We start from the raw sequence: 144179 nt of genomic DNA on the forward strand, positions 1-144179 counted from the left end.
GTAAACACCAGCCATGGGCATGCCACAGCTCCTCTAGTGGTTCCAGGACTCCAGCCGGGAGAAGAAGGAAGTCGTGACAACGGCCTGGGGCACACTAACATCATCAGCCTAGGAATCCCCAGAGCCACCATCGGCAGCAACCTCCCTAGGGTTGCCATGTACCCCCTGGCGACTGGTGGGAGATGAAGAGGTAGGGTTGCCAGGGGGGTTGCCAGCTCTGGGTTGGGAAATACCTGGAGATTTTTGGGGGGTGCATCCTGGGGAGGGCAGGGTTAGGGGAGAGAAGGGACCTCAACAGGGTATATTGTCATGGGTCCACCCTCAAATGCAGCCATTTTTTCCTGGGGAACTGATCTTGGTCTTCTGGAGATCAACAGTAGTAGCGAGAGGTCTCAAAGTGCCACCTGGAAATTGGAAACCCTAGTTGACAGGTCCAGGTTGGGAATCTCTTGGAGATTTGGGGATGGAGCCTAGGGAGGTGGGGACCTCAGTGGGGTATGATGTCCTGGACTCTACCCTCCAACATTTCAATTTTCTCCAGAGGAACCCTAGAGAGGGCCAAAAAGCAGCCAGGACAGCAGGGTGATTGAGAAGTTTGCATGAGGGACAGGGTGTACTCTGTCCATTTAAGCCAACCTCCGCCATAGTCTGGGGAAGAAAGAGGTGGATCCTGCTTTCGAGGCTGGGAGAAAGAGCAACCAGGTAGCATAACCGTAGGGTTGCCAACCTCCAGGTAGTGGCTGCAGATCTCCTGCTATCACAATTGATCTCCAGCCTGGAGAAAATGGCCGCTTTGGCAATTGGACGCTATGGCACTGAAGTCCCTCCCCTCCCCAAACCCTGCCCTCCTCAGGCTCCGCCCCCAAAATCTCCAGGTATTTCCTAACCTGGAGCTAGCAACCCTACAAACCTCTTCCTCTTCCTAGTGTGAGGCCTGAAAAGCTGTCGAGGAGCCCAGCAAGATGACAGAGCGCCAGCTGGCTGGACTGCAAAGGGGCCGCGTCACAGCAGAAATATATGTACAATTTTTGTGCATACAATGTCCTACATGCCACATTGTGGTTGCTACATGTCTGTTGTTTAGAAGGTTTTTAAACTTTCTTTTATGGTTGTTGGTGATGATGGACTGGTTAAAATGGTCCTGTATTTAGGGCTACTAGAATGCTCAATGTGTTGGGCAATCTGACCCTGGCTCCTGGCCTAGGGCTGCCAACCTCCAGGTGGTGGCAGGAGCTCTCCCGCTATTACCACTGATCCCCAGGTGACAGAGATCCGTTCCCTTGGAGAAAATGGTCACTTTGGAAGGTGGATAGGGTTGCCAGGTGCCCGGTGGTGGCGGGCAAGCCCCCAGCCATTTACCCCTCTGCCCGCCGACCAGCTGAGGGTCAGCGGGCAAACGTGCGTGTACGTATGTGCGTGTGCGTGCACACTGCAGCATGGAACTTGGGCGGGGCAAGGAAGTGCAGGAGGACAGCGCAGGTGCGGCAGAGCCCTGCCCCAGCCCCCGCACATGTTGGGCGCCATTATGCGGCACCGCGGGGAAGGACAGGTTCCGCAGCGGCTTCCTTGCTGCCCACCGGCCCCAGGATGCTCTCGCCGCCGCGCCCAGCTACCCCGACGCTCAGCTGGCTGGCCCAGTCCCGCTCCTCACCCAGGCCACCAAATTGGCTCCCCAGGTGAGTGAAGAAGGTCTGCACTTCTGGTTGTAAACCGGAAGTGGCGCACACACGCACGGCGGCCTGTGCACACGTGTGCGATCCCTGAGCTCTGCCCCCAAAGCCTCCGCTGGAGGAGAGGGGGGACCTGGCAACCCTAAAGGTGGACTATCTAGGGTTGCCAGTTCCGGGTTGGGAAATATCTGGAGATTTTGGGGGTGGACCATGAGGAGGACGGGGTTTGGAGAGGGGAGGGACTTCAATGCCATAGAGTTAGGCTTGCCAGGCCCTGTAGCTACACCAGAGGGTGCTTTGCAAGACCGCAGCCGAGGTGCACGATGTGCGTGTGCGCCTGCCATAGCACGCACACATACCTTGCACAACGTGCTTACGTCACTTCCTGGTTTACTCGGAAGCAACGCAGACACTCTAGCGATTTCGGCCGAAACTCTGTGGTTTCCATAGAGTTTTAGCTGAGGTTGCCAGAGCATCTGCATCGCTTCCGGGTAAACCCAGTGTGTGCACTTGCATGCATGCAATGCCCGCCGGCCCTCCACTCGTCAGCGGGCAGCCCAGTGGATTGGTGGGATTTCACCCACCACCACAGGGCACTTGACAACCCTACATAGAGTCCAGTTGCAAAAGTGGCTATTTTCTCCAGGTTTGCAGACCGTAATCCTGGGTTTGCCAACCTCCAGGTGGTGGCTGGTGATCTTCCAGTATTACAACTGATCTCCAGGCAACAGAATTGAGTTCACCTGGGAAAAATGGCCGATTTGGGAGGCGGACTCTGTGGCATTTAAGTTCCCAAACCTCGCCCTCCTCAGGTTCCACCCCCGCCCCCCCCCCCAATATCCAGGTATTTCCTAACGCAGAGCTGGCAACCCTATGTAGACCACATCCAGTTTAAGAATGTAAGAACATAAGAAAAGCCCTGCTGGATCAGACCAAGGCCCATCAAGTCCAGCAGTCTGTTCACACAGGGGCCCAACCAATTTCTTACTCACCACCTAAGACGGCCATCCCAATGCTGATCAGCAGCAGCATCCTTGCTCCCATGGCTGCAAAAGAAGACAAGAACGCTGGTTAAGGTGGAGAACTGACTGACTTGTTACTGATTCTGTTTTGATGCTGACTTGTGCAAGGTTTGGGCAATTCCCTCTGGGCATGTACAAAGAGCCGCTGCCTGACTCAACTTTGCTGAGTGCTGCAGTTGGACCCTGCAAGGCACTCAGTTCCAAGTCAAGTTTAAACTTAGTGTTTGATCTTGTGTGTGTGTGTGTGTGTGTGTGTGTGTGTGCGTGTGTAAAGAGCCCTCAAGTCACAGCCAATCTTAGATGTACAAGTCAGAAATAGGGCATGCAAATCCAGATAAAACCCTGACCTGGATGGCCCAGGCTTGTCAGATCTTGGAAGCGAAGCAGGATTGGCCCTGATTAGTGCTTGGATGGGAATCCAGGGTTGCTACGCAGGGGATTCTTTTAGTCTCTTGCCTTCAAAACCCTATGGGGTAGCCATAGGCTGCAAATTGATGGCACTTTCCTCCACCACCCCCAAAAAGGAGACTCCCTTTTTGACACTGAGATAAAGCTCTGTATTACAAAAAGTATCATATAAAATGACCCTCGGGGACAGACTATAGCAGTTTAGCACCATTATCGTTAACGAATTACATCCCCAATTCCATATTCAAGCATGTTCTAAGCAAAAAATAATAATATGTTTGAAGTACCAAATATTCCAATTAACCTTTCAGCAAATAACCTACCTGAACTTGATGGGGAAATAATCTGATCAGCAAACACTCCCTTTCACAAAAGTGCACCGTTCAAATGGTCTGGGTCATAATTCCATATTTTGGAGGTCCCCCCCCCACAAAAAAAAAGAGCAATATCTAAACTTTGGTGAATTGGTAATTCTTCCAGACTGTTGATTCAATCATGTAATTTATTTCTAATGTTCTACTCCAGTTTCCCACTAATATACTCAAGACAGTTATCAGATTAAGGGATCCTAAATCCAGGCCATCATCTTAGTATGCAAATGATATGTAAAATGGGGGGGGGGAGAACAGTGGCATATGTATCTTTTAGTCTGAAATGCCTTTTCCAAGAGGGCACTTGCTGTAACGCATGCATCTTCAGAAAAAAATAATGTGATCTTTCTTCTTCTGAACAGTTGGGTTGGATCCAGACGAAATTTAAGACAGAAATGGATCTTCTGGCCTCAAGTGCTTTTGCCCAGTTTCAGCTGGTGCATCAGCTGCATCCATTCCTGATTTAGTCAGCTCTAGCCACTCCTTAGTTACACCTAGACTGGACTGCAATGCACTCTACTTGGGGCCACCCTTGAAGTGCATTCGGAAACTGAAGCTCGTGCAGAATGCTGCGTCTAGACTGCTGGTCAGAGCATGCGACCCTGAAACAACAACAATTACACTGGCTCCCAAGCCCCTCCCAAGCCCAATTCAAGGGGTTGGTTATAACTTTTAAAGCCCTACATGGCTTGGGCATGGGTATCTGAAGGACTGTCTCTTCCCATATTTCCCTGCCCTGGAGTTAAGATCTCAGGGAGGAGCTTTCCTGACTCATCAATAAGGATTGCCCCATCAATCAAAGAAGCTTGTTTGGTGGGTACACAAGAGAGGGCCTTTTCAGTGGCAGCCCCACTATTATGGAACAACCTCCCCAGGAAGGTGCACCTGGCCCCCTCACTTTCTGTCTTTAGGAGGCAGTTGAAGGCAGTTTCATTTAGGAACACATTTGATTAATTTACTAAAGGTAAAGGTCCCTTGTGCAAGCACTGGGTCATTTCTGACCCATGGGGTGACGTCACATCCCGACGTTTACTAGGCAGACTTGGTTTAGGGGTGCCTTCCCCAGTCATCTTCCCTTTACCCCCAGCAAGCTGGGTACTCATTTTACCGACCTCGGAAGGATGGAAGGCTGAGTCAACCTTGAGCCGGCAACCTGAAACCGACTTCCGTCGGGACCGAACTCAGGTCGTGAGCACAGCTTGGACTGCAGGACTGCAGCTTACCACTTAGCGCCACACATTTGATTAATTTACTAGCAGTCCTAAAATGTGATTTTAAATTTTGGGTGTTATGGATTTTATCTATATTGTAATCTGCCTTGAGCTCTGTATGGAAGAAAGGTGGCTAATAAAAGTTTTTAACAACCACAGCAACAATTCCTGCCTCCCCCTTCCCACTGCAGCCCACAAATTGCTGCTCCTGGGCAAAAGGGGGTCTACAGCAGGAAGGCGGAATTGTAGCCTGGATCCAACCCCCTGTTTTTACTCATCCTCAATACTGATGTAGATGTCATCGGTCAAAATTCATATGATTTGTCATTCTTTCATTGGGTGGCTCGATGATAAATCAAACACTTATCCGTTCCATCACACCTTAAGGACAGAGGCAGCAATCAAAAAGATCACACTTACCTGCCAGGAGCACCAGTCTATCTCAACACCCAGCCAGCAGAGTTTATATAGCTGGGAGTCCCCAACCTGTTAAGGTGGCACTTGCAGGTATATTGAAAGACTGAATCATAGCTTCCTGAAGGAGGGACACCAAGTGTGGATTTGGGTCAATGCAAATTCAACTCTCCTCTCCAGGGAAGTGTTTTGCGCCGCTTAATAACGGATTAGCAAATGACACATTGGTTTACACGTCAGGTTCCAGTGCAGACAGATGGAGAAAGATTCCCCCACCCTGAGTTAATATGGAAACTTTTCCCAATAGAAGTTACGCTCTCTTCTTGAGGCCTTCTTCTCTGTAGAAGTAAATCCCGCCGGGGTTCCAGGGGGCTTACCCCGAGGCAGGCATGCCTAGGACCGAGGCGCTCGCCATTGCAAAATAAATCCAGAGGTCCCTATGAAAGTAACGAAAGCATTGAGAGCAGACAAATCTTGGGAGCAAAAATGTGGCGATACGGGAAGTGAACTGGGAGAAACTGAGCTGTGGAGGAACAGTTTCTTTGCATGGGCAAACTGTTCCAGGAAGGAACTGGATATTCTGAATTCTTAGAACCGTTCAAGGCAAACACGAGAGGGCCAGCCCCTTATTTCAAAACCAATATGTTTGTATGGGGTATTAGGAGAAAATCAGCGGTAGGACAAACTTATCACATCTCCCACCTTCCAATATGCCTCTACAAATGTCCCCCAAGCTGTCTCTTTTATAGAGTTGCCAACCTCCTGGTTGGCAACTAGCTGCACTATGTGATGTACTTTACTGACGTCTGATTGCTCATACTTACCCTGTGTGGGAAGGAATGATGAATATGTAACAGCACTTTTGTATTAAGGACTGAAGAAAGATTTCCACTGCTGTGGATCTGAAACTGCCGTATCCATCGATGATTGTGGCTCTATATGAACTTTACACAAGGATTACAATATTAGCATTCATTTGGTACTCAGTTGAGACCTTTGGAACTTCTTCTATATATTTATGGTACTCAGTTGAGACCTTTGGAAATTTCTCTACATTTTTTGTGTGAACTGTACATATTGTATATAATTGTGTTGTATATATGTCACGTATATGGTCTATGTTTCACCTCAGTAGCTTATAAATATTTGCACTTTGTGTATATACAGTTTCCTGTACTGTTTTTCTAAACCTCCTGGTGGTGGCTGGAGATCTCCTGCTATTACAACTGATCTCCAGCTGATAGCAATCAGTTCCCCTGGAGAAAATGGCCGCTTTGGCCATTGGACTCTATGACATTGAAGTTCCTCCCCTCCCCAAACCCTGCCCTCCTCAGGCTCTGCCCCAAAAATCTCCAGGTATTACCTAACCCAGAGCTGGCAACCCTACTGTTTTAGCCACTTTCCTCCCAACCAGGCTCCAAGAGTGTAACTAAGTCCAGCTGGGGGGAAATTGAGAGGTGCAGGAAGGTTTAGCAACTTGCCAGTTCTCCATTATACAATCTTCTTTAGAACTTCCCAAGTTTACTTTATGTCCTCTGTCCTCGTTTCTTATTTCTTTTCTCCCTTCTCCAATCTCCATGTGTAAGCAGTTGGACCCCTCCTTCCGCTAAGGGGTGCCACGGGGGCCAAAGACTGACATAAGAGCAAGACACTGCTCCCCACAGAATGGATACCTCTCCAAGGGTTTTGGGATCATCCAGTTTGGGCAAGAAGGCAGCTGGCTCCGGCACTTTTCCCCTGGCCCTAAGGTATACCTGGCTGAACAACGGAGCTAGTTAATCCCCATTGTGTCACCCTAAGGTGATACAATCAGCGCTTCGAGCAGACCATTACTTACCCTATCTGAACCCATCCCAGCAACCAATTATTCAAAAGAATAGCCTAGGCATTCTCCTGGGTCCTCACAACTCATCTAGCCACTCCTGTCTTTCTGTTATAACCCCAGAAAAGCAATCAATTCTTTGCCTCTGGCTTTCCTGCCAGCTTACCTCATACTGCCTCAGGACCCATATTGGGGTATAAATATTGATCCTTTGGCCATTCATAGTGTGTCTGTGTTCTGGATCTGTGTGCGCAACCCTACTTGCGTGTGGGCCCTTTCCTTTGCTCCTGGAAACGCTGGTCATTTTCTTCTCCAGTGCTGCTTTCCTTGGACGTCCATTCAAGACTGGTAAGTATCACCCACCCCTGAAACCCTATCCATCTTCCTCCCTTTTCTTTTAGTCAGCTCTTGTATGCTTTGTGTGTGTATGTTCATTGCTTAAAATATATTTCCTGTTTTACTATTTTTATTCTTTAATGAAGCCATATCTAAATTATACAACTGGCTGCTCATTTGAGAGTTTTCACCCAGGACTATCCTGGTATACATAGGTTATCGATCCCAGTTACCCCCTCACGCTCTGTCTCCCCAGCTAATTCCCCCAACTTAAATGGAGACTGCGTACTTAGGGTAACACATGTCTTTCCCCTGCCGTCCAACAATACCACACCTCTTGGTCTAACATTTATCAGAACCTGGTTTAAGAGTTTGCTGAGCTCTTGTGCCAATATTTGTGTCCTTGTTTCACAAGGGATGGGATGGGAAAGGATCCTATTAGTCATGGTTCCTTGATCCACTATTGACTGAAACGTTGTACAATTAGAGGATTAAGAAGTCTGACACCACCTCCTCGGAACTCCCTACATACAGCTAGAGTTGCCAACCTCCAGGTGGGGCCTGGACATCTCCCGGAATTACAACTGATCTCTAGACTTCAAAGATCAGTTCCTTTGGAGGAAATGGCTGCTTTGGAAGGTAGAATCTTTGGTGTGGTCCCTCCCTAAACCCTAAGCCCCACCTCCAAATCTCCAGGAATTTCCCAACCTGCATACAACACCAGACCTTGACTGGCATGGAGACGAATGGCAACTGGTGCATGAGTAGCCAGCTTTTAACTTAGTATGTTAAGAAGACGACGAGACACCATAGAGTAAATGGAAAATTGCAGCCCGCATTGGCCAGTTTCTGGAGGCCCACCTACCAACTCCTGGTTGCTGAGATTCTGGCAAAGGATGCTGGGGTTTCTCACAGGGTTGCTGTGAGGATAAAATGGAGGAGAAGAGAATGGTGTAAGCTGCTTTGAGTCTCCACTGGGGGGAAAAGCAGGGTGTCCATGAAAATAAATAAATACACACCTTTGATTTTGATCCAGCCAGGATTATCTTCTTCGACCGATTGCATCACTTAGGATCACAGCCGATTAGAGAGTCTAGCTCTGCATTACAAAATTTGTCTAGGCACTCTAGCTGGGTAAAGTTAAAATACTGTGGTGGCCCATGAGGATTCTTGTTTAGCAGACAGAATCGACTATTGCAAGACTGAAATCAACTCACCCATAGAACGCAGGATAAGTCTTCCGTGGAACAAGGAAGTTTTCCGGGTGTAGCCTTTCCTTTTCTGAACATTGAAGTGTTCATCCAAAACCAGATTTCAGTCTTTGGATCACTGTGTTACCCTAAATTGGCAGGCTCCACATCAGTTGGGGGAATTAGCTGGGGAGACAGAGAGAGGGGGAGTTACGGGATTCAATAACCTATGTATACCAGGATAGTCCTGGGTGAAAACTCTCAAATGAGCAGGCAGTTGTTTGATTAAAATTGGTTTTATTCAAAAATAAATATTTTTCACTTGCTTTCAATTGGAAACAAGAATATATCCCAGAACTGAACAACGGGCTAGATAAACTAGCAGAATATGCAGTGGTGGCCAAGCTGGAAAACGCTGTGAATAAAAGACCCAGGGAAGACTTCTTAAAGAACTGGAAATTGTATTTTGAATATACCCTAAAGTGAAATAGAAATTAATACTTAATATGAATAGTTACAGTAGAGACGGCTTTAGTGTGGTAGTCAGGGAATAAATACAAATAGTCATGATATAAAGGTAATCTGTGATATTTTGTTAATTTATTATAACATGTATATTACTATCATATATTGTTAGCATTGACTACAAGATCCAATGCAGGCTTTTTTGATTTAAAATTAGATATATAGTAGGATATTTTATTGTTTATAACTTTTTAGAACTGAGTTCATATTTTTTAAAATTATACTTAAAATACAGTGGTTCTTGTAGGTTATCCGGGATGTGTAACCGTGATCTTGGTATTTTCTTTCCTGACGTTTCGCAAGTAGCTGAGACAAGAACCAATGAACTCTGACCGTGAAAGCCTTCGACAATATTTTAAAGTACAGTATTTGTTTAAAAAGAATAATAGAAATTAGGCTGATTGTAGACCTCAGACTCATATAGATATACATAAATCTTGCCTAGAATATGTATAATTATGTTACTAAATAAGTATGTTGTGTTTTTTGTATGTATGTTTTGTTTAATGTTGTTGAAAACTTAATAAAAATTTCTTTTAAAAAGAATAAATATAGTAAAACAAGAAATATATTTCAACCAATGAACACATATACACAAAGCATACAAGAGCTGACTAAGAGAAAAGGGAGGAAGTTGGATAAGGTTTCAGGGATGGGTGATAGATACCAGACTTGAAGGGACGTCCAGGGAAAGCAGCGCTGAAGAGGAAAACGACCAGCGTTTCCAGGACCAAAGGAAAGAACCTACATGCAAGTGGGAGTGAATGCATGGATGCAGAACACACATACACTATGAATGGCCAAAGGACCAATATTTATATCCCAAAATGAGACAGTATGAGGTAAGATGGCAGGAAAGCCAGAGACAAAGAATTGATTGCTTTTCTGGGGTTCAAACAAAAAGATGGGAGAGGCTTGATGTGTTATCAAGACCCGAGACAATGCCTGAGATATTCTCTTAAATGCTGGGATTGCTGGGATGGGTGCAGACAGGATAAGTAATGCTCTGCTTGGAGTGCTGATTGAATCACCTTAGGGTGACATAATAGGAATTAGCCAGCCCCATTGTCCGGCCAGGCTCACCTTAGTGCCAGGGGAAAAGTTCAGCCATCAACCACCTTCCTTCTCAAGCTTGACACACAAGATGGATCCCAACACCCTCTGAGAGTCATCCATTTTGTGGGGAGCAGTGTCTTGCTCTGACGCCAGCAGTGTCTTGGCCCCTCTGCCTTCATGGTATCCCTTAGCGGGAGGAGGGGTCCAACTGCTTACAGCTGGTGCTGGCTAGGGAATTTGAATCTGGATCTCCCTTGTCTGACATTCTAACCACTATATCAGAAGATCTTTTTGGCAATGCTGAGCTAGGGAACATCAAATATCCTTCAGGTTTTCCAGGATCGAGCAAAGCGAGTACATTATCGTGGAGCCAGGCTTGCTTTCAAGGTCATTGTCAACCTGGAACTGCAGCAGTAACGTGCATATACTTGGGAGCGACTCAACTCACAAGGGAATTGCTGTTATGCCTGGAGTTTCCTCCTCACACTACAATAGACAGCAAAATCTGCCCTCAGGCACGCACATTTATGAGCTTCAGCTATTATCACTGGAGAGTAGGATGAACAGTTATTTCTCTGTTTACTTTCTTCTCGCTTGCTAATAACCCTTATCTTAAACACAGGCACTTAAAACAATGGCAACTCCGCAATCAACATTAACAACCTCCTATTTCTTCCTGATTCATAACCTATATGCAGCTCCGTTTCAAAGGGTTCCAAACGATAATATCTACGCCACGTCACATAAGCCTTTATTGAGCCAACTGTGTGGTGGCAGTCAACATATTTCCAGGCCCAATTGGAGAGGCTGGTTGTCACCTATAAAGCTTTAAATGTAGGGCTGCTGAATCCGGGTTGGGAAATTCCTGGAGAGTTTTGGAGGTGGCGCTGAGAGAAGGCAGGGTCTGGTAAGAGAGGCAACTTAGCAAGGGATAATGCCATAAACTCCACCCTCGAAAGCAGCCATTTTCTCCAGGGGAACTGATTTCTGTAGTCTGGAGACCAGTTGAACTTCCAGGCCCTACCTGGAGGTATAGATAGGATTGCCAGCCTCCAGGTAAGGCCTGGAGATCTCCTGCTATTGCAACTGATCTCCAGGTGATAGAGATCAGTTCCCCTGGAAAAAAGGAGGGTAGACTCTATGTCCTTGCAGCCTGCTGAAGTCCCTCCCTTCCCCAAGCCCCACCCTTTCCATGCTCCACCGATAGGGTTGCCAACTGCCAGGTAGTTGAACTTGAACTCAGCACTTACTTGGTACTCTGCTGAGACCTTTGAAAGACTTTTTGCCCTTTGATTGTATATTTTGTACATACTGTGTGTTGGTTATAGTGTGGTTACTTGTGTTTGTACATTGTATGTATATAGGTATCTCAGTAGCTTATATTAATTGCACCTTGTTTGTAAATGTTCTTCGCTCCTATACTATTTTCCTAACCTTTGGTATTAGTATAGAGGTGCCTGTTTCTCCCCCCCACCAACTGCCAGGTAGTAGCAAGAGATCTCCTGCTAATTCAACTGATCGCCAGCCGATAGAGATCAGATCACCTGGAGAAAAATGGCCGCTTTGGCAATTGGACTCTATGGCATTGAAGTACCTCCCCTCCCCAAACCCCGCCCTCCTCAGGTTCTGCCCCCAAAATCTCCCACCGGTTGAGAAGAGGGACCTGGCAACCCTATCCACTGACACACACACCCCAAATCTCCAGGTATTTCCACACCCAGAGCTGGCAACTCTAGGTATAGGCCTAGCATATCTAAGGTTTACAACTCTTGGGAGGCACCAGTCTGGAAACGGATAGGATCCACCCACTTTTTCCCATGAATATACTTGGAATCTGTGTACCACATATGCAAAGACCCTATCATGAACATAAGGCAGAGATGAGACAGCATACAAATGTTTGCATAAACCAGCAAGCAGGATAAAATGCTTTCTTTGTCAAACCATCCGTTTCTATAGGAAAAAAACATCCCAGTGGAAATTCACTTAGAGCTGGCATAGTGTAGTGGTCAGAGGATCAGATTAGGATCTGGGAGACCCATGTTTGAATCCCTTCTCTCCCATGGAAACTCATTGGGTGATAGTGGGCCAGTCACTCGTTCTCTTAGGTTGTTTATGCATGGGTACTTTCACTCACGTTCACCCCCCATGGTCTCAGTTGTTCCTTGAAGTTATGCATGAGTTTTCCCTCCATTAGAGATGACCTCACTGCCAGCCCTCATAAATCCCGTACCTGCTAACCTGATTCTTCCCTCTCCCCTGACCTCAGTCTGGGTGAAATATATGGATAAGGCAAACTGCAGGACATGCAAGCTTAGTTTCTCTCACAACCAATTACAAAGCAGCATGTCCAGAGGCGGGGATTCAAATACTTCCTGCTTCCTCAGAGCTCCTTCTGAGCAGAAGAAAGGCTTTTAAAAACTGATGCTTGGATTTCCCCCCCCCCTTTGAGATTGCTCCGTTTCTTATTTTATATTCTTAAAATGCTTCTTTATGCAGCAATTGGGTTTAGGGCAGGGGTGGGGAACCTCAGGCCCGAGGGCCGTATGTGGCCCCCGAGGACATTTTTTGTGGCCCTCGGGAGCTCCAGGGCCCTGCTGCAGAGGTGGGGGGCAGGGTGGCCCTCCCAGAGGGTGTTCCTGGCGCCACGGCTTACAGCGGCGCTGCAGCGCCCTTTGGACCTCCTCTCGCCGACTGTCGGCTGTTGAGCAGCGAGAGGGAGGGGGAAAGAGGCTGGCGGCTCCCGGTGGCAGAGCATATGCAGGAGCCGATCGGGCTTCAGGAGGGCCCTTTTGTGGACTGGGGAGGAGAGGGCATGGAGACTGGGGCCCGGTCGCGCGGGGCTCTGTGAGCCACCGGGTGTGGGGGGGGGCAGGGGAGGCTGGGGCCCGGTCGCGTGGGTGTGTGTGTGTGTTGGGGAAGGCTTTTCTCTCTTTTCTTCCTCTTTTTCTGTCACTCTTTCTCCTTTCTCTCCCTCTTTCTCCCTCTTTTTCTGTCTCTTTCTTTGTCTCCCTCTGTCCTTTTCTTTCTCCCTCTCTCTCCATTTCTTTCTCCCTTTCTCTCCCTCCCTCCCTTTTCCTCTTTCTCTGTTTTCCTTCCTCCCTTGCCGATCGACTGTGGGCTGCGCCCCCCTGGCACCTCGTTTGCTAGGGCCCACTGCTGGCTGCCCTTCCGCCTGGGAGGGGGGAGTGGGGGCACCCTGCAGGCCTTCTCTGTGTGGCCTCCCCTGGGGTTGCCAACCTCCAGGTGGTGGCTGGAGACCTGGCAACCCTAGCCTCTCCCCCCCCACACACACCGGGAGATCTACACCTGGTGTGGCCCCTGTATGATGTCATAAATGTGCAAATGGCCCTTGGCAGGAAAAAGGTTCCCCACCCCTGGTTTAGGGGGAGGGAACTTTTCTCTCTTTTTTAGGGGAGGGGCTGTGGTTCAGCATCTGCTTGGCATGCAGAAGGTCCCAGGTTCAATCCCCAGCATCTCCAGTTAAAGGGACTAGGCAAGTAGGTGATGTGCAAGACCTCTACCTGAGACCCTGGAGAGCCGCTGCCAGTCTGAGTAGACCCTTTGATGGACCAAGGGTCTGATTCAGTATAAGGCAGCTTCATGTGTTCATGTGTTCTCACTACAGCCAATTACAAAGCAGCATTTCAAGGGGTGGGGATTCAAAAACTTCCTGATTTGAGCTTGGAGACTGCTGGTGCATAGACTCCCAACAGGAAAGTGTGGGTCCAGCAAGCAACGAACCTCAGGTAAAACTCCCACGCATAAACGACCTTAGCCTATGCATTTATTATTTATTTATGTGCCTGATTTATATCCCCTCCTTTCTCCCCAATGGTGCTACAGAGTGGTTTATATTGCTCCCCACTCCTTGGTGTTATCCTCACGACAACCCTGTGAGGTAAGTTAGGCTGAGAGTGTGTAAATGGCCCAGGATCACCATACAAGCTTCTGTTAGGGTTGCCCGTCTCCGGGTGGTGGCTGGAGATCTCCCGGAATTACAACTGGTTTCCAGATTACAGAGCTCAGGTCCCTCTTTGCCAATGGCGGGAAGTTTTGGGGGCGAAGCCTGAGGAGGGTGTGGTTTGGGGAGGGGAGGGGAGGGACTTCAGTGCCATTGAGTCCAATTGCCAAAGCAGGCATTTTCTCCAGGGGAGCTGATCTCTGTCGGCCGGAGACCAGTTGTAATAGCAGGAGATCTCCAGCTAGTACCTGGAGGTTTAACCTAAAAGAATTCTCACCTGTGCTGTACTATATCTGTTAGTCTCTAGTATCTGGAGGTTGGCAACCCTATTCATGCCTTCCGGGACTCCTCCCTTCTAATTGGGGCTTCTCATTCAAAAGGGAGTTGTTTACTCAGAAGAGAATGAACAAAGTCAGGGATCAGTCCCAGGACATCAATCTTAACTCAACCTTAATTGTTTACTAGCAAGTCTAAGAGTGCCTATTATTCTCTGTATGTGGCCCATGGCCAAAGCTATCACTGGAGAATTTACATAGCTAGTAATCGCTGTGTAAGTTTACTTAACCGGAGGACAGAATCAAACAGAAAACTCCTTTCTGTTGGCTGGAAGTGTTAGACAAATAAAACACCTGTCGGCTTGCTTGCAGAGATGATTTCCCACTGGAGCCTCAAGCTAAATCTCAGGGGGTAACTATATCATGGGAGGGAAGTCAGCCCTGGTTAGTATTTGGATGGGAGACCACCAAGGAATACTAGTTGCTATGCAAAGGAAGGCATTGGCAAACCACCTCTGTTAGTCTCTTGTCTTGAAAACCCCATAAGGGGTTGCCATAAGGAGAGCCGGCATGGTGTAGTGGTTAAGAGCGGTGGTTTGGAGCGGTGGACTCTGATTTGGAGAACAGGGTTTGATTCCCCTCCTCCACATGAGCGGCAGACACTAATCTGGTGAACTGGATTTGTTTCCTCACTCCTACACATGAAGCCAGCTAGGTGACCTTGGGCTAGTCACAGTTCTCTCAGCCCCACCTACCTCACAGAGTGTCTGTTGTAGGGAGGGAAAGGGAAGGTGATTGTAAGCCGGTTTGATTCTTCCTTAAGTGGTAGAGAAAGTCGGCATATAAAAACCAACTCTTCTTCTTCATAAGTCGGCTGCAACTTGACGGCACTTCACACACACATAACTATACCATATGTTGTTTGTGGGTGCTCCCATTTCCTCCCTAGATTACATCAGTGACCCCTGGTCTGCAAGATCATCATCAAAATGCAATTCCTGGATGTGCAGGGGTCTTATTCAGATTGGGACCATAGAGCACTGGGCAGAGGACCCTTTAGCATGTACAAGACAGTGTGTATAAGATCTGAGCACATGGACACAAGGCCATAGGCAAACGTTCAAACCAACATCTGAAAGGCAGAGGCGGGACCAGTAGACTCCGTTCCAATCCCCCGTCCCTATGTCCGTTTATACCCAGTTTGACCATCTATCTTGTCAGGGGTACTCTCATAGTTTTAGAGTGGCAAAAAGGAAAATTTACAAGGACAAACACATGCACATGCAGCCTTAACTCAGCATCTTTAAAAGGCCGAATTCACCTTTAAAATGGCATTGGAGCCCACAGGTCGAAACTCTGGTTTAGCCCTTAGTTGCCAATTCTGGTTTGGGAAATTCCTGGAGATTTGGAGTTAGAGGTGCCTGGAGATGGTGAGGTTTGGAGAGGGGAGGGACCTCAACGAGATATAATGCCATGCAAAGCAGCCATTTATATGTATGTGTGCAAAGTGTCATCAAGTTACAGCCGACTTATGGCGACCCCGTAGGGGCCTGACTCTGTATAGCAACCCAGGATTTAGTTTGTAGTCTCCCATCCAAGTACTAACCCTCCTTAGCTTCTGAGATCTAATGAGATCGGACTAAGCTGTACCATCCAGATCAAGGCCATTTGTATACTGATCTAATGTCTGTAGGGTTGCCAACTTCCAGGTACTAGCTGGAGATCTCCTGCTATTACAACTGGTCACCAGCCGATAGAGATCAGTTCCCCTGGAGAAAATGGCCACTTTGGCAATTGGACTCTATGGCATTGAAGTCCCTCCCCTCCCCAAACCCCGCCCTGCTCAGGCTCCACCACAAATGTTTCCTGCCAGTGGCAAAGCGGGATCTGGCAACCATAAATGTCTGCCTTATGTGTATAGTAGGGTCTTGGTGTATGTGATACATAGATTCCAAGTATATTCTCAGCAAAAAAGGGAATAGATCTCACCCCTTACCAGAACTGTGCCTTTCAAGAGTTGTAAACCCTAAATATGAGAGCCTCATAGTGATTCAGTAGGGTTGCCAACCTCCAGGAAGAGCCTGGAGCTTTCCCAGAATTACAACTGATTTCTAAACTACACAGATCAGTTTCCCTGGAGAAACTGGCTGTTTTGGAGGGCGGACTGTATGGCATTATACCTTCCTGAAGTCCCTCCCCTCCCCAAACCCTGCTCTTCCCAGGCTCCGCCCCCAGATCTGCAGGAATTTCCCAACCCAGAGTTGGTAACCAAATCCTAGGAGCGAGAGAACCTGAGCAACCCCAGCAGGGCTACAAGCCAGCACTGGTTTACCCCAAAACCTGAGCTCTGAAGAAGACACTGCTATAGCAGCTAGGCGAAGGACCTTGAAGGGAGCCTTCAAGGAAATAAAAGCAGAACAAATGTTGACTCACTGTGAGGTGACGAGGAAGTTATGAAACCCCTCTGCCCAAGGGTTTGGCCTGTGACTCCATGATTAGGGTTGCCAGGTCCCTCTTCGCCACTGGCGGGAGGTTTTTGGGGCAAAGCCTGAGGAGGGTGAGGTTTGGGGAGGGGAAAGACCTCAATTCCATCTTGTAAGGTCTACCACTGAGACATGGTGTGTGAGGAGGCAACTGGTGAACCAACACCCATCATCATTACCTCTGAAAGGTCCAAGCTAAGCATCCCCTATAGCACAGGCAGAGTTTCTGGGGCTTTGTTGTTCTTAGTCCTGGCTGCCAGAAGCCTTATAGGGCAGCTGACCACCCAGAACTTTTCCAGAAAGTTTAATGGCCAGTCCACCCCTGATTTCAGCACATCTTCAGTGATATATAGCCTGCCCTGGACAATAATGCTACAGGTTTTTCCTAATCTACTAAGCAGCACGAACGGGCCATCGAATAGAGATGTGATCCCTATGAAACCCTGCAATTAATCCAGATGCCAACTCTGAAAGGAGAAAATAACATCAGCCATACCATCAGGAGAGCTCATTCGCCTGCTCATTCTCCATTGTAATACATGTCATTATTAGCTGCCAGCAATGGCATTCTGCTGAGTGCCTGTTGCAAATACGCGTGTCTCTACACAAAAGAAGCAGGACACAAATCTGGTGTCCAGATGGCAATGCTCAGGAACCAGCAGGAGGATATTTCAGCTCTCCTGGACCGTCTGTTTCTTTACCTGCGAAGTCAGCATAAATCAGCAGAAGACCTTGACAAGGAGACTCCAGAATGAAATGGCTGAGTTAGAATGTATCAGAAAGCCTGGTTCTGATTCATTTAGGACTCAGTCAGGACCCAGGTCTGTTCATTCACGGCAGGTGTTAGGTTTGCAGAGTGGAGCTGCCTGGGGGTGGGGGCAGTGGCTCAGTGGAAGAGCCTCAGCTTTGCATGAAGAAGGTCCCAGGTTTGATCCCTGGCATCACCAGTAAAAAGGATCAGGTGAAACGTAGTGGGAAAGAACTCTGCCAGAGACTCTGGAGAGCCGCTGCCAGTCTGAGTAGACAATACTGACTGTGATGGACTGATGGTCAGGTTCAGTATAAGGCAGCTTCATGTGTGTTCATGTGTGACACAGGAGACTGTGACGATGTTATCTACTGCTTCGCGGGATGGTTCATGTCCTTACCATGTTTGGAGCGGGGGAGTCTGATCTGGAAAACTGGGTTTGATTCCCCACTCTTACGCACGAAGCCGGGTCACCTTGGGCTAGTCACACTCTCTCAGCCTCACCTACCTCACTGGGTGTCTGTTGTGGGGAGGGGAAGGGATGGTGATTGTTAGCAGGTTTGATTTTTCCTTAAGTGGTAGAGAAAGTCGGCATATAAAAACCAACTCTTCCTCCTCCTCCTCCTCCTCCTCCTCCTCCTCCTCCTCCTCCTCCTCCTCCTCCTCTTCTTCTTCTTCTTCTTCTTCTTCTTCTTCTTCTTCTTCTTTACAATGCTTTCTCTCTATACCTGTGTGCATGTGTGCTTTGAGATAACGCTTCTGATGAAGTGGGCTCTACCACAATCCATTCGTTCATCTTGAAGGTGACCCGCAAGACTCCTTTCTGTTGGCAAAATTGTTAAGTCACGGTCATCGTTTCAGTTCTTTACATAATTGTGCCAATTTTATGATGGACCAACGTTGCCCTCTGCTGGCATTTTGTTCCTGATGCTTTTCGTCAGTGACATCACCGCCATTAATTAGCCATTGAAAAGATCAGGGGGACGAGTCTAGTTCTGCTTTACCTGCTGCATTTTTTTCTCAGCATACCCTTTGATACCTAAAAGTAACTAAAACTATCCAGTGTGAATGCAGCAGACACATTTGCTAACAGATGCGTCATAGAGACATTCTCATTGGGAGGCCAGAATTGGCTGTTTTTGTCTCAGTTGTGAATTTGCTCGCTGAGTCTTAGTTCCCACTTACAATTTGCAGACAAGAAAGTTTACATGGCTGTTGTATGATAAAGTATGCTCAGTGCTAGTCTGAACCCTCTAAAGAATTTACAAATCCTAGCAGGGTTATAAATTATCTGCAAAGCCGTGCATGAATTTGGAGTCCCCCCACCCACACACCAATACACACTGGTTTTTTCCCAACCTGAAACGGAGCCAGGAAACACAAAAACATAGAGCCTGCAGGTACCTCAAGGGTCATCTAGTCCAGCCCCCTGCAGAACACAGAAAATTCACAACTGCCCCCCACTCTCCCAGTGACCCCTGCTCTATGCCCAGAGGAAGGCAAAAAAAAACAACAACAACCCTTTAGGATCCTTGGTCATTCTGGCCTGCAGGAAAATTCCTTCCAGAGCCCAAAGTGGTATTTTGAGTAGTACTTCGAGCATGTAATAGGAGAGCCAAGCACTGACTCATCCCTTCCTAGAAATTCGCAGTATTAGCATTGCTGTCAGATGGCCATCTGGCCTCTACTTAAAAACCTCAAAAGAAGAGGAGCCCACCACCTCCCGAGGAAGCCTATTCCACTGAGGAACCGCTCGAACCGTCAGGAGGTTCTTCCTAATGTTTAGCTGAAAACTCTTTTTGAGGACACTATTTGGCCACCTGGGAAAACTCATGTTTACCATGGGTAATGGGTTTTTTTTTTCCTCTGATGGGCCAAATATTCTCCCATGCTGTCAAGTCAGGGAAAGGGTGTAGGAGGGAAGGATGATGCAGATTTCCCACAGGCAGCAGGATTCTGATCCAAACTAGGAACTGTGCATGCTGGAACTGAGGAGAACCCGCAACTCTGTGTCTGACTGTTACACAGGGTAGGGACCCCCGGCTCAACATATGTATTCCGTAATGTGTGAGTCAGCCCTTTAAAAGGTAGGGCATTCAAGAAGACCAGGCAGGGTTGCCAAAATCTGGATAAGCTATCGATCCTGTTCCTTTAACAGCAGCTCAATCTGCAGAGATGAATGCCCTTATTTGGATTTTGGCTGATGAAGCGGCCACCAAAGGCACAACTGTGGGTCAGGTAGGGTTGCCAGGTCCCTCTTCGCCACCAGCGAGAGATTTTTGGGGTGGAGCCTGATGAGGGTGGGGTTTGGGGAGGGGAGGGACTTCAATGCCATAGAGTTCAATTGCCAAAACGGCCATTTTTCTCCTGGTGATCTGATCTCTATCTGTTAGGATCTGAAACTCACTTAATTAATCTGCTACCATTCAGGGCGATGAATCTTGGTTTTGGCTTATTGATAATAAAGGTTAATCACACACAAAAATACCACAGAGTCGTTTTCTTAATCAAATCAATTCTTTACTAACTAATCTCAAGGGTAGGGTACATGGATTAAACAATAAACATCCTACATCTCTAAGTTTCCTAGACTTGCTAAACTCCTTTAGCAGTTACTACGCTTACTCACGAGTAGCCATTCTCACAAGGAGAATGTGCTCCTCCATGCTTGCAGGTTGGTAACTTACAAGTAACTGGGCTACAGTTTCCCTTTCAAACAAAGGATATACCAAAGCAGTAAAATGCAGATTACTTTGCCTACGTGACCATATGACATGGAAGCAATGGCGATCTGCTCTTCCTGACCATTTGGCTAATTAACCCTTTGACTGTCTGACATGTAACGAATCTCGCTATCTAAGATCCAACAAATCCCCTTTTCGAGGTTCAGTTACATTCAGACATGCAAACATAATTCATCACATTTATTAACACATCATATCATATCAATAAGTCCCTTTTGTTTCTTGTCTTTCACTGAGTTAATCTTGAGTTGAAGATTTCTTCCTTGTCTTGTTTGATTTGCATTCTTGCACTTTTCTTTGCTTGAGAAATTCCAGTATTTTGTCTCTTTCTGTTTCCATATCAAAACAGTGTCTTTCTTCAAAGAGTTTGGATCCTGCTGATTTCTCCAGTTGTTCAGCAATTTTCTTTGCATTTGACTCAGTATCACAGCAAATTAAAACATTGTCCATTATTATTAAAATGTATTGCAATAGGCCATTTTCCTTTCTGCTGAGTAGACATTTCTCTTTATTTCCCCTTTTGAAGCCTTGCTTCTGTAGTTGTGAAGTAAGCTTTTGGCTATCTGTAACAGTAAACATCATCACTGTCATTTTCTTTGAAGTGGCAATGTTTAAAAGAATGTTTATCGCTGTAAGTTGTTGCAGTGATTTCTTCTCCCCACTGAGAAACTTTTGCTCTTTGTTCTCCCAGCTTGAGAAGTTACTTTTCACTTCAGAATGGTTTAAGGTGGTTGAAACCTTTACATCTCCATCAGCTTCAGGACTGCCCCCTTCTGATGCTGTATCCTGTAGACACTTTGCTGCACCAGGCGGCCTAAGCTCCCATGCTGAGGATGTAACCGGCTCGGTTTCCCTTCTTCCAACCTTTCCATCACTCATTCTTTCAGTTGCATTCATCTCGTTTACAATGGAAATTTCCTTTCCCCTTTTGTCTCCTGAGATGCTAACATTTCCTTCATCAGTAGATGGCGTTAGAAGTTCTGTTGAATCACTCTGCACATGCTCTGATGCTTCAATACAAATTTCACATTGCTTATAACTCTTCACACAGTCCTTTACTGGCAAGCCAAACTCATGTAGTTGCTGCCTCACAGACTCCATATTTCTGTGTTTCAATTTTAAATGCCAGAAATACACGCAATCCTCATGTTTGCAATTCTCAGTATTTAAACCTTTAATCTCCTTATTGCAGTCAACAAAGCATTCCTTTTCATCAATAACATCATTTTCCTTTGCACAAAGTCCATTGTCTTTCTCACACTGATACAGTTCATCAGAATTAACACTGTCCTCAGTATAATCCACAATCTGGTCTGCAACGTTCTCCAAGTAGTAATGAGAACCTTCTGACAAAACTTCATATTCCCTTGCTTGAGAATCAAACAAATAGCAACCGTTCTCATTTATTGTCACTTGGAACTTAGCATTTGCTAGCCTTTTCACAGACAGTAAACAATGTTCAGATTTTTGCATATAAAGTACATTCTGTAGTCTTAATCCCGTTACATTTCCACAGAGAGACTGGATAGAAACAGAAATTTGTCCTTTCTGGGTGCATATTTGTCTCTCACCATTGGCCATTATGAACGTTTCAGCACATGGTTCCAAATAATCAAAGGCTTCCATGATCCCACATGTATGGTTACTTGACCCTGAATCTAAAAGCAATTTTTGTACACGCTTTGGGTCATCTTTTATTGGTAAAATGTGAGTTGATTGATCTTTTAGCAAAAGCGTAGCGATCTGATCTGGTCTCTTGGGTTTGCTATAGCTTTGGCTCCCTCTTGTGGCTGAATCTGGTCTCTGCTGCTCCCTTTCTGCTCTTTGTCTAAAATTCGCGGGCTTTTCCCCTGGAGAGGGGGTGGTTTCCCCTTTTGATTCCCTCTGCTTGCATTGATACGATTTATGGCCAAATTTTCGACAGGTGAAACATTGGAACTTTTTCTCATGCACATGCAATACCTGTATTCCATTAGACAGTTCATTTTCGCGTGCTCTGTCTGTTTCAAATTCTTTCAAGGCTGTGATCAGCTTATTAAGGGTTAAATCCTCTCTGGCTAGGAGGTTTCGCTTCTCTGCATTAAAGCGTGGGTGGAGACTGGCAATGAATATTGTTAAAAAATCTTCTGAGCTCACTTCCCCTCCTGCAAATTTCACCTCTGATTCCAAATCTTGCATATGCTTTAAATGTTGTAAGAGAGTTACATTTTCAGGCATCTTATATGAGAGTAGATTCGCCTTGAGGCTCATCCTCTGACCTCTGGACAAAACACCATACTTTTCATTGAGTGCTTTCATCATATCTTTCGTTGAATTACTATTTAAAATGATGGATGATTCTGTTGGTGATATTGCTCCCACCAGAAGGCACATCCCCTGGGCATCAGCTTTATCAAAGGCATTAAACTTATCTCTGTCAGTCTCATCTGGGGGATCTTCATTTAGTACGTGTTTAATCCCCAGTGCCTTAAATGCTAATTCGACAGATCTTTTCCATATTGGGAAGGATGACTGACTTATGTGGGGAATTATTACTGATTGGATCCCTTTCCCATTTACACTCACGGCTCCTGCGTTTGTGCTCGATGTTACTGGCGTGGCTGCCCGGTTCGCGTCCTCTCCCATTCTTGCAGCTTGTCGCTCTCCTCCTCCAGTTCACAGGCGTGAGGGTTGAGTTTTCCTGTCGTCCCCACAGACTCGGCTGCTCGGCTTCTTTACAGGAATTCCCTCAGGCGTCTGTAAGGTCCTTTGTATTCCTCAGTTCCCCGATGGGACACGATTCAAAAATCAAAAATTGTTCTGTGTGACTTTATATCAATAGCCAAGAATAAACCATCCACTCTGATACCACTTGTTAGGATCTGAAACTCACTTAATTAATCTGCTACCATTCAGGGCGATGAATCTTGGTTTTGGCTTATTGATAATAAAGGTTAATCACACACAAAAATACCACAGAGTCGTTTTCTTAATCAAATCAATTCTTTACTAACTAATCTCAAGGGTAGGGTACATGGATTAAACAATAAACATCCTACATCTCTAAGTTTCCTAGACTTGCTAAACTCCTTTAGCAGTTACTACGCTTACTCACGAGTAGCCATTCTCACAAGGAGAATGTGCTCCTCCATGCTTGCAGGTTGGTAACTTACAAGTAACTGGGCTACAGTTTCCCTTTCAAACAAAGGATATACCAAAGCAGTAAAATGCAGATTACTTTGCCTACGTGACCATATGACATGGAAGCAATGGCGATCTGCTCTTCCTGACCATTTGGCTAATTAACCCTTTGACTGTCTGACATGTAACGAATCTCGCTATCTAAGATCCAACACTATCGGCTGGAGATCAGTTGAATTAGCAGGAGATCTCCTGCTACTACCTGGCAGTTGGCAACCCTAGACCGGGTCAGGCAGTGTTCCGTTGGATTGCCAGCCTTGGAGCAGGAGGCTTGGAGGGAGCAGAAACAACCATCAATGGTGAAGCACAACCATTGCAATGTCATTTCTGTCCAAAAATCTGGAAGAGGCATCATGCCACACTCTAGAGGTCCTCTTATTCTCCATGGTAAAAACCACCAACAGTGGGCTGGACAAACAGCTACCCTAGTTTTCCTTCAGGTTGTAACTGAAGACAGGGAGACCAGATAGCAAAAGAAGACAGGAAGAGTCATGACCAAGAGGGAAAGTGCTGCTGCCTCGTTTTTCTGCAGATAGCTTGAAAGAACGTGGTTAGGAAATATCAGGGAGATGACAATGGATGACAATTTCCCAAGTGGCCGTCGCATGTAAACTTCTTGCTTCCTCTGCCTTCTAACAGTGCATTTCTGCACCGGGCTTAGGAGGCAACCCAGCGGCGTTGCCTCCTAAGGAGGTTCTACCCGGCGCCAAAAACTCACACAACCCTCATAGGGTAGCAGGGGAGATACGCCAGCAAAAAGCTGGCGTATCTTCACAAAAACAAAAGGGGGCGTTCCTGAGCCGAAACAGCTGGGAAGGCCGACTAATGTCAGCCACGACCCCCGGCCGGCGCTGGGACGCCCCGGGATCGCCTCCTGGGGCACTAGAACGCCTCCCGACTCGCCGCCGCAGCCTGTGCCGGAGGCCGGAGGCTGATGGGAAGCTGCAGCGGCGTCCGGGCCCAGCGCTGCCACGGGGACCAGGGGCCGGGCCTGCACTCCGGCACTGGGGCAGCTCACGCTGGCGCCGGCGTTGTGGGACCCTGCGCTGGCGGAGGCCTTAGTCGGCCTCCAAAAGCCTTTGGGTCGAGCTGCCGGCGCAGCCCAGGAATGGGCTGATAGAAATAATATCTGTTCCCACAACGTATATTAATTTCCCACCACACCGTTGCCAGCACATCCATGAAATAAGCCTTGCTTGCAACCGGTAGGCGTTCCTCTGCAAGTAGTCTCTTGCAGAGAGTCAGTTCCCCATTGTTTATTCTCACAGTTTGCTGAGGGTCACTTTGGCCCTCAAAGCTGCAATTACCCATAGCTCCCATTGTTATCTGGTCCCAAATGCTTGAATCCTCCATCCTGTGCTGAGGTCCTTGCGCTCTTTTGCTCATGATAATTGAAGGAGCGGCCTCCCAGATCACAAGCCTGATACCTTTTGTTCTGGGTGCAATAGGTAACTCATAACTACCTGGGGATTCAAAAATCCCACCGTCTTTGTCATCATGCACAGCTGCTGTTCCCATTGATCATCCTGATCACAACTGAAAGGGCCCCACGAAGCATCTTATGGACTCAGGTTGCCAACCTCCAGGTGGGGCCTGGATATCTCCAGAATTACAACTGATTTCCCGACTGCAGGCGTCAGTCCCCCTGGAGAAAATGGCTGCTTTGGAAGGTGGACTCTCCCCCACACCCTGCTGCCAAATGTCACCCTCCCCAAGCTCCACTTCCCACATCTCCAGGAATTTCCCAACTCAGAGCTGGCAACCCTAGAGGTAGCTCAACATATGAGTTGAGAAGGGCTATTTCACAGTTTATTGTATTTTTAAAATTTGAGTTTGTAAGCCACCTTGAGCCCTGGAAAAAGGCAGGATATAATTTTTTTAAATAAACATAGCACAAAACATAACATAAAGAGCACCCTGTTGGGTCAGACCTAGGGTTGCCAGGTCCCTCTTTGAGAGGTTTTTGGAGTGGAGCCTGAACAGAGTGGGGTTTGGGGAGGGGAGGGACTTCAATGCCAGAGAGTCCAATTGCCAAAGCGGCCATTTTCTCCAGGGGAACTGATCTCTATCGGCTGGAGATCAGTTGTAATAGCAGGAGATCTCCAGCCACCACCCGGAGGTTGGCAACCCTGGTCAGACCTCTTGTTCTCTATCTTGTTTTGCACAGTAGCCATCCAGGATGAGAAAGGGATATCCTTCAGCAAGAAGCTTCATCTATACCGCTAGATGAATCTTCTTCGACACCAGCCAGCATGGTGTAGTGGTTAAGAGCAGTGGACTCTCATCTGGAGAACCGGGTTTGATTCCTCATTCCTCCACATGAGCAGCGGATTCTAAACTAGTGGACTGGGTTGGTTTTCCCACTCCACTTGAAGCCAGCTGGGCGACCTTGGGCTAGTCACAGTTCTCTCTGAACTCTCTCAGCCCCACCTACCTCACAAGGTGTCTGCTGTGGGGAGACGAAGGGAAGCATATTGTAAGCCGGTTTGATTCTCCTTAAAAGGTAGAGAAAATTGGCATATAAAAAACAACTCTTCTTCTTCTACTACTTCTTCTACATTCAACAGATGCAGAATGGAGACTGTGAAGGGCACAGAACATTTGCTGGGACCCTTCTCGTGTTGAAACCTTTTAAAATTTATCATATATCTGTTCTCTAATCTTTCCTCCAAGGCAATTTGGGTGGGATTCATGAGGCTATCACATTTTCTTGTCACAGCAACTTTTGTAGTACACTAGGCTGAGAGAGGAAGACAGAGAGACTGATCCAGATTAACCCTCTGAGTTTCATTGTTTGAGGAACTGAATCCAGGTCTTGCCTGCCTAACAACCCATTCCTGACCTGAAAGGACGAAAGTCCTTTGGAGGCCAAGAAAGGGCTGCGCCGGCATAAGTGGCATGGCCGCTGGAAATCGTGCCACTTACGCCGTCCAGGTTGGCACAGATGCCGACGGGGGGACCTGGATGCCGGTCTCCTGGTGCTGCCGTGGCAGCAGCTCGCAGGGACACCGGCTGGACCTTCCACCAGCATCCCACTGGTGCAAAGCCCCACGCCAGTGTCCTGGGGGGTGTTCCTGGGGTGTGCTGTGGGGCGGAGCTGCCAGTAAGTCTGACCTTACCTCGCATTGGATTATCACGGTGTTGAGGCGACTGCGCCCGCATCCACCCTTTGACTAACGGACCTTGCTTACCTTGGGGTGACGCAACCCTGGACTTGTTCATACGTCTGTTTTTGTTTGACCTTACCTCATATTGGATTATTACGGCGTGGAGGTGATTGCGCCTGTATTAATTTGGACTCAAACCCGCGGTGGTTGCTGTATTCTATCATTTCATGGTGATGTAACCTTTATTCGTTTGTTTTTTTTGTCATTGTACCATAGCAAAATTTGTTTGTATAGCAAATTTTGTACCATAGCAAAATTTGTTTGTATAGCAAAAATTTGTTTTGTATAGCAAAAAATATACAGTTGTTTAGTGCATGATTTGAATGCTCTCAAGTTCAATTAATTATCTTTCAACGTGAGCCTGTTGCTGTTTGTCATTTGTTTAACCTCCAGGTACTAGCTGGAGATCTCCTGCTATTACAACTGATCTCCAGCCAGAAGAGATCAGTTCCCCTGGAGAAAATGGCCGCTTTGGCAATTGGACTTTATGGCATGGAAGTCCCTACCCTCCCTGAACCCTGCCCTCCTCAGGCTCCACTCCAAAAACCTCCCGCCGGTGGCGAAGAGGGTCCTGGCAACCCTATCAATGAATATTTTACACACCCTTTTCTGGAGAACAGTCTTTCACTGGAAGGTGGGAGGGGGGAAAGCATCCGCACGATTGTTCCTTCATCCCCTCCCACTTGACCAGTTTAAGGACCATTTTACCACTTATCAGGGTTATTGTGCATTCTCCAAACAGACCCACTTCCTGGCTGGAAGTGAGATCGGTCAAACGTCCCCACCTATTAATCTTGATGCATTGACTGCAAAGTGACCGTGTCTTTTGACTTTTCATTTGCTCAGCAATTAAGGGAAGAAAAGACCTAGCCTGGCAGTGACATGATCTTGCTTTGACCCACAGCAGAAGGAGCGGAGCACGGTCCAGGAATCCAATCAGAGCCGGAGAAACAAAAGCCTACCCATCACTCATTCAAGAACAGTTGAACAAGAGTCACGAAAACGTACACTGACCATAATGGGACAAAACTATTCTAGAGTCCTTCACTGTTGTTCTGCCGTGACTTATAGTCCCAGGTGACCACAAAGAGCCTGTTCCTTTGTGAAATTGGAAAAAAAAAGGCGTTTCATTTGCAAATGGCCTCAGGAAAGTAGAGAGCAGCCAACCCTTGCCAGGTAGAATCAGCAACTAGAGGGCAAATCAGCATTCCCAACCACATGACAGTGCCCACACCCCGTAGGGTTGCCAACCTCCAGGTAGTAGCTGGAGATCTCCCGCTATTTCAACTGATCTCCAGCCGATAGCGATCAGTTCACCTGGAGAAAATGGCTGCATTGGCAATTGGACTCTATGGCATTGAAGTCCCTCCCCTCCCCAAACCCCACCCTCCTCAGGCTCCGCCCCAAAAATCTCCCGCCGGTAGCGAAGCGGTACCTGGCAACCCTAACACCCCGTCCCAAGGGTGGTTTTAAAATCATGAGAATGTTGCATTTATAAACATTGCTGTGTTTGTGTTTTGGGTATCGGGGGAGCCCCTAACAAACTGTTTTCCCCATTAATTCACAGGAATAGCATCTTAGCCCTACAACTGTTGCATAGAATGGACATTAGTGTAAACACAAGTACACAAACACATTCTTCAAAGAAACTTATCTCCCGCAATGTTTAATTGACCAGACAATTTGGGTCAATTAAAAGGGTGCCATCCAATTGATAGATTTTTTTCCCGACAGTATTAACTCCCATGGATTATGGGTGATTGGGACAGTCTCTTACACAGAAGAGCATGCCTCTTCTGCAACAGTGTTTCCGATAACATGTGCATCTATCACTAGGGTTGCCAACTACCAGGTAATAGCTGGAGATCTCCTGCTATTACAGCTGATCTCCAGTTATAGAGATCAGATCACCTGGAGGAAATGGCCGCTTCGGCCATTGCACTCTAAGGCACTGATATCCCTCCCCTCTCCAGACCCCGCCCTCCTCAGGCTCCACCCCAAAAATCTCCCACCGGTTGCGAAAAGGGACCTGGCAATCCTATGCATCGCCCTGTATGTAAGCCATAGTTAAGTAGTCTTATTTGCACCTTAAATATACAAATATGGAAGGGGAAGATTCCCAGTATATGCACCATAATTTTCCAATGGTTATCCATGCTAACCTTCCATGTATGGTCTGCAAAAATTAAGACTTGTAGGCTTTTTGGACATTATGATGGCATGTGTGTTGGACATCCTTCTCTCTCTCTCTCTCTCTCTCTCTCTCTCTCTCTCTCTCTCTCTCTCTCTCTCTCTCTCTCTCTCTCTCTCTCTCTCTCTCTCTCTCTCTCTCCTGCCCTACTCATATATTTCAGTTCAAATTAGGGGGAAATAAAGTCCAACGCATACCTAAGATTATTGGGTCTTGAAAGATGAAGAAACCCAGAATGTACATCAGTGCTGCTACCATGGGGCAGCTCTTGGCCTGCCCTGGTTCCCAAAGACAAGTGTGGAAGAAAACCCTTGCCTCCTGTGCTACTGAGAATCCCATAGGCAAGAGATTCTGGCTTCTGTTCAGAAAGTCACAGACAGAATCATGCAAAGAGAAGAAGGAGTGTCCCTTACCCCCATTGGCTGACGCCCTCATCATGGACAGTAGAAAACCAGGATCTGAGATTGGAATCTCAGCCAGATGCCAGAGATGAATTAGATCGAGACAGAGAAGACCGAACCAGTCCAGGTAGGGTGGAATAGATGTATTCCTGTGTATATGAGGCAGACTGCGTCCATAGACACATGAATATGAATATTATAAGAACTCTACTCCCATAGCTGCCTGTGGTTTAGTCTATCATGGAAGGACTCAGATAATTTCTAGATAACCATGGGTTGGTAAATAACTGGGGGAGATGGGATATAAATATTTTTAATACATTTAGAGGTAAGATCAATGTGTGCTCATCTGCTTCTATTTTGGCACTATGCTGTATTTTTGTAGGTCAGCATGGTGTAGTGGTTAGACTAGGATCTGGGATACCCATGTTTGAATCCCCACTCACTGTGGAAGCTCACTGGTTGACTCAAAGAAGAAGAGCTGGTTTTTATATGCTGACTTTCTCTACCACTTAAAGGAGAATCAAACTGGCTTAAAATCACCTTCCCTTCCCCTCCCCACAACAGACACCCTGGGAGATAAGTGGGGCTGATAGAGTGTGACTAGCCCAAGGTCACCCAGCTGGCTTCATGTGGAGGAGTGGGGGAAACAACCAGGTTCACCAGATTAGTGTCCGCCGCTCATGTGGATGAGTGGGGAATCAAACCTGGTTCTCCAGATTAAAGTCCACCTCTCCTAACCCCAGCTCTTAACCACTACACCACGCTGGCTCTCTAGGGGTCAGTCATGCTCTTCTCTCACCCTAGCCTACCTCACAGGATTGTTGTGAGGATAAATCAGAGGAGGGGAGAACAATGGTGTAAGCCGCTTTGGATCCTCATTGGGGAGAAAAGCAGGGTACAAAAATGAAATTAGGAGGATCGGGTGGCCTTGGTAAAACACCGATGGGTGTTCGATGAAAGAGATCAAACTTCCCAAATGTCGCTTGCTTGGGTTTTGTTTTGCATGTTGCCAGACTGAGATCCCGTTCTCCCAATCATTTAAGCATGCAGCATCCACAGGAAAAGACATGGTGTTACTTTGATGCTCAATGCCTGAGACAACCTTCATTCTAGATTTAAAATAATCCAGGATGAAAGCACCATAAAGTACTATGGCTTAGGTTATGGAATGTTATGGTGTAGCCCTGTCTTGTTAGATTGCAGCAGCTAAGCAGGGTTGGTACTTGGAAGGGAGACCACCAAGGAAGACTCTACAGAGGAAGGCAATGGCAAACCACCTCTGCTTCTCACTTGCCTTGAAAGCCCTTTGCTGGGGTCAGCCATAAGTCGTTTGCAGCATGATGGCGCTTACATCAAGCTGCCTCTTTGCACTATCAAGCAATCTGTGTTTACATGAATTTTATGCCTTTGATTTCTCATGAGAAAGATCCCACCCATGCTATCTTTTATCTTCATCAGGTGGGCTAGGTGTTTTATGAAGTCTAATTCATCAACTTCCGTTTTAGTTGATTGATTAGTGGGGGAGGGGACTCATTGTAATCAGTGAGAGAGAGAAATTAATTAGCTATTCTGGTTGGGATTTGTTACTATATAAAGGAAAGGGGGAAAAAAGAAAACAGGAGCAATGACCTTTCCTTCCAAAAACGGTGCCTCGTTGTGCATTCAATCGTAAGTTATTTTATACTTCCTGGATCTTGAAAGAGCACCTATGCTGGAAAAAAGGAGGTCATATGCAAATGCGTTGCAATTATTTGATTAACTGGCTGATTAATGAGTTCAAAGGCAAAGGAGTAATCAACTGAAATTATTTAATCAGGAAACAGACCAAACTGGGAGATAGTGTTGTCAAGCGATCATTCCCTGTGATTCATTCATCCGTTCATTTTTTTTTTTTTTTTAATGGTCTCCAGCCAGGTGGATTTTGCAGGTTTCAAACAAGATTTGGGAGAAGCAAAAAAAAAAAAAAAACCAACCCAGCTTTGAGTGGTGCTATCATCACTGTTGTAATGGGTATCCATAGTGGCCACAGGTACCTATAGTATAGTACCCATGGCACAAATAGACACATGCTCCCACCCCCACCCCCCAATGCCAGGAAGAATTTTTAAAGATTTCTTGAAGATAATTTGTTTTTAGTATGAACACATGACGCTGCCTTATACTGAATCAGACCCTTGGTCCATCAAAGTCAGTATTATCTACTCAGGCAGCGGCTCTCCAGGGTCTCAGGCAGGGGTCTCTCACATCACCTACTTGCCTAGTCCCTTTAACTGGAGATGCCAGGGATTGAACCTGGGACCTTCTGCATGCCAAGCAGATGCTCTACAAACTGAGCCACAGATACATGCACAATCACTTGTGGGAGAACTGAAACAGCCCTTTGCAAAGACTTGTATAGTGCAGGGCTGACAACAACCCCAAAATCATATTATTGTTAAATTATTATCAATCATATTATTGTACAGGCAACATCACTAAACATTATTTTTTTCTTTGAACAGTGGGCCCTTCCTCTGCACTATCAAGCGTTCTTGCTTTCTTCCTTGGTGGTGGTAATAGTGAAACAGCTAGCCAAGTTGGTGCAGTGGAGAGCCAGCATGGTGTAGTGGTTAGGAGCGGTGGACTCTAATCTGTTGAACTGGGTTGGTTTCCCCACTCCTCCACATGAAGCCAGCTGGGTGATCTTGGGCCAGTCACAGTTCTTCCTGAACTCTCTCAGCCTCACCTACCTCACAAGATGTCTGTTGTGGGGAGGGGCAGGGAAGGTGATTGTAAGCCAGTTTGATTCTTCCTTAAGTGGTAGAGAAAAGTCGGCAGATAAAAACCAACTCTTCTTCTTCTTCTTGCAGTCTGGTCCTGTCAATTTCTCTACTCCGCATATTTCTGTAGGCCCAGGAGAAATAACTGATGTTAGAAATTAGGGGAAAGCCCTGTTCACAAGTTGCAGCGATCACACGTACAATCTGTGTACAGTGTACACAACCCTAGTGAAAACACCTTAGATAAATGTGGGGTTTAAATACAGCATGAGAATTACTCAATGAATTTGAAGGAAAAAATCAAGTGGATACTGTACATGCATTCCTTGTAACTTGTGACCAGGCCTTTACAAACACACATGTACAAGAAGGCTGTATATGTGTTCACTGTAACATGTGATCAAGGCTAGAGCAACCAGCCTTTCTTCCTAAACCACCATTCTTGGATCATTCTTACATACTTTGTAAGTATGAATTTTTATAGAAATGGCGATTTGGGATTTATATTGTTATATTAGTAGCTACAATGAATATTATACTTAATATAGGAATGGGGCTGAAGAAAAGAATTTGAAACGGCCGTCCCCCATCATTTCCCCAAGAAAAAAGGCACCCTTTGGGGAGCTTTGTACCATTTATGGACTTGTTGAAGATTATTTAACAGATAGATACCCAGAAGATTTAAACACCTAATTTTATTTGCATAGAGACTGCATCAAACCTCATACGTGTATATATTGTATATATTTTCTAGGATTTTTTTTTATGTATCCCACTGTGTTCTGTAGATGTTATATGTTTAAACACCAATAAGTAACTTGATACCTTTGTACTTGGAGACTCCTGTGCAGTTTTTTCTAACCTTACGGTAATAGCACGGAGGTGCCTTTCTTTGGATTGCAACCTCCAGGTAATAGCAGAAGATCTCCTGCTATTACAACTGATCTCCAGCCAATAGAGATCAGTACCCCTGGAGAAAAAGGCCACTTTGGCAATTGGACTCCATGGCATTGAAGCCCCTCCCCTCCCAAACCCCACTCTCCTCAGGCTCCGCCCCCAAAATCTCCCGCCGATAGCGAAGAGGGACCTGGCAACCTTACCATGCTACTGCCAAGGGGGAAGTCACACCTCACGTTCTACAGAAGTGGTCATCTGTTCACTGCAACTCCATACATTATTCTGTGGGGGGTTTTAATTCCTATATTTCCTTGTGTTTTTCATGGGGCATGTTCTGTGATGCTCTAAAACTAAACTGTGGTCAAGGATTCTTCCTCACACAAAGGAACCGACCACCAGGAACACCCACACAGTAGTACGTGCAGTAGAAAAGAGCACGAGTCTAGTAGCACCTTAAAGTTGAACAAAATTTCTGGTAGGGGTGTGAGCTTTCATGAGCCACCGCTCACTTCTTCATATACAGCTAGAATGTGTGTCCATCTTTCCTTCAGTAGAGAAGAGTGAATTAGACACACAATGGCAATGGAAATGTCACAAGCAAGTAAATAGCTTTAGTGGGTGTGATTGGATTAGGTGTGATATGCAGAGGGGTAGTTGGCATGGAGAAATTAGCATTTGGAAACGAGACAGGAATCTCAGATCTCTATTCAATCCAGGAGAATGCACCGTCTGGTATGTGCAATTCACTCTGATATTCTGATATATTTTGTCGTTCTTTCTTTGCTTTCCAGACAGGACTGTCAACATGTTACTTCTGTGGGCCTGGTTCACTCTTCCATGTGGTAAGTACAGTCACCTTTAGCACTGATTTAATCAGGAGTGGTTCTGTAATGAGGTGGTCTGAGGTAATCGTTTCAGGCAGCAGATCTGGGAGGTAATGTCCTCCCATTGACAGCCTTCCACTGCTGTCCCAGGGACCCAGAGGAGACAATCCTCTCCACCTCTACTCTCCTGCAGACCTCTTTAAAAATAGCATGGTATGCTATACCAGTTCCTGAACTCTCGCGAGATCCCTTCTTCTCCCAAGAGTTCAGCTGCCCTTTCTGGATGCCTGTTGCAAGAGCAACCAATATGGCAGCCAGATGCTCTCAGGCGTAAGTCGTCTGGAAAGAGTCTGTGTGCACTTGCTGTTCTATCTTTAAAGAGGGCTGGGACAGTTGAAGAGGCAACGATAGGATTGCCATCCTCCGGGGGTGGGGGGCTGGAGTTCTCCCAAAATACAACTGATCTCCATACCAAAGGTATCCGCTCCCCTGGAGGAAATGGTAACTTCAGAGGAGGGACTCTATGGCATCGAATCCTTGCTGAGTTCCAGAAGAAGAAAAAGAGTTGGTTTTTATATGCAAGGAAAAGAGGGGTATATTTTTTAAAAAATACACTGAGAAAGAGAAGTGAGCGGGAGAATAAAACCAACATCTGCTATCAAAATAACATTATTTAAATCTGCACAGCCTATCAGATCTCTAGTGACCAATCAGACGACCTATTGGGCAAGAAAACGGTTGGTGGGCTCCAGGAAAGGTATTGAGGGGCAACATGGTTCTCATGAGGACCACGTTGGGGAAGCATGGCTAAAATTCAATTATGTGTTGATTAGAGTCCATAGCTGCCGATTAGAGCTGGGCATATCGGTAAACCCAGACTGAAAATATAACTGGAAAAGGGTTTTGCACCTATTTTCAGGTTTAATTTAAGTCGAATATTAAAACTGGGAATCAAGCCTAAGCCGGATAGCCGATTATCGAAAAAGCCGAACAGGTATTCAGCTTTTTTCGGCTTTCCCCAGACTTTTCCCTATGGGATTTTTTAATGAGCTTCGTGGGGCACTTTTTGAGATAGAGACACCAAATTTGCAGTGTAACTGCAAGGGACTCTCCTTGCATGAGCCCCAAAGTTTGGGACAGGGGGTCTAATTTTATGGGCCTCGAAGGGGTTGATCCCCTCCTCCATACAAAAGCATGGTAAAGTTTACCATGTTTTTTTATGGAGGAGGGGGCAAGCCCTTCTGGACCCCATAAAATTGAACCCCCTGTCCCAAACTTTACCGAACTTTGGGGCTCATGCAAGGATTCGATGCTTAGCTTCTGAGATCTGACGAGATCAGGCTAGCCTGGGCTGTCCAGGTCAGGGCATATATACTATATTGGACCCAAATGTTTTTGGGAAACCCAGAAATAAAGCCAAAATACCCATTTACCGGATTCCCCCCCACAAAAAAAAAATTGGGTTCAATAAACCCGAACCCAAAATTTACCAGAAAAGCTTTTTTTTTTTTTTTTTTTTTTTGCACAGCCCTACTGCCAATTACACAGGTACGGGTCCCTATGGAACACAGAAATTTCTCACAGCCTTCCACCTTCATGACTTCCTGTGGTATTTTTGTACCGGACTCTCCTGTTTATCCAAACTGTGCTTCTGTTTTCTAGCTGCTCTGCCCCCACTGAGCCCTCAATCCAGCCTCTGCAGTGGAATGCGTTGTGAAAAGGGAACCATCTGCATCGTTAGGCAAGAACAGCCACAGTGTGTCGCGGAATCTCAGACTTGTCACTCCAACCAATGCCCAGCGGGGACTGCGTGTGAGGTAGCCCAGGGCGTCCCCAGGTGTATCCCTTCTGCACAGTCTTGTCATCACATCAGATGCCCAGCTGGGACGAGATGTGAACTGCTGGATGGCTTTCCGAGATGCGTAGCAGCACCGCCGTCATGCGCCAACACTCGCTGCAAAGAAAGCACCATCTGCACAATGACCAACAACGTCCCTCAATGTATCCCAGTGCCGTCCTGCCAAAACATCAGATGCCACCCAGGGACTGTGTGCAGCTCTGTGAACGGGTGGCCTGTGTGCGCGCCCATCCGGCCTTCCTGTGATAAAGTCTCATGCCACGACGGAACTGTGTGTGAGATGGTTCGAGGCCAGCCAAAATGTGTCCCATCACCAGCATCCTGCAATGTCCTTCTGTGTGCAAAAGGAACCACGTGTAAGATAGTCGGTGGACATCCAAAGTGTGTCTCAGGACCTTCATCTTGTCGTGATATAAAATGTGCTGTTGGGGAGACATGCAAGATGGAAAATGACTTGCCCAGATGTCTAACCATCCCAACATCCTGTGAAAAAATTCACTGCAGACTGGGAACGATGTGCGAGTTAGTTGATAGCGTACCCACTTGCGTATCTATCCTACCTTCTTGCAACAGGGTTGAATGCCAGTCAGGAAGCATTTGCAAGATGATTGACGGCTGGCCAAACTGTGTGCCGGCTACCCCTGTACCATCCTGTGGTGAAAGACAGTGCAAGTCAGGGACCCTGTGTGAAGCTGTAGATGGACAGGCCAGATGTGTTCCTACCCCACTGTCTTGTGACCAAGTCAGCTGCAAAGTGGGGACTGTATGTCATACTGTGGATGGGTTCCCCAAATGCATCCCCATGCTACCTTCCTGTGATAAAGTCCAGTGCCAACCAGAAACCGTTTGTACGATCACCGATGGCTGGCCCAAATGTGTTCCCGTCCCACCGTCTTGTGACAAATACCGCTGCAGAGGAGGAACTGTTTGCAGAGTTGTTGACAATTGGCCCAAATGTGTTCCCATCCCAACTTCTTGCGACAACGTGAGATGTCAAGAAGGGACTGTTTGCCAAATGATCGATAGTTGGCCCAAATGTGTTCCCACCAGCACATCATGTGACAAATACCAATGCAAAGCTGGCACTGTGTGTGAAATGGTTGATAGCTGGGCCAAATGTGTTCCCATCACACCGTCTTGTGACAAATACCAATGCAAGGTGGGAACCACATGTCAAGTCGTTGATGGGTTCCCCAAATGTGTTCGTACCCCACAATCCTGTGACGATCATCACTGCCATATAGGGACCATATGTCAAGTTGTTGATGGGTCCCCCAAATGTGTTCGCACCCCACAATCCTGTGCCAATCATCACTGTGAAGTGGGGACTGAATGTCATGTTGTTGATGGGTTCCCCAAATGTGTTCGCACCCCACAATCTTGTGCCAATCATCGCTGTGATGTGGGAACTGAATGTCATATTGTTGATGGGTTCCCCAAATGTGTTCACACCCCACGATCCTGTGACACGCATCACTGCCATGTGGGAACCATATGTCAAGTTGTTGATGGGTTCCCCAAATGTGTTCACACCCCACAATCCTGTGCCAATCATCACTGCCATGTGGGGACTGAATGTCATGTTGTTGATGGGTTCCCCAAATGTGTTCACACCCCACAATCCTGTGCCAGTCATCACTGCCATGTAGGGACTGAATGTCATGTTGTTGATGGGTTCCCCAAATGTGTTCGCACCCCACAATCCTGTTCCAATCATCACTGCCAGGTGGGGACTATATGTCAAGTTGTTGATGGGTTCCCAAAATGTGTCCGCACCCCACAATCCTGTGACAATCATCACTGCCATGTGGGGACCATATGTCAAGTTGTTGATGGGTTCCCCAAATGTGTTCCCATCCCACAATCCTGTGCCAATCATCACTGCCAGGTGGGGACTGAATGTCATGTTGTTGATGGGTTCCCCAAATGTGTTCACACCCCACAATCCTGTGCCACTCATCACTGCCATGTGGGAACCATATGTCAAGTTGTTGATGGGTTCCCCAAATGTGTTCACACCCCACAATCCTGTGCCACTCATCACTGCCATGTGGGAACCATATGTCAAGTTGTTGATGGGTTCCCCAAATGTGTTCACTCCCCACAATCCTGTGCCAATCATCACTGCCATGTGGGGACTGAATGTCAGATTGTTGATGGGTTCCCCAAATGTGTTCACACCCCACAATCCTGTGCCACTCATCACTGCCATGTGGGAACCATATGTCAAGTTGTTGATGGGTTCCCCAAATGTGTGCACACCCCACAATCCTGTGCCACTCATCACTGCCATGTGGGAACCATATGTCAAGTTGTTGATGGGTTCCCCAAATGTGTTCACACCCCACAATCCTGTGCCAATCATCACTGCCATGTGGGTACTGAATGTCATATTGTTGATGGGTTCCCCAAATGTGTTCGCACACCACAAGCCTGTGCCAATCATCACTGTGATATGGGAACTGAATGTCATGTTGTTGATGGTTTCCCCAAATGTGTTCACACCCCACAATCCTGTGCCAATCATCACTGCCATGTGGGAACCGTATGTCAAGTTGTTGATGGGTTCCCCAAATGTATTCACACCCCGCAATCTTGTGCCAATCATCACTGCCATGTGGGGACTGAATGTCATGTTGTTGATGAGTTCCCCAAATGTGTTCACATCCCACAATCCTGTGCCAATCTTCACTGCAATGAGGGAACTGTATGTCATGTTGTTGATGGGTTGGCCAAATGCGTTCCCATTCCACAATCCTGTGACAATCATCACTGTGATATGGGGACCATATGTCATTTTGTTGATGGGGTGGCCCAGTGTATTCCCATCCCACAATCCTGTGGCAATCATCACTGTGATGTGGGGACTGTATGTCATGTTGTTGATGGGTTCCCCACATGTGTTCACATCCCAAAATCCTGTGCCAATCATCCTTGTGATTGGGGGGCCTCATGTCATGTTGTCAATGGGAAACCCAAATGTGTTCCCATTCCACAATCATGTGCCAATCAACCCTGCGATTTAGGGGCCATATGTCATGTTGTTGATGGGTTACCAAAATGCCTTCCCATCCCACAACCCTGTGCTAATTATCACTGCACTGTGGGGACCGTCTGTCAGGTAGTTGATGGGTTGCCCAAATGTGTTCCTTTCCCACAGTCCTGTGCCAATCATCCTTGCAATGCAGGGACTATATGTTACGTTATTGATGGGATCCCTAGATGCCTCCCCATTCCACAGTCCTGTGCCAAACTCCACTGTAAAGAGGGGACCGTCTGTAACACTGTGGATGGCAGGCCCCAGTGTGTTCACGTATCAGGATCCTGCAGCAGTACACATTGTAAACAGGGAACTGTATGTCAGGTCATCGATGGTTGGCCCAAATGTGTGGAAGCTGCCCAAACATGCCACACAATTCACTGCAGCACAGGAATGACCTGTGTAGTCAAGGATGGTTTACCCAAGTGTGTTCCTGTTTCCCCTACCCAGTCTGCTTGCTGGGCCTCTGGCCAGACACACTACCACACTTTTGATGGACGCAACTACGATTTCCACGGTACCTGTGCCTACACCATGGTCAAGACATGCCAGCCGAAGTCCAAGCTCCCGTTCTTCCATGTTTTCACAGAGAGCGAGAAGAGCAGCAGCACCCCGTTCTCTTTCTTCAGCCAGGTCACCGTCACTGTCTACAGCTTCAACGTCACCATGGTCAAGTATGAATATGGACTCGTCAGAGTAAGATCCCATCTTTGTTCTGTTTTATTCAGTATCGCTGGTAGGATCTTTGCAACTTCCTGGTTATCACCTTCTGCCTGGAGACAAAGAGGCGTGCAAGGCTTACTCTTACTCAATTTTCGTCAGGAATTGGCACACAAAACCTACCTTCCACATCATTTTAGGATTAGTAGAGCGTCTTTCTTGCTGTGCCCATTTTTGGGGGCGAGTATGACTGTATGCTGAACAACACCAACAAAAGAGAACCAGCGTGGTGTAGTGGTTAACAGTAGTGGTTTGGAGCGGTGGAGTCTGATCTGGAGAACCGGGTTTGATTCCCTACTTTTCCACAGGAGCGGCGGAGGCTAATCTGGTGAACTGGATTTGTTTCCCCACTCCTACACATGAAGCTAGCTGGTGACCTGTTGTGGGGAGGGGAAGGGAAGGCAATTGTAAGCCGGTTTGATTCTTCCCTAAGTGGTAAAGAAAGTCGGCATATAAAAACCAACTCCTCCTCCTTCTTTTTCTTCTCGTCTTTTTCCCAACTTTATTCTTTTTGTAATCTTTGTTCAACTCCCCCCCCCCCCGTTTTTATTCTGCCTTTGGGCCTCCTCGACTGTCTCCATTTCTCAAAATCTGTTATTTTTCTGAAACCAACTTTCTTAGTTCTGTTGATTCTCGTTATTTCTCAGGTACAAACTCCTGATTTGTAGTTAATCATCTTTTTGTAGTTTAATTTGTAGTTTAATCGTCTTCCTGCAAAAACACTTCACTGTCCCAAGTCAATACTACTCCAAGAACTATCAAGAAGGGGTTAAAGCAACCAAGAACATACAAGATGCAGCTTTCTATGTGAACCAGGGTTTTTAAGCCAGTGAAGTTTGGTTGGGTCCATCTTTTAAGGACAGGCGTTGTTTTCCTGTCAGCTAGAGGCCAACCACAAAAATCACATGGACACATGAACACATTAATCTGCCCTATGCTGAATCAGACCACTGGTCCATCAAGGTCAGTATTGTCTATTCAGACTGGCAATAGTCCTCCAGGGTCTTAGGCAGAGGTCTTTCCCATTGCCTATTGCCTGGCCCTTTTAATTAGAGTTGCTGGGGATTGAACATGGGACCTTCTGCACGCAAAGCTGATGCTCTCCCACTGAGCCACAGCCTCTCCCCAAATCACAAGTAATTCTGCTTTTATTGGTCAGAATTGGCGCTAAAATATTTGGGTTGGATCCAATAGGTTTTTCCATTGCTGGAAAGGGGCTTTCCTCTAACCACGAAAAAGGAAATGCTGGGGATCATGGGACCAGGTCAGGAGTGAGAGGGGCTGTGGTCTATAGGGGGCGATTGAGTGAGGTTGAGCATAAAAAGTTCACTGGACCCAATCTTTTGTCTTGAATATTTTAGAAATTTAAAACCACTTGATGATTTTGAATACTGGGTATAAACACTGGCAGAGTCTGTAACCGTAACCAAAAACAATCAGTATAATTCTGCTCTCTGCCACTTCCAGGTCAACCAGGTGCGCTCACGTCTGCCCATCACTTTGCATGACGGGAAGATTTCTCTTCACCACCGGGGTGGCCAACTGGTCATGGAGACAGACTTTGGCCTGACCCTTTACTACGACTGGAATTATTATCTTGTGGTTAAGGCTACTGCGTCCTTCCGGGGCCACGTCTGCGGCCTCTGCGGCAACTACAACGGAGACCCCAACGACGACTCTGTGACGTCTTCTGGCGGCTTGGCCACTGATGCCATTAACTTCGGCAAGAGCTGGAAGGTGGAGGACGGGAAAGGGACCTGCAGCCATGGATGCCACGGCAAATGCTGGCACTGCTCCCCGGCGCTGATCGCCAGGTACAGCGTGGAGGGCTCTTGCGGACTGATGGCGAAACACAAGGAGGGTCCTTTCCACCCCTGCCATTCCGTGCTCGGTTACAAACCTTACGTGGATAACTGTGTGAGTGACTTGTGTGCTTTCGATGGCTACAAGCAGATCTTATGCGGAGCGTTAAAGACTTACGCCGATGCCTGCCGAAGAGAAGGAGCAGCAATATTGGACTGGAGGAAAGAGGCTGGCTGCCGTAAGTAGAGGAGATGTATGGCAAGAGGGATGGTGCTAGTAATCCTCTGTTTCAGGGGGCAAGAGGAGATTGAGTTCTGGAGACCAAGTCCTATGAGGAAAGGCTGAGGGACTTGGGAATGTTTAGTCTGGAGAAGAGGAGGCTGAGAGGGGACATGTTTTTCTCCCTCTCCTATAATACTAGAAGGCTGGGGTCATCTGCTGAAGCTGGAGGGTGAGAGATTCAAAACAGATAAAAGGAAGTATTTTTTCACACAACGCATAGTTAAATTGTGGGACTCCCTGCCCCAGGATGTGGTGATGGCTGCCAGCTTGGAGGGCTTTAAGAGGGGAGTGGACATATTCATGGAGGAAAGGGGTATTCATGGCTATTAGTTAGAATGGATATTAGTCATGCTGCATACCTATTCTCTCTAGTATCAGAGGAGCATGGCTATTATATTAGGTGCTGTGGAACACAGGCAGGATGCTGCTGCTGCAGTCGTCTTGTCTGTGGGCTTCCTAGAGACACCTGGTTGGCCACTGTGTAAACAGACTGCTGGACTTGATGGGCCTTGGTTTGATCCAGCAGGGCCTTTCTTATGTTCTTATGTTCTTATTGCTCTCTTGAAATATTTGAAAGGCTGTCACTTAGAGGAAGGCAGGGAGCTGTTCCTGTTGGCAGCAGAGGATAGGACTCGCAATAATGGGTTCAAATTGTGGGCGGAAAGGGGGGGATATTGGGGGGTTACAGTAAAAGTTGTTTGACAATGGAATCAGCTTCCTGGGAGATGGTGAGCTCCCCCTCACTGGCAATCTTTAAGCAGAGGCTGGACAAACACCTGTCAGGGGTGCTCTAGGCTGATCCTGCATTAAGCAGGGGGTTGGTCTAGATGACCTCTTTGACCCTTTCCAACTCTATGATTCTAAGTGAGCAGATGATGGGCCTGAATGTTGTTTAGAAATAGAGAAATGAGAGCATGAAAGCAGATGACTGGAGATACGGTAAAGAAATAGGTGACAAAAATGTTTCAGTTCTCAGAAGAGGAAAAATAGTAGTTTGGTTTCCTGGGGAGGGGAGGGGTTCGGGATATAAGAAAACAGATACAGCTAAAAATTGATAGTGAGACATGGACAGATGTACAGAAAACATTAAGAGAAGGGGAGGTGCACTGATCCCATCCTTTGAGTAGATGCATGCAATATTTGACCCAGGAAGGATTCATATCTGGAAGAGGCACTAAGTGCTAACATCTGGGTATGCGTGTGGCTTTGTTGCCATTGAACTAACAGGCAAAGGTATGTTACAGCATTTCATGTTGTGTGTTGTCCCATCAAGTCTCTTCCAACTCACAGAAACCCTATGAATTAATGTCCCCCAAAATGTTCCATCATTAACAGCCTTGCTCAGGTCTTGCGGACTGAGGGGAAAGGCAAGCATAATCAAAAGGAAGCCCTGAAGCAGTCAGAGGGGGTGACCAAGGGGAAACATCCCTTCATAAAAAGCTTTTGTCTCAAGGATCTATCGGAAATGCAAATTCCTGTGGACCTCAATCAAAGTACCCTCTTCATATGTTAATTCCCACTATGCTTTGAGGGAAGCCACAACAGCGAAACCAGATTGGACATGGTTTAAATTTGTAGCATAGGTGCACCATCGAATGATACAGGTATCATAAGAACATAAGAAAGGCCATGCAGGATCAGACCAAGTCCCATCAAGTCCAGCAGTCTATTCACACAGTGGCTAACCAGGTGCTTCTAGGAAGCCCACAGAAAAGACGCAGCAGCACCATCCTGCCTGTGTTTCACAACACCTAATATATTCGGCATGCTCCTCTGCTCCTGGAGAGAATAGTATCCATTTTGACTAGTAGCCATGAATCGCCCACTCCTCCATGAACATGTCCACTCTCCTGACTTCCAAGTTGGCAGCCATCACCACATCCTGGGGCAGGGAGTTCCACAATTTAACTATGACTCCCTTTAACCGCCTTCTTTCCAAGCTAAACAGCCCTAAGTGTTTTAACCACTCCTCATAGGGCCGTTGCTTTAGTATCGGAAGAAATGCTGTGTGTTTATAGGTAAAAAGACAGTTCTTTGTTGGTGGATTCTGAGTTGCTGTCTTCAGCATAACACGCCTTGTACCCTGTTCAGCCGTGGGCTGATCTTTAGGACAGGTTTCTGGCACTGGAGTTTCTGTTTTTTGCCTTAGATCTTCTGAGCAAAGAAAGCTTTGGGCTAAAGCAAAGGTGAACTCTTGTGCATCTGTTGACCCTCTTCTTCCTTCCCTTTTACAGCCCTCTCTTGTCCTGAGAACAGCCGGTACATGGCCTGCGGTTCAGCGTGCCCTGCCACCTGCAACAACCTTGATGCTCCGAAGAAGTGCCTCCTACCTTGCATGGAGGCTTGCGAGTGCAACCCAGGCTATGTGCTGGATAGTGGCCGGTGCATTCCTAGAGACCGGTGCGGCTGCATCCATAGGGGTCAGCTCTACGCCCCCAATGAGCAGTTCTGGGATGACCAGTATTGTCGTAGACTTTGCTTGTGTAGGCCGCAGGACAGGGGAGTGATCTGCCAGGGGTCCCAGTGTGGGGAGAGGTCCATGTGCGGTGTGGACAACGGCATCAGGGGCTGCTACCCCATGAATTACAGCACCTGCTCTACCCTGGGCCAGTTGCATTATTTAACCTTTGATGGGTTGCACTATGACTTCTACGGGACGTGCGTTTATCGCCTGGCCGAACTCTGCCACAGGAGGACAAACCTCACTCACTTCCAAGTCCTTGTGAAACCTGGGCTGGAGGGCCCCGGAGATCCCTCTGCCACCAAGGTCATCGAAGTCAACGTCTATGGGGTGATTATCATAGTCGACCACAACAAAGTCTTGGTGAGTGCACCATAGCATCTTCTGCCCTTTTTTTAAAAAAAAGTTTTTATTGTTTTTTAAGGAATACAGAAAGGAAAAAAAGGGAAGGGGCGAAGGTTTGCATCCGTTTGCAACAAACGATGTTATCTCAATCAATAATATACATACGTAATACAAAGATTATACTTGCTACAATTGATTCAAAATATTGGTTTCTATCCTATTTTTACTCGATAAAGAAGCAATTGGAAATATTCTTACACATAATAGACAGCCACTAACATGAGAGATGAAGAAAAAAGGAGAGAGTCAAGAATGAAACAGCATTAAAGATAAACCATGGTCAATTTCTCTAAAGGTAGTCATTGTTATGATAAACCAAATATATTTATACATGAAAAGAACATCTACTCACACAAAAAGGAGAAAGATTAAGCTAGATTTAAATATTTGAAGACGTATACATATACCATGGTGACCATTTCTCATTAAATTGCTCAACATTTTGCAAATCATCTAAATTCATCAAGTAAGTCATTTTAGCCATATTTGCATATTCCAACATCTTTTCTTTCCATTCAACTACTTCTGGTAGAGTCTTTTGCTTCCATCTCCTTGCAAGAACAACTCTCGCTGCTGTTGTGGCATATTTAAGCAAGTCTTTATATTTTACTAGTAAATCTGATAGTACTATGCTCAATTTAAAAAAAAAATTGGATCCATGCTGCATCTTCTGTCCTTGCCTGGGGTTGCCAGCTTCCAGGTGAGGGCCACAACTAGTTCTCCCAGAATTGTAGCTGGTATTTAGACGACAGAGATAAGTTCTCCTGGAGAAAATGGCAGCTTTGGAGGGCAGACTCTAGGGCAGAGGCAGATCTACTGTGAAACTAATGAAGCTTAAGCTTCAGGGCCCCTAATCCCGGAGGGGCCCCCTGAAGCAACTTTTTTTTTAAATAAGTGAATTTCTAAACAAAATCGATGGAGTTTTTTTAGTGATAGAATCATAAGCCAACAGGTTGAAGTACTTAATATTGACCTTAGAATATGCTCTAATGCCCATTTCATGTGGCTTCAAAATGTCCCTGTAATTGGTCAAATGTCAACATTTTCTAGGGGGCTTGCAGCGCCCAAACCCCTAGCTGTATGGGCTCTCTGAGCTCACCAGAATCTATTCATAGCCTACATTTTGGCAGCTGGATCCTCAAATCCTTCACTGATGCACAGCTTAATAGTTCTGTAGTTTTATTTCGTCACTGTATGGCCGATTTTCAAGGACTCCACCCCACCCTCCTGTTCTCCGCCATTTGGGCCTTGAGGTCCTTGCAAGGGCAGCAAGGCCCTTTGGACCTTGGTGGATGTTGCTCTACTGTTGCTGGTTGCGAAGGGGCCCCCATAACAGTTCAAGCTTCAGGGCCCCAAAAATGTAGGTCCGCCACTGCTCTAGGGTATGACACAGAACCCAGGAGAAACACAAGTCCCTCCCCAGATACTGCCCCCAAATCTCCAGGGATTTCCCTACCCAGATCTGGCATCCCTAGTTGACTTGAGCTTGCAGAGATAAGTTGGGCGTGCCCACCCGGGGTGCCCTGCAGGGGCCCAGGCTGTGTGAGAGCACTTGAAACGGCCCAATTGGAAAAGGACACAGTATTGACACCAGGATGCCCTCAGGAGTGTGGGGTCCACTCCAGCCCACTGCATCGTCAAAAAACAGCCATGGGCCCAAGAACAGGGGTCAGCAGGCAGCTGCTAGAACACCACATGGATAAAGGGAAGGTGGCACTGAGCTAGGAAAGGACTGCACTGATTGTGGGGTTGCCAGATCTCTCTTTGCCACCAGCGGGAGGTTTTGGGGGCTGGGCCTGAGGAGGTCCCAGGGTTTGGGGAGGGGATGGACTTCAGTGCCATACAGTCCAATGGCCAGAGTGGCCATTTTCTCCAGGGGGACTGATCTCTATCAGCCGCTTTGCAATTGGCTTGCTTCGCAGTGCTGACTGTGAGAGAAAATCCCACACCCCCCCCCAAAAAAAACCAATTGCCGCATAAAAAAGCATTTTAAGAACAAAAAACAAATGGAGAAATCTGAAAGGAAGGGGGGGGAGAAATCCAAGCATTGGTTTTAAAAAGCCCTTCTTCTGCTCAGAAAGAGCTCTGAGGAAGCAGGAAGTATTTGAATCCCCGCCTCTTTACACTCTGCTTTGTGATTGGCTATGAGAGAAACCAAGCTTGCATTTCACATGCTTTGCCTCATGCATGGGGATTTCACCCATGCTGAGCTCAGGGGAGAGGGAAGAATCAGGTTAACAAAGGGACAGGAAGTCCCGGGATTTGTGAGGGCTGGCAGCAAGGTCATTTCTAATGGACGGAAAACTCAGGCATAACTTCAAGGAACAACCGAGTCAGACAGGGGGCGAATGTGAGTCCAAGTGCCCAAGCATAAACGACCAAAGTTTCTAAGTTCTTCTTTCTCTCTCCTGCGCTTCTCCAGCTGAATAGCTTGTTGATCAATCTGCCGTACAACATCGAACACAGCAAAGTCTCCCTTTACCGCCAAGGCTGGGATATTGTCATCCACACCGATTTTGGCGTTACCGTGATGTTTGATTGGAGGAACAACGTCCGTCTCACAGTGCCAGGAACTTACGCGGGTCATTTGTGCGGCTTGTGTGGCAACTTCAACGGGAATCCGAACGACGACATGCAGAACCGGAGAGGAGTGTCGCTACCTATTCCAAGAGACTTTGGCAGAACCTGGAAGGTTCGGGACATCCCAGGCTGCATGGAGGTGGAAAAGAAGGAATGCATAGAAATGGGGCAAGTGGAGCTCACCCAGAGGAAGGGCAAGGAATGTGGGGTCCTATTAGATAAGAATGGTCCCTTCAGGGATTGCCATGGCAAGGTGCCACCTACGCTATACTTCCAAGACTGCGTCTTTGACTATTGCTCCAACAGGGACAACAAAAACGTTATATGTCGCATTATCTCCTCCTACGCGGCAGCCTGCCAAGCAGCTGGTGCCAAGATCAATGAGTGGAGAGCCACCACCTTCTGCAGTAAGTCTGTCCACACACAAAAGCGTACAAATTTAAACTAGAATTACTGCAAAGAAACAATAGCAAAAAGAAAGGGGGGGAAGGGTTTCTCCTTATTCTGATTTTGCAAAGAGACATAATTATTTGACTCTCTGATCAGGACCAGAAGGAGTTGAATGATCCTATGGGTGGACCAGCATATCCTTGAGGCAGATTTGATGTTGGATGGGTTTAGAGGGAAAGGGGTGGTTACCTGGAAATTTCCTTAGCCGTGTCTTTGATCTTCTCTGGTCTGAGAGTCAGCATGGTGTAGCAGTTAGGAATGGTGGACTCGAACCGGTAGAACCAGGTTCGATTCCCCGCTCCTCCACATGAATGGAGGACTCTAGTTTAGTGAACTGGATTGGTTTCCCCACTCCTCCACATGAAGCGTGCTGGGTGACCTTGGGCCAGTCATGGTTCTCTCTGAACTCCCTCAGCCCCACCTACCTCATAAGGTGTCTGTTGTGGAGAGAAGGGAAGGAGATTGTAAGCCAGTTTGATTCTCCTTAAAAGGTAGAGAAAATGGGCATATCAAAACCAACTTCTTCTTCTTGCTTTCAGGGCCAGACTGCCCGGCAAACAGCCATTACGAAGTCTGTGCCAGCAACTGCCCCGTGACATGCCGCAGCCTCTTTGACCAGACCGTCTGTAACGCTATGTGCCACGAAGGGTGTGAGTGTGATACAGGTTTCGTTTTGAGCAGCGACAGGTGTGTCCCCATCTCCCAGTGTGGTTGCATCCACCAAGGCTTCTACTACAGTGTGGGAGAATCCATCTATCCCAACGGGTTCTGCAAGGAACAATGCCTTTGCCACACAGGTGGCATTATGCAGTGCCAGCCTTCCTCCTGTGGTCCTCACGGGGAGTGTCGCGTCGTGGAGGGTGTGCAGACATGCCACTCCCTCATGGCCAAGACTGGCACATGCCATGTGTTTGGTGACCCCCACTTTCTCACCTTTGATGGCCTCACGTATGATGTCCAGAGCAACTGCACTTATGTCTTGACGCGGAGTTGCACGCACAAGCACTCCACGCCATCCTTTGCTGTCAACGTGGAGAACGAGAGGCGGTCCAGGGGGAAAGTCTCCGTCACCAAGTCGGTGTCTGTCACAGTCTATCAACACACCTTCACCATAACGCGGGAAAAGAGAGGCTTCATCATGGTAAGACATGTGACTGACATGGGGGGTTGTGGTTGTGTGCTGGTAGGACAAGAATGTTTGCTCATCTCAGTTTTTTGGAATACCACCACCTTGTGGTTTGCCTGCCTATACTTATTTCTTGACAATTGCTCATCTCCCTAAAGCAGTGGTTCTCAACCTGGGGCCATATTAGGGTTGCCAGGTCCCCCCTCTCCTCCGGTGGGAGGCTTTGGGGGCAGAGCTCGGGGATCGCGTGCACCACTTCCGGTTTACAACCAGAAGTGCAGACCTTCTTCACTCACCTGGGGAGCCAATTTGGTGGCCCGGGTGGGGAGCGGTGCTGGGCCAGTCAGCTGAGCGGCGGGGTGGCTGGGCGTGGCGGCGAGAGCATCCTGGGGCTGGCGGGCGGCGGGGAAGCCGCTGCGGCACCCGTCCTTCCCTGCGGCGCTGCATAATGGTGCCCAACACTTGCGGGGGCTGTGGCAGGGCTCTGCTGCACCTGCGCTGTCCTCCTGCACTTCCTTGGTCCCACCCAAGTTCTGTGCTGCGGCATGCACACATGCGTGCACGCGCACATGCACATTTGCCCGCCGACCCTCAGCTGGTCGGCGGGCAGAGGGGTAAATGGCCGGGGGGTTGCCCGCCACCACCGGGCACCTGGCAACCCTAGGCCATATGGCCCCCAGGGGGGCAGGATATTCCAAGGGGGCCACAGGTAAAAATTGCATAAATGGGGGGCCACAGCACAAGACTAGGGGGCCACAGCGGGAAGTGAGAAGTGAAGAAAACAGAGAGGTGACCGAGAAAAGAAAACAGAAAAGAAAAAAGAAAGCAAAGAAGTGAAGAAAATAGAAAACAGTGGTAGATGCTTTGTTCTCCCTTGTGTGTGAACATTGTTGTTTATTAGTGTGCACTTCACACACCCATTCCCTTTTTGTGGGGTATTTTTTGTAAATTTCAGTTTCCCAATAAGAACTGCACATGTGCATTTTGTGTGGCTGTTTATGCTTCTTCGTTCCTTGGCTATTTACAAACAAAACATTCAAATAGCTACCTTTCTACAGGTAGGACACGGGGGGTGCCAAAGGAAGGAAACAAGGTCGGAAGGGGGCCACGGTCGGAAAAAGGCTGAGAACCACTGCTCTAGAGCCTTCTTTCTAGCGAGATCAAAAACTAACCCTTCTATGGTTATGCAAGGCAGAATTTTGAATTTACCATGCTCGGAAAGGGCTTGTCCGTGCTCTTCTGGCTCTATCGACTCATTAGTTTGTGCGCTCTTGGAATGTCGTTTCTATGAGGATCTTAGATCACAATATCGCTCTCCTTTTTTTAATACATAAAGCCGATGCCTCTGCGACTTTTTTATTAAGTGACAGGGGTCCCTAAGCTACATTGGCAGTGGCAAAATTTATTTCAGTCCTTATATTCGTCAAACATTAGACTTAAAATTATGCTGCTCCAGATCAATGGATCAAGGAGCTTGTAAGGGATAAAGGGAAGGAAATGGTTGGTTAATTTGTGAGAATTGGTGTGACCAATAGGTGGGTCACGGTGGAATTTTTATGCAGATGATATGTAGAGAACCAACCCGGGTATTGTACAGATTAGTAGTGGACTCGGACTAGGGGAGGGCTCAGGTTTTGAACCCCCTCTGGGGTCATTAAGTGTTTTCAGTTTAAACTACTTTGACAGCCAGCATGGTGTAGTGGTTAGTGAGGTGGAATAGGGTCTGGGAGACCCAGATTCAAATCCTGCTCTGCCACAGAGGCTTGCTGAGTGGTCTTGGATAGGGTCGCCAACCTCCAGGTATTAGATTTGGAGTAACTACATTTATACACAGAGGTGTCTATTTTGGCTTACCAATCTCCAGGTACTAGCTGGAGATCTCCTGCTATTATGATTGATCCCCAGCTGACAGAGGTCAGTTCACCTGGAGAAAATGGCCACTTTGGCAATTAGACTCTATGGCACTGAAGTCCCTCCCCTCCCCAAACCCTGCCCTCCTTAGGCTGCATCCCAAAAATATCCAGGTATTTCCCAACCCGGAGCTGGCAACCCTAATCTTGGGCCAACCACACATTCTCGGCCTAACTTACCTCACCATGTTTTTGTGAGGGTAAGATGGTGGAAATGAAAATAATGTGAGCTGCTCCGGGGCCCTCATTGTGGGGAAGTGTATAAATGAAGAAAACAAAGTAAATATATTCAAATGGGATAATTCCATCGATGTATGTCAGTCTGAGCTTCTTGGAAAAGAACCACGATATAAATGAATGAATGGCGAGTGACAAAGGATATATGACAGTCGTATAGATGGAACAAGAACAGATAGAAGACAGGCCAACAGACAAAGACAAGAAGTGGAACTTCATAAGAGGCTGGCTGGCTTGAGAGTCAGCGTGGTGAGAGTCAGTGGTGGACTCTAATCTGGAGAACTGGGTTCGATTCCCCACTTCTCCACATGAGCGGTGGACTCTAATCTGGTGAATGGGGTTGGTTTCCCCACTCCTACACATGAAGCCAGTTGGGTGACCTTGGGCCAGTCTCCGAACTCTCTCAGCCCCACATACCTCACAAAATGTCTGTTGTGGGGAGAGGAAGGGAAGGATATTGTAAGCTGGTCTGATTCCCCTTGAAAGGTCGACAAAATCGGCATATAAAAGCCAACTCTTCTTCTTCTTGGGTAACTCTGAGAGATTGTTGCCATGTTGAACTGTCTGCCTACTTAATTCTTACTCACTACCTACCACTGCAGGTAGATGATGCTGTCCACTCTGTGCCTTTCCGTCTGGTTAGTGGTGGGGTGCGTGTGTACTACCATGGTGACAACATCATACTTCAGACCGACGTCGGCTTGCACGTCTCTTTTGACCATTTCTACCATCTCGCCGTCACCGTGCCTCACTCCTTTAAGAGGCAGGTCTGTGGTCTGTGCGGCAACTACAACGACCAACGTCTGGATGACTTCTCAATGCCCACTGGGGACAGAGCAACGAGTGTCCTCGCCCTTGTGAGCAGCTGGAGAGCGGACAGGCCGGCGACAGTCTGCACTCAGGACTGTGGCGCTATGGTGTGCGGCTCTTGCCACGAGAGCCGGAAGGCCAGCTACGTGCACAACAGCCAGTGCGGCATCCTGCAGGCGCCGTATGGCCCATTCAGCATGTGCTATTCTACCATCAACCCCACCATCTTCTTCAATAACTGTGTGCATGACCTCTGCAAGGCGCAAGGGAACCGTGTCATCCTTTGCCGTGCCATCCACAGCTATGTCACCGCTTGTCAAGCTGCTGGCATCACGATCAACCCCTGGAGGACACCGCAATTCTGCCGTAAGTGCTTCTACCTCGAAGCAGTCTTCCAAGGAAAGGTTGTCCATTAGGGGGGCTAGGTCTCCCACTACAGGGACAGAGCAATGAGTGTCCTAGCCCTTGTAAGCAGCTGGGGAGCGGACAGGCCAACAACAGTCTGCGCTCAGGACTGTTGACTACAGTGGGAGACTGCCCGCCCCCTGGCCCTGGGCAATGAGATAGTGAAGAAACCAGAAACCTGGAAGTGGCATCAGTGTGTCAATGTGATGGTCTAGGATTCTGCCAGGACTTTATGATAAAACCATAGAGCTTCAGTGGAATGCTTGAGCATCACACCAACACAATGATTTTTTTTATTAATGTTATTAGGTTATACATTATATTCAAATCCATATTATGTTATACTTTTTTTTTTACCCACCCAACATTTTCACACCAAAATCTTTGACCAGGAGCACAAGTTTCTAAATTTCTTAGTTATATTAGGGTTGACTTCCTCGCATTTTACCCAATTCAAGTACAGAGACCACTTGTCCTTTATTTCCCTTATTTTACTATCCCACGGTGAATCTTTAGCCAATTGTGCAACAATATCTGATTGTATATATTCAGATAAATAATCATTCCAACATTCAAAAGTCCATTTGTTTGCTTCTTTCCAGCCTTTTGCTATTGTAGCTTGTGCTGCTAGGATCATAGCTTTACAAAGTTCCTGGGCATTTCCAGTTATTTGCTGTCCCACTGCACCCATAAATAGCACGTCTCTATGCAAATTAATCTTGATTTTAAAAAGCTGTTCCATTCCCTTCAAAATCATTTCCCAAAAAAGTTTAACCCTCGGACATTCTAACCACATATGTAAATACCAACCTTTATTCCCTCCACAATGCCAACTATTAGGGCTTCACCAACACACTGATGTTACTTCTGGGTTCGTAGCACGATCGCAATGTCAATTTGAATAACGCCATCCCTTTATATTTCCACTGTGGTCAAATCTGTGGTTCTGGTTGACTATTGGAGATTTAATTGCCACCCCATCGCCAGGATCTACACTGTGTTACTGAAGTTAGGCTGTGGCAATCGTTTCGTGGCTGGCTCCACCTTCTATGGCAGCCATTGTGTTTCTGCCTACTCTGCCGGGTCAAAATTCCAAATGTGCCCCCAGGCTAAAAAAAGTCGGGGAGCCCTGGGTTAGCATGTCAGGTTAGAACTGGGAAAAACCCAGGTTCAAATCCCCACTCAACCATGAAGGGGGCTTAGTCTAGTCGCACACTTTTAGGCTAACCTACCTCTCCGACTTGTGAGAATAACCCGGGGACGGGAGAATGATGCTTGCCACTCTGAGTTCCTTGGAGAAACAGCAAAGTTAATAAAAGTGTTAAAGATAGATAAAAAGTGTTATAGATAGATAATTCCCCTCCCCCCCATTATTCCTTTGTTGCTTACAAATAATAGGAAATAGCTGACAGGTACTCCTGTTCCTCTTTCTTTTCCTCTTCCTCGTTGTATAATAACCTCCCTGCATCTTCTTTGCAGCCATGAAATGCCCAGCCAACAGCCATTACGAACTGTGTGCCAAAGCTTGCCCCCGAGGCTGCCAAGAAGCAACCAGTATCACCCAATGCCCTCGAACCTGTGCCGAAGGCTGCCAGTGCGACGAGGGCTACTTTATGGCTGAGTACCGCTGCGTTCCCATGAGCCTGTGCCGGTGCTTCTACAATGGCACATGGTTTAAGGCAAGTAATAAGCAAATGTCAAAGGTACTGGGACACATGAACACACGAAGCTGCCTTATACTGAAGCAGACCCCTGGTCCATCGAGATCAGTATTGTCAACTCAGACTGGCACTGGCTTTCCAGTTAGGGTTGCCAACCTCCAGGAGGCAACTGGAGATCTCCTGGGATTATAGATGATCTCCAGGCAACAGAGATCACAGAATCATAAGAGTTGGAAGGGACCGCCTTGGTCATCTAGTCCAACCCCCTGCACAATGCAGGAAACTCACAACTACCTCCCCCACACACACCCAGTGACCCCTACTCCATGTCCAGAAGATGGCCAAGATGCCCTCCCTCCCATGAACTGCCCAAGGTCATATAGAATCAGCATTGCTGACAGATGGCCATCTGTGTGTGTGTGTAAAGTGCCATCAAGTCGCAGCCGACTTATGGCGACCCCTTTTTGGGGTTTTCATGGCAAGAGACTAACAGAGGTGGTTTGCCAGTGCCTTCCTCTGCACAGCAGCCCTGGTATTCCTTGGTTGTCTCCCATCCAAATACTAATCAGAGCTGACCCTGCTTAGCTTCTGAGATCTGACGAGATCAGGCTAGCCTGGGCCATCCAGGTCAGGGCGATAGCCATCTAGCCTCTGCTTAAAAACCTCAGGAGATCAGCTCATAGAGTTAACTGCCCTGTTGTGGTGGGCAATTGCCCACCAATCAACCAGGCTGCCTGCTGACAAGCTGATGGTCAGCAGGCAGAAGCAGCCCCTCCTTAGTTAGGTTAGAGACATGAATTTTAGGTTAGTGTTTGGTTAGAGGCCGATGAATGGGAAAGACAAGGACAACACAGATCAGAGTTACCAGGTCTCTTCTTCTTTGCAAGGACGAGATATAGTTGAGTGGGGATAAAAATATTTTGAAGCAAATAGAAGATGACATGGCAATTCCCTCACCAACCTATCCCCATTCTGCTTTCTCACTTTAAAAATAGAAATACCATGTCCCTCTAAGGCACTCACGTTGACCTGGTCAACGTGTTAAAGCCCACATCTTTTCCTTGCATGTTATGCAATGCCCAAACTAATTTTTTAAAGTACAAGAACTGTAACATTGATGCCTGTTGAATAGCTGCTACCACAAGAAACCCAAGGTGAGATGTGTGTGTGTGTGTGTGAGTGTGTGTGTGTGTGTGTGTGTGTAAAGGGCTGTCAAGTCACAGCCGACTTATGGTGACCCCTTTTTGGGGTTTTCATGGCAAGAGACTAACAGAGGTGGTTTGCCAGTGCCTTCCTCTGCACAGCAACCCTGGTATTCCTTGGTGGTCTCCCATCCAAGTACTAACCAGGGCTGACCCTGCTTAGCTTCTGAGATCTGACGAGATCAGGCTAGCCTGGGCCATCCAGGTGGAATACAGGCCCATAATATGACCCTTCAATAAACACACATGTACACAGGAAGCTGCCAGTGTGGTGTAGTGGTTAAGAGTGGTAGTTTGGAGTCGTGCCCTCTGATCTGGAGAACCGGGATTGATTCCCCACTTCTCCACATGAGGAGCGGAGGCTAATCTGATGAACTGGATTTGTTTCCCCACTCTTACACATGTAGCCAGCTGGATGACCTTGGGCTAGTCACAGCTCTCTCAGAACTCTCTCAGCCCCACCTGCCTCACAAGATGTATGTTGTGGGGAGAGGAAGGGAAGGTGATTGTAAGCTGGTTTGATTCTTCCTTAAGTGGTAGAGAAAGTCGGCAGATAAAAACCAACTCTTCTTCTTCTTATACTGAGATAGACGGTTGGTTGGTCAAGGTCTATTCCTTATTCTGACTGCCGGTGGCTGTCCAGGGTCTCAAGCTGACATGTTTTACTTCACAGAATACCTGATCCTTTGAACTAGAGATGCTGGGGATTGATTACTCCTCTGCATGCAAATCAGATGCTCTACCATTAAGCCATGGCCTCTCCTTTTAATAAGAAGCTGCCTTATAGCAAGTCAGATCATTGGTTAACTGAGATTCACATTAGCCCTGCAAGGGTTTTTGTTTTTGCTTTGTTTTTTGGCATCAAGGTCTTTTATGCATGGGAGTTTTAACGGAGTTCAAGGCTCTCTTGACCCACACTTTTCTGTTCCGAATCCTAAAAATGCTATGCATGTTGTTGTTGTTTACCCTGGAGAAAGTCCTGGGATTTCCAGAATAGGGCAGAATCACCAGCAAAAATCTGGAAGCGTATGAGTCCCCGCCCCTTGAAAACATTGCTTTGTAATTGGCTGTAGTGCTTCCTATGAAAAAAAAAGTCACACACACACCCCGCCACTCCTGAGCTTTGGCTTATGCATGGAAATGGGGATGATTTGACCCAGGCTGGTCTCAGGGGAGATCAAAGAATCACGTTACAACAGTATGGGAAGACCCGGACTTTGCATAGGTTGCGCGCAAGGTAATCTCTAAGGGACGGAAAACTCATGCATAACCCCAACGAAAAACCGAGTCAGACCGGCAGAGAAAGCAAGTCAAAGTGCCCATGTATAAAAAAACCAAGTTGCAACGGACTTATGGTGACCCTGTAGGGATTTCAAGGCAAGAGACATTCAAAGGTGGTTTGCCATTGCTGGTCTCTGTGCCAACTCTTCTATTCCTTGGTGGTCCCCCATCCAAATACTAACCAGGGCCAACCCTACTTAGCTTCAGAGATCTGACAAGATTGGGCTAGCCTGGGCTATCCAGGTCAGGGCCCTGAAAGGTTATGATGGCCCAAAATTTGGATGAATTTTGGAGCCACATTCATCCAGAATGTCCAGATTCCCTGGGGCAAGGCCAACCCCACCTGGCTGATGTGCTGAAGGTCAGCGATAAAGATTTCACAAATTCAAGCCATTGAATCATAATGATAGTTATTGTATAAGAAGTGTAACATGTATGGTTATACATGTTACATGTGTGCTCTGAAACGCAGGGACCAAATCCAAGTATCCACCTAGCCACACTAATGGCGCTAATAACCTTGTGTGTTTCCCAGGTGGGAGTGATGGTGTTGACAGCCGAATGCCAGCAGCAATGTATCTGCCACCGTAAAGGGCGGGTGGTGTGCAACCCCTATCTGTGTTCCACTGGAAGGTCCTGTGTCTTGAGCAACGGCAAATGGGACTGCATTCGGCAGGAGGGTCACTGCACCATCGCCCATGGAGATGTCTTCACCACTTACGATGGAGTCTCTGGAAAAGTTCCTTCCATTGGATCCTATGAGATCTCCTCGCTCATCAACACCACATCTGCATCTTGGTTCCAGGTGGTGGCAGTATTGCAGAAGTGCCCCACGTGCCCCACTCCTGTGGTGGAGTCCGTCATCGTCTTCTTCCAGAACCTTATTGTGAGGGTGAACCAGGAGGGTTTAGCTTGGGTAAGATGAAGAAGAAAGCATCAGCTTATAAAACTGGAAAGAGTGGACAAGGAGAAGCTTTTCTCCCTCTCTCATAATACCAGAATGTGGGGTCATCTGCTGAAGCTGGAGGATGACAGGTTCCAAACAGACAAAAGGAAGTATTTCTTCACACAATGCATAGTTAAATTGTGGAACTCCCTGCCCAGGAGGGGGTGATGGCTGCTAACTTGTAGGGCTTTAAAAGGCGAGTGGACATGTTCATGGAGGAGAGGGGTATCCATGGCTACTAGTAAAAATTAATACTAGTCATGATGCATACCTATTCTCTCTAGAGTCAGAGGAGCATGCCTATTAGATTAGATGTGACCTTTTTTCTAAATCAAGCTTGGGTTTCCCTCACCCAACTTTCATTCATGTCAGTCAGAAAGCAGCTGCCAGGAATTAATTTCCCATGGGACACAAGGACCCAGTTTGGATACGGACTGTAACATGGGTGGAGAAGAAGTTTCATCCTTCCCCCCACCCATCCCGCACATCATTTCCTGACCCAAAATGGCCCTTGGGGTACTATTTGTTCCATTGGGAAAGCTGCAGTAATGGATGAACTTTGAAAAGATTAGTATGAATGAATCTAATTTAGCATTGTAACCATAGGTCATAACATAACATAACATAACGAAGAAGAAGAAGAAGAGTTGGTTTTTATACGCCGACTTTCTCTACCGCTTAAGGGAGACTCAAACCGGCTCACAATCACCTTCCCTTCCCCTCCCCACAACAGACACCCTGTGAAGTAGGTGGGTCTGAGACAGCTCTAACAGAGCTGTAACTTGCCCAAGGTCACCCAGCTGGCTTCATGCGTAGGAGTGGGGAAACAAATCCAGGTCACCAGATTAGCCTCCGCCGCTCACGTGTAGGAGTAGGGAATCAAACCCGGTTCTCCAGATCAGAGTCCACTGCTCCAAACCACTGCTCTTAACCACTACACCACGCTGGTGTAAAGAAACTATTAGTAAAATTTCTCAGGGTGTGTTGTGTGTGAGGGGGGGTGTATGCATACATACACAACTCGGTAAATGAGTGTGTGTGTAAAGTGCTGTCAAGTCATAGCCAACTTTGGGTGACCCCCATAGGGTTTTCATGGCAAGAGACTGAGGTAGTTTGCCATTGCCTGCCTCAGCATAGCAACCCTAGGTTTTCTTGGTTGTCTGCCTTCCAAGTATTTACCATGGCTGATGCTGCTTAGCTTCAGAGACCTGATGAGATTGGGCTACTTTATGGGGTTTCCAAATACTGTACAACAAGTATGTTGGCCTTGTGATTAGAGAAAAGGGAAGCACAGAGATGCTGAACCGTAGAAATATAGGACAGAAATTTCAAACTGATGACAGGGAGTGAACGTAGAGGCTTAGGAGTAGGAAGTGAATGGTATCTTAGAAAAAGGAAGGGCATTTAGCAGATGTGCTATCTCTACCCACAGGAGGGGCTGTGGCTTAGTGGTAGAGCCTCTGCTTGGCATGCAGAAGGTCCCAGGTTCAATCCCTTGCATCTCCAGTAAAAAAGGACTAGGCAAATAGGTGATGTGAAAGACCTCAGCGTGAGACCCTGGAGATCCACTGCCAATCTGAGTAGACAATACTGACTTTGATGGATTAAGAGTCTGATTCAGTATAAGGCAGCTTCATGTGTTCACGTTTCCATCTCCTTCAACCATCCACAGTAGCACGGATTACTTTGAGATTCAGGATTTGATTCCCCGCTCCTCCACATGAGCAGTGGATGCTAATCTCGTGAACCAGGTCGGTTTCCTCACTTCTACACAAAAAGCCAGCTGGATGACCTTGGGTTAGTCACAGTTCTCTTAGGGCTCTCTCAGCCCCACCTACCTCACAGGGTGTCTGTGGTGGGGAGGGGAAGGGAAGGGGGTTGTAAGCCAGTTTGATTTTTCCTTAAGTGGTAGAGAAAGTCGGCATATAGAAACCAACTCTTTCTCCTCCTCCTCCTTCTTTCTGTGTCTGTCCCCTTTGCGTATGCTTATCTGGACTTGTTCTTGGTGTCTCTGTGACCTGATGGTGTTGCATGTTACAGGTGAATGAGAATCCTGCTCATCTCCCAGCCCAGCTTTCCAAGGACGTGTCAGTGAGCCTGATCCAGGGAGTGATGACGGTGAAGTTCAGAACAGATGTCCGTGTTCTCCTCAGCAGCAACGGAGAGGCAACAGTCATTCTCAGTGGAACACTTTCCTACCAAGTACAAAGAGCATGTGGGAACTTCAATGGTATTGGTGCAGATGACCTTCGGCTGCCCAACGGTACAATCGTGAATAACATTGGAGTGGTCCTCAGCTACTGGAGAGTCAGAAGGATGACGCAACCAGGTATGTGGGAATGACAAACATAAAGCAGTTTTCCTAACACCCACCTGTTATGACTCCAGAGGCTGCAGGTGGCTATTTAAGATCCATCAGCCAAGAGCCAAAAAGGAAATGGTCAGCCTGGCTATTGTCCCTGAGACCACTGCCCAGAGAGACAGGGGTCGGCTTGCCAGGTCCCCCCTCTCCTCATGCGGGAGGCTTTTGGGGTGGAGGTGAGGTGAGATTGCGCACACATGCACGCCGACACGATGGTGTCACTTCCTGTGTACACCCGGAAGTGCCGCATCGCAAGGGGCCTTTACCACTCAAACTGGGAGTTTGAGTGGTAAACGGCCCCTTGTGGTGAGGCGCTTCCAGGTGTAAACTGGAAGTGACGTGGCGCCATGGACAGGCGCGGGCACACGTTGCCCGCCAACCCTCAGCTGGTCGACAGGCAGCCAGGTGGATGGGCAGGGGTTTGCCCGCCACCACCTGGCACTTGGCAACCCTAGACAGGGGAGTTAAAGGAGCAGGCCAACAGGAGGGGAGGAAGAGGATGAATTGATCCGCAGCACCTCAAAACCTGAGGCCTGTCCTGTGAGAGAGAGGGAACACCCTACCATACCCCAGCATTCCAGCATCCACCCTACACCACTGGGAATTTGATCTATAGCCAGGCAGTGAATTCCTTCATATTCGTGCCACTAAACTCTCTTGGTTTTTCCTCTCTTTTTTAGGTCTTGGGAAAATCCATCCCTAATGAAGTCTAAAATTGAAATCCACCTTCAGATGTCCACCACTTTCTCTGGCCTGTATTTGGACACAGAACCTTCTCCTTGTCCAAGTCTCAAGGAAAGAGCAAGCGACTGGTCTTTGTACAATACCCCTTTTTTTCCTCTTTTTTTTTTTTTTTTGCTGTTAGGGAAAAAATGCTCAGGGCCAGCTGACATCAACAGTGTCCCATCAGTAAAGCTACACTGGATCACAAATTCTGAAGTCCCAGCCCCCGTCGACTGTACATAGTTTATACTGATCTCTGCCTGTGATTGCTTGCATTTGCATTGCTGGATTTTTTTATTTGCTTCACTATTTTACAAGATACCTTTGCTTTATATGTTGCATACTGTACCCAAAGGGATCGCTGCCTGACAATAAAACACAGCTTTGTACAAAGTTGGATAGCTGTTCCCAGGTAAAGTTTACTAGGGTTTGGTTTCTCGGTTCAAAGCTAGAGATGTCTCTGGGACAGTGCGGCAAGTGTTTAGCAGCACAGTAGCCGGTACCCAACTAAAACTGGCAAAATAATAATAAAAAAATAGTAAAAGCTTAGAGTTGCATTAGATCGTCTGAAAGAGGAATCTCAAGCAAAAAGAAGAATTGTCCTTCAGTCAATCTCACAGAGATGGTAGCCGTAGTTCCCTCTCTTGCTTACCCTATGCGTGTATGTATATATCTATATATCATCAATCTATCTAATTTTCAACATGGCCTCATCTTAGGGTTGCCATGTCACTCTTCGCCACCGGCATGGGGTTTGGGGGGCATAGCCCGAGGAGGGCGGGGTTTAGGGAGGGACTTCAATGCCATAGAGTCCAATGGCCAAAGCGGCCATTTTCTCCAGGTGAACTGATCTCTATTGGCTGGAGATCAGTTGTAATAGCAGGAGATCTCCAGCTACTACCTGGAGGTTGGCAACCCTACCTCATCTGCAGATTGTTAAATCCATAGATTGGGGTTATGGGGAGAGAGAGAGAGAGAGAGAGATCTTTATACAAATTTGGGGGGAAACCATATCCCAAAAAAATGTTACAACTCCCCCAATCAGATTAGCGTGGTCTGCAGTTGAGCTGGCGATGAAGCTCCATCAGCCCGCTCTCTTCAACTCTTAGCACATGCCATTACCACTGGAACAGGCACCTGGAGGAAGGCAAGGAAGGAGGAGCTACAACCTCTGTCTCTGTATGACCTGCAGAGGGTTGCCAATGGAGGCAGGCCAGGAAGGAAGGAGATGCTACTGCATCAGCTACAGATGTGGCAGTGATGCAGGCTGGCTGGTGGGGTGGGGGGGAGGAACCAGTGAGTAGGCATCTCAGCAAGCCAGCAAGGGAGAAGATGGGATCCCCCTCCCTGTGAGTCTTACAAGTCTATACTTACTATTTCTAATCTGAACCAGGCTTTAGAGTATGTATCAAAAAAATCCACAGAAAGGGACCCAAAACAGACATGGATGATTTTTCTACACACCTGAAAGAAGCCCTAGGTTTTTAGTCAATTCTGTAATCTACAAAAAAAAAAAAAAACACCCAAAATAACAGAAGCAACATCTGTGGCTTTAAGATATCAATGCCCACATATGTCGCAAGACTGAGATCTTAGTGACCATTTGGGGGGTTGCTAGGCAACCACCACTGTATCAACAAGCCCTCCATGCCTTGATCCCCTGCTTGTATATATATAATCTCAAACCCTGCAGCAAATTATTAGCTATATTATTGCTGAAACTGCCTACTGTCTATATGATATATCTGTACCCTACTCTGGTCTTGCTCACGGCTTAGCAAAATCCAGCTTTTAGTCAGTTCAGCCCCTTTACATTCATTCCCTTTGAGTCTTCATTAAACCTTATAGGCCACAGAAAAAGAAAGTACTCCAAGGCTGAACTTTTCTTTCAGAGCAACCATCAGCTATTCGTGCTACCTCCATCATTTCTATGGTTTTCCCCATGTGATAAATTGCTCTTGCTAGGAAGGATCCTATAAGAAACGTGAGGGAATCTGGAGTTCTTCCACCTTACAGAACTTGAAGCTATTTTTACTTTTCCCTCAGATAGTCACCTCAGGCATTCAGGGACCCTTTCCTTGTAAAAACCTGCCATTTTAAAGGGGGCTTTGTGTAACACAAAAGCTGAGTAAGCTGCACAGAGAATCTGAAATAAGAAGGGTGTAAAAAAAAAAAAACCCGAAGTCATCTGTAAGATTCTGTATGGTGGAGTCACTTTTTTTAACAAAAGAAACCTCAGACATGCCCCATTTAAGCTGACATGTATGATACATCAAGCGAGGTGTTCAGGGATTCTTCCTGCGTTCTGAATTTCTTGCCTTATTTCTCAGAGTTTAACTGTGTAGCTAGTCATCCTGAGGTCATGGTTCGAGGGGGACATATTTGAAAAAGCAAATGGCAGGCTTGATAGGTAAGAATAACTGGGGCAAAGAACAGGTGGAGCAGGTAAGGGTACAAGCACAGTCATTACTGACCCATGGGGTGATGTCACATCACCATGATTAGGCTGACGTTTATGGGGTGGTTTGCCATTGCCTTCCCCAGTCACCTACACTTTACCCCCAGCAAGCTGGGTACTCGTTTTACAGACCTCGGGAGGATGGAAGGCTGAGTCAACCTTGAGCCGGCTGCCTGTAACTGACTTCTGTCGGGATCGGATTCAGGTCGTGAGCAGAACTTTTGACTGCAGTACTGCAGCTTACCCCTCTGCACCACGGGGCTCTTGAGATGATTTAAAAGCAAGGAAAAGAATAGAAATGGGGCGGGTACAAGCAAAAGTTGAGGGCAGCAGGAAAAGAGGAAGACCCAACAAGAGATGGACTGACTCAATAAAGGAAGCCACAGCCCTCAATTTGCAAAATCTGAGCAAGGCTGTCAAAGACAGGACATTTTGGAGGACTCTCATTCATAGGGTCGCCATGAGTCGGAAGCGACTTGATGGCACTTAACACACACACACATACACACACAAGCAAAGGCCTGTTTCTAAACACCCCTGAGGACTCTGCCTCTCTTAAAACACTTGGCTGACTTCTTTTTCCCCTTCTCTGTCTCAGATAATTGGATTATGAGGTAGTTCAATCAATAGCTGACTCCTTTCTCTGTATCAGTTTTCAACTGTTAGCTGCTGTTTTCCAGTTTGATGAGGTGCTACTAGGGTTGCCAGGTCCCTCTTCGCCATCGGCGGGAGATTTTAAGGGCAGGGTTTTAGGATGGGAGGGACTTCAATGCCATAGAGTCCAATTGCCAAAGTGGCCCTTTTCTCCAGGGGAACTGATCTCTATTGGCTGGAGATCAGTTGTAATAGCAGGAGATCTGCTATTACCTGGAGATTGGCAACCCTAGGTGCTACCCCCCTTTTTCCCTCACTATCAGCTTGTAACCATTTTTAGGTGCTACTAATAGTATAAAAGGAGAACTTTGTTCCCGTTCAGCCTTTGCTGAGTAGATTTTTGAAATCCCCTTTCCTAAAAAATAAGGTTTGACTGAAGGTGAAGAGTTGGTTTTTATAACCCGACTTTCTCTACCCCTTAAGGAAGAATCAAACCGGCTCACAATCACCTTCCCTTCTCCTCCCCACAACAGACACCTTGTGAGGTAGGTGGGGCTGAGGGAGTGTGACTAGCCCAAGGTCACCCAGCTGGCTCCATGTGTAGGAGGGGGAAAACAAATCCAGTTCACCAGATTACATCCGCCGCTCATGTGGAGGAGTGGGGAATCAAACCCGGTTCTCCAGATCAGAGTCCACTGCTCCAAACCATTGAAGTCCCTCCCCTCCCCAAGACCTGCCCTCCTCAGGCTCCACCCAAAAAAACTCCCACCAGTGGCAAAGAGGTCTACACATGACCTAGTTTCTCTCTGCTACACTTTTGTTTGGGACCACCAAGATACAGGGAATTCTCCTGGTAATAAGGAGAAGGTCCTGACTGGAACGCTTAGGACCTCATCCAAAGAAGTTGCCTGCACCTTGGATTTTAAATAATCACAAACCAGCTACGGAGGGCCAAAAAAAGAGGTCAACAGCCCACAAAAAGAGGAGAGGGTGAAACATTGCACATCCTCATTTACATTCAGAGAATTTATGCATCGTTACTATCATTTACCAAGAAAGACAACACACCAAAGTGCCTGGGGCCTCAGGCAGAGCTCAGCTCCTTGACTGACAGGCTGTCACTCAAATGTTTGCAAAAAGCTTCTTTAGCCAAAACAGAAAAGAACTGGCCAGTTCTGCTGGGTAGTATTAGAACCCAGACATTTCAGAAGGCAGCAGAATTGCCAACCTCCTGAAATTGACCAACATTCAAAACATTCTTTAGTTTTGCAATACATACATACATTTTGACTGAGAAATGATCAATAGCATCTTTGATGTTCTTCATGTTGCTATTTCTGTTATGCTTTTTACCTTTGACTGAGACTGAATCAGCTACGTATATACTTATTCCTTAGATGCCCTTTTTCAAACTGTAATTGACGCTGCAGGATACATAGTGTTATAATATTGCACTTGTGTGCTTTTTTGCATTTATTTGTTCTTCAATGTTGATTTATTTTCCATTAAATGCCAGCTACGTTTTCCCATATTGAATGTTGGTCAATTTCAGAAGAGTGCTGCCTATTCCCTCAGTCTCTACTACTTACAGCACAGGTTACACATTTATCTCAAATCTCCAGGTACTAGCTGGAGATCTCCTGCTATTAAAACTGATCTCCAGCCAATAGAGATCAGTTCACCTGGAGAAAATGGCAGTTTGGGCAATTGGACTCTATGGCGTTGAAGTCCCTCCCCTCCCCAAACCCTGCCCTCCTCAGGCTCCGCCCCAAAAACCTCCCGCTGGTGGCAAAGAGGGACCTGGCAGCCCTAGAAAATAAGCCTCGCAAGTCTCAAAGGGGAAAAAAGGAAGGGACTGAAATAAAGGACATCTGGCCACCCTCTCAGACGCCAGTTCCTTCAGTGTCCCCAGGGTTGCCAACCTCCAGGTACTAAATGAAGATCTCCCACTATTACAACTGATAGAGATCAATTCCCCTGGAGAAAATGGACACTTTGGCAATTGGACTCTATGACATTGAAGTCCCTCCCCTACCCAAACCCTGCCCTTCTCAGGCTCCGCCCCAAAAATCTCCAGGTATTTTCCAACCTGCAGCTGGCTACCCTGTCCCCCATATGCCCTTCTTATTGAGCAGTCATTTCTTGCTTTGCTTCACACCAGCCAAAGTAGGGGAGATGGAGAAAATAGACAGTTATGGAAATTGTATAGGAGTTCATTTCGATGCCTTAAAACATTTAATAGTATAGGCACTGTATAGGTAATCAAAGGTTTACTGCATCTGAATGGGGAGGCTCCCTTTAGTCACCATGGATAGTACCACTGAAAGACCTAGGCCTTTTATGCACAGGTTGTTTCTGTTGGATGTGCTGCTTTCTCAATGCACAGTATTTGCAGTCGAATTCTCAAATCACTCTCCAGAGGGGCTTTTCCGCCAAAATAAATTCCCAGAGTACTTGGCATTAAAAAGGTAAAGGTCCCCTGTGCAAGCACTGGGTCATTCCTGACCCATATGGTGACATCACATCCCGACGTTTTCTAGGTAGACTTTGTTTGCAGGGTGGTTTGCCTTCATTACTCAGAGTAAATTTCTGCATGTGTCAGTGAAAATGTGGAGCATCTGAAGCTGGAGATCTCCCGCTATTACAACTGATCCCCTGCCTACAGAGATCAATTCCCCTGGAGAAAATGGCTGCTTTGGCAATTGGACTCTATGGCATTGAAAGCCCTTCCCCCCTAAACCCTGCCCTTCTCAGGTTCAGCCCCAAAAATCTCCGGGTATTTCCCAACCAAGAGCTGGCAACCCTATCTGTGGTTTGGAAATCAGCGGTAATTCTGGGAGCTCTCCAGGCCCCACATGGGGGTTGCACTTGCCAGCCCTAAGAGACAGTGAACAAAGTGCACTTCAACTTGCCGTGAAGTTTTTGAGAGTTTAATCAGTAGATTAATCAGTTAAAGATTCACTTGATTATGGAGTAGAGCCTAATTTGAAATCGGCAAGGCCAAATTTGAATCAGCAGGGTGCTGAGTTAAGCGGACTGTTGTACAGTGAGGCTATTTTTGTTCTGGGGGGAATGAGAAAAAAAATAGGAAAGATGTGCCTTTTCTTCTAACAATGATTTATAGCTTTAATGTATCCCATTTATCTTATCTTGCAGTACCTCACAAATACACCTATCGCAAGGACTGGGTATTACGCATTATATTTTTCAAAATGTAATTGATTAATTAATAGTCAAAACAGTTACAAGATAATCATCTAACCATCCTTTAATTAGCTGACAATCCTAGATAAAACTGAAGTCCTAAACTCCAAATCCATTCCTGCAGCTAACCTTTGTGAATTGGGTTGCCAACCTCCAGGTACTAGCTGGAGATCTCCTGCTATTACAACTGGCCTCCAGCCAATAGAGATCAGTTCACCTGAAGAAAATGGCCGCTTTGGCAATTGAACTCTATGACTAGGGTTGCCAGGTCCCCACTCACCTTCGGCGGGAGGTTTCTGTGTAGATTGTGTGTGCGCGCCGCCTCGCAAGGAGCCTTAAACAAACTCAGTTTGAGTGGTCTAAGGCTCCTTGCGAGGCGGCACTTCCAGTTGTAAACCAGAAGTGCTGCATTGGTGCGTGCATGCACGATTGTCTGCTGGCCCTCAGCTGGTCGACCGGCAGAGAGGCACATTACCTAGGGTTTGCCCGCCACCAGCGGGCACCTGGCAACCCTATCTATGGTATTGAAGTCCCTCCCCTCCCCAAACCACACCCCCTCAAGCTCCACCCCAAAAACCTTCGCCAGTAGCGAAGAGGGACCTGGCTACCCTATTTGTTAACTATCCAAGGATTTTTGCACTCTGCTTCACAATTTAGACACTAAATCCAAGGGTTCTTCCCAACACTAAGAATGAAACCTAGAAATCTAGCTACAAGACAGATTTATAGCAGTTGTATATAAGGTTAACAACATCGAGTGAGGCCTGGAGTTTTTCCAAAATTACAAGTGATCTCCAGACAACTGAGAAATGCCAGCTTCCAAAGGCAGACTCTATGGAATTGCATACATCTCCGCTGAGCATCCTCTCCTCCCCAATCGCCACCCTTCCCCAGGCACTGGCCACAAATCTCCTGGAATTTCCCAAGCCAGAGTTAGCAACTGTAGTTGTATACCAGGTTAATTATCATGGCTTCCTTCAAAGAATCCTGGGACTTGTAGTTTGGTAAAGAATGCTGTTAAATGTCCTTAAGCCTACCTGCCCATTTAGTGAACTATATAGATCCTTGGGTTGAGGGAATGCCTGTAGTGGTGAGCCAGAGTGGTGTAGGATCCAGCAAAATTCGACCCGTTTTTATTCAAGAAATGCCAAAGTCCGACACACACACACACACACACACACACACACCCCGATTCAGATCCGTGGAATTCGGCAATTTGGAGTTTGCAAATAAATTCGGCCATTTAAAGCCATTAAAAACACATTTGCGCCTTTCCGCAGCTCCGGGAAGGGCAAGTTTGGCTTACCCCCTCACACACACACACACACACACACACACACACAGAATCTCCCCCCCCCCATACACATACACAGGGAAAAGGTTATAGAGAAAAGCCCCAAAATGGGTCATACTGTGAATGTCTTCTTCTCTTCCATCAGGAGCAGGGACTGGGAGTCAGGACTCAGGAGTAATCCAATACAATTCTAGCAGACTCACACACAGAGACTCTCTCTGGCCATTTATGCACGGGAGGTTTTGCCTTGGATTTGCCGCTCTCTAGATGCACATTAAGGATGGCTTGCTCCCATTCATTTCAATGGGCAGATGGAGGGGACCGCATATCTCAGGACCCCCTGACCCAATCTTCACAAAACTTGGGGGTTCTTGCAAGAAGGGTCCCCTCAAGCTACACTGAAAGTTTGGGACCTCTACCTCCATAAATGCCTCCCGGAGTCATGGAAAGCCGTGACTGTGCACACACACACACACACACACACACACGGGGATCTCTCTCCACACAAACAGACACTCCCAGTCTCTCTTTCTCTCCCCGGGCCGTGCAGCAGCCGGGGTCACGCACTCATCCACGACTGATTGGCCAGAAGAAGACCCAGCTTGGCCACCGATTGGCCGCGGGAGAATGCTGCTTTGGGGCGCCGAACTTGTACGAATTTATCTGGCATCTGCCCGAACTCGCTGGGTTCGGTTCGTTGTTTTCCCGCCTTTTTTTACTTCGGTTCTATCCAAAGTAGAAACCGCCGAATCAGGGGAAATTCGGCTGTTTTTCTTGTCGGATGGAACCGAATCGAGAGCCCTACCTGGGACCTCCTGCATGCAAAGCAGATGTTCTACCACTGAGCTACAGCCCTTCCCCATCCGTTGAGAGGGCAGCAGACTTCACCATCTTGACATCTGCGATCCACATAGGAAACTTCTATCAAGTGCAAAGGGCTTTGCAGTTTGAAAGAGGATGGTGTGCCCTTTGCTCAGGAGAAGAAAGATCTAGTTAAGTGAAAAAAATTCTGTACTAAGAACAAGAGGGTCCAGGCTAGCCCAATCTTGTCTGATCTCGGAAGCTAAGCAGGGTCAGCCCTGGTTGATATTTGGATGGGAGATGACCAAGGAAGTACAGGGTCATTATGGTCATTTATGCATGGGTACTTTCACTCACGTTTCCCCCCGGTCTGTCTCGGTTGTTCCTTGGAGTTATGCATGAGTTTTCCATCTATTAGAGATGACCTTGCTGCCAGCCCTCTCAAATCCCAGGACGTCTCGTTCCTCTATTAACCCGATTCTTCCATCTCCCCAGAGATCAGCCCAGATGAAATCCCCATGCATAAGGCAAAGTGCGGGACATGCAAGCTTGGTTTCTCTCACAGCCAATTACAAAGCAGCGTGTAAAGAGGCGGGGATTCAAATGCTTCCTGCTTCCTCGGAGCTCTTTCTGAGCAAAAGAAAAGCTTTTTAAAACCAAGGCTTTCTCTCCCCCCCCCCTTTTTTTTCAGATTGCTCCATTTTTTGTTTTTTCTTCTTAAAATGCTTTTTTATGTGGCAATTGGATTTTGGGGGCAGGATTTTCTCTCACACTAAGCACTACAAAATAAGCCAATTACAAAGCAACATTTAAAGGGGCAGGGACTTGATATGAGCTTGGAGACTGCTGGTGCATAGACTCCCAACAGGAAAGTGTGGGTCCAGTAGGCAAAGAAGACTCAGGTAAGACTCCCATGCATAAATGACCACAGAGAACCGGGTTTGATACCCCACTCCTCCACATGAGTGGTGAATGCTAATCTGGTGAATTGGATTTGTTTCCCTGGTCCAACACACGAAGCCAGCTGGGTGATCTTGGGCAAGTTACAGCTCTGTTAGAGCTCTCTCAGCCCCACCTACTTCACAGGGTGTCTGTTGTGGGGAGGGGAAGGGAAGGTGACTGTAAGCCAGTTTGAGTCTGCCTTAAGCGGTAGAGAAAGTCGGCATATAAAAACCAACTCTTCTTCAAAGGCAAGCAATGGCAAACCACCTCTGTTTGTCTTTCACCTTGAAAGCCCTATGGAGTCATCATAAATTGACTATGACTTGTTGGCACTTTACACACACGTAAATGGAGATACGGGGCAATCGAACCTCTCTTCTATCTCCTTACAGATTAGCACCCTCTTTCGTCTTCTTACACTATCCCTCATTCAGCAACTAGAAAACTCACATTCTGTGACGGGTGAACAATAAACAATGATTTGCCTGCAAAAGTCATTATTTTGCACACTGTTTGGAATTGCGTGGTCATCAACATTAAGACTTAGTAACAAATGAAAAATGGAAGGAGAAGAATTGGTGAATCATTGAGATAGATGCCCCCTGTGTGGAAGAAGCTAATTTTTGTAGTAAGCTGATGGCTGCACTAAAGCCTACCACTGTTCATCAGAATCCCAACCCAGATATATTTTAAGCAGCAACTGGGTTTTATGTATATGCATGCAATTTGCATAATATTGTTTTTTACTCTCAGGGATTGGTACAAGGTGCTGGTTCTGCTGTAGATGCTATGTACTGCATCTAGAGCAGGGGTGTTGAACTGATTTGTTACGAGGGCTGGATATGACATAAATGTCACGTGGTCGGGCAGGGCTATGTGTTCCATAAAATTTAATGCCAGGTACCAGAGATGCAGGAGCCCCATGATGCAGAGTGGTAAGCTGCAGTACTGCAGTCCAAGCTCTTCTCAGGGCCTGAGTTCGATCTTGACGGAAGTCGGTTTCAGGTAGCCGGCTCAAGGTTGACTCAGCCTTCCATCCTTCCAAGGTCGGTAAAATGAGGACCCAGCTTGCAGGGGGTAAAGGGAAGATGACTTGGGAAGGCACTGGCAAACCACCCCGTAAACAAAATCTGCCTAGTAAATGTCGGGATGTGACATCACTCCATGGGTCAGGAATGACCCGGTGCTTGCACAGGGGACTTTTACCTTTAACTTACCAGAGATACAAACTTTATAGAAGACACAGGCAGAGTCAATTAATGATATTATTTTTTACTTTATTTTTTTACCTAGAATACAACCATGCTTAAAACAATAACACTCTTACAGGATTTTCTTTCATTTAACAGTCTTTGATAATTGACACCTCGGGACTGAGAGATTCTGTTTTGAATCTCTCCCCCTCCAGCTTCAGCAGATGACCCCACATTCTAGTATTATGAGAGAGGGATAAAAGCTTCTCCCTGTCCTCTCCTTCCATGCTATGCATAATTTTATAGACCTCTATCATGTCTCGCATTAACCGCCTTCTGTGCAAGCCTCTGAAAGCTTAGAAAATTGTGGAGGGGTGAGATTTCCAAACTGTCCCTCTGTAAGTGATTTCTCTCAGGCTTGCCAGCCAATGGTGAGTGTACCACTCCAGAACACAGATGAAGCTGTGTCAAAACCACCTGCTGATTCTGCAAGCTTGCCTTGGTTCTTGGATCCAACAGGGGGAAACTGCAGTGGTACCCATTAAAATGCTAGACAGAGAACCTGATGCTGAGATGCTCATTGGCCATTGTCCGCATGAGATGTTCTTTCGCTGGATTTGCCCCTTTCTATGCTAACTGAAGAGTCAGGACAGAAGAATCACCATGATACCTCGTGGGGAGGGGCCATGGCTCAGTGGTAGAGCATCTGCTTGGCATGCAGAAGGTCCCAGATTCAATCCCCGGCATCTCCAGTTAAAGGGACTAGGCAAGAAGGTGATGTGAAAGACTTCTGCCTGAGACCCTGGAGAGCAGCTGCTGGTCTGAGTAGACAATACTGACTTTGATGGACCAAGAGTCTGATTCAGTACAAGGCAGCTTCATGTGTTCATGTGAGTTGGGGTCAGCACTGACCTAACATAAGAACATAAGAAAGGCCGTGCTGGATCAGACCAAGGCCCATCAAGTCCGGCAGTCTGTTCACACAGTGGCCAACCAGGTGCCTCTAGGAAGCCACAAACAAGAAGACCACAAACAAGACGACCTCTATGAATACATCAAGACAACACCTAGGCTTGGCAGGTCCCTCCTGGCCACCAGCGGGAGGTGGGGGGGTAGCACTGCCAGCTCCAGGTTGGGAAACTCCTGGAGACTTGGGGGGGTGGAACCTGGGGAGAACAGGGATCTCAGTGGGGGACAATGCCGTAGACTCCACCCTCCAAAGCAGCCATTTTCTCCAGGGGAATTGATGTTTGTTGTCTGGAGATGAGCTGTAATTCCAGGTTTAAAGCCACAGTACTCCCCACACTGTGACCTTGTTCTGACTTCCATGTCCATTAAAAAAAAACTCTGGGAATATCTAGTCATGTTTTGACCTTAATAACGTGATATTGCTCTCCTCAGCAATGCTTCTATTCTCCACTAGAGGGCAGATTCGGCTAAATGGCCCAGTACTACTCAAATTTGATAAATACATCCAATACTTTATTGAAATGCATTAAAATGACATTGGGGGGATTATTTAGCAAATTAATGGCATAATCCTACAGCAGTTAAACCACTGTCTAGGCATAGCTCAGACCATCATGCCTGCATATGTGCAGGCATACCATCATGCCAATGCTATGCCAGTACAGAGACCAGAAATAGGCAGTGCCAAGGGTGTGCTGGGGAGAAGCAAGATTTAGTTGGCATCCTAAACCCACTCAGCTCAAGTCCCTCCCCCAGTGCCACATATAAACACTCCCATTGAAACAAAATGCATGCACAAGAAAATTCCTGCCTCCTTCCATGCCTACATAGGCTGTAAAAGCCAATGACAGCTCTCCTAAGCATAGGGTTGCCAGGGGTGGGAGGTTTTTGGGGAGGAGCCTGAGGAGGATGAGGTTTGGGGAGGGGAAGGACTTCAATGCCCTAGAGTCCAATTGTCAAAGAGGCCATTTTCTCCAGGTGAACTGATCTCTATCGGCTGGAGATCAGTTGTAATAGCAGGAGATCGCCAGCTAGTACCTGGAGGTTGGCAACCCTGCCTAAGCAATATATAAACCCCACCCAGAACACCCATAGTTCACAGCATGGGACTATCCACCTCTGGCTTCAAGTTGTGCACTTTTCAACACCAACAACAAAGGGGGGGGACTTAACCCCACAAAACAACAGAATTAAGTACTCAACGGTCAAGAAAAAATAAACATCCAAGGCCAAAAGTTATACAATCTAAAAGTTATGTCCATACAAAATATGTATGTATTTTAGGGTTTCCAGGTCCCTCTTTGCCATCGGTGGGAGGTTTTTGGGCCGGAGCCTAAGGAGGACAGGGTTTGAGGAGGGGAGGGACTTCAATGCCACAGAGTCCAATGGCCAAAGGGGCCATTTTCTCAAGGTGTGGAGGTTAGCAACCCTAATGTATTTTTTACAGGCTAAAATCTAATGACACGTATAAGGCCCTGCAAAAGACTTCCAAATAAGCATGCTCTTGTAACACAATTAGACATAAAACCACACAATTAGACTCTGACCATACGTGTTTCAGCTGTACAGCCTTCCTCAGTGGTCTAAACAATCGCTATTCCAGACTACAAAATATATACATAAATTTCTCAAATTCTTTATGACTATATGTGCATTGCGCTTGAACATAAGGACCTTAATACTTGATAACTACTCCAGACTTTAAGGCAATTTTATGACTATGAGATGTTGACAACTTTATTTATGGCTGAAATATAACATCCCCTCATTGAAGAGAGAAACGCACATGGGAATTAGTTTCCCATCTGTATGGAAGCCTAAAACAGAGGAAGACGTTTTGCAGTAATATATTATTTGTTATCCTGCACATTTCAACTACATGATTGGCTTGATTGGCTTTTAAAGCCGTTTATGGCCTGAGCTTCCCGTACTAGGGAAGGACTGTGGCTCAGTCGAAGATTCTTGGCTTTGCATGCAGAAGGTCCCAGGTTCAATCCCTGGCATCTCCCGTTAAAAGGACCAGGCAGTGGGTAATGTGAAAGACCTCTGCCTGAGACCCTGGAGAGCTGCTGCCACTCCGAGTAGACAATACTGACCTTGATGGACCAAGAGTGTGTGGTTCAGTATAAGGCAGCCGCATGTGTAGGATTGCCAGGTCCATTTCACCACCGGCAGGAGGCTTTTGGGGCAGAGCCTGAGGAGTGTGGGGTTTGGGGAGGGGAGGGACGTCAATGCCATTGAGTCCAACTACCAAAGCGGCCATTTTCTCTAGCTGAATTGGTCTCTATCGGCTAGAGATCAGTTGTAATAGCAGGAGCTCTCCAGCTAGTACCTGGAGGTTGGCAACCCTACTGGCAGGGGTGACCAGGACCCCCCTGGCCACCTGAGGGGGTGGAGGCTAGGATTATCAGGTCCTGAACTCCTGAAGATTTGGGGGTAGAGCCTTGTGAGGACAGGGGCCTCAGAGGGGTACAATGCCTTAGAGTCCAATGTCCAAAGCAGCCATTTTCTCCAAGAGAACAGATCTCTGTAGTCTGGAAAGGCACTCTAATTCCAGAGGATCGCCAGGTCCCACCTGGAGGCTGGCATCCCTAACTGGTATCCATGAGAGTGTTCTGACTCCCCGTCAGGAGGTTGGCATGTGTAACCATTCAAAAGTGATGACCTTGGTGTGCATTTTCAAAGATGTATCTCAACAATGGTACATAGGTAAGGGCCATCAAGTTGCAACTGATTTATGGCAAGGGGTTTTCAAGACAAGTGAGAAGCGGAGGGGGTTTGCCATTGCCTTCCTCTGCAGAGCCTTCCTTGGTGGTCTCCCATCCAAGTACCGATCCTGCTTAGCTTCTAAGACATGACAACATTGGACTAAACCATGCCACCTTACCTCCCCTTAGGGTTGCCAACTTCCAGGTACTAGCTGCAGATCTCCTGCTATTACAACTCATCTCCAGCCATTAGAGATCAGTTCAGCTGGAGAAAATGGCTGCTTTGGCAATTGGACTTTATGGCATTGAAGTCCCTCCCCTCCCCAAACCCCGCACTCCTCAGGCTCTGCTTAGGGTTCCTTCTTCACTACCGGTGGGAGGTTTTTGGAGCCTGAGGAGGGCAGAGTTTGGGGAGGGGAGGGACTTCAATGCCATAGAGTCCAATGGCCAAAGCGGCCATTTTCTCCTGGTGAACTGACCTCTTTTGGCTGGAGATCAGTTGCAATAGTGGGAAATCTCTAACCACCCCCTGGAGGTTTGGTAGGGTTGCCAACTACCAGGTACTAGCTGGAGATCTGCGGCTATTATAACTGATCTCCAGCCAATAGAGGTCAGTTCACCTGGAGAAAATGGCCTCTTTGGCCATTGCACTCTATGGCATTGAAGTCCCTTCCCTCCTCAAACCCCGCCCTCCTCGGGCTCCACCCCAAAAACCTCCCGCCGGTTGAGAAAAGGGACCTGGCAACCCTAAGGTTTGGCCACCCTAGCTCCACCCCAAAAACCTCCTGCCAGTAGCAAAGAGGGACCTGGCAACCCTACCGGGGTGGCAACCAAAAGTAACATTGGATGTGGTCTCTTTTTAGGGAGGGTGTGCGATCGTTAAACTATTATTAGGATCTTCTTGCTGCCAAATTATGGTAATCCTGATGTGTTTGCTTCTTTGTTTTATTTTAGTAGGTTCATAGGGTTAGGATGTAGCTTGGACCCCAATTGAAATGGGAGGGGGAAATTCTCTGGCAAGTTTTCTGCATTTAAATATGCTTGGGTGGAGAACGCAACATGCTGCCCAGCACGGTTCTGTGGCCCCTACTGAGAAGAGATGTGCATCAAGCCACGCTGCAGATGATTGCCTGATTTTTTCCAGCCTCGGGACACCCCTGATTTACTGCTTTCTCTCTAAACAATCACTTGTCAGGTCAGGGTGATGGATTGTCCCACCTGGCTGGCTGTGGTGTTGCAAACCAGGTGCCTTGTGCAAGAAAATGAGGTTTCTTTCTGCTCTCAGGCATAGCGATTCAGCGTGCGGGCTGCCTCGGTGGAGCTGTGCGGAATTATCTGCCCAGTATAAAACTCAGCTGCATTACTGAAATTCGTGTCACCAAGCATTACGGTGGACTTTTCAATTGCTCTATTTCTGTGGCTTCCTGGGGATATTCTTAGAAACACTGGGTCAGTCCAGACCTTGCATGAAAGTACAATTGGTTTTACTTTGTGGTTAGTATGAGGACTCAGCTGCAGCTTGCATTCAAATCCTGGTTTGCCTTCACTGATGCTGGTTTTATCACATTCACTCGGCTATGGGGATCCAGAGAGTATTCTGCCCTACACCATGGTAGATAGGGTTGCCAACCTTCAGGTACTGCAAAATCCTACAGTAGTACCTCTTATTAAAAAGTGTCATTAAATGCACATTAAATGTGGATTTCTGGCCTCAATCTCTTTACATTAAAAAAAATACAGGTTGTCAATTCACCAGGTCAAGTTCCAAAATGAACATATGCTTAAAGAAAATTCAACAAATTCAGATTACGGCTAAGTCAAACAAATTCAAGTTACAAGTAAATATTCAACGAATTCAGGTTGTAAATTCAACAGGTAGTGTTCAAATAAACACATTCAGGTTATTCTTTCTACAAACCTCCAGGTACAAGCCGGAGATCTCCTGCTATTACGACTGATCTCCAGCCAATAGAGATCAGTTCACCTGGAGAAAATGACCACTTTGGCAACTGGACTCTATGGCATTGAAGCCCCTTCTCTCCCCAAACCCTGCCCTCCTCAGGCTCCACCCCCAAAATCCCCAAGTATTTCCCAACCCAGAGCTGGCAACCCTATACTATTACAATTGATCTCCACATGACTAAGATCAGTTCCCCTAATGAAAATGGCCACTTTGGAAGGTGGACTCTATAGCATTATACCCTGCTGAGGTCCCTCCCTTTCCCAAACCCAACCCTCCTCAGGCTCCACCCCCAAAATCTCCAGGTATTTCCCACCCCAGAGTTGGCAACCCTACTGAGCAGATACCTAAACCTGCTCAGAATGCATCCAAGAATGTTTGACTTGCATGGCTAGAAACTACATATTGATTAGTGTTGCCAGGTCCCTCTTTACCACCGGAGGGAAGTTTTTGAGGCAGAGCCTGAGGAGGGCAGGATTTGGGGAGGGGAGGAATGTCAATGCCATAGAGTCCAATTGCCAAAGCTGCCATTTTCTCTAGGGGAACTGATCTCTATTGGCTTGAGATCAGTTGTAATAGCAGGAGATCTCCAGCTGGTACCTGGAGGTTGGCAACCCTAATGTTGATGGTTCTCTTCCCCCATGTATTGAGGTCTACCATCCATCATATAGGACTTCCAACTCCAGGTTGGGAAATCCCTGGAGATTTGGGGGGTGGAGCCTAGAGAGGGTGTCTTTGGGGCGGGGAGGGACCTCAGCAGGATATGATGCCATAGAATTCAGACATATTTTTCCAAGGGAACTGATCTCTGTCATCTGGAGATCAGTGGTAATTCTGGGAGATCTCCAGCCCTTGTCTTGAGGTTGGCAAGCCTATACCCATCAACACGCAGCCAGGATATTTGATGCAATGTGTAAAAAAAATAGAGGCGGGGGCGGTATATGGGCGGCTTCTCCCAACAGAGACCAGTCTCGTCTCTGTCCCTGCGGTGTGGCCTCCCTTCCATTGGGGAAGTAGGGGACTGCCCACAGTCTGACTCCCGCCCCGTGACAGCTCCCTTCCCCTTTTCTGAGGTTTCCTGCCTAAGCTGTTTCTATTACACCTCTCTGGTTCTTTGACCAGATACTGCCGCTGTCCCTTCCGTCTTGGGCTTCCTGCCCTTCGGGAGCCCAGAATCAGCTCATCCTAGCAAGAACCTCTTGGTGTGAGCTCAACCCCCAAGTCGGGAGCCTGTGTCATGGACCGCCTGGGATTCCCGGTCCTCCACGTTTTGCTAGGCTTGGCTTCAGCACAGCTGGGTGAGTTGGATCCAGTTCCTTCAATCACTTCCTCTATCTTGATCTTTCAACCCCTCCTCTCTGTTGCACAGGGTTGGCCCTTGAGGGACCACCCCTTGCCTAAGGAAAAATGTGTCTCTTCTGCTTCGTGGTGGCATCTCTTATCAGAACAAACTGCCCTCATTAATTCAGAGTAAATACAGGCCTCTATAATCTTTGCCGGAGCTGTTGTGTGCCTGTGGGTTAAAGTCCCGTCAAGTCGCAGCTGACTTATGACGACCCCATAGGGTTTTCAAGGCAAGAAACTAACGGGGGTTTGCCATTGCCTGCCTCTGTGTAGCAACCCTAGACTTCCTTGGGGGTTTCCCATCCAAGTACTAACCTGGCCTACCCTGCTTAGCTTCTGAGATCAGACAAGATCAGGCTAGTCTGGGCCATCCAGGTCAGGATGGGGCTGTTGTAGCCCTTCCCAAATTAGACCACAAACTGGATTTGGACATCTCATCTCTTTAAATCTGATTTTCTTCCAGCCCCTCTGGAGAGCGGCTGTGGCTCAGTGGCATTAGGCCCCAGAATCAATCCCCTGGCATCTCCAGTTAAAAGGATCAGTTAGTTGGTGATGTGAAAGACCTCTGCCTGAGACCCTGGAGAGCCAGTCAGAATAGATAATACTGACCTTGGTGGACCAATGGTCTGACTCAGTAGAAGACAGGTTAGGGTTGCCAACCTCCAGGTGGTGGCTGGAGATCTCCTGCTATTACAACTGATCCCAGCCAACAGAGTTCAGCTTACCTGGAGAAAATGGCCGCTTTGGCAACTGGACTCTACGGCATTGAAGCCCCTCCCCTCCCCAAACCCTGCCCTCATCAGACTCCACCCAAAAAACCTCCCACCAGTGGCAAAGAGGGACCTGGCAACCTTAAGGCAGGTACATGTGCTCTTGTAAAGGAAGGGGCAGTGGCTCAGTGGTAGAGCATCTGTTTTGCGTGAAGGTCCCAGGTTCAATCCCCAGCATCTCTAGTTAAAAGGAATAGGAAAAGTGCTGTGAAAGCCTAGAGAGGTCCTCCTTGACACTCTTAGGTTGTCTTTCTGTCCTGAGAATTTTGAAGGCAAATTCTGCATTATACTTGGGCATGAGATTAGGACAAGAGTGCAACAGGAGTCACAACCAGTGTGACTCTAGAGTGTTGTAGTGGTTCAGAGCAGTGGTTTGGAGCGGTGGACTCTGATCTGGAAAGCCGGGTTTGATTCCCCACTCCATGTGAGCGGCGGACACTAATCTGGTGAACTGGGTTGGTTTCCCTGCTCCTACACATGAAGCCAGCTGCGTGACCTTGGGCTAGTCACACTCTCTCAGCCCCACCTACCTCACAGTGGTGAAAACGCATGGTCGCTTTAGCTTCCTTTATTCCCTGTTTCAGCCAGGATTCAGCCAGGATCGAACGCATGCGTTTCGCCGAACGTGCGCGTTCGATCCTGGCTGAAACAGGGAATAAAGGAGGCTAAAGCGACCATGCGTTTTCGCCCAGTGTGTCTGTTGTGGGGAAGGGAAGGTGATTGTAAGCCGGTTTGATTCTTTCTTAAGACATGGTAGGGAAAGTTGACATATAAAAACCAACTCTTCTTCTTTGTTGTCTTATCTTCTCTGTCTCTGCCATCCATCATTTGTCAACGAGCTCTGTACTTCCGTTCTGTACATTTCCTAACACAGTTTCATTATGTGGCCTGCTCTGTTGCTGAAATCTAAGGAAGGCATTCTATATGGAATAGGAAGTGCTGATCTGGCATGCGATTGTTTCAGTGCGGCAAGCTTGAAAGTTGATACGGTGATGGTTCGTGGTGGCCAGCCCTCTTCGGTTTGTTTTCTGCAAGGAAAGGAAGGAAGGAAGGAAGGAAGGAAGGAAGGAAGGAAGGAAGGAAGGAAGGAAGGAAGGAAGGAAGGAAGGAAGGAAGGAATGAATTGTAATGCCCAGATATAAGGGCTGGTATAAAATACTATGTATTCATATGCACACACATGGAAGCTTTGGGGAAGTTGGCATCCAGAAGCCTTTGAGCCAAGAAATCATACACTGTGCTTGGTACTGCCTCTCACCAGTAGAGAGAAAGCTGTCTTTGAATTACCTCTAGCCTTAGGAATGTGGTTTCTGGTTACTAGCTCACAATATCTATAGGCTATGCTAATTAAAGTGGAGTAGACACCTAATTTGTATTGGTGCTTTTGTGTATCAATATCAATCTGCTTGTCAGCAGCTATGGGCCTGCCCCATTCGAATGCATAAATGATACTGAGTTTACTTTGTTCTCTGGTGAGTAACCCTGCATCTTATCTGTGGTTATTTCACCCCAGGTCTGTGTTTAGCTAAATAAAGAACTGTTGCTTTTAACTTAACCTCCTCCTTGTTGTCTATCATTGGACTCTATAAGACAACCAGGCACTTCAGAAGGAAGGAAGGAAGGAAGGAAGGAAGGAAGGAAGGAAGGAAGGAAGGAAGGAAGGTCATAGTGCAATCATTACAGTACAAAGTTACATCATATGCTTTCATGAGTTTTGTTTCTATCAATCAATCAATCAAGTTTTATTTCAATACAATATAAACTCTGAATAAAATCAAAGTTAGGTTAAAATAATAAAATAAAATAATAAAAGTTGATTATTCTGGAAGGGATGATTTGAAGAAGAGGAGGAAAGATCTTCTATGGGGAAAGGTTTTCAAATTAGCCGTTTACGAATCCCACTAGACCGGAGGTTTTGCTTCTAATCTAATGAGCTGGAGAAAAGACATAGGGTTACCAACCTCCAGGTGGGGTCTGGAGTTCTGGAATTAGAATTGATCTCCTGACTACATAAATTATTTCCCCTCGAGGCAATAGCAGCTTTGGAGGGTGAACTTTATGGCAACACACCCCTGCTAGCTCCCTCTCCTCTCCAAACTCTGCTCTCCAATATCCAGGAATTTCCCGAGCCACAGTTGGCAGCTCTAAAGAGCCAGCATCACAGGACTGGAGAGGTCAGCTGTACTCACCACCAGACTCTACTGCAGCTAGACCCAAGGCCCCCCTTTCTCCTACTCAGGAGTGCCACAATTTATGTATTTATTTAGTTACTTCATACCCCATCTTTCTCCCCAATGGGGGCCCAAAGCAGCTTGCATCGTTCTCCTCACCTCCATTTTATCCTCACAACAACAACCCCGTGAGGTAGGTTAGGTTGAGTGTGTGATTGTCTCAAGGACACCGAGCAAGTTTCCGTAGCAGAGTGGGGATTCAAACCCGGGTCTTCCAGATCCTAGCTTGACACTGTAACCATGTTTCCAAGCAGATATGCCAAGAGAGGGGGACAAAATTGTAGAGTCTGATCACCCTGGGGGACTAGGGTGCCAAGGAAATAATGAATTTTATTTTGGCATGATGTTTGGGTTGGAACCCAGACAGTGGACTGGAAGCGGAGAAGGAATATTTGTCAGGGGCACGGTGGTAGTCTGCAGACGTCTTGCTGCCATGGTTACTTGCCACAAAGTTAGTTAGATATAAATATACCAGATGAGGTCATAGGCAAGGGCCAAATGACAAATTATGCTAGAAATCCATGATAGGTTCCCCCTAGTGTTGTCTTCACCACTGGCAGGAGTTTTTTTGGGCGGAACCTAAGGAGGGCAGGGTTTGGGGAGGGGACCTCAATGCCATAGAGCCCAATTGCCAAAGCGGCCATTTTCTCCAGGTGGACTGATCTCTATCGAATGGAGGTTAGAGATCTCCAGCCACCACCTGGAGGTTGGCAACCCTAGCTTCCCCTCACATTTTTCTTGTGGCAGTAATGCAGCTTTGGAGGGATGCCAGTTTGATCAGAGCTGCAGGGTTGTATAGTTGTGAGTGTGTGTGTGTGTGTGTGTGTGTGTGTGTGAGAGAGAGAGAGAGAGAGAGAGACCTTGTGCCATTTCCCAGAAACAAAATTTTCACCCCCTTAGCCCTGGGCAGCAGGAAAAGAGGAAGATCCAACAAGAGATGGACGGACTAAATAAAGGAAGCCACAGCCCTCGATTTGCAAGATCTGAGCAAGGCTGTCAAAGATAGGACATTTTGGAGGACTTTCATTCATAGGGTCGCCATGAGTCGGAAGCGACTTGACAGCACTTAACACACAGCAGTGGTTTATCCCTGCAGATGGCGTAACAGGCTTTTGGGTTGCTTGCTTTCTGCATTCATATTGAAATTGTCTACCATCTTTCCCCAAAGCATAACTGAAATGTTTCCTTCATGGGGGAAGCTTGATGTCGCTTCCTATACCCAACAAAGCTTAGGCGAATTTTGAAAACTGTGAGGATGAGAAGCTTATACAACCCTGTTTTCCCACACACACACACACACAAACACACACACCACCACCACCACCACAGTTTCCATCAAACTGACAGCATTTCATTACAAACAAGAATTCTGAGAAATGTGTTTCTGTGTAACGTATTGTTTGGGCCTAATTCTCATTTCTTCCTCAATACTAAAAAAAAAAGAAAAGAAAAAAACATTTGGCCCTAATTCTCATATCTTCCCCAAGATTAAAAAGAAAAGACAGCAAATATTGTTGATGTTTTCTTTATTTTAAAAAAGATGCTTCAATAATTATGACAGTTTCTAACCCAGTCAGATTTTCCCTGAATAGAAAGTTCCTCTGTCACATACATCTCATCTGAATAGATATTTCTCTGCTGTTTTTAGTTTTCCATTCGTACCGTTAAGCTAGGGTTGCCAGGTCCCTCTTCACCACTGGTGGGAGGTTTTTGGGGCAGAGGCTGAGGATGGCGGGGTTTGGAGAGGGGAGGGATTTGAATACCATAGTGTCCAATTGCAAATGTGTTACTTTGCATGGTTTGCATGGTTGCAAACGTGTTGCTTTGCATGGTTTGCAAACATCTTTGTACCTGCCCCGCCCTTGCTCCCCCGAGCTCAGCTGTTTGTCGAGGCTGGCGGCAAGCTCTGCTAATTGCAAACCCTCATTATCAGAGATGAACATTAAGGAGGGGGGACCCCTTTCGAGGCCCATATCTCAGCCCCCCTGACCCAATCTTCACAAAACTTGGGGGTTCTTGCAAGAAGGGTCCCCTCAAGCTACGCTGAAAGTTTCAGACCTCTACCCCCAAAAAATGCCCCCCCGGAGCCGCGGAAATGCACGATTGTGTTTTTAATGGCTTTATTCGGCCAAATTTTTCCCCGAACTCCAGATCTCATGCCGAATTGCACGGACCCGAAGTGGGGGAGTTCGGACTTCGGCATTTCCCGAATAAAAAGAGGGCCGAATTTTGCAGCCACAGAATGGCTCGAATGTGCACACACACACCCCAAGGGGGATCTCTCTCACACACAAACAGATACTCTGCCTTTCTCTCCCCGGGCCGCCCAGCAGCTGGGCTCATGCGCTCAATCGCGACTGATTGGCCAGAAGAAGACCCAGCTTGGCCACCGATTGGCTGCGGGAGAATGCTGCTTACTAACTGAGGGTTATGCTGCTGCGCTGAACCCTGAATTTGCCGAATTTATTCGCCAAACACCCTGAATTCGCTGAATTTGGCTCCCCGTTTTCCCGCCCTTTTTTGAGCTCAGCTCCATCCGAACTAAAAACCGCCGAATCAGGGGAAATCCGGCTGTTTTTTGGTTTGGGATGAACCAAATCGACAGCCCTATTGCCAACATCCAGGTACTACAACCACAGTGGCACTACTGGCAATTATTACACACATACATGTTTATGCCTAAAGTGAATATAATGAGCAATTCATACAATAACAAAATTACAACCAAACAATTGTTACAAGCATTACAATACACAGTGCAAAAAGCTACAGTGCATCAAAGTAACTTGATAGGTTTTCCAAAGTAGGTCCAATCTTTGCAATACACAGTCTGTCAATCAAGTACAAAGTTCATAGTTGCCAATATAATGGGTATCCGGTAAATCTTCCCATTTTGCATCAGCTTCTTCAGTAAAGGCAATCCTATGAATAAATTGTTTCATGGAACCTATGTTCTGTAAAAAACGTACATACATATCGTTTAACAGACCAAAACACCAACAATTTCAACTTGCATTCCTACTATAAATCATTTAAATGTTCCTCTACAATCATAATTCCAAAAACAAATAAACATATCTAAACTAGGTGTGTAACCTTCTGTAGTTAGCAGATGGCTTGCTGAGTCATCTAACATGACGTGACTCCATCTCTATTTTTAAGTATCACTCATACTACTTCTGGGTGGGTCACAGTAACGTGACTATCCTTTCTTAAAGCTACAGTACCTATTGCGGAATTCTAACCTAACTTCTCATAGCTAAAGTCTCCCCTATAAAAAACAAGACAAATCTAAATTAGTGTTAAGTCCATGCGGAGAAATGGTATTAAAAAGAAAAATGAATCTAGACTCTTGCTGGCTCATAATGCGATCAAACTCAGAATATTGTTTGGTTGCTTTACCTCCAGGTACTAGCTGGAAATCTCCTCCTATTACAACTGATCTCCAGTCGATAGAAATCAGTTCACCTGGAGAAAATGGCCACTTTGGCAATTGGACTTTATGGCATTGAAGTCCCTCCCCTCCCCAAACCCCGCCCTCCTCAGGCTCCGCCCAAAAAACCTCCCACTGGTGGTGAAGAGGGACCTCCCTCTCTGTCTCTCTCTCTCTCTCTCTCTCTGTCTCTCTCTCTCTCTGTCTCTGTGTGTGTGTGTGTGTGTGTGAGAGAGAGAGAGAGAGAGAGAAAGAGAGAGAGAGAGAGAGAGAGAGAGAGAACTGCCGTCAAGTCACAGCCAATTTATGGCGACCCCTTTTTGGGGGTTTCATGGCAAGAGACTGACAGAGGTAGCAACACTAATCAACGTGCATTCTGAGCAAGTTTAGGTATCTGCTCAGTAGGGTTGCCAGCTCTGGGTTGGGAAATACCTGGAGATTGTGGGGATGGAGCCTGAGGAGGGTGGGGTTTGGGAAAGGGAAGGACCTCAGCAGGGTAAAATGCCATAGTGGCCATTCAAAGTGGCTCTGCCCCAAAAACCTCCCTCCAGTGGCGAAGAGGGCCCTTGCAACTCTAGCAGGGCATAATACCGTAATGCCCTCCAAAGCAGCCATTTTCTGATCTCTGTAGTTTGGAGATGAGTTGGAATTCCAGGAGATCTCCAGGCCTCACCTGGAGGATGGCAACCTTGCCTATCAGCAAGTCAGTTTCTCTTTGAAAAAAACTCAAGAAAAACTGCTGCATCATCCCAGCACTTGTCCTATATTTTGCATTCCCATACCCATAGTGATTACATAGCCTTAGAAATTCCCATCTTCCATAAGGAATGCTACCTTTTTATTTGGCAGGGCTTCTGCGATTTTGACAGTGGATCAACACCGCAGGCAAGCATTGAATGGGCGACATTTCCCCCAGTACTCACTTCCGTGTCAAGAAAAGGGATCATTTTGTAAAGTTCTTAATTGGAGCAGGGTTGTAGCTGAGTGGCGGAGCCTCTGCTTTGCACACAGAAAGTCCCAGCTTCAATCCCCGGCATCTGCAGTTTAAATAGAGGGAGACGTGAAACACTTCCGCCTGTAACCCTGGAGAGCCACTGCCAATACGAGTTTGCCAATACCGACCTTGACAGGCCAATGGTCTAATTCAGTATAAGGCGGCTTCATTTGTTTTTCCTGCAGCAGGGTGGGAAAATATTTATTTAGACCTTTATACCTTGGGGACTCTTTTACAACGTTGTCCTGTCATTCTTAAGATTCTCCTCACCTCTGGTATGCGGTAGAACCAGCAGTGGCAAAGTGTCTCTAAAAGCAGGCATCACTAACCGTTTTGAGCCTGGGGCACCTATGGAGTTCTGATGTGTGGTGGGCACAGCTGCCACATAGGGTTGCCAGGTCCCTCTTCACTACCGGCAGGAGGTTTTGGGGGCGGAGCCTGAGATGGGTGGGGTTTGGAGAGGGGAGGGACTTCAATGCCATAGAGTCCAATTGCCAAAGCAGCCATTTTCTCCAATCTCTGTTGGCTGGAGATTAGTTGTAATAGCAGGACATCTCCAGCTAGTACCTGGAGGTTGGCAACCCTACTGGCATAGCTTACCATCAGTCACACAGTGAAGATCCTTATGCTGTGGTGGCAGCTGCCGCCAAAGCAACGTTGTTTAAAAAATCTGCACAGCCAACCAAATCTCCCTTGCTGTACAAAAGCCCCACCTGGCCCACTTTCTAAAAACACTTGCTTGCTGGTAGGGTTGGCCACCTGCATGTGGGACCCGGTGATCTGGAATTATACCTGATTTCTAGAAAACAGATATTTCTCCTGGAGAAAATGGCTGCTTTGGAGGGTGAATTCTATGGCATTGTATCTGGTTTGCCCTGACCTGGGTGGCCCAGGCTAGACTTATCTTGTCAGATCTCAGAAGCTAAGTAGGGCTGGTCCTGGCTATACTTGGACGGGAAACGACCAAGGAATACCAGGGTCACTATGTAGAGGCAGGCAATGGCAAACCACCTCTGCTAGTCTCTTGCCTTGAAAACTAGGGTTGCCAGCGTCCAGGTAATAGCTGGACCTGCTATTACATCCTATCTCCTGCTATTACAACTGATCTCAAACCAATAGAGATGAGTTCACCTGGAGAAAATGGCCAGATTGGCAATTGGACTCTATGGCATTGAAGTCCATCCCCTCCCTAAACCCCACCCTCCTCAGGCTCTGACCCAAACACCTCCCACTGGTAGTGAAAAGGGACCTGACACCCCTAGGGGTGGAGCCTGAGGAGGGGAGGGTTTGGGGAGGGGAGGGACTTCAATTGGGTACAATGCCATAAAGTCCACCATCCAAAGCTGCCCTTTTCTCCAGGGGAACTGATCTCTGTTGCAGGCAGATCAGTTGTAATAGCGGGAGATCTCCAGCCCCCACCTGGAGGTTGGAAACCCTAGACACAAGTGTGAACAGGCATGGGAAGACATCAGTCACCCAGAGTGCAGGAACTATGCCCAAAAGAAGGGTGACTGCGCCGAACCAGTTGTACAAACTGTGTAGGCCAAGCAAGCCCCTTGTTGGTCCTGGTCAGCACTGAAGACTGTCAAGGAGTCTCCATCTGTCTGGAAAGCAGCAATTGGGAGCGCCGAAACAACGTGCCGGGCCTCAGGAACATGCCCCGAGAACCCCAACTATCTCTTTCCATCTTGCGGGAGGCAAATGACCTCTCTGAGCCAGCCGTCCCGTTTCCTGACTTTGACAAGAACAAAAAGAAGGTTCCGAATTGCTTTGCCGGATCAAATTAAAAGTCCCTCCAGTCGAGCATTCTGGCCGGCCCGGTGCCTCTAGGACTCTGGCGAGCAGGGCATGGCGAGAGAGAGAGAGAGAGAGATGTATCCCCTGAGGTTTGTCTCTGACACCTGACAATCACAGATAAGCCGCCGCCGATAAACGATTCCATTTTTAACTCTCCGTGGCTGTCATGAGCCCCGGGCTGATCTCGAGACAGGCTCGGTCTCTCTCCTCCCTCCCGGCTCATCTCCTGAACGTGGCAAGTCACTTACGAAGAGGGGCAAGAGTGGGTAAATCGATAAAATATCACAAGTGCCAGGAAGATTGTCCACCAGGAACCGAGGGGGCGGGGGGGCAGTCTAACTTTGAGAAAAGTGATGATTTTGGGTCGAGTTGTTTTATGTCTGTTGGCTGGCACTGTAAATACCTCTGAAACACTGGAAAACACGTTGGTAGGATTGGCCAGCTGTAGAGCAAGGTTTAGTAGTAGGGTTGCCAACCTCCAGGTACTAGCTGGAGATCTGCTATTACAACTGATCTGCAGCCGACAGAGATTGGTTCACCTGCAGAAAATGGCCGCTTTGGCAATTGGACTCTATGGCATTGAAGTCCTTCCCTGCCCCAAGCCCCGCCCTCCTCAGGCTCCGCCCCAAAATCTCCTGGTATTTCTCAACCCGGAGCTGGCAACCCTATTTAGGAAGCTATACATTGTCCCCTCCCCCAGGACTGCCAACTCTGGTTTGAATAATTCCTGGAGATTTGGGGCTGTAGGCTACGGAGGGTGAGGTTTGGGGATGGAATGGATCTCAGCGGGGTATAATGCCACAGAGTCCACCCTCCATAGCAGCCATTGTATCCAGGGGAACTGATCTCCGTAGTTGGGGGATCAGTCATAACTTTGTGAGGACTCCCGGCCGCACCTGGAGGGTGGGCAATTGGCCAGCCTAAGTCCCCCTATGCGGCAGCCTACAGAATTGAAGAAGAAGAAGAAGAAGAAGAGTTGGTTTTTATATGCCGACCTTCTCTACCACTTAAGGGAGACTCAAACCTGCTTACAGTCACCTTCCTTTCCCCTCCCCACAACAGACACCCTGTGAGGTAGGTGGGGCTGAGAGAGGGTGACTAGCCCGTCACCCAGCTGGCTTCATGTGTAAGAGTGTTTCTGTCACTCATAGTTTCACACAGAAACACTAAACGACCCACTGAGGTACACAACCCGTCATGGGAGCCTAAAAATTGATTCCATATCAGATATTTATCACATGCCTATTATTGAAATTGTCTATGGCTGATGAAGCCATGATTGTGGTGAAAGCGCGCTAAGAACTATCCGGAAAGGCGTTTCCGATTTCTTTTGCCTGACAAGTCTTACCAGGAAGAGCGACCATCCAAGCCAAAATTTATGGCTATTGAATGAGATATCGCATACCCACTCTTGAGGAATTTTATGGAGGATGCTTACCTGGACTGCTTTACAAGCATGTTTGCTTGATACAAGTTTCCGTTCATTGTCCTTGTACATATTTCTTGTTATTGTCATTGTATAATATCACTATATTTGTATCATCTCATTCTAATTTGGGGGGGCTTGTACCTTTTTGTAATTTGATTGCTTGCTGACACACATTGTTCTTTAATTGTTATTAGCAGTTTACTAATATATTGCTTTTTCGTGTCTTGAGCCTACTACTGTTTTTTTCATACAGTCTTGCTTTACAGTATTAGTGAGTCTTTTGTACTTCAGCCTCCAGGTACTAGCTGGAGATCTCCTCTATTACTACTGATCTCCATCCGATAGAGATCAGTTCACCTGGAGAAAATAACCACTTTGGCCATTGGACTCTATGGCATTGAAGTCCCTCCCCCAACCCTGCGCTCCTCAGGCTCCACCCCAAAAACCTCCTGCCTAGGGTTGCCAAGTCCTTCTTTGCCACCGGCAGGAGGTTTTTGGGGCTAGGGCTGTCAATTCGGTTCGGTCCGAACTGAAAATCAACCGAATTTCCCCTGATTCGGTGATTTTCTGTTCGGACGGATCCGAACTCAAAACTGGCGGGCAACCGGGGGGGCCGAATTCAGCGAGCGGGAGTTCGCGAATAATTCCGGCAAATTCGGCCCCCCTTCAGGGGAGCCCGCTGAAAGGCGCGGGCTGCCCTTTAAACTGATCTGAGCCTCCCAGCTGGGAGGCGCAGGTCAGTTTAAAGGGCAGCCCGCGCCTCTCCAGCGGAGCCCGCTGAAGGGGGGCGGGCTGTCCTTTAAACTGATCTGCGCCTCCCGGCCGGGAGGCACAGGTCAGTTTAAAGGGCAGCCCGCGCCTCTCCAGCGGAGCCCGCTGAAGGGGGTCGGGCTGTCCTTTAAACTGATCTGCGCCTCCCAGCTGGGAGGCTCAGATCAGTTTAAAGGGCAGCCCGCGCCTTTCAGCGGGCTCCCCTGAAGGGGGGCCGAATTTGCCGGACTGCCCATGAGGAGTGGCCATGAGTCAGCTGTGCCTTGATGTCACATCACACACACAAACACGCAATACAGGAACCAGCACACCTAAGGGTTTTGCTTCATGCTGGGTTTCCTCAAATTTGCTATCACAACCTCAAGCAAAACATTAATTAACTGTAAACAGGCAGTCTTTGAATAACAGAGAGGACAAGGGCCCTTTATCTTTTGTGAAAGCCCTCTTAAGTACAATTTTTTGGGGGGAGGGACATGATTGGGCCTTGATTCATTGTATTTAATCTGTAATGGGTGCCTTGTAAAACAAATCTGTGGTTGTAAAAATAATCTTGTTAACTGGACAGTTGTATGTTGTCTTTACAACCAGGGTAGAAGCAGTTTTTGCTTGGAGTGTAGAAACTAAATCTGGCAGTCAGTATTCCCCCCCCCCCTTGTAGGACCTATCCAGTCACAAGGAGGTAAGAACCCATAAACACTCCCCATATAAAAATCAACCCTATGCTATGCAGAAGCAGGAAATGGCAAACCACCTCTGTTTGTCTCTTGCTTTAAAAACCCTATGAGGGGAGGCCATGAGCTGTACCTTGATGGCACTTCACACACACACTGGGGTTGCCAACCTCCAGGTACTGGTAAACAAATTTCAGTATAAAGGCTCAATAACTCAAGGTTAAGTATTATAGAAATACAATGAAAATTTACTGACAATAGTGAAAGTGAACACAAACAGCACAATGACTATAAACTACTTATCTAAAACTATATACAACTAAATACAAATCACAAGGAAATGCAATATTCTGGTATCACGAGTAGCACAAAAGATACAGTGGACAATCCAACAGGTAAAACCTGTGTTTATTCAACAAGAACAGCAAGTTAGGCACAAGAAATCAAAACAAAAAAAAAACTTAAGCATTGGCTGAAGAAGCCACAATTTGTGGCGAAAACGTGAAAATTAATCCGGAGACCGTTCATACTTGCCGTTGTTCATGCCAAATATTCACTCTGTCGTGGCTCAAGTTAAACGTACAAATGCTTATAAGCTAAAGTCCGAGAGAACTCAGCCCGTTTTCTACTCCTATTCTCAAGAATGCCATTGATGTGAAAAGACTGCCTTTGCAGGCTACTATTGTGCTCTATTCCTCATAGAGACACTCTGGACTTACCTGCTGGATTGTCCACCGTATCTTTTGTGCTACTCATGATACCAGAATTCGCATTTCCTTGTGATTTGTATTTAGTTGTGTATAGTTTTAGATAAGTAGTTTATAGCCATTGCACTGTTTGTGTTCACTTTCACTATTGTCAGTAAATTTTCATTGTATTTCTATAATACTTAACCTTGAGTTATTGGGCCTTTATACTGAAATTTGTTTACCGGTTTCTATACAGTATAAGTGATTTTTTTTTTTTTTTTGCTTCAACCTCCAGGTACTAGCTAGAGATCTCCTGCTATTACAACTGATCTCCGGCCGATAGAGATCAGCTCCCCTGGAGAAAATGGCCGCTTTGGCAATTGGACTCTATGGCATTGAAGTCCCTCCCCTCCCCAAACCCCGCCTTCCTCAGGCTCCGCCCCCAAAACCTCCCGCCAGTAGCGAAGAGAGACCTGGTAACCCTACACACAAACACGCAATACAGGAAGAAGCACACCTAAGGGTTTTGCTTCCTGCTGGGTTTCCCCAAATTTGCCATCACAGCCTCAAGCAAAACATATGAATTAACTATAAATGGGCAGTGTTTGGATAACAGAGAGGACAAGGGCCCTTTATCTTTCGTGAAAGCCCTCTTAACTACAGTTTTTTGGGAGGGAGGGGCATGATTGGGCTATGATTCATTGTATTTAATCTGTAATCTGTGTTTTGTAAAAAAAAAATCAATGTGTTTTTAATCTGTGCATTTAAAAATAATCTTGTTAACTGGACAGTTCTATGTTGTCTTTGCAACCGGGGTGGATGCAGTTTTTTTTTTTTTTGGAGTGTAAAAGCTAAATCCGGCACTCAATATTCGTTTTTCCCCCCTTTGTAGGAGCTGTCCAGGCACAAGGAGGTAAGAACCCATAAACACCCCCCATATTATTTAATCCAGTGGTTCCCAAAGTGGGCAGTAGTACCACCCCCTGGGGGCGGTGGGATTACCTAGGGGGGCACTAAGAGGCAAGGGGGCAGCGGGGGGAGCTAGAGGTGGGCCCCTTCAACTGTGTTGTTCACTAATTTACAGTAGATCAAGCTATGGCACCATGCTGGCAAATTCGGTGGAAACTATCAGCATTTTTTCCCCAGATTTTGAAGAGCTGTTACCACTCAATCAAACTGGTTCGTCAGTTTTGTTGAATAAATTTCAACTAAAAAGTTTTAATTTGATTTTGAATAGATGTACAATTAATTGTTACTGTTTTGAAATTGTATTGTTATTGTCTTCTTTAGTGCGTCATTCAACCCCTATTTTGAATAATGATTTTTATAGGATAGGATAGGCTAGGATAGGCTAGGCTAGGCTAGGATAGGATAGGATAGGGGGCTCTGGGATTGAGTTTGTGGAACCAAGGGGCGGGGTGGCCCAAAACGTTTGGGAACCACTGATTTAATCTTACTAATTTTGCAGATGATGCTAACAAGAGACCACAGTCCAATTTGGGCCATTTTTATAGCAATATCAAAAGATTGCAGGTGCCGTCGTAGGTTTCAATTCCTTTCTCAGAACTGTATCCCTCCAAATAACTGCTCAGAATGCATCAGTTCCTACTTTCAGCCACCACCATGGAATCCTGCCTTAGTTCTTCATGGGCTCACAAGCTTTTTTTAAAATGAGGGGGCCTGCCCCCCTGCTCCTACCTTATGCCCCCCAAGTGAAGGCTGTCAACCTCATAAGAACATAAGAAAGGCCCTGCTGGATCAGACCAAGGCCCATCAAGTCCAGCAGTCTGTTCACACAGGGGCCGACCAGGTGCCTCTAGGAAGCCACAAACAAGACGACTGCAGCAGCACCATCCTGCCTGTGTTCCACCGCACCCAAAATAATAGGCATGCTCCTCTGATACTAGAGAGAATAGGCATGCAGCATGACTAGTATCCATTCTAACTAATAGCCATGAATACCCCTCTCCTCCATGAATATGTCCACTCCCCTCTTCACAGTCCAATTTTGTTTTAACCACCCTAAATAATTTGGTGTCATCTGCAAACTTGGCTACTTCACTGTTTAACCCCAACTCCAGGTCATTGATGAACAGGTTGAAAAGCACTGGTCCCAACACAGATCCCTGAGGCACCCCACTGCTCACATCCCGCCATTGGGAGAACTGACCATTGATTCCTATTCTCTGCTTCCTATTTTTCAGCCAGCTCTCAATCCATAAGAGGACTTTTCCTCTTATCCCATGACTATGAAGTTTGCTTAGCAGTCTTTGGTGGGGGACTTTGTCAAAAGTGTTTTGGAAATCCAAATACACAATATCCACAGGCTCATTCCTGTCCACATGCTTATTGATGCTTTCAAAAAACTCTAATAGGTTAGTGAGACAGGACCTGCCCTCCTAACACCGTCAAGAATAGAAGTAAGAAAACAATCCCAGAGAAGTAGCCTTGTTCATCTGCCACAGCAAAAATAATCAGGAGTCTTGCGGTGTTTAAAAATGTTAGTCCAACATAAGCATTTGTTTATTAATTCCCCACTTTTCCCCCAATGGGGGCCCTAAAGAAGCATACAACACCATTCTCTCCTCCTTCATTTTATCTTCACAACTTGGACTGGCCAAAGGTCACCCAGGGAGATTCTATAGCAGATAGAAGCTCCCTGGTTGCCAGGGTTGCCAGGTCACAGGGGCTGTGGCTCAGTGGTAGAGCATCCATTTGGCATGCAGAAGGTCCCAGGTTCAATCCTCGGCATCTCCAGTTAAAGGGACGAGGCAAGTAGGTGATGTGAAAGACCTCCACCTGTGACCCTGGAGAGCAGCTGCTGGTCTGAGTAGACAATACTGACTTTGATGGACCAAGGGTCTGATTCAGTATAAGGCAGCTTCATATATTCATGTGTTTATTTTGGGGAGGGGGAGGGAAATACCTGGAGATTTTGGGGGTGGAGCATGAGAAGGGCAGGGTTTGAGGAGGGACTTCAATGCCATAGAGTCCAATGGCCAAAGCGGCCATTTTCTCCTAGGGAACTGATCTTTATCACCTGGAGAGCAATTATAATAGCAGGAGATCTCCAGCCACCACCTGGAGGTTGGCAACCCTAAGTCTCAACAGGTTTGAGGACTGCTGCCCTGATCATTTGAACACAAGAAGCTGCCTTATACTGAATCAGACCCTCAGTCCATCAAAGTCAGAACTGTCTGCTCAGACCAGCAGCAGCTCTCCAGGGTCTCAGGCCTTTCACGTCACCTACTTGCCTAGTCCCTTTAACTGGAGATGCCAGGGATTGAACCTGGGACCTTCTGCATGCCAAGCAGATGTTCTACCACTGAGCCATGGCCCCTCCCCTGTTAAAAGAACTGGCATCCACTCTCTAGTCACTGCTTGCAATGGAAATCACCATTCTGTGCATCTTTGCCAAACACACGAACCTACCTTATTTGCGTTGCTCTCCCAGCAACTTATGACTCTCTTCCTCTCTCTTCTTAGACTGTAGCAACTGCTACCACCTGAGCCCGGGTGCCATTGTAGGTGTGGTGCTGGGGGACCTGCTGTTGACTGTGCTCCTTGCAGTGGCTGTATACTACGTGGCTACCTGCTTCTACCAACGCCAGCTGGCCAGCAGTGGTGAGCAGGGTTTGGGGTGACTGTCTCCCTTGTGGTGTTTTTGGCCCTTCCCCACTGAAAAATATGAAATGTTTTATAACAGATGTGTAAGAGAGAGAGAGAGAGAGAGAGAGAATAAGAAAGGGGGGGGTACAATAGGGTTGCCAGCTCCGGGCTGTGAATTACCTGGAGATTTTGGGGGTGGAGCCTGAGGAGGGCGGGGTTTGGAAAGGGCAGGGATTTCAATGCCGTAGAGTCCAATGGCCAAAGGAGCCATTTTCTCCAGGGGAACTGATCTCTGTCACCTGGAAATCAGTTGTAATAGCAGGAGATCTCCAGCCACCACCTGGAGGTTGGCAACCCTAGGGTCCAAGAATATGAGCCCTGATTGTGATCTCTGACCAGGACGACGCATTAATAATGTCTACTATACCAGGGATAGACCATTCCAGGCACACAAGCCAAAGAGGAGCATCAAGTACATTTTGCTTGGCACATGGGCCATTAACGCATGGCTCGGTCCTCCTTGTTTTGTCTCTGTGAAGTCGCACATTTTTTGATCCTGCATTCAAAAAATTCATCACATGGCAAGAAGGAGCGCCGGTAGGAGCCGCTGCTGCTCTGCGCTCCTCCACCATGCCGTTCCCCCAGATGGAGGCGAGGGGAAGCCGGTGGCAGGTGGAGGTGCTGATGGCAAAGAGGGACCTGGCAACCCTATTAACCACAGTGAGGCCAGACAACTCAACAATAAGCCCCCATGCAGAGTTTTGAGAATTCGGATGGGGAAAATGTGCATCTAGAGAGTGGCAAATTCAAGGCAAAACCTCCCATGCATAAAGGGCCTTACACACTTTCAAGTCCCCTAAAATTCCCCCACTCTCTTTTCTTTCTTTCTTTCTTTCTTTCTTTCTTTTCTTTCTTTCTTTCTTTCTTTCTTTCTTTCTTTCTTTCTTTCTATATGGAACGTGCAGCCTGGTGAAGAGTTCTGGGAGAAAGCTCCTGTACCACTATGTTGTTGGGGAGTCCCAAATAAAAAGATATCTGTGACTTTTGTTTCTGGCATTCTTGTATAAATGCATTTGTTCCTGTTCATCTCCTTCCCTCTCTGCTTCCTCCCTTTCCACCAGAGCTTGTGTCCCCAGTGTCTAAATTTAGAGTCTAAGCTTTTCCCACAGCAGGAACCTGTCTTGCTTGTGTGTTTCGCTTCTGGCGCTCCTCGATCCAATTCCTGGCATCTCCAGGTACAAGAGCTGAGAAAGATCCGCAGAGAGTTGCTGCCAAGGGAAGGGGAAGGGCAGTGGCTCAATAACAGAGCCCCCGCTTGGCATGCAGGAGGTCCCAGGTTCAGTCCCCGATATCTCCAGTTGAAAGGACCAGGCAGGATGCCCTCCACCTTAGCATCTGGAGAACAGCTGCCAGCCAGAGTACACAATACTGATCTCAATAGACATTAGGGTTGCAGGGCCCTCTTTGCCACCGGTGGAAGGTTTTTGAGGCAGAGCCTGAGGAGGGTGGGGTTTGGGGAGGGGAAGGACTTCAATGCCATAGAGTCCAATTGCCAAAGCGGCCATTTTCTCCAGGGGAACTGATGTCAATCCCCAGCATCTCCAGTCATAGTGACCAGGTAGGAGGTGATGTGAAAGATCTCTACTTGAAACCCCGGAGAGCTACTGCTGGTCAAAGTAGGCAATACAGACTTTGATAGACCAATGGGATGACACTGTAAAAAGCGGTTTAATGGCTTTGCTCAGAGTAGGAAATACAGTATTTATTCAGCAGTAGGCGGCTTCATATACGCTGATATGCTTGATGGTGCTATGTTGTTAACAATGATGTTTATAATAATTTATAATACATCTAAAGCCATGCAGACCAAAAACTCTGCAAAGGGAGGCTGCCCAAGGTATGGATTTCTGCAAACCGATGGTCACCTCCAGGTTTGTGAGGGAATTAAACCAAATCGAAGGAGTTGAGATCGCACAAGAGGGCGTCACGAGATCTCGTCCTTGTGAATCATTTGCTGACTCTAGCCCAAAATACAGAAGCCAGGAATCCTGTATACAAGGAAGGAGGAAGGATTGGGGAGAGAAATGCTGAAAAGAAAGGGCTGCTTCCGTCCCTTTCCTTATCTGTGTTTTTTCTCCACTGGCCTAGATCCACACGTCTTACCCTTCCTTTATTTCCAATAGACCTCAAGAAGTCACGCGCAGCAGAAAACGAGTCCCCGTATCAGGTGAGTATGACATAGTGCCCATAACCTTTAACCCTAAGGACTGCTGCATGGGTGTCATATCAGTAAAGCACAGCAGAAGAAGAGTTGGTTTTTATATGCTGACTTTCTCTACTTTCTTAAAGCTTGGAGGGCTTTAAGAGGGGAATGGACATTCATGGAGGAAAGGGGTATTCATGGCGATTAGTTAGAATGGATACTAGTCAAGCTGCATACCTATTCTCTCTAGTATCAGAGGAGCATGCCTATTATATTAGGTGCTGTGGAACACAGGCAGGACAATGCTGCTGCGGTCGTCTTGTTTGTGGGCTTTCTAGAGGCACCTGGTTGGCCACTGTGTGAACCGACTGCTGGACCTGATGGGCCTTGGTCAGATCCATCAGGGCCTTTCTTATGTTCTTATGTACCACTTAAGGAAGAATCAAACTGGCTTACAATCACCTTCCCTGACCCTCCCCACAACAGACATCTTGTGAGGTAGGTGGGGCTGAGAGAGTTCAGAGAGAACTGTGACTAGCCCAAGGTCACCCAGCTGGCTTCATGTAGAGGAGTGGGGAAACCAGCCCAGTTTTCCAGATCAGAGTCCACTGCTCCAAACCACTGATCTTCACCACTACACCACACTGGCTCTCTTTGTTTGGCTGTGTTTTAGGGGAGGGGCTGTGGCTCAGTTTGTAGAGCATCTGCTTGGCATGCAGAAGGTCCCATGTTCAATCCCCAGCATCTCCAGTTAAAGGGACCAGGCAAGCAGGTGATGTGAAAGACCTCTGCCTGAGACCCTGGAGAGCCGCTGCAGGTCTGAGTAGACGATACTGACTTTGATGGACCAAGGGTCTGAGTCAGTATAAGGCAGCTTCTTGTGTTCATGTGTGTTCAATGAGGATTGGTATTACATGGGGGGAAGGCCAAGACGTTGTTGTGAACAGAGTAGAAAATGTACAGGGCATACCTGTATCACAAATGGCATGGATAGTCTGATCATTCCAGATCTCAGAAGCTAAGTAGGGTTTAGATGGGTAGTATTTAGATGGGAGGCCAACCTCCAAGGAATACCCGGGTCGTGACATGGAAAACCCTACAGCGTGGCTATAAGCGGGCTGCAATCTGACGGCACTTTCCAGCACCACCATCCTTCCTATGTACATAAATTCTGTCAAGTAGCAGCCGACTTATGGCGACCACAGCAAGGGGCTTTCAAGGCAAGTGAGAAGCAGAGGTGGTTTGCCATTGCCTTCCTCTGCTCAGCCTTCCTTGGTGGTCCCCCATCCAAGGTCTGCCAAGATTGGGCAACGCCATGCTGCCTTGCCGCTCTCACCCTTCCTAACCCTGCGCTAATTTTCCATTCTGCAGGAACTCGATGCACGCACACTGGATGTTTACAGCGACCTGAAGAACCCAAGAGGCAATTTCAAATGAATCGTCTTACTCCGGGGAGTAAGAAGGGAAGGGGGGTTGAGCAAAGGGGCTTCTAAATACATGACGTCTGTGCCAGCTACTTTCCCGAGATCTCTAATGTCTCCGTGCAAACGCCTCTTCCGAAAAGAAAAGCCCGATCAGAATCTGTCCTTCAAGACAAGGCTCCAACTGTGAATAGTCATTTAATTCTTTTCCTTGAGATCCTACCCTGAGATCTTGCTGCGTCTGGTCTACTTGAGAACGTCTCTGCCCAGGTCCCCTGCAATGGTAGTAGATCTGTCTCTGGCTGCAACACAATGTAGAACTCTCTGGGGATGGGGAAGCGTGTAAGCCGGGAGTAAGCTCTCCTACCAGGAATGCCCTTTTTCTATTGTACCAGCTACCATTGGTTGCCAAGTTTCATGTTATGTTTTAGGCTCAGGTTTCAGCCCAGATTGTTAGGGTTGCCAGCTCCGGGTTGGGAAATACCTAGCGACTTTGGGGGGAAAGCTTGAGGAGGGCAGGGTTTGGGAGTGGACTTCAATGCCACAGAGTCCAAATGCCAGAGCGGCCAGAGGGGACTTCAGTGCCATAGAGTCCAATTGCCAGAGGGGAATTGATCTCTGTTGGCTGGAGATCTGTTGTAATAGCGGGAGATCGCCAGTTAGTACCTGGAGGTTGGCAACCCTACAGATTGTGTCGTGCCTGACACACATGCCCCAGAGAAGGGTGCGCAACTCAGTTTCTGATTTTTGCCGCAGAATCTCTTTTGGGTTTCTTCTTTTGTTTCCAAATCTGTTTCAGCAACAGCCTCCATGAAGACCTCCTGGATCAGTCTGTTGAAGTGGTAGAGAGGCACAACCCACAATCGCTATGAGCAATAACCTGACAGGTCTTTCCACTGTCACCAAGTCACTCGGCAGTCTTCTCTTTTAGCCCCAATTTGTAATAATGGGGGTAACAATGCCAAGCTACCTTCCAGGGTTGTTGTAAGGATCACATCAAGATAGGTTTTGCACATCAGGAGAACTTCCTACGCTGCAGTACCCTTTAATGTAGAAGGAGGATGGGGAGGGTGTTTGTGTGTTTTTTTTCTGCTTCTGGTTTTGCACATACGTTTGTTTTTGACTTGTTTTCCATCAAGTATTTTGAACTGTACAAAGTTGGCTCATAGCATTATTCGGGTTCCTTCGTCGCGTTGTTTCCTGTGGGTGGGAAGGAATCCTGGGTTTTTCTGAATTTCCCTCTGATCAAATGTATGCTGTAAGAAAATGTTGCACCAGGTAGGATTTTGTTACACATGGTTGTATGTATATTAAGGATGCCAGCTTCGGTGGGACCTGGGGATCCCCTGAAATTACAGCTCATCTCTAGACTCCAGAGATCTGTTCCTAGGGTTGCCAGCTCCGGGTTGGGAAATACCTGGAGATTTTGGGGGCGGAGCCTGAGGAGGGCGGGGTTTGGAGAGGGGAGAGACTTCAGTGCCAATGACCAAAGCAGCCATTTTCTCCAGGTGATCTCTATCAGCCAGAGATCAGTTATAATAGCAGGAGATCTCCAGCCACCACCTCGAGGTTGGCAACCCTGGAGAAAATGGATGCTTTGGAAGGTGGACTCTATGGCATTGTACCCCACTAAGGTTCCTGTCTCCACTGGCTCCACTCCCAAATCTCTAAGAGTTTCCCCACCTGGATCTGGCACCCCTGCCCCCATCCCCCGCCAGTGGCCAGGGGGAATCTGGCAAACATAATGCATATAAATATATACATTCTGATTTGTCAAGCAAGACAGCAGACAGGAGAGGGAGGGATAGTGACAGAGAGCAAGACTTTGTCCCCTCCCGCGATTGGCAACTCCGAAGCTTGAAGGAGGATGAGTAGGGCTGCCAACTTTCAGGTGGTCTACTAAGAAGGGAAAGAACCTATGCTGAAATAGTGGCAATTATATAGAGAAACAGCACATGGCTCAATGTATTCACAATTGAAGTAAGAGCATGTTACATCACACACAAGAATATTTCAAAATCAATATATTCACAACAAATTTCAAAACTGAAATAAAACATGTTAAATCACTCACAAGAAAAACCACCAAACTGAAATATAGCCTCGCAGGGCTATATTTCAGTTTGGTGGTTTTTCTTGTGTGTGATGTAACAACTTCCAGGTGGTAGCTGGAGATCTCCCACTGTTACAACTGATCTCCAGGAGACCGAGAACAGTTTCCCTGGAGAAACTGGCCACTTTGGAAGGTGGTGGACTCTATGGTGCTGTACCCCAGTGAAGTCCCTCTCCAACCCAAGCTCTCCTCAGGCTCTACCCCCAAAATCTCCAGGTATTTCCCAACCTGGAGCTGGCAACCCTAGGGCACGAAGAAGAAGGAGAAGAAAAGGAGAAGGAGGTGGTAGTGGTTTTTATATGCCAATTTTCTCTACCTTTTTTTAAGGAGATTCAAACCAGCGTATAATCTCCTTCCCTTCCTCTCCCCACAACAGACACCTTGTGAGGTGGGTGAGGCTGAGAGAGCTCTAAGAGAATTGTGACTAACCCAAGGTCACCTAGCTAGCTTCATGTGTAGGAGTGGGGAAACCAACCCAGTTCACCAGATTAGCCTCCGCTACTCATGTGGGGGAATCAAACCCGGTTCTCCAGATTAGAGTCCACTGCTCTTAACCACTACACCACGCTGGCTCTCAGATGGGGTGGAAGGGTTTGAGAGGGGCTTGGTGGTGGGCAGACAGTAGGGTTGCCTGCTCCGAGTTGGGAAATACCTGGAGATTTGGGGGGTGGAGCCTGGGGAGGATGGAGTTTGGGGAGGGGAGGGGCCTCAGCCACATATAATGCCATAGACTCCTCCCTCCAAAGCAGCCATTTTCTCCAGGGGGACTGATCTTGGAGATCGATTGTAATAGCGGGAGATCTCTAGGTGCCACCTGGAGGTTGGCAACCCTAGCAGACAGAGGCATCTGGGCACTGAGAGCCCAGGGCTCCTCAGATCCTGGAACCGGCCCTGGGCCACAGAACTAGCCACTTAGGGTTGCCAGGTCCCTCTTCGCCATCGGCGGGAGGTTTTTGGGGCAGAGCATGAGGAGGGCGGGGTTTGGGGAGGGGAGGGACTTCAATGCCGTAGAGTCCAATTGCCAAAGCGGCCATTTTCTCCAGGGGAACTGATCTCTTATCGGCTGGAGATCAGTTGTAATAGCGGGAGATCTCCAGCTACTACCCTGAAGTTGGAAACCCTACACAGAATGCTCTCTTGCCATTCAGTTAAGGTAAGGAGGGGCCGCATGTGCACGGCTAGGGATGATGCTGAAAGGCTTGAAAATAGGAGCCGAGGCATCCGATGTGGCAAGCTCTCAGCGCAGTTCTTCTCTCGAGGCCGGCTGGCAGAAGTGTTGGGCAATCTCTCAGAGTATTTTTTTTCCCCTCTGACATCTCAGCAGTACCGCTAGACCACAAGCAGCTTCCTGTTGGCTTGCTGCTGCGGAGAAGGAAGAGAGGATTTATGTTTTAATTTCCACGGAGAGAAAGAAAGCCCTGCTCTCCAATACGCTGCCCCTGGACTAAAGCTGAGCTTCTCCCTCATTGTTGGGCGGGAGGGGCTGCAGATTGTTAAGCGCCTTCCACTCAGCTCTGGGTTGCCAACCTCCAGGTGGTGCCAGGAGATCTCCCGCTATTAGAAATGATCTCCAGCCGATAGAGATCGGTTCCCCTGGAGAAAGGGGACTCCCAGGAACAGCTGGAAGGGGGTTTCCGGTGGTCTACAGCAGAAGGGAAGAATCTACTAAAACTGCCTCCCTTCCATCCACTGGAATCTTCTGTACAATGCACTTCCATCAACACCATCACACTTTCCGGGTACTCATTCAGGGAAGCAACGGTTTCACCCAGACCGGATGAAAAGGAGAAACGGAAGTGAGTGTCATCAGCAAAAGGGTGAATCCATCAGCTCTCCTTGCAGTTTCACCCAGATGTTCAAAGGCTCTGTGAAAGGCTGGGTCCTGGCTTCTGTGGCGTGCCATCACTGCGCTATTACCCCATTTCCTGTGCATTCTTAGAACATGGCGCAACCCACGGTACGCAGTTCCTGCTCTCCGCTTGGAGCCTCCGCCCGACGATGAGCACATGAAGTGACTCACGCAAACTGTCTGATCCGCCTTCTTTTTAAAAGTTTCCGTTCTCTCTCCGAGCAGTCATTGACGCTCATCCTGCTCAAACAGCGGTCCTCCGACTTGAGACCTTGGGAGAGATCGGGTTTGTTTCCTAAATGTCTGAACCACATTTTCTTTTCTGAATTAAAATTGGAGGTACACCTCAGTCATGCGCTTTTTAAAAGGTGACATGGTGATGATGTTAAACTTTGTCTGTCTACAGAGAAACCCTTTCTAATAATTCTGCATCAGACACAGATCTGGGAACGCCGCCTGACTGTCAGGAAACGAGCCCAATGCAGAGGTGCGGCAGGCAGCCTTTTCCAAACACAGACAATCTTGCCGCCTCTCTGTGCCGAGAGTCATTGAGAGATCCAGTCACACCCGATGTAGAGATGCAACAGAATGAACTGCCTGCAGCAGAACAGAGCAGATCAGAGCAGTTACTCATTCAGAGATGTAGCAGGCAGCCTCATCCGTTTTTGGCCTTTAGCTGATTCAAGAAGTTATTTATTGCAGCACCCTAACAGTTATCTTGCTGCAAACTCGCATACAATTAGGAGGAAACTGATGTTCTAACATAATAATAATCTATTGCTCACAGCAGTGATGCCCAATATGTCTCCCGTGGGGACCACGGGGTCCATTTTCATCCAAAGCGACTCTCCCCCAAAGTAAAGCACCAGTACCAGCTTTCCTCTTTGTCATCGGCGCATGAGGCACTTCAGCTTAGGAAGCAGCCCTGTGGGGTCTGCAGGAAGCATCCATTTGGAAACAGCTGTCCCTATCACAGGGTGACCCTTGGCTAGGGTGGCCAACCTCCAGGTAATGCATAATATTGCAGATTAGATATATTGGTGCAAAATATATTAAATTATAATATTGCAAATAAAACCCTGACAATAAACTATTTCATTTGTATTAAACTCATACAAGTAGTTTTACAAATAAATATAGGAGTATGGCCAATGTAATACTTCTTACAATAGGTCAATAGGACAAATAAATGAGCATCTTGTTACAAATCTGTTATACAACGTATAACAAAAAAACGTGGTAAGCATGAACCAAAGACACAAAAGGGTGGGACAAGTCCCCGGTAAAAGATCTTGTTTCTTCCTTCTTCAGCCACCTGTGTCCAGTCCCGTGTCCTCTTCTTATGTTGCTTTGAATTGTATTAATTTCACAATTTCTTTTCAAAGCATAACCTTTATGCAACATGGTTGTAACAAGAGCCTAAGCTTCTTGTATGAAGACTGTGAAGAGCATTAGCTTCATATAGTTGAAATAACATACTGTGATGTAGTTTAAGGTCCCATGGGATCCTGGATGGTCTCTGAGATGGTCCGTTTGGAAATAGCTGTCCCTGTCACAGGGTGACCCTTGGCTAGGGCTGCCAACCTCCAGGTAATAGCTGGAGATCTCCTGCTATTACCACTGATCTCCAGCAGACAGAGATCAGTTCACCTGGAGAAAATGGCCGCTTTGGCAATTGGACTCTATGGCATTGAAGTCCCTCCCCTCCCTAAACCCTGCCCTCCTCAAGCTCCACCCCAAAAATCTCCCACCGATGGTGAAGAGGGACCTGGCAACCGTACCCTTGGCGCAGAACTTCCCAGCATTTAGAGATTACCTGCTATTTTCTGGACATGAGCAGCCACTTTGTGGTTGCGCCTCCTGCCTTTTCTCAACATTCCCAAAGTGCTTGCACACTCAAGAAGTTCAGAGAGACCCTTGGCACGGTCTTGCTAGGGGTTGGTTATTCCCGTGCCCCTGCGAGGAAGGAAACGACTTTGACCTAAGCCCTTTTTACACAGCCTTCTGATTTCCATTGCTGTACTTAAACTCTAGCTAGTGAAGAGGAGAAGACTGAGAGGGGACATGATAACCACCTTCAAGTACTTGAAGGGCTGTCGTATAGAGGATGCTGCCGAGTTGTTTTCTGTTGCCCCAGAAGGTCGGACCAGAATCAACGGGTTGAAATTAAATCAAAAGAGTTTCCGTCTAGACATCAGGAAAAATTTTCTAACAGTTAGAGCAGTTCCTCAGTGGAACAGGCTTCCTCAAGAGGTGGCAAGCTCTCCTTCCCTGGAGGTTTTTAAGAGGTTAGATGGCCATCTGTCAGCAATGCTGATTCTATAACCTTAAGCAGCTGATGAGAGGGAGGGCATCTTGGCCAACTTCTGGGCATGGAGTAGGGGTCACTGGGGGTGTGTGGGGGGAGGTAGTTGTGAATTTCCTGCATTGTGCAGGGGGTTGGACTAGATGACCCTGGTGGCCCCTTCCAACTCTATGATTCTATGATGCTATGGTAATGACAATGCCTTTGTGCCTTTTTTCATGGCATAGAGGTAAACAGCAAAGCCTGGTAAATTACTTCCCATTAAGCCTCTGTTAGAGGGTAGAGGTAGGGTTGCCAGCCTCCAGGTGAGGCCTGGAGATCTCCCACTATTACAATTGATCTCCAGACAACCAACATCAGTTCCCCTAGAGAAAATGGCTACTTTGGAGGGTGTTGTCTTTGGCATTATACCTTGATGAGGTCCCTCCCCTCCCCAAACCCCACCCAACCCAGGCTACACCCCAAAATCTCCATGTATTTACCAACCTAATGCTGGCAACCCTAGGTAAAGGTGACAGAAAGTGTTGTCAAGTCGCAGCCAACGTATGCCAACCCCTGGTGGGGTTTTCAAGGCAAGAGGCGAACAGAGGTGGCTTGCCATTGCTGGCCTCTGCATAGCAACCCTGGACTTCCCTGGTGGTCTCCCATCCAAGTACTAACCAGGGCTGACCTTGCTTAACTTCCGAGATCCAATGAGATCGGGCTAGCCTGGGCCATCCAGGTCAGGGCCTGTCAGAGGGAAGGGCTTTTTTCTCCAGGCCACTTCTCTAATTTGGACATTGGGGGAATATGGTCCAGCACTCTCCAAACTAAAGAGGATTAGATAGCTTCATGGAGAATAGGTCTATCAGTGGCTACTAGCCAAGGTGACTAAAGGGATCCTCCACGTTCAAAGGCATTCAACCTCTGAAGCCCAGTGCCAGGAGGTAACATCAGAAGAAGGCCTCAGCCTCTATCTATGCGCTGTTGTTGACCCTCCGGAGGAGGAGGAAGAAGGAGAAGAGTTGGTTTTTATATGCCGACTTTCTCTACCATTTAAGAGAGAATCAAACCGGTTTACAGTCACCTTCCCTTTCTCTCCCCACAACAGACACCCTGAGGTAGGTGGGGCTGAGAGAGCTGTGACTAGCTCAAGGTCACCCTGCTGGCTTCATGATGTGGAGTGGGAGAACAAATCCAGTTCACCAGATTAGCCTCCGTGGTTCACGTGGAGGAATGGGGGAATCAAACCCGGTTCTCCAGATTAGAGTCCACCTCTCCAAACCACCTCTCTTAACCATTACACCACGCTGGCTCTGGTGGGCCACTGATGCTGGACTTGATGGACCACGGGTCTCATGCAGCAGGGTTCTTCTGATGTTCTGACGTTCTTAAACTGTGGTGTTTGCAGTTTTTGACGTCCATGTAATGCTTAGGAAACTACGCTGGCATGAATTCCAAGCCTGGTGCAACCGATGAACATTAATGTCTACTGCGCTGCCACCTTGAGGGTTCAAGTAGAATGGGTGGGGGAAAGGGCATGTCAGCGATTTCCCTTATAAAGGATGTTTTCGCTTAGAGCAGTTCAGAAGGTCTACTGCAGTTTCACACCAGCTCTAGCCAACAGCCAGATGACTGTCCCCGACACTGGACTACCACTATCAGACCCATCGCTCACTACTAGATCTTTTGGAAACCTACAGTGTTACCTACAGGGACATCAGCAGCAACTGGTCCTAAGGTCTGCTCAGCAGGAAATCCCATGTGATTCAATTGTGCTTGCTCCCAGGAAACAGTCCATGGGATTGCGCTGGTACACCCTGGTTTATCCCAAATGAATGTGACACTTGCAGTGGATGAGGGAAAACTGGTCTTTATCCAGATCCTGATGAACACAATCAAGCTTCCCGGTGAGTCTAATTCAGCCGTTTCACAGTGGAGTCTCCCTTTGAAGTTTCTCTGTTGAGTAATAGTGACTCTCAAGCCAGCAAGAGTGTCCAGGGGGGCTGAAGTGTCCCCCTCACTGTTTTCTGGCTGTTGTCGTTTGTAATTAGATTTGCATCCATTTATTCTTCTACACAGCAAATATTAAATTGGAGGAAAAGCAGGCGGATGAGCCACTGATGGTATGGGAAATGTTATTACATCCTGTAATAGCATTGTCTGAATGGATAAGGAGACAGCGCTGGTAATCAACAGGCTTAGATTTGCTTAATTTGGCATAGGATTGCAGTGTAAGAGGTGGAATGCATCTGAAAAGGAAATTTTATCATTACTGTATACTTTTAAGAGTATCAGTGGGTAAACATTAAGATTATATGACAAGTGGGGGGGGAATCTTTTGTGTGTTATAGAGTTGCCAACTTCCAGGTACTATCTAAACACTGTATTAGACACACAGTAAGATTCTAGGAGCCCCGGGGCGCAGAGTGTTAAGCTGCAGTACTGCAGTCAAAAGCTCTGCTCACGACCTGAGTTCGATCCCGAAGGAAGTTGGTTTCAGGTAGCCGCCTCAAGGTCAACTCAGCCTTCCATCCTTCCGAGGTCGGTAAAATGAGTACCCAGCTTGCTGGGGGTAAAGGGAAGATGACTGGGGAAGGCACTGGCAAACCAACCTGCAAACGAAGTCTGCCTAGTAAACGTCGGGATGTCACGTCACCCCATGGGTCTGGAATGACCCGGTGCTTGCATAGGGGACCTTTACCTTTTCAGATCCTAAAAGACATATAGGTAAGTGAAGGTGGAGTGACTATAAACAAACATGAATACAATCAAACAAATAATGAATATACAAGATAAATAGTACATTTATAGCTGGATATTACTAGCATGTGATGTATAAATGTACTGTTTATCTTGTATAGTCATTATTTGTTTGATTGTGTTCATGTTTGTTTATAGTCGCTCCACCTTCACTTACCTATATGTCTTTTAGGATCTTATTGTGTGTCTAATACAGTGTTTAGATAGAGCCTGCGTGCTGCTTTATTTTGTAGTTAGCTTGGCTGGTGCAGCATTGTTTCTTTCTGCTGGGTTGCCCACCTCCAGGTACTAGCTGGAGATCTTCTGCTATTACAACAGATCTCCAGCCGAAAGACATCAGATCACCTGCAGAAAATGGCTGCTTTGGCCATTGGACTCTATGGCATTGAAGTCCCTCCCCTCCCCAAACCCTGCCCTCCTCAGGCTCCTCCCCCAAAATCTCCAGGTATTTCCCAGCCCGGAGCTGGCAACCCTAGTTATATAACACTTGGTTGATGGCTGCCTTGTGATTATATTGATATCTTTGGAACTAACATTGGTTTTTTTATATTCTATTTCCCTATTTTGCATCCTAACTTGCTTCATTGCATCTTTCTTTTTTATGGGTTAGGGAGACATCCCTTGGGAGTTTTTTTCCTAATTGAGATTCCACCTCTGTAGCACAGGCAATGCAAATATTTACTGCTATTGTTGTTCAGTGAATTTTATCAGGAATTTCCATGTTTATTCTGTTCTCATCTGTGGATTAGGATTAGCTCGTTCACTGTTCAATTGGGAGCATGTTCTTCCTTTTTAAAAAAAAAAATTCAGAGAGAAAGCCGAGCACAGCAGTTTCACTGTACCAAGGGGAACAGCCTGAGATATTTATAGAATATGTTACTGTTAGAAATTGCCGAGGTTAGCTTTATGACTCAACTGATCGCTGTTGTGCTTTAGAAAGAAAACAGATCTTCCGCCAGTTGGTATGACCCACAAAATCAATAATTAGATTAAAAGATCTAGGAGGCATCTTCAAGGATTAACCGGTTTAAGCATATGCTAACTATTCTGTCTCTTTATAACTAATCCTTTTTATTAAAACAGGAGGGGGGGATCCCTTTCCACTATGTCAGCAGTAACTACCGAGAGTACTGCCAAACATGATCGACATACCTATATATTAACCACTTCAATATTTAATATTAACGGATCCTACTGCATTGATAAGAACTGCTGTTTCATAGTTTGTTTGGTGCTAACCTTGTGTGCTGTAACCTTGGGTGCTGTACAAATAGGGTTGCCAGGTCCCTCTTCGCCACCGGCGGGAGGTTTTTGGGATGACCCTGAGGAGGGAAGGGTTTGGGGAAGGGGAGGGACTTCAATGCCATAGAGTCCAATGGCCAAAGCAGCCATTTTCTCCTGGTGAACTGATCTTTATCAGCTGGAAATCTGTTGTAGTAGCAGAAGCTCCATCTAGTACCTGGAGGTTGCCAGCCCTATGCACAAAATGTAGGAGAGAAGCTGGGATTGTCATAAAGAAATTATGGATTTTCAGGGGGGTCGTTGCATTACCACAGAAACAGCCAAGAGTTTCATGACACCATTAAAACAAGCAAACATGTTGGGGTGCAAGGAATCCATTGATGTTGCAAGAGTGTTGGGGGTTCCCCCTTAGTGGCTGTGGATGCAATTGCAGCAGAAAACACTTTCATTTGAACAAGGGCAGCCAATAAGGGAAACATATTTCGGTGTCGCTCAGGGAGTCCACAGCCTGCTCCAATCATACGATTTGTGTTCAGATGATGTTTAGGTTGCATCTGAGTGAGGTAGGGTTGCCAACCTCCAGGTGGTAGCTGGCGATCTCCTGCTATTACAACTGATCTCCAGGTGATGGAGATCAGTCCCCCTGGAGAAGATGGTCGCTATGGCAATTGGACTCTATGGCATTGAAGTCCCTCCCCTCTCCAAGCACCGCCCTCCTCAGGCTCCTCCCCCAAAATCTCCAGGTATCTCCCAACCCAGAGCTTGCAACCCTACATGGGCGCACAAGAAGCTGGTTATCCGGATGGCCTGAATTCCTAAACCACCTGCCCTTCAGAAGCAGGATGTAGAAAGAACCAGTTCTGTCCCTCAAAAAGGGAAAGAGCAGACCAAGAATAGACATGTCAATTCACACCAGGAACAGAAATTCATGAGCATGGTGGGGAGCCTTCCACCTACTAAAGAGAAGTACGCCATAGCTCATTCTTTATCCCTTTTCCCAGCCAGAAAACCTCACATCCCAGAAATAAGTGTCCATCACAATGTCTTATATTATTGCAGGAAGAGCTGACGTCTGGAAGTGAGACTCAGATAAGAGGGGGTGTCAGCCTCGGATTCCAATCATGTTCACGTAGTTATTTCCTTCTCCTGTAGGGAGATGAAAAGATTGTCTGTTAGAGCAGCAACCCTGTGTCACCTCCTCACATCTCTCTGGCAATGTCTTGCTAAAAGGTAATGCCTGATGTGACGTCATCCCGTTCTGTTTCCCCGTGTTTGCTCCATATCATTGGCTGATGCTTGTGGGGGCGAGGTAGGAAAACTAGGAACACAGTGATGTCATGCCAGGTGTCGCATTTTCTCAGGGAGACGCAAGGCTGCTGCTTTTTTTGGTAGCCACGTGTCCCTTGAAAATCTGAGCTTGTCTCTCAGACTCTGTTATCCTTTCATGAGGAGTCTATCTGCATCTTATATCAGAATATTATCTTTCCATCCAAAAGGGATCAAGGGAATGGTGGCATTTGTAGAATTCACAGCGAGCCAGCATGGTGTGATGGTTAGGGTGGGATCTGGAAGAACCAGGTTCGAACCTCTGCTCTGCCTTGGAAACTCATTGGGTGATCTTGGGCTACTCAGTGTCTTTCAGCCTAACCTACTTCACAGGGAGGAAGAAGGGAATGGTGTAGGCCATTCTGACCTCTAAGGAGGAAGAGCAGGAGAAAACTGTACTAAATTATGAAATCAATGAAAACGCAAGTGGTCGACAGAAAATTCCCACCAGTCCCAAAGACTTGGTTCTTCATTTCACAAAGTTCACCATAAACACGTACTGCGTTCATTTTTCGTCCCTCTTTCCACCAGGGCTTTGAGGGGGAACAGGTTTAGTGTTTCACACTGACCTTTTTTGTTCGGCGTCTTGGCCTTTTGACGGGTGCAGTAATAGACTGGGATGAGGAGAAGCATGGTGAGAAGGACATCTCCAGCGATGACTCCAGCGATGACAGAAGTGGTGATTTGGTAACAGTCTGCGGTGCCCCCTGTGCGTGAAAAGGGGGAGAAAAGAGCCGAGCCTGAGTGCGCTTGCCATGCTCGGGATTGCCACTAGAGGGCAAAGTGCCACAACAGTTTGGCCCAGGCGACCAAAGGCAAAGCAGAATTGACCCCTTCCTTTACAGCTGTTAAAGGGCCAAGAGGACTCATCCAGGCATGGAATCTGCACCTCTCCACGGAGAGTCACGCCGTTCTGGCTTCCTCTCTTGTCTTCTGGCTATGCGCGTTTACCTACAAGGAGGCCCTAAAACTCTTAGGAAACTGAACTATTCAATCCAATCAAAAAAAAAAAAAGTGTAGGTGTTCAGTAAAATCCCATAAAAGGTCCAGGGTACACATTACAAAGTCCTCGTGTTTGTCGGGGAATGACTCAAGGACTTCATGTCATGCATGCAACGGAGTTTTGTGCCTCCCAAACACACGCCAGCTCTTTTCTCTTTGGGACCACAGCACGCAAAGAGAAACAGCTGTAGCCTCCCCCCTCCCCCCATATACACGGCTTTCTCATCTACAAACTCCCCATAGATAGGGTTGCCAGCTCCAGGTTGGGAAAACACCTGGAGATTTTGGGGGCGGAGCCTGAAGAGAGCAGGGTTTGGGGAGGGGCTTCAATGCCATAGAGTCCAATTGCCAAAGCGGCCATTTTCTCCAGGTGATCTGATCTCTATCGGCTGGAGATCAGTTGTAATAGGGGGACACCACCAACCACCACCTGAGATGACGCAGATTCGCCATCCACCTTTACAAGTGAGCTAAGAGCTTGTTCAGCCAGAACATATGTTCTGTGGATAATGTTACAGTGAACTGCCAATGATGAAAAAGCGTTCATGCGAAATAGGACTTTTACCGGAAACCTATTTTGGAGTTCACCTACACAGCTGCAAGGACTCCTTTACAAGCTGCAAGGACCTTAAACTACATGGGCTGTTATATTTTCTTCTTTGGAATTAATTTGTGTATATCACTGTTTTGCATTTTGCGGTTTGTATGCACAATATAACGATTGTCTTATCAGCATATTTTTGTCTGTTTCGCCATAAGTGCTTGAGAATTCCAGTAGTCACATTTGGGGCACTAGCTCTTGTTTCGGTTGCACCACCTGAAAGTTAGCAATTCAAAGCACCTGAAAGTTGGCAACCCTACCCAGGGAGCCTCTGTTGGCTCTATTGTGAAACCTACATGGCGCCAACATAAACAACAAGGGGGAGAGGCTAATATAGCTATCAATGTTTGTCAATCGTAATCAGAATACGGGAAAATAGTGTCAAAACACAAACTGGGGTACATTTTTTAAGGGACATGCATAATTTAAATGGGGGGCTTTATTCCTGTTCAGAGTGGCTTGGGTGGGAATAAAGGGGGTGTGGGGTGCCCCATCCTTGTCTTTTGCCCAGGGACCCAGAATAATTAAGACTGCCCTTACTATGGTGATGGTAGGATTGCCAGTCTCCAGGTGGGGTCTGGAGATCTGGAATTACAACTGATCTCCACACGACAGAGATCAGTTACCCAGGAGGAAATGGCTGCTTTGGAGGGTGGGCTGTATGGCATTATACCCCACTTTGGTTCCTCCCCTTGTCAAATCCTACCTCCCCAGTCCCCACTCCCCAAATCTCTAGGAATTTCCCAGCCCGGAGTTGGCAAACCTAGGTAATGGGCGGGTGTAGGTGCTCTGCATGGCTGGTTAGTAGGGATGCCAGTAGGCTTGTGCATATTGATAAACCCGAACCAAAACTAAACCTGAAATTAGCCATTTTGGTAAATTTCCAGTTCAGGTTTACCGAATGCACAAACCTGGGGAGAAAGCTAAAGCCAAATAGGCAATGTCCTGGGGGGCATTTTTCAAGGTAGAGCCCCCAACTTCGCAGTGTAGCTTGAAGGGACTCTCCTTGCACGAACCCCAAAGTTTGGTGAAGATTGGGTCAGGGCCGGGGGTCCGATTTTATGGGGTTCGGAAAGAGTCACCCTCCTCCTCCATAGAGAAACATTGTGAAGTTTGCAATGATTCTCTATGGAGGGGAGGGACCCCTGAGGGCTGCCGCTTCTCTGCCTTCTATGAGGGCTGTTTCATTGATTTTTGGAGGTCCCCTTTTTTTCACACTTACTTTGAAGCCGGTTTGATATATATATTTTTGGAGTCTGGAAGTCATTTTCCTCCGGGATACAACAGAGTGCGTCTGGAGAGGTCAGCATTTTACTGCTTGGACGAAGACTTTATTACGCTGTTGTAACTTTGTCACGCTGTGCTACATCACATCATCAGCGTCACATACTTGGACCTATCTAAGTATGTCTAGTGTTCGGATTTCTGACTTCCAATGTGAACACATTATTGCTGTTTGAAACCATCTACGTTGTATATTTCTATGTACTAGAGGTTGCAATTGTACATATTGTTTGTATGGCCAACTTTATAATATAGTATTAGTACACCAATATAGTAATAAATTAATGGGATCTGAATAGTACACATGACTGTATGTAGTTGTTAACTTAGATTGTTAGAGATATTTACTGTTGATATTTGGCCATAGTTGCTGTTTTTTTTGGGGGGGGGGGTTTTAACCTCCAGGTGGTGGCTGCAGATTTCCCACTATTACAACTGATCTCCAGGCGACAGAGATCAGTTCCCCTGGAGAAAACGGCCACTTTGGAAGGGGGAATCCATGGCATTATACTGCATTGAAGTCCTTTCCCTTCACAAACCCCACCCTCTTCAGGCTCCACCCCCAAAATCTCCAGGTATTTCCCAACCCAGAGCTGGCAACCTTAGGTGTGATTCTGGGAGATCCCTGGGTCCCAACTGGAGGTTGGAAACCCTAAGGGACTCTCAACTGCAGCTGAGTGATTCTGGAACCTGGCAAAAGTCCAGGATGGGGCCCAAGAATCACTGCTCCTCCCAACCAGGGCCAAGGAAGGAGTGACCCTCACCCCATGTGAGACAGCACTGCCGATGGAAGCCGGCTGCCTGAGCCCCAAATTGAGCAGGTGCAAACGGCGGTAGGAACCTGCACGGCATAGTAGTTAAGAGCAGCGGACTCTAATCTGGAGAACCGGGGTTGATTCCCCACTCCTCCGCGTGAAGCCAGCTGAGTGACCTTGGGACAGTCACAGTTCTCTCTGAACTCTCTCAGCCTCACTACCTCGCAAAGGTGTCAGTCGTGGGGAGGGGAAAGTGATTGTAAGACTCCTCTCTGCAGAGAAAAACGGGGTATAAAAACCAACTTCTTCCTTTGGAGCAAGGCCATGGGCAGTTGGGCCCCCAGAAGCAGTTGCCATGTTGACCATTGGCCCCTGCTGTCAATATTCTGTGCCTTCTAAGCATACTCAGTCATCAGTAAACTGTATGGGACATTTTTGCCCCTACTAGTTCATTTACAAAGTTGACCCATACAATATTTGTGGGAGGCCTGGTTTCGATCCTTCATGACTGGCTCAAACACCAGCAACTTTACTATTAGGAGGCCTGATAGTTTCTCCCCACCCCATATCTATATTCCATATTTGTGTATGATCCTGTTTAGAGGAACAAATGTGTTTCAGCCCTTGTGTTGATTTAGCTGAAATTCCTCACCTTGCACATCAGCAACTGCACTTCCTGCAGAGAGAGAGAGAGAAAAATGACAATGTAAATACTCCAGAAAGATATAGGCCATTTATGCATGGGAAGTTTCCATTGGGTTTGCCGCTCTGCAGATGCACAGTTTCCTGATCCGAATTCTCAAAACTCTATGCGTGGGGACTTTTTGCCTGAAGATCAATTATGCATCCCCAGAAAAAAGTGGAGCTTCCGAGTCCCTCCCCTTGAAAACACTGCTTTGTAATTGGCTGTAGTATATTTTTTTAAAAAAATACGTCACCAGCCCCTGCCAACTCCACAGCAGGATTCTTTCATTTTAAGTGAAACTCACCGGGGGGGGGGGGGTAGAGATCAGCCCTACTTTGTTCACTCCAGATGTTTGGAAGCACTGTGAAATTGACCAAGAGGATGCTTATGAGAGGAGGGTGGGAAATCTTGACCTGGTCAGCCAGCACCTCCACCCCCCGCATTTTTTGTTTGTCTTCTAGTGCAATTTTAGCAAAAACAAAACAAAAAACCCACTAACATGGTAAATATAAATGAAGAGCAGCTGCGGGGAAATCCCTTCATTCCCTTGCCCCACCCCACCCCCATTCGGGCAACTCGGTAAATTGCCCGATGGGAGACCTTGAGCTTGTTTGGAGGTTCTAGCAGGGGAGTGCAGCTATCGTATACCCTTGACCAAAGAACGGTACACTCCATCTATCTGAGATGGTCATCCTCTTCCACTGAGCACACAGCTTCGGGAGGGATGCACATGGAGCGGTGAGGGAAGTATAGTGTTATCACAGGGTGTATAATATATATTTTATGCTGGCCTTTTGGCTGTAATAAAGATGAATGAAAAAAATGCCCGAATTGCGGGGGGGGGGGGTGAGGGAATGGAACACAGGGTCTTTCCCTTGGCTGCTCTTCATTTATATTTACAATTTTAGGGGGGGGGGTTTGCTAAAATTTCACTATAAAACTAAAAATGGGGGGCAGGGAAACCTGGGTCACCAGCCCCTGCCAGCCCCACAGTGGAATTCTTGTATTTGATTTGAACCAAGTACCCATTTTACAGCCAAAGCATAGAAAGAACTCCCCCCGCCAACCAATTTGTTTCTGGCTATCACAAAGCAGGGGTCTTGCACTGGCAAACTAAAAAGAACTTGCTGTGCTTTGTTCCAGAGAGGGCACGTATGAGGCGGGGTGGGGGCTACAGCTGGCTCCATTCCCCTCAATCTTAAAACACTCACTGCTGAAACTCACCAAAATAGCTTCTGGGGGAGACATTGGATGAGGGAGGGACAAGTGAGAACGGGCATGGGGAGAGAATCCCAAAGCTAAAGCTGTGGACAGAAATGGCATCAATTTGCAGAGATTTGGACTCGGAGCAGACTTTAAATTCGTAGCAAAACAGCATTCTGAAACCCCAGGGAAAGCGCGCAGCAAGAGCAAAGTGACTTCTGCAGGTCAGAAAAATCATGCATAACTCCAACAAAGCCCCAAAGCAATCCGGCAGAGAAGGCGAGGCAAAGTACCCATGCATAAATGGCCATCGTCACACACACCCTCCAACAGTGCACAAATCGAATTAGGGACATTCCCATGAGCATGTACAAAGTGGCCTTGATAGAGCACATGTAAAGCACTCCCAGAGGCTAAAGTTGCAGGGGAGGTGGTTAAAATTAGCACAGCAGATAACTGTAACATAAATGCCGAGGGGCAGGTCACACGAACATACAAAGCTGCCTTATCCTGAGTCAGACTATTGATGATCAAGGCCAGAGCTCTCCAGAGTCTTAGGCCAAGGTCTTTCCTATCACCTTCTACCAGATCCTTCAACTGGACATATTCCTTCACACAACGCATAGTTAAATTGTGGAACTCCCTGCCCCAGGATGTGGTGATGGCTACCAACTTGGAAGGGTTTAATAAGGGAGTGGACATGTCCATGGAGGAGAGGGGTATTCATGGCTAGTAGTCAATTCAATTCAATTTAATAACCTTTAATAGGCATAGTAAAAAAGACAGATTCTCATACAGATTCTCACGATCGAAAACAAATCACACAAATCCCTGATGAACAAACCAGGGCCCCTACAGGGTATACAATACAATTAAGTATAAAATATATAAAATTTACCATATTTTGGGATTAAACAAAAGGTTAAAATAAAGGATTAAAATAATCTAACCATCCAACCAGACTGTGATATAATAAGCAATGATAATCATGAACATTGACCAGTCTCTAGAAACCACATCACAGCAGCAACTTGAAATATTAGGCAGACTTCAAAGATCCCCGTCTCAGTAACATTACCAAAATTTTTGCAACCGAGGCAGTTGTTTCAGGCTTGACATTGGACAGTAGAGCAGTTAACATTCAGCTTTTATTATTGACTAAATCAGTATCAAGCAAATCTAACAGACAGTCATTACGAATGGCTGCCAACTTGGAAGGGCTTAAGAAGGGAGTGGGCATGTTCATGGAGGAGAGGGGTATTCATGGCTAATAGTCAAAATGGATACTAGTCATGATGCACACCTATTCTCTCCAGGATCAGAAGAGGATGCCGAATATATTAGGTGCCGTGAAACACAGGCAGGATGGTGCTGCTGCAGTAGTCTTGTTTGTGGGCTTGCTAGAGGCGCCTGGTTGGCCCCTGTGTGAACAGACTGCTGGACTTGATGGACCTTGGCCTGATCCAGCACGGGCTTTCTTATGTTCTTATGTTCAAGGACTGAACCTGGGACCTTCCGAAGGCCAAGCAAATGCTCTGCCACTGAGCCACAGCTCCTCCTTCACCAGAGCCTACCCAGTCACCTATTCTAGCCTAGAGAGTCAGCTGGGCGTAGTCTTTAGGAGTGGCAGACTCGAATCTGGAGAACCAGGTTTGATTCCCCACTCTTCCACATGAAGCCTGCTGGGTGACCTTGGGCAAGTCACACTTCTCTCAGAACTCAGCCTCCCTGGAGGCAGGCCATGGCAAACTACCTCTGAACTTGGAGACCCTACATGGTCACCATAAGTCAGCGCCTTCCACCACTTTCTAGCTTAAGTAAGTCACTGTGAGCCATGGAGTGATGCAAAGGTGATAATTGAATTGATGCATTTCTTATGGGCTGGAGGACAACCTAACCTCAGAACGGGGATTCTGGTCAGTGGCTCTCTCAAAGGAAAGAGGGGCGATCTTAGGTGAAACTGGACTCCGAGAAGCAAGGTAACAAGGAAGGTGTCTGACTTCTCTCTCTGCTCTTAGTTCCTCTTGCAAAACCCTTTTTGCACGCGCAACACCCCCTTCCTCCAACCGGACACAGGCGGACAGTTGCCATCGGTTTCAGTTCCCCCCAGACGAAGGCAAACCCTCCAGGGCTGGGGAGGAAACAGCTTTGAAAGGGATGTCCCTCCTCCCCCGCAGGACAGACACCTGCTTCCTGAAGCACAGAGCTGCGCCGGATCATGGGTGCAGTGCCGACCACATGGGACAATAACAACAACCCTGCTCAGCCTGTGAGGACCGTTTTCCCCCTGAGCATTCAAGGGATGCTGGTGACCCTTATGGTAACCCCAAATTGTTGCCCAAGCTTGTGATCTCCATATTACAAATCCAGTCAAACAGCAGCTTGCCTAGGGTTGCCAGCTCCAGGTTGAGAAATACCTGGAGATTTGGGGGTGGAGCCTGTGGAGGGCGGGGTTTGGGTGGGGGAAGGAACTATAATTAGGTATAATGCCATAGAGAGCACCATCCAAAGCAGCCATTTTCTCCAGGTGAACTGATCTCTATCACCTGGAGATCAGTTGTAATAGCAGGAGATCTCCAGCCCCCACCTGGAGTAGGGTTGCCAGGTCCCTCTTCTCAACCGGCGGGAGATTTTGGGGGCGGGGCCTGAAGAGGGCGGGGTTTGGGGAGGGGAGGGACTTCAGTGCCGTAGAGTTCAATTGCCAAAGCGGCCATTTTTCTCCAGATGATCTGATCTCTATCGGCTGGAGATCAGTTGAATTAGCAGGAGATCTCCTGCTACTACCTGGCAGTTGGCAACCTTAACCTGGAGGTAGGGTTGCCAACCTCCAGGTGGTAGCTGGAGATCTCTTGCTATTACAAGCTTTGTATGTTCGTGTGACCTGCCCCTCGGCATTTATGTTACAGTTATCTGCTGTGCTAATTTTAACTGCCCCCCTGCAACTTTAGCCTCTGGGAGTGCTTTACATGTGCTTTATTGCTTTACATGTGCTCTATCAAGGCCACTTTGTACATGCTCATGGGAATGTCCCTAATTTGATTTGTGCACTGTTGGAGGGTGTGTGTGATGATGGCCATTTATGCATGGGTACTTTGCCTCGCATTCTCTGCTGGACTGCTTTGGGGCTTTGTTGGAGTTATGCATGATTTTTCTGACCTGCAGAAGTCACTTCGCTCTTGCTGCACGCTTTCCCTGGGGTTTCAGGATGCTGTTTTGCTACGAATTTAAAGTCTGCTCCAGTCCAAATCTCTGCAAATTGATGCCATTTCTGTCCAAGGCTTTAGCTTTGGGATTCTCTCCTCATGCCCGTTCTCACTTGTCCCTCCCTCATCCAATGTCTCCCCCAGAAGCTATTTTGGTGAGTTTCAGCAGTGAGTGTTTTAAGATTGAGGGGAATGGAGCCAGCTGTAGCCCCCACCCCGCCTCATACGTGCCCTCTCTGGAACAAACCACAGCAAGTTCTGCTTCTCCTCCCCACTCCTCCAGCAGCCCCTGCTCTATGCCCAGAAGAAGGCAAAAAAACCCTCCAGGATCCCTGGCCAGTCTGGCCTGGAGGAAAATTACTTCCTGACCCCAAAGAGGCAATCAGTATTACCCTGAGCATGTAAGAAAGGGCCACGAGAACTGAGCATTGACTCATCCCTTCCTGCCCTCCCTATCATAATCTGCCTAAATTCACAGAATCAGCCTTGCTGTCAGATGTCCATCTAGCCTCTGCTTAAAAACCTCCCAAGGAAGCCTGTTCCACTGAGGAACCGCTCTAACTGTCAGGAAGTTCCTCCTAACGTTTAGCCAAAAGCTCTTTTGATTTTGATTTCAGTCCGTTGGTTCTGGTCTGACTTTCTGGGGCAACAGACATCAATGGACTTAGAAGGACCAAGCCATTCACAATAACTGGACAGATATCAGTTCCCCTGGAGGAAAATGGCTGCTGTGGAGGGTGGACTCTATGGCATTATATCTTGCTTTGATGCCCCCCTCCCTAAATCCCACCCTCCCCAGGCTCTACACCCTAATCTCCAGGAATTTTCCAACCCAGAGTTGGCAACCCGAGAACAATCCATTGAGTGTAATCAGTTTCCCATTTGCATCAAAGGTGGGCTTCTCACAGATTTTGAACAGAACAGAGTTGTGCAGGTTTGGGGGCAAAGGGCCCTATTGAAATCTGTAAGATCTACTTTGAAGAAGAAGAGTTGGTTTTTATATGCCAACTTTCTCTACCACTTAAGGAAGAATCAAACCAGCTTACAATCACCTTCCCCTCCCCACCACAGACACCCTGTGATGTAGGTGGGGCTGAGAGAGTGTGACTAGCCCAAGGTCACCCAGCTGGCTTCATGTGTAGGAGGGGGGAAACAAATCCAGTTCACCAGAGTATCCTCCATTGCTCATATAGTGGAGTGGGAATCAAACCCGGTTCTCCAGATTAGAGTCCACCCTTTCAAACCACCGCTCTTAACCACTACACCACACTGGCTCCAGGGCTGAGCAAGGTTGCAGTTTTAGGGCACAAGCAAACATATCCAAATAGTAACATTATTTAAAATGTTGGCTAAAACTAATAAGGCTGAGAACAAGGACAGGGTGTTTGTTTTTTTCCAATAAGGCTGGGAGCAAGGACATTTTTCCCCTAGTGGGAAAAAGGAATGGTTACCCATGGTATACCTGCTTGTCTTTTACCTGATTTATTTAAACATTTATATCCCACTTTTCCCTCCAATGGGTACCCAAAGCAGCATACAACATTGTCCTCCCTGATCTGTTTTTATTCTCTCAACAACCACCCTGAGAGGTAGGTTAGGACAGGAATCAGCAACTGGCCCCCAGGCCACCCAGCAAGCTCCCATGGCAGACCACGGATCTGAACCTGAGTCTCCCAGAGTTTCCTGCACCGTGTGTCCTCAAGTCAAATGGAACATCTAAGAACATAAGAAAGGCCCTGCTGGATCAGGCCAAGGCCCATCAAGTCCAGCAGTCTGTTCACAGTGGCCAACTAGGTGCCTCTAGGAAGCCCCCAAACAAGACGACTTCAGCAGCACCATCCTGCCTGTGTTCCAAAGCACCTAATATTTATTTATTTGTTTATTTATTGTTTCAATTTAATACCCCTCTCTCCCCGGCCGAGACCGGGCTCAGAGCAGCTTACAGAGAAATAAAACCCATTTAATCGATAAAATCTTTAAAAATATAATAGGCATGCTCCTCTGATCCTGGAGACAACAGGTATGCATCATGACTAGTATCCATTTTTACTAGTAGCCATGAATACTCCTCTCCTCCATGAACATGTCCACTCCCCTCTTAAAGGCTTCCAAGTTGGCAGCCACCACCACATCCTGGGGCAGGGAGTTCCACAATTTAACTATGTGTTGTGTGAAGAAATACTTCCTTTTATCAGTTTTGAATCTCTCATCCTCCAGTTTCAGCGGATGGCCCCATATTCTAGTTTTATGAATACACCATGCATAATTTTATAGACCTCTATCATGTCTCCCCTTAACTGCCTTCTTTCCAAGCTAAACAGCCCTAAACATCTGCCAGGTACATGCGAGCAGGCAGCATCGGGAACCCCAAGGTCACGCCCCAACCCTTTACAACAGCTTTAAAGACACTCACCGGTCAAGAGGCAGAGAAAGAAGGCCGATTCCCACATGGTCCCTCTGGGTCTGGCCTGCGGGTTGAGCAGAGAGATCTGTGGATTTGCGAGGAGGTTGCCTAACTCTCCAGTGCCTGTGAGGCGCCGGCGGTGGGGAAGTCAGCGGGAGTCACAGGGCAGCTTCCTCCCCGAAGAGCCACACGCAAGCCTGTTTCCGCCTCCCCATCCTACGACCTCCTCCAGAACCACAAGACTCTGGCGTGCTTGAGTTGTCCTCAGAGGCAGCCCGCTCGGCAGCGGGCTGGAGGGCAGTTCTGGGCATTGGGTTGCCAACTTCGGGACCGAGCCCTGTTCCTGTGCCTTTGAACACAGGAAGCTGCCTTCTACTGAACCAGAGCCTTGGTCCATCAAAGTCAGTCTTGTCTACTCAGACTGGCAGCGGCTCTCCAGGGTCTCAGGCAGGGGTCTTTCACATCACCTACTTGCCTGGTCCCCTTTAACTGGAGATGCTGGGGATTGAACCTGGGATCTTTTGCATGCCAAGCAGAGGCGCTACCACTGAGCCACGGCCCCTCCTCAATGCCACTTGACCTGTGTATGTGAGAGCTCTTGGGGGGAACTAGTTTTCTTTTTAATAATTGGAATGGGGTTGTAGTTAATTGTACTGTTTATCACATTGTGTTTACTGCATTGCTTCCCAATTTCTGTGCTCCAGTTTTTGCATCTTTTCTTGACATGTCATTTTATGTTTGTGGTTTGCAATTTGTCATCCAGTCTTATAGCGTTGTGCGCCTTATACTGTTTTTAGCATCTTGGTTTTTCTGTTTCATAATCCTCCTTGAGTCTGTTTCGTATTCCTCCATGAGAGCCAGTGTGGCGTAGTGGCTAAGAGGCGTGGTTTGGAGTGGTGGAGTCTGATCTGGAGAACCGGGTTTGGTTCCCCTCTCCTCCACATGAGTGGCGGAGGCTAGTCTGGTGAAATGGATTTGTTTCCCCACTCCTCCACATGAAGCCAGCTGGGTGACCTGGGGCTAGTCACACTCTCTGAGCCCCACCTACCTCATAGGGTGTCTGTTGTGGGGAGAGGAAGGGAAGGTGATGGTAAGCCGGTTTGATTCTTCCTTAAGCGGTAGGAAAAGTCAGCATATAACAAATCAACTCTTCTCCTTCTTCTTCTTGAGTCTCTGTGAGAAAGGGCCACGATAAATGAAGTAAATAATCCATTCCAGCAAGATAGTGTATATTTCCATACTCAAAAGGATTCACATTAGAAGACCCGGGGGGGGGGAGAGAGAGATTTGTCAGAACGGTGTCTTGTGATGTCATGACATCATTTCTGGCCACCTAACCAGAAACAATGTCACCACATCGCAAAACTCTCTAGTATTCACTGGAAACTCTATGGTAACTATCGAGTAACAAGGTGGCATCGCTTCTGATTGCACAGTCAAAAATGACATCATGACGTTGCACACTGCCGTTCTGCCCCCGCATTTTTAAATTTACCGTTATTTACGGTCCTCCTTTCTCACGGGGACTCAGGCCGGATTATACAGAGAGAGACAATGCAATCAACATGATTCAGCAAACGATGAAATCGGATTTGGGTTGTAGATCCCACCAGAACTCGAAAAAAAAACAGAACTGAAGCTAAGCGTAAATGGGAACACATTAATGATGCAAAATTACCCAACAGAATCCAACCCAGAGCAAAATATACACAGTAGGACAACCCATATTCCCCATCAGTTTATCCAAGTAACTTTGTGAAGCCTTTTCTAACAGTGCTACCCTATTGCCTGCATAGAAAAGCCAGTGTGGTGTAGTGGATAAGAGCGGTGGCTTGGAGCAGTGGACTCTGATCTGGAGAATCGGGTTTGATTCCCCACTCCTCCACATGAGCGGCAGAGGCTAATCTGGTGAACTGGATTTGTTTCCCCACTCCTCCACATGAAGCCAGCTGGGTGACCTTGGGCTAGTCACAGCTCTCTCACCCCCCCACCTACCTCACAGGATGTCTGTTGTGGGGAGGGGAAGGGAAGGTGATTGTAAGCTGGTGGCAGAGAAAGTTGGCATATAAAAACCAACTCTTCTTCTTCTTCTCTTGAATAACTAGGGTTGCCAGGTGCCCGCTGGTGGCGGGCAAACCCCCGGCCATTTACCCCTCTGCCTGAGGGTTGGCAGGCAAATGTGCACACGTGCGTGCATACTGTGCGCGTCACTTCCAGTTTAGAACCGGAAGTTCCACCTCGCGAGGGGCCTTATACCTCTTAGTTTGAGTAGTAAAGGGCTGCTTTACCACTCAAACTAAGCGGTAAAGGCCCTTTGCGAGGCGGCACTTCAAGTTCTAAACCGGAAATGATGTATGTGCGTCGAAGCATGCGCATGCATGCACACACACTTCTCGACAACAGCCTCCTGCTGGAGGAGAGGAGGGACCTGGCAACCCTTTGAATAACTCAGTTTTGCATACTTTGCAGAAAGCCCGGAGAGAGGGAACCTTCCTGACCTCCTTAGGCAGGCCGTTCCACAAGGCAGGGGCCACAACAGAGAAGTCACGTGTACGGGAAGTTGTTGCCTGTGCCCATTGGCAGGTTGGCATCTACAGAAAACCTTGCTCGGCTAGGAGAAACTGTCATGGTGGATTGTAAGGGGAGAGACGGTCTTGCAGATATGAGGGTCCACTGCCATGAAGGGCTTTGTATGTGGCAGCCAATACTTTAAATTGAGCCCAGTAACTGATGGGCAGCCAGTGGGGTGACTGAAGAATGGGGGTAGATCAGATCAGATCAAGTTTATTGTATAAGGCCATAGGCCGTTACAATCTAAAAGAATATAACAACAAGTTAAAATATACAAAACCAGAATCATTAAAAGGATACAAAAATTAAGCAATTAAAATACGCCCATTCGGCTCTTTCCTTCTTTACCACCTTGTGTGATTTGCTTTGCCCTGATTTTCTTGGCCCCCAGGCCAAACTGCGCCATTTTTCAGGAAATATAAGGGTCCCTATCTGATAACAAATAGATTAACCTGCCAACATCAGATGGTAATTGTGACGCTAAAAGAATGTCTGCCAAAAACTTGTTCTGGGGCTCAGTATATAAAGGACAGGCCAGAACATAATGGGGGAGATCTTCTACTGAACCACCACGTATACAAATGCTTTGAGCCAGAGGGTTTTTTTTTTTAAAAAAAAACACCCTGCAAGTAGCAAAGAATGGGAGTAATATACGTCTCCGTCTAGCTCCCGATAATAGCCGAGCTGCAGCATTCTACACCAAAGGGAGTTTCTAAACTGATTTTGAGGGGAGACCAACGTTCAGTGCATCACAGTAGTCTAGCCTTGATGTCCCCGTGGCATAGAACCAGGGGGCCAGACGAGCCGTATCAAGGTGAGGGGCCATTTTTCGAGCTAGGCGGAGTTGGAAGAAAGCCTTTTTTTTGCAACTGCATTAATTCGCTTCTCCAGCAATAACACTGGGTCCGGAATGACCCCAAGGCTCTTAACTGAGTCGGCAAGGGTCAGCTGAACCCCATCAAAAGTTGGAAGCATAATGTCCTTCAAGACCAATGCCTTCCCAATCCCAACCAGCATTACTTCAGTCTTTCCAGGGATCCGTTTCAATTTGTTCACTCTTAGCTATTTCATCACAGCTGCCAGGCAGCAGTTTAGGACTACCACATCACAAGGAGATTGGATAAGGATATGGGGAGGGGCCGCAGCTCAGTGGTAGAGCCTCTGCTTGGCATGCAGAAGGTCCCAGGTTTAATCCCTGGCATATCCCATTAAAGGGACTAGGCAAGTAGGTGATGTGAAAGACCTCAGCCTGAGACCCTGGAGAGCCGCTGCCGGTCTGAGCAGACAATACTGACTTTGATGCACCAAGGGTCTGATTCAGTATAAGGCAGCTTCATGTGTTCATGTGTGTTCATGTATAGTTGTGAATCATCTGCATACTGACCACAGCCAACCCCAAAACGATGAATGACTTGGGCCTAAGAGCTTTACATAAAGTAGAGCATGGGGGATATGATTGAACGCTGTGGAACCCCATAGGACAGGTCCCACGCTGATCATAACTGGTCTCCAATGGCAATTCTTTGGGTCTGGTCCATGAGGAATGGTTTCAGCCAGTCCAATGCACAGCCCTTGATGCCTGCTTCTACCTCCAGGTGCCTCAACAAGATGGGGTGGTCCACTGTGTCAAAGGCTCAGTGGCAGAGCATCTGCTTGGCATGCAGAGGGTCCCAGGTTCAATCCCCAGCATCTCCAGTTAAAGGGACTAGGCAAGTAGGTGATGTGAAAGACCTCTGCCTGAGACCCTGGAGAGCCGCTGCCGCTCTGAGTAGGCAGTACTGACTTTGATGGACCGAGGGTCTGATTCAGTGTAAGGCAGCTTCATGAGTTCAAAACCAGTAGGAGCAACATGGAGGCCTGATCTTTGTCTACATGTAGACAGAGGTCATCAACTAAATCCAGCAGAACGCTCCCTGTCCCATCGCCCAGGCTGAAACCAGACCAAAAAGGGTCCAGGGCAGATGAAGTTATCCAAGAAGACCTGGAATTGGTCTACTACTGCTTTTTTAATCGTTTTGCCTAGGAAGGGCAGGTTAGAAACAGGGCAATAATTAGCTACTTCATTTTTCTGTAGTGATTTTTTTTAGTAGCGGACGGATAACTGCCTCGTTGGTCAAAAGAAGATACCCTGAGTTAGTGACTGGTTTATAATAGATACTAAGGATTTATTGATGTGGTCTTTACCTGATTTTAGAAGCCAGGATGGGCAAAGATCCAAGCACAAGTACTGTTTTTCACTGATGCCAGGAGCTTGTCAACATCCATCACGGAAATTGGGTCAAAGTGGCCCATAAATAGAAAAGGCGGTATATTAGGCAGTTCTTCCGGTGAACCTATGTTACAGTCTAAATCGGAGCGTATTCATAATATTTTATCGGGGGGGGGGGGGACTTTGCAAAAGTATCACAACTAACTGTCCGGTTGTTGCACAACGAAGGCTCAGTTTTAGGAGTCAGCTGATGCTGTGTTACCTTAAACAGTTGGGATGGTCATGAACTAGCTGATGCAATAGTAGCAGAGAAGTACCATTTCTTAGCCACTGTCGCTGCCACTTCATAGGACTTACAGTGAGCTGTGTAATGCGATCTGTCAGATTCAGTAGGAGTTCTCTGCCAGTGCCGCTCTAGACATCTCCCAGCTCTTTTCAGAATACCCTGCTCCATGGTAAACCAGGGGGCTGGGTTTCATGGGAGAAGCCATCGAGGGGCTTGTTGATAGCTTCAAGGAGCTTCAAATTCCATGCTTCTTCTGCAGCCTCCACGTGTTTGGGATCCTAAAATCTCCTAGAGCAGGGGTGTCGAACTCAATTGTTACACGGGCTGGATATGACATAGATGTCGTTTGGTTTGGCCGGGCCATGCCTCGCCAGCCCACATCGAGAGTGTGGGGGTGGTTGCCTCAGCTGGCTCGCAGGCCGGATAAGAGCTCTCGAGGGGCCGGATCCAGCCCGCGGGCCTTAGGTTTGACACCCCTGTCCTAGAGCATTCTGGGACCAGAAGGAGTCATAAGCCTCTGTGGGGGACCGTTTTAACCGGGGGGCCCTCTTCTGTGGGGTGTTGGAGCCACATTGACCTTGGTTTTGAGTAGGTAGTGGTCAGACCATGGTTAGGGTTGCCAACCTCCAGGTAATAGCTGGAGATCCCCTGCTATTACAACTGATCTCCAGCCGATAGAGATCAGTTCACCTGGAGAAAATGGCCACTTTGGCAATTGGATTCTATGGCATTGAAGTCCCTCCCCTCCCTAAACCCCGCCCTCCTCAGGCTTCTCCCCAAAAACCTCCTGCCGGTGGCGGAGAGGGACCTGGCAACCCTAACCATGGTTCAGAGCGAATCTCCAGCCCTAAAACCAAACCTTCCCTCAAAGATTCAGTACAAAAGATTAGGTCCGAGGAGTGGCCTCTTTCATGTGTTGGACCAGTGACAATTTGGGAGAGACCCAAGGCAAAGAAGCTATAAAATCCTGGGCCAGCCCTGCTGAAGTATCCTTGACAGTACAACTTTTGCATGACTTGAATTTTTGAACTAGACGAGTGTCCTTCTAGAACTGTACCCCCCAACCCCAGATCTGCCCATTTTGTGTCTGTTTTCACTTGGGGAGGGAGAACTCCCTGCTTCATTTCATCGGGCTTTGTCAAAGACAATTGTGACTTTTAAAATTGTGACCTTTGTGTGTGTGTGTTTTGTAATTGGTTTTTTTATTTGTCTTGTTTTCAGTGTGTGTGTGTGTGTGTGTGTGTGTTTTAATTGTTTGATTTATGTTGTAAGCCGCCTTGAGTTCTGCAAGGAAGAAAGGCAGCTAATGAATTTTAAACTAAATAATTTAAAAAGAGAACTTCCAAATAAAGCAGTGCTCTCTAAGAACATAAGAAGATCTCTGCCGGATCTGACCAGGGGTCCATCTAATCCAGCATCCTGTCTCCCATAATGGCCAACCAAATACTCTGGAGGGCCAACGAAGAGGGCATAGAGGCTGAGGCTTTCCTCCAATGTTGCCCTCTACCATTGGCATTCACAGGTTTACTGCCTCTGAATATGGAGGTTCCTTTTTGTCTCTATGCCTAGCTGCCACTGATGGACCTCTCCTCCATGAAATCTGTCTAACCCCCTTTCAAAGCCATCTATGCCTATGGTTGTTTATGCATGGGTCCTTTCACTCACATTTATCCCTGGTCTGTCTTGGTTGTTTGTTGGAGTTATGTATGAGTTTTTTGTCCATTAGAGATGACCTCGCGGCCAGCCCTCACAAATCCTGAGAGTTCCCGTTCCTCTGTTAACCCAATTCTTCCCACTCCCCTGAGCTCAGCCCGGGTGAAATCCCCATACATAAGGCAAAGCACGGGACACCCAAGCTTAGTTTCGCTCACAGCCAATTACAAAGCAGCGGGTAAAGAGGTGGGGATTCAAATGCTTCCTGCTTCCTGGGAGCTCTTTCTGAGCATAAGAAAGGCCTTTTAAAACTGAGGGTTGGATTTCTCCCCCACCCCTTGAAGATTGCTCCATTTTTTGTTTTGTTTTTTGTTCTTAAAATGCTTTTTTATGCAGCAATTGGGTTTTGGGAGTGGGGGAATTTTCTCTCACAGTAAGCTCTACAAAGTAAGCCAATTACAAAGCAGCATTTAAAGGGGAGGGGACTTGATTTGCGCTTGGAGACTGCTGGTGCAGAGATTCCTAACAGGAAAGTGTGGGTCCAGCAAGCAACGAACCACAGGTAAAACTCCCATGCATAAATGACCCATGGCCACCACAACCTCCAGTGGCAATGAAGCCCACAAATTAATTAATCAATTACTCATTGGGTATAGTTTTAGAGGGTAGCCACGCTGGTCTGCAGCAGAACAGCTAGAATCGAGTCCAGTAGCACCTTAGAGACCAGCAAGATTTTCTGGGTATATGTTTCGAGAGTCAAAGCTCCCTTATCTGACAAAGGGAGCTTTGACCCTGAAAAGCTTACACCCCAAAAATCTTGTTGTTGGCCTCTAAGGTGCTACTGGACTCAAATCTAGGTGTTCATAGAATCATAGATTTGGAAAGGACCACCAGGGTCATCTAGTCCAACCCCCTGCACAATGCAGGAAATTCACAACTACCTCACCCCTACACCCCCAGTGACCCCTGCCCATGCCCAGAAGATGGCCAAGATGCCCTGCCTCTCATGATCTGCCTAAGGTCATAGAATCAGCATTGCTGACAGATGGCCATCTAGACTCATCTTAAAAACCTCCAGGGGAGGAGAGCTCACCACCTCCTGAGGAAGCCTGTTCCACTGAGGAACCTCTCGAACTGTTAGAAAATTCATCCTAATGTCTAGACGGAAACTCTTCTGATTTAATTTCAACCGTTGGTTTTGGTCCGACCTTCTGGGGCAACAGAAAACAACTCGGCACCCTCCTCTATATGACTGCCCTTCAAGTACTTGAAGATGGTTATCACATCACCTCCCAGTCTTCTCCTTTCCAGGCTAAACATACCCAGCTCCTTCAACCTTTCTTCATGGGACTTTCCTTCATTAAGTATTTTATCCTGTGCCTATCGCTCTTCAATTCTCGTTGGGTGTTCCTGAGTTCAAGTATGTCGAGAGAGGGAGAAAAAGCCCCCTCTATCAATCGTCTACTCCCCATTAATAATTTTATAAACCTCTATCATGCCCCTTCTCAGCCCTCTTTTTTCTAAACTAAAATGTCTCTGTATTAATCAGGGGGACCAGGAAAGAGGGTTATTTGAAGGACAACATATCTTGACCCAAACCTTCTTCGGAAAGCCCACTCTGAATCAGTTTGAGAACCTTTTGTGTAGGGGGAAAACAATAGCTCTAACTTTCCGGAGTTTGCTTAACCAAGAGATGAGTGGTGATTCTCTGTTTCTAATTCACGCTTGGTGAATGTCACCCTCCCAATACCCATTCATAAGAACGAATGCCCTTCCCCAGTTATGACTGAATCAGTACACTGTCCCTGTCCACCCCAGCGGTGGCAAGAGACCACCCAGATCAGCCACAGACCCTGTAGTTCCTTCGCCGTGTTTGGTTCCGGCTTGACGCATCACTTCCCCTTGCCTCGTACGCGCTATAATTGTCACTTCTATAAAATCTGCCTGCTGTAGAAGAAACAGTCAGTCTGCCCAAGGAGGAGATGTTTGGCTTTTCAAGTTGGGCACAGATGAAACCAGCATGGCATAGTAGTGAACGTGTCAGACGAGGATCTAGGCGAGCCAGGTTCAAATCCCCATTGTGCCATGAAGGTTTCTGGAATCCGGATGACCTTGGGCCAGTCGCACTCTCTATCTCTCTTTCTCTCTCTCTCTCTCAGCCTGACCCACCTCACAGGGTTGGTGTGAAGCGAAAATGGAGGGAGACCAATGAATGCCGCCCTCAGCTCCTTGAGACAGCGTGCTGTAGTGGTTAAGAGTGGCAGACTCGAATCTGGAGAACTAGGTTTGATTCCCCACTCCTCCACAGGAAGCCAGCTTGGGCCAGTCACAGTTCTCTCAGAACTCTCTCAGCCTCACCTACCTCACAAGGTGCCTGTTGTGGGGGAGGGGTTGATTGTAAGCCACTTTGAGACTCCTTTCAGTAGAGAAAAGCAGGGTATAAAAACCAACTCTTCTTCTCTGTTTCTAATTCTTCTCTGTTTCTAATCTTGTACCTATTGCTTTTCTGTTCTCATTGGGTGCCCCTGAGTTCAAGTGGGCGTGAACAGACTGCTGGACTTGATGGACCTTGATCTGATCCAGCATGGCTTTTCTTACGTTCTTGGTGAAATGATGGGATTAAAAAGTACTACCTGAATATTTCGATGACTCGCATTCGCATGGAGGGAAGAGCTGGATTGTGCTCACAGTCCCTACCCCCCTCTCAATGTCCATACACCAATGTGTTCCATGTTCCATGCTCAGAACTCTTCCTTCGTGATGTAGACTGGCTCCGCATGTTCACATGATTCCTCTGCCCCCTAAGTGGTTTTGAAGGTTTGAGAAAAGTTTGAGATCCTCCAAGAAGGATTGCTTACCATCATTAAGTCACGTCTAGGTGATACATTGTTCTTCAGAAAGTCCAGATGAACTGGCGTGCACGAATGGAAGTGAAAAACAGAACTGGGAAGTTCCATTCTCTTGTGCTAGACTGGCCCAATAGCTAGAAAACTTAGGCATGGCGTAAATAAAATAATCAACAAAACAGAAGTCCTGAGAAATATTTGATTCCCCATTTTTTTAAATCATAGAATCATAGAGTTTGAAGAGACCACCAGGGTCATTTAGTCCAACCTGTGCACAGTGCAGGAAATTCGCAACTACCTCCCCCCACACCGCCAGTGACCCCTACTTCATGCTCAGAAGATAGCCCAGATGCCCTCCTCTCATTATCTGCCTAAGGTCATAGAATCAGCCTTGCTGACAGATGGCCATCTAGCCTCTGCTTAAAAACCTCCAGGGAAGGAGAGCTCACCACCTCCCGAGGAAGCCTGTTCCACTGAGTGAATGTATGCAAACGTTAATGTAGTCAGAACCCACCCTGGCCCTGCCGCAACTTGGGTGGAAGACTCCTTGGAGGAAAAGGAAGACCTCTCAAAGACTATGAACCCCCCCCCATAGCCCCCACAATACCCAAGGCTTCCTGAATCCAAGTCTCCAGGGGAAGACCTCTTGCCTTTTCTAACACAGCCAGTTCATGCTCAAATGCAAGAGGAACAAGAACATCTGGATTCTATCAGTTGACCCATCCGTCTCCTGCACCCTCTGGACGTCAGGAACCAAGAGGGCAGAGCGCCAGATCCAGGGGAAGGAGCACGTGCCTGATGGCTCAAGGCATCCAGCAGTCCAGTCTCATTAAGGAGGAGAGCAATGCTCTCTAGAACAGTGGTCCCCAACATGATGACCATTGGTGCCGTGGTCCCTCCAACACCTTTCCTGGGGCTCACCAAGACGTTTTAGAAAGTAGGCGGGTCTAGGTGGAGCATTTGTCCAGCAGGGCTTCTCATTGGCCGCTGGAGATCTGATTGGCTGTACCGATTAAAAGGCATTCAGTTAAACAGAGCTTCTGCCTGGCATGTTGAAGACTTACTATGACAGCTAGGCATAGCCTTGCTCCGTGATGTTTTCTAGATGGCTCTGCCTCCTGCGGCAGCCATTTTCTCATTGCGCTCACCCCCCAGTGTCAGAATTCCAGAGTTCCCCGCGGGCTCAAAAAGGTTGGGGACCCCTGCTCTCAAACTTTGCAGGGGAGGGGATGTGGCTCAGTGGTAGAGCATCTGCTTGGAGTGCAGAAGGTCCCAGCTCAATCCCCGGCATTTCCAGTTAAAGGGTCTAGGCAGGTAGGAGATGTGAGAGACCTCTCTGCCTGAGACCTTGGAGAGCCGCCACCGGTCTGAGCAGACAATACTGACTTTGATGGACCAAGGGTCTGATTCAATATAAGGCAGCTTCATGTGTTCGTGTGTTCAATCCTGGACCCAGCTCTGGCTACAAGATGAGATTAGTTTCTCAGCAGCCTGCATCAGGCTTCTGTTGAGCTCTAGACTTCACTCGCTCAAGGGCTCTCTTCCCTAGCTAAGTCTCTGTGTAGCAAGGCTCCTGGTCCTGTCCAAGGGCTCCAGCCTGACCTGATCAGAGCTGCCTGCCAGAGACCTCATGCCTTTTCCACTGGTTGTCCAGGCGGAGCATAGGACTAGTGGCAAGTTTGTTCGTTCATTCATTCATTCATTCATTCATTCATTCATTCACCTTTAATAGGCATAGTTCAAAAGACATCTCATACAGATTCTCACGATCAAAAACAAATCACACCAACCAAGGATAAACAGCCAGGGCCCCTGTCAGGCTCAGAAATATACAAAATATATAAAATACAATAAATATAGAATATATAAAATATACCACATTATAGAAATTAAACAAAGGTTAAAATGATCTGCCTATCTAGCCGGCAGTAATACAATAAACAATAATCATCATAATCATTGACCATTCACTAGATAAAGCCGCAATCACAACTGCAACTTAAAATATTAGACAGGCTTCATGGATCCCCGTCTCAATAACGTTGCCAAAAATTTTGCAACTTAAGCAGTTGTTTCAGGCTTAGCATCAGACAATAGAACTAATAACATTTGGCTTTTATTATTGACTATTTCGGTATCAAGCAGATCTAATAGACAGGCATTACGAGGGCCCTCACCCAGGCGGCATTCCAATGTAATGTGTAATATTTCAAGGTAGCGAAATTTTGTTTAGAAGCAATGAAAATTCATCGTCTTAGAACAGCGCAATTGACAGATGTGTCCCAGCTGTAATTCCTTTTTTAAATGTTTTTAAAATGTTTTATGACTCGGACTGTAATTCTTTGATTGTAAGAATCTATTAGTCCATGCTTTCCGTTTTATCATGTTTTGACTGGCTAAGTGCCGCAAATAAATTATCTCTCTATCTATGTAATATTCCAATATAATAAGTTCATTCCTTATTATACGACGCCAGCAGAGATGCCCCGGGCACAGTCTGGCTGCCCACAAAGCAAAACATGATAGCACCCCCTCCTTTATTTCACAGGTTCTCACACTAACCTTAGTACATATTACACACTGGTGAAGGGACCCTATCTACTATCAATAGAAAAGAGCAAGAGTCCAGCATGGTGTAGTGGTTAAGAGCGGTGGTCTGGAGAGGTGGTCTCTGATCTGGAGAACCCGGTTTGATTCCCCACTCCTCCACATGAGTGGCAGAGGCTAATCTGGTGAACTGGATTTGTTTCCCCGCTCCGACACACGAAGCCGGCTGAGTGACCTTGGGCAAGTTACAGCTCTGTTAGAGCTCTCTCAGCCCAACCTACCTCACAGGGTGTCTGTTGTAGGGAGGTAAAGGGAAGGCGATTGTCAGCTGGTTTGAGTCTCCCTTAAGCGGTAGAGAAAGTATGCATATAAAAACCAACTCTTCTTCTTCCAGTAGCACCTTAAAGACTAATGAAATTTCTGGCAGGGTGTGAGCTTTCCTGAGTCACAGCTCACTTCGTCAGGTACCTTCAGGATTTGAGTCGACTTCTTCAGATGCATGGAGGGTTGAATCATGTGGGCGCAAGGAGGGAGAAAGAGTTTGCAAATAGTGGGTCTGAAAGATCATGAAACAATAGCCCTAAGGTGCTTCTACACAAATCCCAAAGGTGAACGATGTTAGAAAGAAACGTGACTCATTCACAAATAGCAGTGATACTTCTGTATGGTGTGAGTGATACTTCTGTATGGTGCATGTTATGCTAATTTGGAGACTTTACTTTCTCTGCTGGGAAAGGAGCGATGAATTTGTACAACTGAGTCAGACCATGTCTGTAAGCATGGTCTGCTCCAACGGAAAATGGCTCGCTGGGGTTTCAGGGAGAGAAAAAATTCTTTCTTGTTTCTCCTAAGACCCTCTTACTGGGCATGCCAGGGACAGAACTGGGGGCCTTTTGCCTGCATGCTACACCATCAAGCCTCAGCTCTTTCCAGATGGGTGGACAGGATGGACAGGACAGTCGCCATCTTCTGCATCGTAGATGGGACTTACCTAACTCACCCCATATCCTTCCCAAGTGTAAGAATGTAAGAAGGGCCCTGGTGAATCAGTCCAAGGGTCACATGAACACATGAAGCTGCCTTATACTGAATCAGACCCTTGGTCCATCAAAGTCAGTACTGTCTACTCAGACCGGCAGAGGCGCTCCAGGGTCTCCGGCAGAGGTCTATCACATCACCTACTTGCCTGGTCCCTTTAACTGGAGATGCCGGGGATTGAACCTGGGACCTTCTGCATGCCAAGCAGATGCTCTACCACTGAGCCACTGCCCCTTCCGCTATGCTGGTTCATCTAGTCCAGCATCCTGTTCCCTACAGTGGACAACCAAATTCCCTGGAAGCTGGGGCGTGAAAGCCAAAAGATTATTATCATATTGGGAGCCGCCTTGAGCCCTGCCTTGGCCGGGTAGTGAGGGCAGGATACATAACTAAATAAAGAAATAAAAATAAATGAATAACGTATCCTATCACTCCACTGAGCCGGCATGGTGTAGTGGTTAAGAGCAGTGGACTATTATCTGGAGAACTGGGTTTGATTCCCCGCTCCTACACATGAAGCCAACTGGGTGACCTTGGGATAGTCACAGTTCTCTCTGAACTCTCTCAGCCCCACCCACCTCACTAGGTGTTTGTTGTGGGGAGAGAAAGCAGAGGAGATTGTAAGCCAGTTTGTTTCTCCTTAAAAGGTAGAGAAAGTCGGCATATAAAAACCAACTCTTCTGGTTGTTCTTCTTGAGAAGTTGGCCAATAGCCAAGATTTGGTAGAAGGGTCTCTACAAATGCATGCCTAAGATCTGTGTATTGACAAATCTAAAGAATGATAGCCCTGACCTGGGTGGGCCAGGCTAGCCGGATCTCATCAGATCTCAGAAGCTAAGCAGGGTCAGCCCTGGTTAGTACTTGGATGGAAGACCACCAAGGAATACCCAGTTTGTTATGCAGAGGAAGCTAATGGCAAATCACCTCTGTTGGTCTCTTGCCTTAAATACCCTACTTGGTTGCCATAAGTTAGCTGTGACTTGAAGACACTTCACACACACACACTCACACACAAGATCTGTGTATTGCACAAATCTAATGAATGATAGCCCTGACCTGCATGGGCCAGGCTAGCCGGATCTCCTCAGAAGCGAAGCAGGGTTGGCCCTGATTAGTACTTGGATGGGAGACCACCAGGGAAGTCCAGGGATGCTGTGCAGAGGAAGGCAATGGCAAACCACCTTTGTTGGTCTCTTGACTTGAGAGCCCTATGGGGTCATCATAATTTGGCTGTGACTTGACAGCACTTTCCACCACCAAGATCAGTGTATTGCACATACCTAATGGATGATAGGAGGTGTGGAGGGTCCCTACATGGTCCATCTTCCATTGGTTTGAGGCAGAGCTCATTGCAGTTAATTTCATGAAGAGGGCACTATTTTGAGAGAAATCTGTACAGCTTCGTTTTTCTTAACTTTTTAAAAATTTAAATTATGTGTTACCTGCAGCTCAGGTGTGGGTTTGTTGTAAGACACACCTTGAGCCACTGTGGTTGGTGGAAAGGGTGGCATATAAACATATTCACGAACAACTAAATGGGGAGTGGCATTCACTGATAAAGTAGTGTTTGGTACTTGGTGAGGAATAGAGAATTAAAGATTAAGAAATGCCAGAGGAAGGGTTTGACTCAAAACTTCCGGGAAAAGGTAGATTCATTCACAGACACCCTAATTCAGACAGTTGTTATCGCCAGAGGAATAGCCCGAATGACAGATGTGTTTGTCGCAAAGTCAAAAAGAGCAGCGAAGAAATTCCACAGCCTGACAAAGGATTCGTCATTCATTCTCTTATGACACATTCTTGGTCCTCGGTCTCAGCATCCCCTTGTTGTTGTTGTGCCGACAGTTCACAGAAGCGACCACTAGGTGACGCTAGTCAGCCCTCCAAGCAGCGTCACCTACTCTGGATGGGAAGAACTGGATTATGATCTTTAGCGTGTTTTTCACAAGTGATAGTGTAAAGGCTTCTCCCTCTGGGATGGGTCGTTTCTGTATGTGACATTTAAAAATGGCAAGAGAGCCATTCTAAAACTCATCTGAGCAACCGTGGTTCTCCCTGCCCGTTGATTAACGCCCATGCGAAGAAAAAAGAAAAGCTAATTGGTTTATTCATTTATTTATATAAGCATCTAGAGAGACTTACTCCAAGTAGTAAGAGCTCCAAGTAGTAGACTTATTCCAAGGAAGTGTGCTTATGACTGTAGTCATACAGCCAGTTCTACGTGTGTTTGTTCAGACGAAAGTCCCATTGATTTCAAGGGATCTTCCAGGGCAAGACTACCAGGGATCTCCAAGCTCCAAAATATTCCTGATTCCTCCCTGAATGTTCAGCTTTCATTTTGAATAAAGACTCTAAGCCTCATAGAGTTGGGGCCCAAAAATAAAGATTTCTTTTTTTAACCTGGGAATTGTTGATCCGATTCTGGCTTTTTGGCAGAAGCTCTCCTTCCTGTCGAGCGACAGACCACAAGGTTTATTGCTGTATTTAAAACATTTATATTCTGCTTTTCTCCTGATTAACAGGACTAAAAACAACTCAGTTATCAGAGTCTTTTGCCCAGTCTGCAGATAGGGATCTGTTATTTTCCTTTTCCTTTTTTTAAAAAATAACAAATTAGATCATTCAATTTGTATATTTTCCCCCATTTAAGAAAGCCATGACCTGCATGGCCCAGGCTAGTCTCTCGTCAGATCTTGGAAGCTAAGCAGGGTTGGCCCTGGTTACTATTTGGATGGGAGACCACCAAGAAGAAGAAGAATTGGTTTTTATATGCCAACTTTCTCTACCACTTAAGGGAGAATCAAACCGGCTTACAATCACTTTCCCTTCCCCTCCCCACAACAGATACCCTGTGAGGTAGGTGGGGCTGAGAGAGCTCCAAGAGAGCTGTGACTAGCCCAAGGTCACGCAGCTGGCTTCACGTGGAGGAGAGGGGAAACCAACCCGGTTCACCAGCTTAGCCTCTGCCGCTCATGTAGTGGTGCAGGGAATCAAACCCGGTTCTCCAGATCAGGGTCCCCCATTCCAAACCACTGCTCTTAACCACTACACCACGCTGGCTCTCTAGGGTTGCTACGCAGAGGCAGGCACTGGCAAACCACCTCTGTTGGACCCTTGCCTTGAAAACCCCATGAGGGCTCGCCATAAGGCAGCTGACAGCTGTGTCTTGACGGCACTTTCCACCACCACCAGCCAAGACGTTATTCACAGAGATTTCAAAGCCAAGCCTAGGGCCATTCTCAGTCCCATAGACAAGAATTCCAGTGGGCATCTAAGGTTGCCAACTACTGGAGATTTGGGGGTGAAGCGTGGAGAGGGTGGGGTTTGGGGAGGGGCGGGACCACAGTGGGGAATAATGCCACAGAGTCCACCCTCCAAAGCAGCCATTTGCTCCTGGGGATCCAAGCTCTGTCGCCTAAAGAGCGGTTGTAATTCCAGATCTCCAAGCCCCAGCTGGAGGCTGGCAACTCTGGGTCGCATCCCCTAGGCAGGTTAACTGCAGCTGAGGGACTTATCCATGACATCCAATACCATCTGTTATTCCCTCTTCGCCACCGGTCCCTCTTCTCCACCGGCGCGAGGTTTTGGGGGCAGAGCTTGAGGAGGGCAGGGTTTGGGGGAGGGACTTCAATGTCACGGAGTCCAATTGCCAAAGCGACCGTTTTCTCCAGGTGAACAGCTCTCTATCGGCTGGAGATCAGTTGTAAGAGCAGGAGATCTCCAGCTACTACCTGGAGGTTGGCAATCCTAGTTATTCAGGGGATCAGCAACCTTTGCCAATCAAAGAGCCAAACCACATCAGAGCTCTGAGCAAGAGATCAATCAAGAGCCAGAATAAGAAAGCCCATCTGCCAGACTGAAACTCGACAACTTAACCTGTTGATTAATAAACCGTAATGTTTCCGCAGCCCAAACACTGGCTGTTGTGAGTCTTTTATTAGGAAGTGGCACAAAGAGAGGCTTCACAAGAAGTGATAAATATAGGCACCAGCACCATTCACAAGTGTTTTATTTCACTGCCACAAATCTGCACATGGTTTGCACTTAGGGTTGCCAGGTCCCCCTTCTCCACCAGCAGGAGGTTTTTGGGGCAGAGCCTGAGAAGGGCGGGGTTTGGAGAGGGGAGGGACTTCAATGCCATGGAATCCAATTGCCAAAGCGGCCATTTTCTCCAGGTGAACTGATCTCTATCGGCTGGAGATTAGTTGTAATAGTGGGAGATCACCAGTTAGTACCTGGAGATTGGCAACCCTATTTGCACTTTGATTCCTGGCTCCTCTTCATCTCTCACCTTTCCCTTTCGGTAAAACATCTCCAAGGATCTCTTTAGACCCATCAAGATCTTGGCCTCCCGTTCCATTCACATCCTGATTGTGCCAGCATCCTACCTTTTTGGTTGGTTATTTATGTGTTCTTTCGCTTGTTTGTTTCCATCATGATCTTGAGCTAAAGATCTGATTTTCTTCTTTAAAAGAGTCACATTTGGTCATGAATTGGGCCACGCTTGGCTCTGCCTTACGGACCCCTTCCTATTACGATAGCTTCGCAGAGCCATCCTAAGCAGAGTTAAACCCTTCAAAGTCTGTTGACTTCAACTAATTTAGAAGAGTTTAACTCTGTGCTGTAAGAGTGCTTCAGTGATCTGTCTGGATCTTTGGGGCACTTTCTAGCTCTTTTTTGTTTTTTTACTCATTTCTTCCTCTGTAGAGCTCAGGGTCAGTCGTGTTTATTGTGCATGGCCTAAGCCTTTACGATCTAGACAACATTAAAAAGGTAAAGGTAGTCCCCTGAGCGAGCACCGGGTCATTGCTGACCCATGGGGTGACGTCACATCCCGACGTTTACGAGGCAGACTTTGTTTACAGAGTGGTTTGCCAGGGCCTTCCCCAGTCGTCTACACTTTACTCCCAGCAAGATTGGTACTCATTTCACCGGCCTCGGAAGGATGGAAGGCGGAGTCAACCTTGAGCCAACAACTTAAAATATCTATAAAACTCTTAAAAGTCGGAGGATTAAAAAAAAAAAATTGGCTCCTTTCCTGTGGCTTTCTTTGCCCCAGCTTTCCTGGCCGCTTGGCCATAAAGTGCCATTTTCCAGGAAACAAAAGTGTCAGTATTGGAAAGCAAGAAAATTAGTTTATCGGCATCAGATAATAAGTGGAAAGGGGAAAGAATATTTGCCAGGAACTTCTTCTGAGGCTCAATGTAGAGAGGGCAGGCCAGGATGTAATGGAGAAGATCTTCCACAGAGCTAACTGCATATACAGATACGTTGAGCCCAGGGTTTTTTCAAAAAGCGACCAGCAAGAAGCTCCGTGGGCATAGTTTGAAAACGCCATCATATGAGAGCTGCTCTAAGACTATAAGTTGTTATATAGAGCTCAGGGTGATACACGTGATTCTTTCCTCTTCCCGTTTCTCCCCACAACCATCTTGGGAGGTAGGCTGGGCTGAGAAAGGGAGGGACTGGTCCAGAACATCCAGCGAGCTTTATGACTTAATGGTGGTTTGGACCTGAGTTCAAATCACCATTACCGTAAATCATAAAGCTGGCTGGATGTTCGCCAGGTCAAACTAAGCATGCAGGGAGTGTGTAGATGTGTTTATCTACAACCAAAGCAGGGGCCGGGGCCTGTTCCTTAACCAAAAGGGACCATGTTGTAAGGGAAGCAGAACCGTGCCCTCTTCCCACACCTTAGCTTTCAGCACTGCAAGGCTAGAAAAAATGAACAGGAGTCCGGTGGTGGAAAGCGCTGTCAAGTCAAAGCTGACTTATGGCGACCCGGTAGGGTTTTCAAGGCAAGAGGCGTTCAGAGGTGGTTGGCCATTGCCTGCCTCCCCACGGGCTGAGAGAGTTCTGAGAGAACTGTGACTGGCCCATGGTCACTCAGCAGGCTTCATATGGAGGAGTGGGGAATCGAACCCGGCTCTCCAGATTGGAGTCCGCCGCTCATGTGGAGGAGTGGGGAATCGAACCCGGTTCTCCTGATTAGAGTCCATTGCTCATGTGGAGGAGTGGGGAATCAAACCCGGTTCTCCAGATTAGAGTCTGCCGCTCAGATGGAGGAGTGAGGAATCGAACCCGGTTCTCCAGATTAGAGTCCACTGCTCATGTGGAGGAGTGGGGAATCAAACCCGGTTCTCCAGATTAGAGTCTGCCGCTCAGATGGAGGAGTGAGGAATCGAACCCGGTTCTCCAGATTAGAGTCCACTGCTCATGTGGAGGAGTGGGGAATCAAACCTGGTTCTCCAGATTAGAGTCTGCAGCTCATGTGGAGGAGTGGGGAATCAAACCTGGTTCTCCAGATTAGAGTCTGCCGCTCAGATAGAGGAGTGAGGAATAAAACCCGGTTCTCCAGATTAGAGTCCACTGCTCATGTGGAGGAGTGGGGAATCAAAACCAGTTCTCCAGATTAGAGTCTGCCGCTCAGATGGAGGAGTGGGGAATCGAACCCAGTTCTCCAGATTACAGTCCACTGCTCTTAACCATTGCACCATGCTGACTCTTTTAAATACTAAAGCATCTGAAATAGAAGTGTCTTAAATACTAAAGTTTTATTCCAGTTTAAGCTTTCACGCTTCAGTGTATTTTGTCAGACGAGCGTCATGGGTCTACAGTGATTTGCCAGTGCCTTCCTCTACGTAGCAACCCTGGACTTCCTTGGTGGTCTCCCATCCAAATAGTAACCAGAGCCCACCCTGCTTAGCTAGCTTCCAAGATCTGACGAGATCGGGCTAGCCTGGGCAATCTACATTAAGCAGATGTGGGTATATATGAGTTTATGAAAAGAATAATAAACAGGGACCATGAGATGCATGAAGAAGAACGTAAAATGAAATCATGTAAAATTCAAACGCAATCAAGAAAAACACAGGAGCTGTTCATAGTGGCAGTAAACGGCAGGTGCCTCAGGCAGAGGAGAAGGTGAGCTAGAAATCTTTTCAATAAATAGAAGAAATGGTTTTGCAGGGCATGAAGCATTTCCCTTCCCAACCCAACTGCAATACCGGTCCCGCTCCAACCTAGCCACAGTGATCCATGCAACGGTCACCTCCAGGCTAGACCACTGTAACTTGCTCTTCACAGGGCTGCCCTTGACGTTGCTCCAGAAACCGCAACTGGCCCAAAATGAATCGGCACAGGTCCTTACGGGGAACCCACGGAGGGAACACATACAACCAGTGCTCTGCCAGTTGCATTGGCTCCAAGTTGGTTTCCAGATCAAGTTCAAAAGGCTGGTGCTTACTTTTGAAGTCCTAAACGGCCTGGGGCCTTCGTACCTTCGGACTGCCTCTCCCATTACGCCCCCCCCCCCCGAACATTATGTTCTTCAACAAGCACACACACCCCGCGCCCCCATCAGAACATTACTTTCTTCAGCGAGCGATCTCCTGGCAATCCCTGCTCTGAGATCTATCCGGCTGTCCTCGACCAGGGCCAGGGCCTTTTTGACTGTGGCCCCTACCTGGTGAAACTCTCTGTCTGAAGAACCCCAGGCTCTGAGGGACTTTGCTCAGTTCTGCAGGGCCAATAAGACAGAGATATTTCACCAGGCATATGGGTGAGGGCAGCGACAGTTGCCATCAGACCCCTGGCCCGGCATTCCCATCTCCGTTTTCATTTCTCTGTCATCGTCACTCTTAGTTCATCTTTGGTCATCTCTGATATCTGGGGTTCTTTATTTGTTATTCTGTTTTTATACTCCGCTCCACCAAGGGGAGAGAAGATTGTGTACCAGCTGTGCCGTCATTATGTATGATTTATGGAATTTGGAACTTTAATCAAATTTAGACTGATTATGATTGTGAATTATTGTTGCCGGTTTGCTGAAATCGTATTACGTTGTTGTTCCTGAATTGCGACCCGCCCTGAGCCCTGCTTTGGTGGGGGGAGGGTGAAATAAAAATATGATTAAATAAATAAAAATAAATAAAATCAACTGGGGGAACGGAGGGGGGTAAGGAGGGGGGACAGGACTCGCGCCCCCTTGCCCAAATGCTCAAGTGACCCCACCTCAACCTTCTGTAAACATGAATGGGTTGACACATATATAAATACTTATGATAAATTCTCCCCCATTGGGTTTTTATGCCTTAGTTGCCAAGCTGATTAGGAGCAAGTTTATTAAATCTGTATTTTCCAGCCTGGTGACCTCCCCCCCCCCCTCCATCATACTTACTTTTGGGCCTTTTATATTCATGCACTATTGCTCGGGAGCTTAGAGAAAACTCGGCTTTTATTTTCACAAGGCCTTTGGAGATAAGAAATCAAATTTCATTGACTGACTGATAAACACATAGAAGGGGAAAGCAGCCAGGTGCTATAGATGCCCACTTACTCACTTTGCAAATATATATATATTCTTCCTTCCTTCTCCTGTTTTCTGGCCACTGAGTTTAAGGGGCAGTGTGGGGCAGTGGTTAGAGTATCAGACTAGGACCAGCAAAACCTCAGCTGCAAATGTTGTAGGAAAGGGAGACATCCTGGCTCTGAGAACTCGGGTGGTGGGGGGGGGGGAGAAGTCATTGGCATATGGCATTGAAGTCCCTTCCTTCCTCAGGCTCTGCCCCAAAAACCTCCTGCCGGTGGTGAAGAGGGACCTGGTAACCCTAAGACAGACAGACAGACAGATATGTGTGTTAAGTGCTGTCAAGTCGCTTCCAACTGACCCAAAGTCCTCCAAAAGGTCCTATCGTTACAGTTCAGGACAGACAGACAGACAGACAGACAGACAGATTGATTCACAGTCTTATTTGATTTCCCCCACCATGCTTTCAGAAGGAGATTGAGACTGGGAAGGGCAGCCATGAAGGAGCTAGAAAATATTCTGAAGTGTAAGGATGTGTCCCTGGCCACCAAGACTAGATTAATTCATGCCATCGTATTCCCTATTACTATGTATGGGTGTGAAAGCTGGACAGTGAAGAAAGCTGATAGGAAGAAAATCGATTCCTTTGAAATGTGGTGTTGGAGGAGAGGGTTACGGATACCGTGGATGGCAAAAAAAATCCCAAAAACAAATCAGTGGGTTATAGATCGAATCAAGCCTGAACTGACCCTAGAAGCTAAAATGACTAAACCGAGTCTATCATGTTTTGGTCATGTCATGAGATGACAAGAGTCACTGGAAAAGACAGTCATGCTAGGGAAAGTTGAGGGCAGCAGGAAAAGAAGAAGACCCAACAAGAGATGGACGGACTCAATAAAGGAAGCCACAGCCTTCAATTTGCAAGATCTGAGCAAGGCTGTCAAAGAGAGGACACTTTGGAGGACTTTCCTTCATAGGGTCGCCATGAGTCGGAAGCGACTTGACGGCACTTAACACACACACACACACACACACACCATGCTTTCTGCAACTCCGGGGGTGCCTGCAAAGCCAGACCTTCCCAGGACCTGGGCGATCTGGGGCCAATCGCTCTCTCTGAAGCGAACCGACCTCGCAGGGTTGTTGCGAGGACCAAATGAAAGGGGGATAACCACGGAAGCCCTCCCCCACGTTTTCGGGTGGCGCGCCTGCCCTGCGGGGCACGGCTCTTCTGGCAAGCGTGGCAGCCCCGGGGAGGGGAGGGGGCGGGGCTCTCCGGGGAGGCGGGGCGGCGACGGCCTATAAGCGAGCGCCGGGCTCCCTCTCGGCAATCCGGAGAGCGTCTCGACGGGACGGTCGTACGCGCGTCGGCCCGGGAAGGTGGCGGAGGGCGGCGAAGGCTCCGGCGGCCCCCGGGGGCTGGACGCGGGGATGGGGCTGCAGAAGGGTAAGGGGGTAAGGGGGCAAGGGGGGCTTCGGGAGCCGGGTCCGGAGGGGGAGGCGATGGGGCGGCTGCCGGAGTTGCCAACTTTTTTTCCTGGCAAGGCTCCTGTGTCTGGAAGGGGGGCAGGAGTTCAGCCCCGGGGCCGGGCCAAAACTTTCCAGACTTTCTCTAACGAGGGCGCAGCTTGGAAAGGCACGGCAGCCTTTCTCGGGGAAAAGTTGGCAACCTCGGCGCGCCGTGGGTGACCCCCGTAATGTTTCTGAAGGCTACACGTGCACGATGCGCGATGGGAACATCTTGCGGAGATGGGTGGTGGAGGAGCTTGGCCTCCGGAGAGGCGACGCTTGCAGGATGGGGGGCGGCGGCGCGCCCTCGAACCTGTCCCGGGGTTTGCTCTCTTTCTGCTTCGGGACTCGGGTCCGGAGGGGAAGGCGACCAACTCTTTTTCTGGCCAACTCTTTTTCTGGCCAGGCCCCTGTACTTAGAGACCCCTTCCAGACACAGGACTCGAGTTTTCCTGTTGGTCACTCACATCTGGGTAGGCACCTGGCCAAGCCAGGCGCTTTGCGATTGGACTCGGTTGCCATGTTCTTTCCTGGCTCGGCTCCTCTGCCTTGATGATCGCACCCGCCAGAGCTTTAGCAAAGGGCGCTTTGTCCCGGCTCGGACGTTGCTCTCGGACACGTGTCGGGGCCCTTCCCGCCCTCGGGAATAGAACCCGCCTGTCTCTGGTCGGCAAGCTGCCCCTGCCAATCCTAACCCCGCAACTCATCCCCGGGTTTGCTGCGTTTCCCACCCATCCTTCCCTGGCAGCCACGCCCACCAGGCTGGCAGCAGCCGGTAGATCGGGGAGGGATGGATACCCCCCGTATAGTGCAATGCTAGGCCGAGTTTTACTGCCCTGTAAACCTGCTGAAAATAATGGCATTTCGGGATAACTTTTTGTCCTGTGCAACCAGGGCAGCGCGTGGTAGGGGTTAGAGCTAACGTCTGGGAGACCCAGGGCTGGATCCTCACTCTCCCGTGGTGACGTCGAGCCAGTCTCTCTCTCGAGCACATGAAGTTGCCTTCGACCTGGCGCGTCAAAGTCGGTATTGCCTGCTCAGGCCGGCAGCGGCTCTTCCAGGGTCTCCGGCAGGGGTCTTTCCCATCACC

At 47.4% G+C, this 144179-nt stretch overlaps 2 protein-coding genes across 2 annotated transcripts; both read left to right on the forward strand.

The window, feature by feature from the left end:
* The first annotated feature begins 33642 nt into the window (after nucleotides 1-33642).
* On the forward strand, nucleotides 33643-59903 carry LOC130474707 (IgGFc-binding protein-like). Its single transcript, XM_056846404.1, has 13 exons — nucleotides 33643-33679; nucleotides 35324-36185; nucleotides 36267-36921; nucleotides 37246-39255; nucleotides 40747-41320; nucleotides 43599-44188; nucleotides 46653-47217; nucleotides 47800-48401; nucleotides 51136-51709; nucleotides 53228-53427; nucleotides 56428-56808; nucleotides 58879-59167; nucleotides 59881-59903. Exons 1-13 carry the CDS (start codon nucleotides 33643-33645, stop codon nucleotides 59901-59903), a joined length of 7362 nt encoding a protein of 2453 aa, XP_056702382.1.
* A 15760-nt stretch (nucleotides 59904-75663) lies between these two features.
* Nucleotides 75664-97424, forward strand: TYROBP (transmembrane immune signaling adaptor TYROBP). The gene is made up of 6 exons (XM_056846406.1): nucleotides 75664-75678; nucleotides 77269-77344; nucleotides 91068-91088; nucleotides 93662-93799; nucleotides 95968-96011; nucleotides 97359-97424. The coding sequence occupies exons 1-6, from the start codon at nucleotides 75664-75666 to the stop codon at nucleotides 97422-97424; spliced, it is 360 nt and encodes a 119-aa protein (XP_056702384.1).
* Nucleotides 97425-144179: the final 46755 nt, after the last annotated feature.

Source organism: Euleptes europaea, chromosome 3, assembly GCF_029931775.1.
Source record: "Euleptes europaea isolate rEulEur1 chromosome 3, rEulEur1.hap1, whole genome shotgun sequence".
In the NCBI taxonomy this organism is placed as follows: Eukaryota; Metazoa; Chordata; class Lepidosauria; order Squamata; family Sphaerodactylidae; genus Euleptes; species Euleptes europaea.

Bases quoted from the DNA above. Each gene is read 5' to 3' on its own strand.
- LOC130474707 (XM_056846404.1), top strand. From the start codon at position 33,643: ATGTTACTTCTGTGGGCCTGGTTCACTCTTCCATGTG. The intron at 36,186-36,266 runs GTGCAAGTCAGG...TGACCAAGTCAG, and splicing joins CCATCCTGTGGTGAAAGACA to CTGCAAAGTGGGGACTGTAT. The intron at 44,189-46,652 runs GTGAGTGCACCA...GCGCTTCTCCAG, and splicing joins TCGACCACAACAAAGTCTTG to CTGAATAGCTTGTTGATCAA.
- TYROBP (XM_056846406.1), top strand. The intron at 77,345-91,067 runs GTGAGTTGGATC...CCCCCTTTGTAG, and splicing joins CTTGGCTTCAGCACAGCTGG to GAGCTGTCCAGGCACAAGGA. The intron at 96,012-97,358 runs GTGAGTATGACA...TCCATTCTGCAG, and splicing joins AAAACGAGTCCCCGTATCAG to GAACTCGATGCACGCACACT.